Here is a 143024-nt window from a genome sequence, read left to right as displayed (position 1 = left end):
TATTCTAGCCACATCTCTGCCTGAATCCACCCTGGATAGGAGTTCTTCTTTCAGTGGGAAAGCTGTTGCCCTGTCTGTCTGACATGTGCACTGAAGGCAGGAGCAACCCGTCAGCCCAGGTGAGTTAATGTGAGCTGCAGAAACTCCAGAAATCCTGAGGTGATGGTTGAAAGTGCTTTCTCTGCAAAGCACAGCCCGTGGCACTTGTTTTGTGGCACATTTGGATCCTATTGCCTTGCTCTTCTGCTGGATTTAGGAAGACTGTGTGCAGAAGAAAGCAGGTGGTCTTTGCCAGTAAAGTTTGCAGGCACTGGCCCATGACATCTTGTATGGTTAAAAGCTGATGATTGTAGACACTAGCAGGAGTTTAAAAAAAGCAGCTAGAGATGTGTGGCTTCTCCTTTATCCCCCTCCCCACAGGCCAGGTGCTCTGTGCTTTCTGAGCACAGTGGTTTCTGAACGTTAAGAAGCATGTGAACTGTCTCCAGCTGAGGACACAGCGCTGCACCTCCCTCTGCACCAACACAAGAAACAAGAACAGAAAAAGAAAAAGAAAGAAAAAACACCATCAGTAACTCTTGAAAATCCTGATCATCATGTGGCATTGCTAGAATGTCCTTACTAACTGAACAGAATGGGAGTAGCCTGTGATTTTCTGACTCTTAGACGTGACTGCTTTGGGAGAAAGACAAGGAAGGGATCGATATTTACAACAAGAAAAAGGTTTTAATTACTTAGAGCAAGAACATGTTCTGAAGAGTAAAGATTTTAGACTTAATGTGCATGGAACAAAAGGCCGTTGTGTGCTATGTACAAGAGTTGCTGAGAGTTTGTATTCTGCCCTTTTTTTTTTCTGTGGGAGTTATTTCCTGTTGTTGACTAGAGTTCTTTATTTAGAACCACCTAGCTACTGAATGATGGCTAGCTTGCAAAGAGAAAAAGTATGATTAAAACTTTCTAAGGCATATTTCAACATCTTCTCACTTGCATTAATTTGTGGTGGACCTTTGCTAGATAAAAGTTCAAAACAACAAATGCGTTTTCCTTATCAGCCATGTCAGCTAAGAAAAACATGCTGGGGGGCTGACGGCTTTCCCCTGAACATCTCATGGAAGATGGTGTTTCAGTAACAAATGTGGCTTGTTGTGGTTTGAAAACCAAAACAAAGCAGCCAAACTCCTGGTCTCCCTCCTCCCTTCTAACAGTAATGATGCGGCATTTTAAAGGGGCCACTCCTGATGGACCCCACTGTTATGGCAGGAGTGCAGCAAGCACTTGCATGTTCCCAACTATTCTGATGAGAAAGGGTTTCCTTTGCTGAGTGCTGCCAGAAAGAAGAGGTTTTTGGTTGCTGACCTGCATGGGGACACCATTTGTGTACATGTGTCAAGTCAAATTATCAGCATTTTGACATTTCACTTCTTCTTTTGCTTCCATGGCATGGGCTGAACATTCAGCTAAGGAAAGTGAGCAGAAGAACAGGTTGAAAAAGAAGTTTCAAACTAAAGGTTAAAATACTGAGTTACAAATGTGAAAATGCAGGCAAAGTTACTGATTTTTCGTTTAGCAGGAATCATGCTAGGAATGTCCCCTGGGTGTGGATGGTTAGCAAATGCCCCAGGCCATGAGCAGATGGACAGTCACCCCTGCTGGACCAGGCCTGGGAGCTCTCTCAGGAGTTCTGACTTCTGCTTGGCTCTTGCAAGGAGGCTGGTGCCTTCCTGGGAAACAACGGGCAGCTCCTGCTTTTGCACACAGGTTGTGGAACAGGAGCGACGGCTGCTTGCACCTTAACAGCAGTTCATATCTTTCCTCCTGCAAATAAAACTGATGGAAGCTGGTAAGAAAAACTGGGGCTCTGCAGGCAAGGGGATCTCTGTGAAGGAGAGGACTTTGGGAGCCTTCTGCCCATCCCTTCCTGCTGGCTGGGAAGTGGCTGTCTCAGCTGCTGTGGACTTGAGGGAACAGCAAGCCCCTGGCTTTCCCAGCACTCTGCCGTCCTGCCTGTAGCATAGCTTCTTTCTTCCTTCAAATGCTGTCAGATGCTGCTGGAGGAGAGAGATGGGGGTAACCAGACAGGAGAGCTGCTTCACCCCTCTCCCAGAGCCACTCTTAAGGATGTTGGCTCTCTGAGGTCACTTTGGGAAGAGGGAGAGAGCAAGTGAGGGCTGTGAGAAGATGAGCAAGGTAGTGATAAATGCTGGATCTTTGGCTTCCTTCTTTGTCCTGGTGACATTCCAGGAGAACTGGGTGGGGTTTGCAAGGCTTTCATCTGTCTTTGCTTGGGAATACGGGGTAGGTGTAAACCTCTCAGCCTTTGGCTAATGGTCACTATATGAAGAGCTTCCTTCAAAGTGAGAGTGTAAAAAAGGTTCGGAGAGAACATAAATGAGTCTGTACCGTTCCCTTTTTCTTTAGTAAGCTAACATCCCTTTCTGCCCATCACAGGACAGTTTTAGGCAAGGCTGAGAAGTTCAGGCTTCACCCACAGTCTATTTACGTGCACATACAATACAGGCTTTTGCTGACTTGGGCTGGTAAGGGAACTGGGGGAATGCAGAGAGCAAATGAATCGTTTCCACTTACATCGTCAGTACAAGCACCAGATATATGCCCATTCCCCCTCTTTACAGATCTGTTTTTTGCACATGATTAATGAATTCACGCATTCTGTGAAGGGTTAAAACAGAAAGATTTGTGCATTCATTGCACTGACTCAGTGAGTTCAGTTCTAGATTGTCTTCATTTATTCATCGTGGACCAGAATGGCAGTAGGAGTTTATGCTGCATTTGATGTTCTTGTGACACTTGTTGGTTGTTTGGGGTTTTTTTGCTGGCTTCTTTTTCTTCTCATCTAAATTTGGCTCTGCAGATTCAACTGTTTTATTGGGGTTTGGGGTTTTTCTAGAAGAAGTTGTGTAGGTCACTTACTGCCTAAAATTAGACCCCTAGAAGGCTGTCTGTCTGAAAGGAGTTCAGATTACCATCATCTGTGAAGAATGTTGCACGTGGGACAGTTGGAAGAAGGATTTCTTGGATCATCCTGAAAATCCCTGTATCTCACTCGGTAAACACTGCTGAATCTAGTGGTTCTGAATTCTGAAAAAAGCCAATTGGAAATGCCCAAGCCCTCCACGTGGTGTGGGAGCTTAATGTGCTGTACCAGTCTGCCAGCAGCAGCTGCTAGAGAAAAGGTGCATTTGATTGGATGTCAGTGTACTAACTTGTGTTTTCATTTAAGTAAGGGCTGAAACATATTTTTTTTTCTTTTTTTCCCCTTGGTAATGCATCTGAGCACGAGCACATTATTCTCCAGGGACGTGGTTTTAGGTGCTATGTAAGATTTGCAGCGCTGCATCGTCTTACATCAGCACTGTAGCTACGACGCCATTTTGCTTGTGCCATCACAGCCTCAGACACCCCAATACTGCTGCACTGTGCTTTAATGCCACACATCTGAGCAGGAACCTCCACGTCTGTAGCCTCTCATCACCTGCTGGTGGCCCTGTTTGGTCTATCGAGCCGTCGGCATTTCAACAAGCTTGAGCAGTGCTAAACGTATTCCAGCGTGCCTATGCAGACAGGCTTCATCCAGGTCTCAGATGTGTTTAAGAAGACAGCGCGGTACGTCTGCACTCCAGAAAGCACAGCTCCACGCAGAGCTCGGCTTCTGAATAGGAGCTGCCATGTGCTAAGCCAGGTTGGAGGAGTTGCTGTCCTGTGGGGAACGGGGAGCAGAGCGTCCATCAGCGTTACAACCGTGATGGCACCCTTTGTGCTAATGAGGCACACGTGTGGCTCTCATGTTGGACAGCCCTGTGTTGTGCAGGTTTTCAGGATCAGGTTGGGATTGTGCAGGAGTCTAGTGGGTGGCCTAAGGCTTCTGGCTTGATTTCAGTGACATCTGTTTACACCAGTGGTTAATTAGGCCCAAAGACCGGCCATCTCTCTGAATTTCCCCCCCCTGCTTCTGTGTTGTTGTTGTTTTCCTTTATTTGAAGTATTCCCTCTTGGTTGTAAAACAGAGCCTTCAGTTCTATCCATGGATTTTTTTCTCTTAATGTACTGGCCCCCAGTATTAGATGAGTATCAGAGTATCGACCTAGCCTCCCTTCAAAGAAGTAACTAAGTGTTCCAGAAGAGAATGGCTTGTGCCTTGGAGAGGCTGCAGAGCGAGCACTGAAAGGAGAAATACGAAAGCAGCATTTCACAGCCCCGGATTGTTTAAAACTTAACACAGTGTGAAGCACAATCCACTGCATCTCCAGAAGCGTGAGTACAAAGCAGGGACGGACTGAGGATCCTGTGTGCTGCACAGCTTTGGTGTGAACAGAGCGGCCTGGCTCCACAGCAAAGCACATCTCTCCAGAGATGCAGCCTGAACGGAATATGGGAAAAACAAGGATGTCTGTGAGGAGGCAGAAGGATGTGTGAGTAGCCGGTGACGGCAGGCAGGCAGTGCACACTTTGTCAGGGAACGGAGCTTTTCAGTGGAGCGACGATGATGCACACCAGCAGTCTCCAGAGCACTGGGAGTGCTCAGGGAATTACAGAGGGAGGGAGTCATCTCAGTGCACGAGGAATGCAGCAAAACCTCCTCTGACTAAGCCAGCTAATGCACGTTGCTTTTTTTTTTTTTTCTTTCCTGATAATCCAGTTCCATAATATTTCCTTAATAATTTAATACCTGAAGAGTAGCAGGCCTTTTGCAAAGCGTTCAAATCGTGAAGTCTCTCTTTCAGACAAAACCTTGCCCCTCTTGTCCTTGAAATGCTCTGGGGATTTTTACCAGGTATAACTACTTTAGTTCAGGTGTTGTTTGTTGCTTTTTTAAAATTCCTTAATGAATTCACCATGCAGCACAGCCCTTGGTCCTGCCAAGCCCCAGCTTTCCGTTACTGGACCCTATGGGCCTGATCCTGCACCACTTGAAGCCACAGACTTTAGGAACAGAAATTGGCATCGAAATCTGCAGCAAGTCTTAGAATAAGCACACGGAGGAGGTTAGTTGTGCTCAGAGCACTGATTCATGAGCTCCACGGTTTTTGCATATCTGTTCATTTTACCTAAGTAAGACCAACTGCCCAATTGGACATGTAATATATGATACTGCATTAGAAGTAAGGCTGCATTTGGTCATGCTCATTAATTAAACTGATTTCTCCTGTAGTTGTTTGTTATTTTTTTTCCTAGAGAACTAACAGAGAATGATAATTAAGCATATTATGCATTCTAGGGAACGATGTTTCTCCTCCTGCCACAGGAACATTAGAGGAGAAAAACAGGAACTAAAGCAGAAAATGTTAAGAAGAAATAAAAAAGAAAAAGCTAAAATTGGAGTGAGAAGGGGGAGCATTCCTTCCTTCTGTTTCAACTGATTCCTCTGTGCCTCAGGACGTGCGTGGCAGCCTTCTTACAGTGGATGAGTTGCACCAGCAGGAAAAAAAAACAGAAGCCAACTGAAATCTAAAGCAAAGCAACACAGCTTTCCACAGGTGCAGCTCAGCTCCCTGGTGATGCGTGACTGCAGAAATGCAGCCCTCTAATTTATTTATTTTCGGAGTGGATTGCTTTTATTTGCAGCTGACCCTTGCTTAAGAAAGCCGTTAGTGCTTCAGTCTCAGTCCTGCTGCTGAGCATCTCTCCCTGCTGCTCCACTGCAGTTGCTGTTGTCATCGCCTGGCCACGGCTCCTTCCAGAAGGCCATGATTGATCCTGAGCTGGCCTCAGTGGGGATGTCTTGAGGCTTTGTGATGGTTTATGATGTTTAATTCACACCTTCACTCTTGGGCTTAGAATATAGAATCATAGACTGTCTTGGGTTGAAAAGGACCACAGTGATCATCTGGTTTCAACCCCCTGCTATGTGCAGGGTTGCCAACCAGCAGACCAGGCTGCCCAGAGCCACATCCAGCCTGGCCTTGAGTGCCTCCAGGGATGGGGCATCCACAGCCTCCTTGGGCAGCCTGTTCCAGTGCATCACCACCCTCTGAGTGGTTCTTCCCTGTGGGACCTGTATTGCACAGTGGATTGCACCGCACCAGTGGGATGAGCACCCTTGGCTGTAGGCAGGCCCCTAAGATAGCTTTTCCCAAGTTATTGGTGCTGGTAGGGTCTTGCTTTGCAAGAAGTTGTCTGCTGGGGGGCAGTGTTAGGTGCTTCTCTGTCACCCCCTGTGTGCATTAATGCCAAAGCATCCAGGGAGGGAGTCAAGCCGTTTTGTTCTTAAAATTACCAGGTGAAAACCTTGTAGCACTAATACGTACTGCAATTAGAAAGGCCAGGGATGCAATTAGAAAGTGAGGAAACTGTTCAATGTGTCTTTCTTTTTTCTTTTCCTTCTTTTTATTTTTTTGAACAACTTGAGAGATGCCGACATCTCAGTGCACTAAAGATAGCCCGTTTCCTAATTAGCACTCATGTTGATAGCCAGAGATTACCTGGCCATCTGTAATATTTCTAATGAATTGCCCTAGGAAGTCTGGTGTCTGTTATCCCTTCCCTCCCCCCCCAATCTTTAATTTGTCTGTTAATTGATTTATTCTTCATACAGGATGGCTTTTGAATGATCTAAAGGAGACCTGGGCAGACTTTGACAAGACAGCGCTGCGTTTGGGCTGTGTCTGTGGCCCGTGTCAGGTCAGAACCCTACAGAGAAACACAATTTGGTTCCTTCTCATTAGTTTGTACCCTCTTACGTGAGCAGCCCAACGGCCTGCCCCTTGCAGGCTTTTCCCCCAGCTCCTGTGGTTTCTGGGAGCTTCTGCCAACTCACTTCCCTGCCCAACATTTCATGGCTCAGGCACAGGCTGTTTCCAAGCTCACTAACATGTTTGGGCAAATTGCTGGGCCTTGCAGACACCTCCTGGCCAGACTGCTGCGGAGCTGAGCTTCCCAGCCAGAAAGGTCTCCTGAAACCCCACTGCAGGCCATGGGAGTTGCAATCAGCAATAGGATTGTTTGCTGTGTGTTGCCTTACCTCATCCTGGAGGAGGATGCAGCAGAGCGAAGGCAGGAACTCCGCTCGGATCGATTCGTGTTGTGACCTATGCTCATCTGAGAGTGCTTCTGAGCGTGGATGCAGGTTGTACTCGTTGTGTTCGGAGGAATGATCTGAGTTACAGTGTGACTGTAAACTCCTGCCAAGAAAGGCCCAGGGGAGTTACAGTAGGAAACAGAAGGGGCGGTGAGTTTTCTCTTAGACTAGCGTAAAATTGGAGCAACCTAGCAAAGTCACAAGTGCTCACAGCTCACACTTTGGTAAAGGCTTGGGCCTTTTGCTGCCAAGTATTACATGGCAAGACTGAGGCCTTGCATGTCAGAGTGGAGCCCAGCTGCTTATTTAGCAAATGTTTGTGGTTATGCCTATAGTCCCGGCGATAGCATGCACACACCCAGGCAAAGCGCCTGTAAGCCTGCTGTGGACTTTGAGCTCCAGAAGGCAGGCACTGCTGGGCTGGATGCGTCCCCAGCACAGTTACACACAGCCAGATCCCACTGTGCGATCTGTCACTGTCCAGAGCAACCCCCAGAACAAATGGGGAAGGTCTATACAGCCCATCTCAGAACTAGCAAGGGAGCGGGGGAACACGTAGTGTTGTAAAGAGTGAGCAAAGGGGTCAGGATTTACAGGGCTGTAACTACAGAAGGCTTAATTCTGCTCTTAAATATGCCAGGGAGAGCTCAGAGCCATCGCTGCAGTTGTCCCCCCCACTCAGCAGTGTGGAGGGTGCAGAACGTGACCCTGACATTTGGCTTCAAAAAAAACCCAAACTGATGAACATGTTGGGCTGTTCTGGCTGTCTTTTGAAAAGGCTGAAACTCGCTGGGCAGGAGCCACCGGACTCCTAAAGAAAATGAAGCTTTTCCTTTCATTTAGTGACTATTGGTAACCTGACTATAGTTTTGGAAGTCTTGCTTGCTGAATTTCTGCACCTGTCTGCTGGGAGGTATCCAGCAAGGAGAAATCCTGCTTTTAATTTCTGCTGCCTGCTGATTGAGTCGCTTACCAGGGACAGAACTGTGAGGAGAGGTGAGATGGGGCCACACTTATGGCGTCAGTGGTAGGAAATAGCAGCCTCAGTGCTTTAAGTTCCAGCTGTATGGGGTCCCTTCAGTTGTCATTTTAAGTATGTATGTGTGTGTACTCTTAAACCAGTTTTAAGCGATTTTGTGTGTGTGTGTGTGTGTGTGTGCCCGCGCGCAAGCACCGTTCTTTTCAGTCTTCTTTTCAGTCTTCTGCTTGGACGTGGAACTCTGTCTCTAGCTTGGCCTTCAGCTCGATTGATCCCAAATCGCTACGGGACCTTCAGAGCCTACTGCCTAAGCCATAGCGGCGAGAACGCATCGCCTTTACGGCGGCTCTTCCAGCTCCTTCGGCCCAGAGTCCGAGCGCTGGAGGCGCGGTGCCGCCAGGGCTGCGGGTCGGGCACGGGCACGCGTGGGGGAGGACGAGGAGGAGGAGGAGAAGGGAGGGAGGGAGGCGGGGGAGGAAGGCCGGGTGAGGCGGGGCCGTGACGCGGGCCGGAGGGCGAGGAGCTCTCCGGAGCCGCCCCTGGCGTCAGCGCTGGCGGCAAGGGCTGGAGCCGGGGCTGCTCCCGCCTCCTCCTCCTCCTCCCTCCTCCTCCATTGTATAATGCTGCGTGATCGAGCGGAGGCTTAAATCCTCCTCCTCCTCTTCCTCCTCCTCCGCACCCCGGCGCAGCGCGGGAGCGCCATATGGAGCTGCTGTGAGGGGCGAGAGCCGGCGCCCCGCGTGCTCGAGTTGCCGGCTGGAGCCGCATGTGGTGAGAGAGCGGGGCCGGGGGCGGCGGGGGGACGTGGGGCGGCTGCCGGGTCCCCGCTGCAGCCCCGCCGGAGCCGTGCCGTGCCGAGCCCAGAGCTGCTCTCCGGCCGGAGAGGGGCGCGGGGCAGGTGCGCGAGGCTCCGAGCACTTTTAATCGATAAAAAGTACGTCGCATCCCGCTGCGAGCGACCGCGGCGCGTCCTAACAGCCGGAGGGGTGCAGCCTCACCGGGAGCGAGCGGAGAGAGTGGGGGGCTGGGGGGTGCCGTGGGGTGGCGGCGGGCGAGCTGGGCGACGTGGGAGATTGTGCTGTGCCGGAGCGAGGCTGACATATGGCCGGGCATGCCTGCACCTCTCCTGGGCTGCGTTAGGGCAGGGGATTAGCGGGGCTTCCCCCCCACGCTCCCTGATAGCGCAGCCGGGAGGAGCGGGAGGTGGTGGGGGGAGGTTTGCGGACAGGGGTTGTTCGGCTTTGGAAAGCGGTGTGTTCGCTGTGACTTCCTGCGGGGGAGCGCCGTGGGAGGAGAGGGGGGGGGCGGCTTGAAGCAAAATCTTTGCATTGCCCCTCTCGTTCAGGGCGTTCGCTGCCTCGCTCGTGTCGGTGTGTCGGCCGTGGAAGCTCTCTTTAAGCGCAGAAATGGGAGTGCGGTTACCTGCTGTTATTTGCGTTTTCACGAGCGCATCTGGAAAACTCCGGGACACTTGTGTTGGAAATCTGCGGGGAGGTTCCTGCGCTGTCCTTTGAGCCCCTCGCTGGCTAATTGGCAGTGACACGGCTGTAACGTGAAACGAACGTGCCCGTTTCACCTGCTGGCCCCCTCAACCGGCGCGGGGCACAGCGTGTCACGGCTCTGTTTGGCAGCCCGTGCTCAAACGAGTGCGAACTCCCTGCTCAAAGAAGCGCAGGCTTCTCCAACCGGTGAAGCCCGGGGACAGCACGGTGGCTCTCTGTGCCGTCTCAGGGTGCCGGATTTGGCCACTGCAGGACGTGCTGTTGCTCGAACAATGGTGGTAGAGGGCTCGGCTGCCCCCTAACATCAGCTCTCTGCTGTGTGTAGGAGTGAACGCTTCCTATCGGTGTGAGTTGAAAAGGCAGTGCCTGCCTTTCTAGTCCCACTTGTAGGGGCTCACCTGTATGAAATACTCTCTCCAAATGTGTTGGAGACGCACCTAAGTGCAGGGGAAGCCTTTGTGATGCCAAAGCAGCAGTGAATTGTGAAGTTGCTGTTGGTTATTCTGTATATCACCTTAGAAATGAAGCAGCTGGTTAGGCAGGGTGAATTAGAAGTTGCCTTTTCTGCCTAAAGTTAAAATGCACACCTTTCCACATAAGAAGCTGGTATCTTTTGAATCTGATTTAATGTAATGAGCTCGTGGTGGTGTTTGAGATAGGAGGAGGGCGAGCAATTTGTGCTGCCTGATAGGTATATTAGAGCACGTCCTAGGGAATTCTTCCATTGTCCAGGCAAGTATTGCAGCATCTAAAGTAACAGCTGGAGATCTTCCTCCTTTCGTGACTGCTCCTACTTCCATTTAAGTTGGTAGTAAAATCCACCCACTCCTTTTGGGCAGGAACTGGATTGGACTGCTAACAAATGAAGCCAGGCTCTGTGCATATAAAACCCGACTTTGATTTTTTGTGTTGGGCTGATTTCTGTTTCTCTGAAGCTGATTACAAACAAACAAGAAACTTGCTAGCCGTAGGTACTTCAGGTTTTGTCTGAAGTAGGCTTGAAGAGCATTAAGTACGTCTGTAGGTGCTGATTTATGAAGAAGTGTAATTGTATTCCTTTATACACCTGCTATATTTTTATGGGATAGATGAAATAATGCCACGGTTTCTCAGTGTTTTGGTGGAAATGATAGCCTAAAAAATCTAAGCACTCCAGACCTCTGCCTGAGAGGCATGGAGGAGTTTAAGGCCATGCATTACTAGCAGGCAAGCCCTCAAATTCAATACTCTACATTCAGGAACTCTGACTTCTTTCACGCTGCTGTAAAACACTCCTGGCACAGTTCTTCTCCGCGAGCTCTCGCACCAGACAGGTGATCCAAAATACTTGTGACTATTTCTGCTTTTATGTAACATCTTAAAGTGTAACCTGTCAAGGGGGGGGGGGGAAGGCGGCGCTTTGGAAGTGTGAGCAGTTTGCTGGTGATCTGCTTTTTGTAAGGCTGCGGAGATGCACCTTCTCCCAAGCAGGCAGCTCAGGAGGAGCCGGCTCCGGTTGCAGCAGCTCCTCAGCACACACAGCACCAATCAGTGCCAGCAACGGCAGCTTCCAGCTCCCAGGTCCAAAGATCAGGAGCGCTCCGAAGGAGGGAGCAAGGTCCAGTTTAAATGGAGGCAGGCTGGCGGCACAGAGCTTCAGCGTGGGTGAACCCCCTGCTAATGAACGGCGTGGAGCAGGTGGAATTGGCCGAGCTGAGAGCAGCACCGACTTCCTTCAGGGCCTGGCAGTGCAGTTGGCTGCCTCTTGATCTCTGTCGGTCTCAAGGGCTGTGCTGCCTTGAAGAAGTGCCTGCTTTCTGTACGTGGAGAGGGACCCTCTGACACGTGGTAGTTCTTTAATTCTTTTACAAACAACGTCAGTCCTTGTGTTTGCTGGAGTGGAGGCTTCAGGTTTTTTTTTTTTGGTTTGTTCAGCATTACCAGTGCAAACACTTTAAAAAAAAAAAAAGAAAAGAAAAGAAAAGAAAAAAGAATAAATAACAAAGCTGACTGTTGAACACAAGCAGGGAAAGCAAACCTTGTAAATGCAGCACTAACTGTGCCGTTGGGTGCCCTGGAGTGGAGCAGAAAGCTGAAAGCAGACGTGTGGCTGGGAGGTGGCAGGAGCTGTGCCCTCCCTGCTGCCACTGCGTGGAATAGAAACCACACAGAGACTGGCAGAGGCCGCTGCTGTGAGGGTGTTGGATGCTCTGTCACCATGAGGAGGATGGGAGGAGCTGTGAAGGTGTGCTCCACGCATGGCTGGGAGATTCCTCCAGCTCGAGGGGGAACTCCTGCCTGGGGAACAGCTGCTTTGAGGGCATTTCCCAGGCAGAGCTCTGTAGCATGGTACAGAGCGGGTGGTCCTGCAAACTAGCAGGAGTGGCTGGAAGTGGTGCTGAGAAACAAGATGCTGGAGAGGCCTGGAGGAGCTGCAAAACCAACAGAGTGTGAGTTTTTGCCTCCCGCTTGTCCCTTCACTGGGGCCAGGGCTTGGCTAGCACGAGGGAAACAGCAGCCCAGCCTGTCAGCCCAGCGTGTCAGAAGAGCTGTGCATTACAGTGTTAGGTGAGTGCCAGCTGTTATCCCCCACTGAAGGTCTGCATTCACTCCTCTGCCCTCATGGTACGTAGCAGCTGGTCTTGCCGTATGACACTGTGCTTTTCAACCACCTGAACCCCAAAGTTCTCTGCAGTGCTGCTCTCAATGAATTGGCTGTGGATGCTCCATCCCTGGAGGTGTTCAAGGCCAGCTTGGATGGCGCACTGGGCAACCTGGTCTGGTACCAGATCTGGAGCTTGATGGCCTAATCTGTGGCAGAGAGCTTGGGGCTTGATGATCCTTGGGGTCCCTTCCAACACAAGCCATTCTATGATGCTATAACATCTGAAGTTGCCAACCTATACGACCCAGTTGGTGTCTTGACAAGTGGTGGGCCTAACAAGGAATTTCTCATTAAAATTACACTGGAATTGAGTTTGAAGTGGTGTTGAATGGCACGAGCCTCAGTTTGTGTGATTATTAGGAGCCAAAGCTTGTTTACCTTGCTTTCACGTTGGTAAGACGTATTAGATTTCACCTGGCAGCTTCTGCTTCCAGGGAAGTTCGAATAAAAATGTGTTCCAGTATGTTAAGAACACAAAAAAGAAAAGTGCAAATGTGGGTTGTTTTCTTCCATGTTATTTTTAAAACTGGGCGGTATATGGAAGTAGCAGAAGAAAGAAGTTCCTTTTTCAAAGGAGCCCTGACTAGTCGTGAAGACACAAACTGGCCCAAAAGCTGGCTTGGGTGATGTGCGATGAGTAAAGCTGTTCTCTCACTCCCTGATCTCCTCCAGAAACTCTGTGCCTCTGGAGCCACGCTCACCCCGATGGAAATACAACAATTATCAGCTCCTTCCTCAGCAGTCCCTGAGGTTCCCCGCAGAGCTGCCTCTAACTTCAGTCCTTTAAAACCTCCTGTCGTGCCAGGCGGGCGGTGAGGGCGAGCGAGTTGTGCTATAGAAAGAACCGCCCATGATTGGAGGTAAACTATGCGGATATATGTTGGGGTGGAGGTTGAAAGGAGAGTGGAGGGCATATTTGAAGCAAACTGTACAACTGCTACAGCAGGTCTGACTAGTTTCAGATGCCTAAAGGCAGCTTTGTCTCCACTTCAGGTAGCTGCAAAATGAAGTTTTAAAACCTAATTCAGAAATACACCATCATCTTCCGGCGCCTCCACAAACCCTTTACTCTTGGTGTGTTTTTACAGGCAGCCTTTCACCAGGGGAAGAAAGTGCTTTAATAGGTACACGTGCACGCATATCGTTTGCATATTTTTAAAAAGACACATTTCATCAAGATAGGAGGCGGGCGTGCATGCCCAAACCACAGAGTTTTTTCAGCTAGTGGTAACGCTTTGCTTTATCTCCGTGTGCCAGTGTACGTGTGTGCCAGTGAGAGAGAGCTGTCTGCGTGTGAGCTGTGCCCACAGCGCTGTGTGCTGCTCCATGTGCCCATCCCGTGCAGGAGCAGTGACTCACGCTGCCGCCAGCGGAGGGATTTTGACCGGGCCGACTTTCATGCTGGCTGTCCCAGGGGCCCGATAACTCGCTTGGGTTCCCCTCCTGTTCTCGAGCACGTGCTCTCTTTCACCCTCCTGCTCCATCTGGCTCTTTGGAGCAGCCCTTCCCCTCTCCTCCCCTAACCGAGGCATTACACAAACGCCTCACAAAGGAACAGAGGCACTACCAAGTTGTTGGTGTGCATGCCTGTGTCGCACAGCGCTGAGCTTCCTCTTGCTGCCCTGCTTCTCCTTGCTGCTGCAACTCACGTCATACATCTGTGTCGTGTGTGTGTGTTTTGTCTGCTTGTTTAATTGTGGGGAAAACTAGCATCATAACCTCTTGAGAGAGGGGAATGGGCTGCTCTGGTCAAATACAAAATGAGGTTCAGAACTCTCCGTTTCAGTTTCCCCATCTCCTTCTGTATTTTCCACTCCTGATTCCTGGAATGGGAGTCGGGTTTTCATTCTGCACTAAGTGACCGATGAGAAGCATGCTTCAAAGTACAGGCTGAGTACACGCACCGTTAAAATATGCTGTTAGAAGAGCATCCCTGTAATAGTTAAAATGATATATTTGAGAACTAATGCATTACTTAAAACACTGGATTGCTTGGGAGCTATTTGGAATGGCACCGCTTCAGTGCGCTCGTTTTCATCGTGCAATCCAACAGGTGCTGTAAAAAATGAAATCCCTTTCCTCTCTGGCCGTGGCTGCTGCACGTTGAGAGCAGTTCAAGGCTGGCCAAAGTTCCCTTTATCAGCTCTCAGAGGGTTCCTTGGGCGGACATGAAAACGTTTCAACAAACGCGAGCGCTGCAGCGTGCCGGGCTGAAAGGCCACGGGTGAGACAACGTGATAACATCACTGAGCGCTGTCTTAGCAAACTGTCGTGTCAAACTTTAACTTTGTTGTTGTTGTTCTCATTGGTGGAGAAACGTCCTGCAGTTTTACCACCCCCCTGCAAGAGAATGGGGGGCCAGCGAGCGCTTGTCACTGAATTCACTGTTTGCAGGGCTGCGTTCCTTTATTGGAGCAACAGCGGTAAAAGCAACTTGAGAGCAGCATAGCTGCTTTATGGAGTGCCAGGGAAATGCCTTCTGTTCTAATCTTTGGTTTTTGCCTCTTTTAACTTTCAGTAGCAAGAAACGAATTGTCGAAACGAAACCTGCAGGCCGGGAACTAAAATGACTTGTCATTGCTGGGATGTGCTTTGCATTTTGCAGCACACGTTTCTTTGGAGGTTTTTGCTCTTCCCCTCCCTCCCCCCGGTTCGCTGCTTTTCAGTTTGACTGTGATAATTTATTCAGCACTGTTTTCAGAGCAATAACCTACTTTTTGGCAAACCGTTTGGTTCTTTCTGCAGCAGTGTGGATATTTTTTTTCCCCCGTGCGTTGATGAAGGGCCGAGGAGGAGGGGGGAAAAACAAGCTATCTGTGGGGAAAAGGCACGGTGATGCGCTCGAAAGCAAGGGCTCTAACCAAGCAATTATAAGTACACATGGAAAACTCTCTTATTATCCACAAAGGAGTCTGGTCCCTCTTGCATGCACACACAGCTCCCATTAACCTTTATGGGAATGTTACGCTACGCAGCTGGCAGAGATGGGGCTACAGCACACAAAAAAATACTGGCTGGCCCCTGGTGTGCGCCAATAGAGCTGTCTTGTGGCGTACAGCACAGCATCGCCGTGATCTATGGCTTCCAGTGGCGTTGCTGAGGAGGAGGGATGTGTTGGTTGTGCTGTTTCATCCTTCTCCCTTAGAGGCTGACCGGTAGCATCACGTCTTGTAACCTTAGCAGGGAAAAGGGAATGTGTGTTTGTTAATCTGTGTCACTTTCTGGTGGCTGCAGCAGCTCTTTCAGGTTGTTTCAAATATGATTTACAAGGAGCCTCTTCCCAGCCACGCTCTCGCTCTGCCCTGCAGGCTCTGAGGTGGGAAGAGGAGGAAGGTGGCTGGCTTGTGGCTGAGCCAGGGCCCTGAGCGGTGCACAGCCATCTTCATTGCTGCTCCACGAGATGCTGGCCCTGCTTCTCCCCGCACACAGGCCTTGGCGTGCCAGTGGGACTGGCAGCTGCTGGGCGAGGGGCCCCAGTGCCAGGAGCAGCACGGAGCTGGGTGAGCTGCTTGGCCTGTGCGTGGAAGCGCTCGAGTGCTTTTCAGGTGTCTGCAAGCAGAGCCTACTGAATCATCAGCTCATCCCGTAGTGGAGTCTGAGAAGCTGGCCTGATGTAGTGCCGGGTTTTATTTACCGTGGCTCTCATTTCCTACTACTGATGCCCAGGTGTGTTATGCAGATCCTAATCCTTCAGCTTTTGACACTGGCAGCAGACAGAGCCGCTCAGCCTGCGTGCACCCAGTGCTGTATGACTTGATTTGTGCTTGGCAGGCCTGGCGGCTTCCTTAGGGCTGCCACGTGGAGCCTGAATTTGAGAAGAACGTTGGCCGGTTCAATGGGGTGGCTCTGCAAAACGTGGGGCCGCAGCAAATCCTGTCCTGGGGGGGGGCTGAATATGGGCTCTGCACAGAGGGCATCGTGCCCTGTGATCACCCCTAGAGCCACGGCTGCCAGTGGCAACCCGCCACCGAGGCCCACGTCAAGCTGGTGTAAGACATTTGCAATAGATGCGTCTTCTGCTGGGCAACCCCTTTTTCCAGTAAACACCACCGCCTTGCACGTGAATAAGAGCTGTTTTGGGCAAAGGTTTTCCAGCCTCAGAACGCTGCCTAGCAGCTCTACCTGCTCCCTGGGCTGAAACAAGCTGTCCTCGTTGCTCATAGCTGGGCTGCAGTGCTCCCAGCTAACCTGCATCGTCTTGTTCCCCTCCTGCTTCTGCCAGGGCAGATTTTAATGGCTTAACGAGCTAACAAGTGCCCGTCTGATTTAAACTTGTATTAAGTTCTGCTACCCCGATAGAATTCTTAATATTATAAACACCCTTAATAACACGGCTATAATCTAGAAAACCTGCTCTCCTTTTTCCAAACAATTACTTAATGAGGCAGTAATTTATCCTAAGCTATATTTATTGGAGCCTTATATTTATTGCAGCTTTATCGGCCGCGCTCTGCTCAGTGCGTGCAGTTAGTCAAAAACATGGGAACCGCTCGGCTCCTTCCAAGAGAACGTGTTACATTTAGCAAACTGACAGCATTAGAAACTGTTTCCAATTTAATAGAAGCATATGTTTCCTGCGAGGCTTAACGCACTGCAGAGTTGGAGGTTGCCTTAGACTGCGGCTTTGCATTTATTTTTTTTTTAGCACTGGTAGAAACGAGCTGGAAAGTGAAGGCAGAAGTGGTGCTTGCGAGTTGTGTTTCTGGTTGTTTTGCTGGCTTTTTTGTTTCCCGGAGAGCCTTGTAACAGGGCCTGGGCAGGCTGAGAGCTTCACAAACTATCAAGAAAGTCGTGTGGGCGGCGCACGGAGAGCTGTGCTCAAAACGCAGTTTCTGATCATTAACAAACAGCCAGAGCTTGCTCTGCCCTCTGGGCCTCAAATAGTACAGTATGCAACAAGGGAGAGCAGGCAAGGCACGAGGATGGAAACAGTAGGATCAGATTACAGTTTCAAAATATCGCTGGAACACGTTGGCTGGCGTTACGCTATTGACTGCCTTTATAATTGCATGGCTTATTTGCTAAGGAAGGCTTCACCTTACTTTCTGATGAAGGCGGATGTTCCTTCAGGGCCTGGGGGGCTCTGGGCTGCCAGCACCCAAGTCAAACCGCAGAGGGGCCGCGCTCCAGAACCGCCAGCATCCAAGCTTCTGCTGCCCTGTGCCGGCTTTCCTTGTGCTGAACGGTTCTGAGACCAACCCCTGAGCATCGCCCACCGTGGCTGCCTTTATTTCCAGTTCAGCCTGAGCCTGGAAAGGCCTGTCGCTCTGCCGCAGCCTTCCAGGGTGGGTGGGTGGGTGCTGATGCTGAGCCTGCAGGGAGAGGGGAGAAATAGCCGCCACTGACAGCTACTGCTGGCACCAGCGGCCGTGTGCTGAAGGCTTGTGAACATGAAAGCAATTCCCTGTGCTCTCTGGAAGCACAGAGCTACCCAGGAGGCCAATTTTTTAATGCAGCTCTGAAGGAGAGTTTTGTAAGTGCTTATTAAACCTCGCTCTGTTCAAGAAACAAAACAAAAACCCATCCAGAATTAATATAAAATGCGTGTGTTGGGGAAAACAACCCCCGCAGATGAGAGAGCGTGGTTCTGGAGGGGCACAAAGCCCAGTGCGGCTCTCTCGCATAGGGTTGGCCTTTGTGTCTTCTGCTCACCTCTGCTGTTAGAACAGATCCTTACCCAGCAGCACTCGTCAGGAGCCCTCCCTTCAGCCAGGCAGCGCAGGCGCATTCAACTCAAACAAGTAAAATCTGCATCGGGTCCTGAGAAGCAGCCTTGCAAAAAAAACCCCAAACCAAACAAACAAACAAAAAAGAAACCCCACCCACACCAAAGCCCCGTCAGTGCACAAAGTATGAGCCAGCTGCAGCACGCTGAGTGTAGCCGTGTGCTGCTGCATGGTACGTGCTGTACAGCTCCCTGGGATGCTGCCGTGCCAGGATTTAAAGATCAGCATTGAGACTGAGGGGTGGGTGGAAGTACTGCTCTGCCTCCTCAGCTCTCCAGGATGGATGCTTGGAAGCCGTGGGAGCTGGCTGTGGGTTCAGGTGCTCCCTGAGGCTGGGCTGGGCAGCTCAGTGATATCTGCGGGGCGCGCACACCTCTGCTAGCACTGAGGAGCCGGCCCTCATCATGCCAGTCCAACCCAGTTGGCACAAAAGACCTTTTTATTTCGGTCCTGCAGCTCCCGGTGCCAAATCCTGATCCTGCTGAAGGCTGTAACAAAACTCTCATTGACTACCATCAGGCCAGGATTCAGCCAGCGCAGCCCTCAAGGATGAGGAGCAAGGGATGGAGGAGAAGGAAATGATGCTCCGTGCTCCACACATGGGGAGATTGGCTGCCTGTGGGCTCCGCAGTTGGGTGCGTTCACCTCTGTGAGCAGTGTGCTGCTGGTTCTAACAGCAAGCCTTGCCAAATTCACCTGCTTGTCCTCTGGGCTGGCTGACAGGGTGACACCAATGTGAGTGGAAGAGCAACTTCTTGAAGACTCTGTCTCTCCCGGTGCCCATTTCCTCTTTCTTTGTCTTCCTTCTCGTGTGCCCCAGTGAGCCAGGGCTCTTGTGGGCTGTGGAAGTGACTTCCAAGAAGAGCCCTCAGCCTTGAGAGGCATTTCAAACAAAGCTGTTAAAAACCTTTGTGAGTTAACGTTAACGATCACCTTTCCCTCTTTTGTTTTTCTTTTCTTCTCTTCGTTTTTCCCCAATATATCCAGTGCATCCCTGTGCCAAATTCTCAATTAATAACGACTTCTTTAGAAACAGCCCAGCAGTAACAAGGACTAATGGAGTAAACTGCTGCATGCAGCATCTCTGCCTCGATGTGTGCAACCCTCTTCTTGCAGAGCCCAGGGCTGTCAGCAGGCAGGCATCACGCAAGCTTTTTTCTGTGCAGTTGATCCAAGCTGATGATCTCTTCTGCTGAGCCCCAACCGTATTTCCTCCCAGCTCAGTCTGAAGAGCACCAATGGAAGGACACTGAATGACACGCAAATGAAAAATATGTCTATATGACTTTTGTTTTTCAATTAAGAGAAGCCAGCTCCCAAACAATGCTAGCATTTCTCTGGCTCTGAGGCACGTGCGATCACCCTAAATGGGCAAAAAAGCAAACTGCATCTTTCTCAGCAACAATGGTTCAGCTTCTGGGTCTGGATCTTCCAACTCTGGGGCCAACTGGTGGATAATGTTGGGGAAAATCTCCAAGTCCTTTCCCACCCCCCTTCTCTGGATAAATTCATTTTTTTCCATGGCCTTTCTTCAGCTTTCGAGTTCCACACACCCCAATAACATTCAAAACTACCTTGTGTACCAAACCCCTGTCCCTGTTCCGTAGGACTCTGACGTCCCATGCTTGGAAGGGTGCAATCCGGTCTCTTCTCACCCCAGTCTTTACCCAGCCAGCTCTGTAAGTTCAGTGCCTTCGTTCTCCTGGCAGGAGCTCTGGCTGGAGAGGTTTAGCAGTGAGAGTTTTGTTGGAGATGTTTGAGCTTGCAGCTTGTTTTTATGGCGTGTGATGCCTTAAGATGTACAAAAGGGATCTCTCTAGCGTAGGCATGAAACTGCTGGTAGGAGGAGGTGGTTTGAACTGTAAAGAATAAACAGGCAGTCCGAAACTGCACAATTACAGAGATCCAGAGAAAAGCTTGCAGGGCTCAAAGCATGTCTGTTCTTACTTGCATCACTTGGTCTGAAAAGATACGGCCTCCTTGCTTCGCTTGGAGTGAGTAAAGTGATTTATGGAAGCTGGAGGAAAATGTTTTTACAATTCCCATTTGCATGCTGGAGAAGAAGGGAATAAAGTAGAACTCTACAAAGCTGGGAGCGCAGTGGAATTCGTCTGAGCCCCCATTTGGGAGAATAAAACCCTCCTGCTCGGGCTGCAGACCTGCTTTGTGCCTTTAATAGTTAAATGTTTTTTTAGAGAGCTTTTCTGGGGAGAAGAGCACTGAAAACTGCGCTGGAGGTTAAGTTTTGAGTTCTCCTGGTCCGTTTTGTCTTTTGAAAGGACAAGCTCTGAGCTAAGCTACGTGAAGATCGAGTGAGATGTGAAAGCGTGACAGTCATACGTACAGGAAACCTTGAATCATTTCTGAGCTTCCTGGAACACGTCGTAGGGAGCTTATCGTTGTGTTTACTAATGATGATCCCATCGCTGTTGGCCGGCTTAGAAAATGTCCAGCTGTACCAGCACCTCCATCTTGGGCGCGCGCGGCAGCAGCCGACTCATTGGGGCTCTTCAGAGATGTGTCCCCGATGATACCATCCCGTAACCGACGTAGGGAGCAGAGCACGGCCACCGCAATGGCGTTTTCTTTATCCTGGGGAAAAAGGTTGGCTTTGTGCAATGAATATTTTCATACATTCCTCGCGCAGCCTGACAAGCTGCAAAACTCTCGCAGTCCCCGAGCCATTAACAAATCTCTCTTTAAATAGATAGGACGTTGCGGATGGAACGTCGGTATGTCTGTAGGACAGAGTCTGTCTTTTTTCAGGGGTGGAGAGAGGAGGAAGGGGTGGGAAGCTGCCGGCCCTCTTCGTGACCCACGGCTCCTTTAGCGTGTGCTGGAGCCCCGTAGGACCTGGGATTCGCGCGGGCCTCCAGCTGCCGTTCTTGCCGTGTTTGTCGGAAGTCACAGGCGGCGTGTTGGCCGTGAACGTTCGAACAGGAGATCCTCCCCAGCAGCCCCGGCACACGTGCGTGGCTCTGGAGTAGGCCGTGGAAGTGACAGCAGGGAGCGGAGAAAAACCAGAGCCCGGCAGTAGTGCTACATTTCAGAGGTTTTGCTCACCCGAGATTCCAGGCGCGGGGACTGCTGGGAGCTGGCCAAGGCGCTTGGATCGCAGCCTGCCTGTTCCTCAGCTCCGCCGCGCTGCTCCCTCCCCCCGCCTTGCTTTTTTTAATTGCATAATATGCTAGAAAATGATCTGGGTTCGGGACTTATTTTTAACCAGAAAAAGGCTCACTTCACCCAATCTGATTTGGGATTTTGCATCCCAGCAAATGCTTTCTGAACCTCGTCCCTTTTTCCATCGAAACCCCGACTTTTTTTGCCCCTTCCCCTCTCTCCCATTTTGTGAGGGCTCTTCACTTTTCGGTGCTCCGCAGACGTTCCTGTGGCTGTCTGCATGTCCTTAGCAGTGCTGTCTGCTTGTCTGACTGGGTTGCAGTGACCAAACGCCTCACACCCGCCAGGCTCAGTCATTCTGTAGGCATGGGTCCTGCTGGGGGAACTGAGAGTGGTGCTCCAATAAGGAAGGCATGTTGTGCCTTTGTATGAGAGCTGGGAGGCAGCTGTGTAATGAAGCTCCTGGTTCTCCAGTCCCCTCCTGGTCAGATGCACAACATGGGGCTATGCCTGTCACCATCCTGAGCACGGAACGTGCTTTGATTTGGGAGAAGAGAAGCCACCCGGGGCCTCTGGGAAGCCCGTCTGGAGGTGGTGAAGGAGGGGCTGAGGAGAGGATCTCAGCTGCCGTGTGACAGCATTTCCTGCCCCCACCAGCACAGCCCTCCCACGCTGCAGCAGGCAGCGGTGCCCACTGAGCCCTGTGCCGTGCAGCCTTCCTTCCACGGGCCTGCCCCCAGCGTGGGGCTGGGGCTGTGCCTCAGCTGGGTGCCCCATGGCTGCCCTGCACCTGGAGGGCTCTGTGATGGAGGTGCCCGTGTCCCCACACCCCATGCACTGCACTGCCTGGCTCTGGGGCCCCCACTGCGGCAGCAAAGCTTGCACAGAATTAACTTGGCCATCAGGCTAAATGACCCGGCGGCTCTTCTTCTTTGTCTGTAATTTGTCTAATTCTGCGATGAAGGAAATACCTGCATTTCCTCCTCCAGACATGTAGGCCGTATGCAGTCATTTAAATAAACCCATGAGGTCAGAGATGCACCTATCCGAGAAGCTCAATTCCCAGACTTCACTGAGGTCTCTCTGTTCCCTGAGGACTCCCTCAGTGCATGGCTGCTTGAGCCTCGTTCCCCTTCCCCCCATGAACACAGCTTCGAACGAAAAGGGAAATGACTTGCAAGAAGAGCGTGCCGTGTTTCTGTGCCCAGCAGTGCTCCCGCAGCAGTCAGCAAATGCTAAGGTGCATTTAACAGAGTCTGTAGGTTGCAGATACGTGGGACCACACGCTCTGTCACATGTGCCAGGGGAAAACCTGCCACCAGGTACACAGGGGCTGGAGTTTTCCAGGTGCTGCGCTAGTTCCTGCTTAGGATTTGCCGGCATAGCCACTCTTAAAAATGACGGAGCACGGAGTTCAGGTTGCTTCTGCTTCCCCACTGTGAGCAAAGGGTGAGTTTTAAGCAGGCAGCTCTGTGTGCTCAGGCTGACGAGGAGGGCACGGTTTGTCCGGGCTGCCCACACCTGGACGGGGCCCAGGGATTGATTGGGTAACAGCTTGGGTGGAAAAGGAGAGCGGATTTCAGCTTCGCTGTCTTCATCAGTGCCTTCTCCTTCCTTTCAGATATATGTTGGGGAAAGGAGGAAAGCGGAAGTTTGACGAGCATGAAGATGGGTTGGAAGGCAAAGTGGTGTCTCCTACTGACGGTCCCTCTAAGGTGTCGTACACCTTACAGCGTCAGACTATCTTCAACATTTCCCTTATGAAACTTTATAACCACAGGCCATTAACCGAGCCAAGCTTGCAAAAGACAGTTTTAATTAACAACATGCTGAGGCGAATCCAGGAAGAACTCAAACAAGAAGGCAGCTTGAGGCCCGTGTTTGTGACCGCGTCGCAGCCCGCCGACCCTCTCAGCGACAACTTCCGCGAGGCCCAGCCGGCCTTCAGCCACCTCGCCTCCCCGTCCCTGCTCCCCACTGACTTGGTAAGCACTACGCCCCTGGAGTCCTGCCTCACCCCGGCCTCTTTGCTCGAGGACGACACTTTTTGCACTTCCCCGACCGTCCAGCACGACGGTCCGACGAAACTACCACCTCCTGCTCTCCAGCCAGTCAAGGACAGCTTCTCCTCAGCCTTGGATGAAATCGAGGAGCTCTGTCCCGCACCTACCTCCGCAGAGGCAGTAGCAGTAGCAGCCGAATCAGCCGCCGGTGACTCCAAAGCCCACCCCTGCGAGTCCAGCGTTCCCAAGCCCGAGGGCGTCGCGGAGAGCAGAACGGCCGAGTCCAAACTCATGGAGCCGCTCCCTGGCAACTTCGAGATCACGACTTCCACAGGTTTCCTCACAGACTTGACCCTGGATGACATTCTGTTCGCTGACATTGACACGTCCATGTATGATTTTGACCCCTGCACGTCGGCCGCGGGGGCTGCCTCCAAAATGGCGCCCGTCTCGGCGGACGAGCTCCTAAAGACGCTGGCGCCGTACAGCAGCCAGCCAGTAACTCCAAATCAGCCTTTCAAAATGGACCTCACAGAACTGGATCACATCATGGAGGTGCTTGTTGGGTCTTAAAGCGTAGAAATAGAGCAGCTCTCTCTCTCTCTCTCTTTTTATTTTATGTTTTTCGTTTAAGTACCAGTATATACACTCGGTAGTATTTCCATCGTCCCTCCCACCCGATTCACAGCACTGTGCATGCGTCCTTGCTTGCCTTTTTGGAAAAGAAAAGGATCACACTAGTTTTTGCTTCAAGCAGAGTTGGAGTGCCTTCATCCATGTACGACCACTTCTAATGTATTTTTTTCCAAGTGGTTCCTCAAGGAAGACCGAATATCCGGTAGAGGAAAGAATACGTATTGTAGACAATGTTGTGTTATTACAGAAAAAAAAAAAAGAAATTGTACAAGCTAAGCACAAGGATTATGTTGGGGAAAGCTGTAAATTGCATGTGCATATTTGTCTATTTTTTCTATAAGTTTTATTGCGAGAGGTTAAAAAAAAAAACAAAAGAATTATTATTTAGATAATCTCAATACCATTTTAGCCCTGTAGAGGTTGACTCAGCAATTCAGCCTTTTGGAGGCATTAACCCGCTCCTCTTTAAGTGTTGCATTTACATGGCTGTTCAGAAACTGCTGCCCAAATTTATTTTATATTTTTGTACAGATTCTGCAGTTTATGATATTGTTTTTTCTAAAAACAAATGCTGTTTATACACACGGAAAAAAAAAAAAATAGCTATTTTGATAGGATTTGCTCACATAGTTCCTGCATAATTCAGATGTACAAGAACCACTTGTACTTTTATACAGAGTTGTAACGTTTTATATGTGTATGGTGCAAAGAGAAAATTAGATCAAATAAGCCTGCGGTCGGTTTCCCTGAATGCAAACAAAACAAACCAAGTGCTTTAAGAAAGGGCTGGCAGCTGCTTCTGCAGGAGCCCCGCCAGCGTCCGCTCCCTGCTGCACCCACTGCGCACTACTGTGATCCCCCAACTCAGAGCCATGTCCTCGTCCAACACGGAGCGGTCGGCAGGAACCAGCTGTGGAACTGCACCCGGCGGTGCTGCTCTCCTTCCCCCCTTGGCTCCGGAGGGGTCGGTGCCGCCGCTCCGTGCCAGCAGCACCCGCGGGCCCTTTCTTGGAGCACCTCTCCTTTCCTCGCCCCACCTCACTGTGCTAAGTGCTGAAAAAGGCAACTTCAGTATTACTGCAGTGAAGCTCATCTCTTACCTGCACTGGACGGACTCGCTTTCGTATCCATTGCTGTTGAAACTGGAGCCAGTCGCGTTACATCGCTCGGCATCTCGTATAGGGTTGGTTTCTCGTATCGACTGCGTTACCTGCTTTACACTTTATAGACCTGTTTTACAACAAATAGACACAGCTTTCTATGCATGGTCCCGACCCCCCGGCACACCTGACAAGTCTTCTCATTACCGCACCGATTGCATTCTCTGGGTTCGTCGTGGTGTACATTTAATTTAAAGACAAAACGTTTGCAATGTATCATGCCTGTTGCTGAAGTCGCTGTGGCATTTTAGTTTTCTGATGGTACTTTAGCTGTTGAGCGCCGGTTACAACCTATATTGTTGACATGCCTATGGCTTCTTTAGGAATAACTTTTATATTTATTTAAGAAATTTTAAATTATGTTTGACGTCATTTGGCAATATTCAGTCAGCTCTGCTCCCTTCCTGTCATGGATGAAATTGGGTCTCGCTCGCCTCGGAAGGAGGCGGCTTTCTATAAATTGGCACTTTAAACCAGGCCACGTGTATTTATTAGCGTAGAGATAGGTAGCTAGAGCATAGATCTGCACGCAGACAGCGTAGAGGCAAACGCGTTTTGCAATGAAGGAACTCCTGACGGAAGCAAAAGGCACCGCGTCCGATCACCGGCCGCCCCTGCGTTCCTCCGCCTGCGGAGCGGGGCCGCGGGCAGCTGGCCTGAGGAGGGTTTGCTTTCCTTTATTTCCGAACCAAACTCAGCGATGCTGACGGATCCGGCGGACTCGACACGTAGGTGATCGCTTCCACCGCAGGTGCTGAGCAAGCACAGCGCAGGGACCACGGCAGCAGGAGGGCCCTCGCCCAGCTGCAGCCCCCCGTAGCAGCTCAGCCCCTCTCAGAGCAGCGCTGGGGACGCAGCGGTGCCCGCTGCACAGACCTGGAGGCACGCAGCACCAGCAGCCATCTCACCCCACGACGCGCCTCGCGCTCGCATCACCGTGGTGAAAAACCACTTGGGAGCACGCCGGAGCTGCCCTTGTTTTTTGGGGGTTATTTACACGGCCAAACAAACACCATATGTTAGGCAGAAGTTCGCATAGATGCTGTTTGGGGAGCGCTGTGCCGTTGCTCAGGCGCAGCTCGCTGCAGTTTTGTGCTCAGAAGAGGGGATGAGCACCAACTACACCTCACCCCGCACAAGGCAGCACTGCAGCCCAGGTCCCAACAAGCAGGAGCCCTGTGCCAGGCACGGAGAGTGACATTAATGTGCAATGAAGTGACAAGAGGGGAGCAGAATAAAAGAGCTTTGGATTTGAAGTTTCTTTTTTTTTTTTTTTTCTTTTTTTTTTTTTCATAAATTATTTATTCTTTTTTTTTTTTTTCCTTCCTTCTGTAAATATATTTATTTTATTGTGAAGCTAACAACATCTGGATTGTAACATGTACAGAATGTATGGTAGGAATGTATTCTCTTGTAGGAATGTAAATCTGTATGAACAAGGGTATGGGAGCCAGATTCAGAGCAAACCAATGGAGTTGCAGGCAGGACAGGGATGGGTCACAGGACATTTTTTTCCCCCCCTCACTCTTTCTAATATGGGTCCGGTTGCTGGAAATCTGCAAGACAAAACAAAACAAAACACTGTAAGAAGAAATTTGGACTTCAGGAGAGGTTTTTTTTTCTTTCCTCCCCTCTCAGTGCTGCATGATAACAGCCTGGGTTGGTGAACACCAATGTGACGAAGGCACAGCTGGCTGTTGGGGCAGTTACAGTGAGCAGCCCCGGCCCATCGCACAGGCATTCGCTGCCCTGGCACACGGTGAGCTGGCACCAGGGGCAGCTGCTTGGGTTCCCCCCACCCCATCAGGTTTTGGTATCCTGCTTCTGTGCAAGTTGCTTTCAGTGCTTCTGTTCATTAACAAGACTGAACGTTTTTCAATAAATTCGTTTTTTTGGGGGTTTCTTTTTAAGCACTTTTTCTTTTCCTGAAAAAAAAAAAAAAAAAAAAATTAAAAAAAAAAAACCCAACCAAACCTAATGCAATTCTGGATCCTCTTACAATACAATCGCTGATACAACCCCCTTCAACTCCCACCTGATGCATACAGGCGTCCGTAAAGGCCAAGATTCTGGAAAAGGTGTAAATAGTGTGACATGTTCAATGCATGGGTGTTTGAACAGGGCTTGTTAGTGTCGAATAAAAAAAGAAAAAGACAAAAAAAAAAGAAAAAAAGGCTGTACTTCCCCTTCCCCCTCCCACAGACCTTAGAGCTGTGCCTTTTCTATGCAATATTACAGACATATACATCTGAAACCAGATTACTGTATTCACATGTAGGTATGGGCTGTAATCAAAAACAATTGGACAAACGTACATGGAAATGAGCAGTCTTACTTTTGTAGTTTTATATTATACAATAAACGATTAAAATAAACGCCGGCTATTTTCCTTTCCCTTCGCAAAAAGGCACGGCCGGCTGGGCAGAGGAGCAGCGGGCAGGGATCGGGATCGGGCCGCCTTTAACGCGCGGCACGCGCTTCCGTCGAGGGCATGAAATCCCAGCGGGAAGCGAGCGATACCTTCCGCACCGCCTCGTGCGGCCCCGCAGGCGGCCGCAGCCGGGAGCCCTCAGCCCTTCGGCCCGACGTGCAGCAGGCACCGCGGTCAGTCCTCGGGATCCGCCCCCCCTCTCCTCCCTCCCCCCCGGCAGACGCGGACCCGGCTCGGGAATGCGCGGACGGGGCTGAAACGCAGCCGGCAAGACACCGCGCAGGGGGAAAACCTAAAGCCACACGTAATGCGTCGTGGAGCTCCTCTGGCTCCAGGGCTGGGGGCTGCGGGCTGCCCTCCTCGTGCCTGTGCACATCCCGCGTCTCCTCTCCGGGCAGCTCTGCTTCCAGAGCTCCTCTCCTTTTGTCTCCCCTGGACGCCCCTACAAAGCAGGCGAGAAGGAACAAGGACACAGCTGTGGCCGCAGGGCTTTCTGCCCATCTTCGCTGTCCCAAAGTACTCATCCCAAAAACCCACCGACTCCTCTCAGAACCTGGAGAGGCTGCCAGGGGAAGGCGCGTCACCAAGCCAACAGGAGCAGGCGTTAAATCGCCCGTTTCTGCAAGGATTTCCTTCCATTCTTCCCCGCCATCACTGCCCACCTCATGCAGCTTTCTCCTGACCGTTTCCCCTCGTGCTTCCTCTCCTTTTCCCCCCATTCACTGGGCTTCCTCCCCCGCTCCTCCCCTCTCCTCCTGCAGCTTGGCACACAGCCCTCTCTACGTGCTGCCTTTACGCCTCCCTTCCCCGTGCGAGCGGGGATGACACGGATTTTGTGCCTGCGCCAAGGCCTGCATTTGTTAGAGGAAAAAAGGCCTTGAAGCCCTGCAAGCTTGCTAGGAGATTGTACCAACATCGCAATGGTCGTTTCTCAGCACAGCCCTCAGCAGGGAGCGAGCTCTGATCTCAGGGCTGAGGGCACCTTTCCTCTGTTGGAGGACACCTGCCCTGCAGCTCTCCACGAGAACCAGAACATCTTCCTTTCCTCAGGTAAAGCCATAGCTGTGTCCTCCAGCACCGCAGTGCTTTCAAACCGGCCCTATTTGTTCAGGGTAACTCCAATGCAATCTCCTCTGCCCTCAAAATGGGTTCCAGAAAGCCCGGACACCACAGATCAGGTCACCGGGACCCCCAGGACTGCCTGCAGAAAGGAGGGCGGCTGCAACAAGTCCCTGCTGCCCAGCGGGGTCTCCTGGCACAGCACCATGCAGGATGACAACAAGCACGGCTGTAAAAATTGCCAGCTGCCAACAGACGCCATGGGAACAAAGCGAGGGCCGAACTGCAGCCGGTGAATCATCTGCTGCGGGTCGGTCTGACCAGTTTTCGGTCCCACACCCGAGAGCAGACACCCCAGCACCGTGTAATCCTAGGCAAAGGGGTGGGGGAGAACGGGAGCAAAACGCGCTAGGCAGGAGGGACGGCTCCCAGCGCGGCGCTGGGGATGAGCTCGGAGAGGCAGCAAGTCGCAGCCTGCTGCCACAGCCCTGCTCCTGCCTCCCCTCCCACGCCCCGTGCTCCTGCCGTGACCTTCTGCCTCGCTCCCCGCAGCAGGGCTGCCACCGTGGGTGCAATGGGAACCTCAGCAGGTCCCCATGGGGAGCAGGGAAGGAGAGCGGGGCCGGCTGAGTTGCTGTGTGCTCAGGGAGGGATGGGGGGAAAAAACAGACCTGGCTGCAGTGCAGGGGGACAGAGGCTGCTTGGCTGTGAGTGCTGAAGGCCTTCACCTCAGGTGTGTGGAGACAGGAGCTGCTGAGCATCGCTGTGTGCTGGGACTCCGTTCTTGCAGCAGGATGCAGGCTGCATTGGGAGAGCTGGAGAGCGTTCTGGGCACCGCGAGTCCCTGTTGTGCAGGAGTGAACAGGCAACCTGGCACTCCAGGACAGCCCTGTGCCACCCACAGATAACTTTCTGTTACCGGGGAATCATGCTCTGCTGAAAAGGGTTAAGGCAATCTGTTTTCAATAGCTTCATTTTATACTGAGTTTATCACCCAGAATAACCGAGGAAAAGCACATTTTAAGTGTGGTTTTTGACTGTGGTTAACCCAGAAACGGGGGACTTGATCTCTAGATTGCTACGCCAACCCGTAGCAATGCAGAGATCCCCACCGAGCAGGCTGACCCAGCAGTGCAATGTTAGCTCCTACCCAGCACCTCTTCCTAAGGCACAGAGGTCTCTGAAGGGCACCTGAAGGGCATCGGGTGTCTCAGAGAATCCTGGAATTGGAGGCAGACATTGTTACATACCAACCATTTTGTACCTGTGACCACATGTAACTGCACGACCATTATTTAAAAAAGATAATCAGTTGCTCACAGCCAGCTCTAGGCGGGGAAAATGGTTTGGGGAGTATAAACTGTACAAAAGCGAACACAAAGACCCTATTTAGACACTTCAGCTGAAGTGTTCTGCTAGAGAAGCTAGTGGTGAATTTATCAGCCTATTCTTCGAGCAACCCTGAAGAAGCAGGGAACAATCACACCATGGCTGCAGCTGTAATCTGCGAGCTGCACTTCTGCAGCTACAATAGCAACAGCCAAAGCATCTTCTCCTCCCCCCTCTCTCCAGCTAATTAGGATTTCCCATGCGTTTGTTTTACAGGAGGAAAGGCCTTCCTTTGCCTTGCTTTCCTCTTTTCCAGTGGCAGCTCTCTTTGGGGGAGCCCGCAGCAGCAGCAGGGTCTGCCAGGCTCCATCAGGCAGGAGAGCAAAGCAAGCCATGCTGAAAGTAGAGCACGAACTCCCCTGTGATCCCAGCAGAGCTCCCTTGTTCGCATCTACCTGTTTGGGTTGCTGAGAAGAAACCAGAGCCTATTATCAGGTCTGCTTCTTTGTCAGGTGCTTCTTTGATGTAAATTCAACCACGATCAAATGTGCTGATGGCAGCAAACAGCCACGGAGTAAGAAACATGCAGACTGCACAGTGACCTGCCGAGATTACAGCAACCAGGGCTGTAGACAAATCAGGAAGATTAAAACACAAATGAGCTAAGAGAGCTGTGAGAAGTACTCAGGGAAACAGAAATAAGCAATGCAGACAGCAAATAAGAGAACAAGGCAGACTAAAGACTGAGGAGACCCTACTGGTCCATAAATGGAAGGCTGCTGCTTCTCCCTGCCCCCCAGTGCTTTAGTTTTACCCTAATGCTTCAGCAGCAGGCTTGCTGGTAGGAAAGTCGATGGAAAGAATGTCCTGGTGCATTTTAGTGCACTCAGTTCTGCAGTGAAAATTGCAGAACCAATTCAGCCCTTGCAGAGAATAGGAGGCCTTTTTGCTTTTTTATTCTCCCTTCCATAAAAACTTCTGGTGAGCTGCTAATAGGAATCAGAACTGCCCTGCTACTCCATGCATCTGCAGCAGCCACCTTCACCCACAGCCCGTCCAAGTCAGGGAAGGCCAACCAGGAGCAAAGTGGCATTATTGTTTATCATCTTCCAGCAGCGTTAGCTCTTCCAAGCACAAGAGTTGTGCCAGGAGGCTTGTGAGGCAATAAATGGGTATTAGATACCCAAACTCACCAAGAAAACAACAAAACACCTTAGAAAAGCACTGTTCCCACTCACCGAGCTCCCTGCAGCTAAACGAGGCCTGCTGCCTCCCTGTCCCATAGCTGTGGACAGCACTCGTCTCCTCAAACAAACCAAAAGGATTCTCTAGTACCAACACTGGGAGATCTGTAAAATTCTCCCTGGAGACATCAGAAAATCCCCCTTGCTGCTGCAAACCTCTTTCACTACCCCTTGTAAAGCAGGGTAGTGACATTCTGTTCACGCTCACAAACGAATTGCGACTCTCCTGATCAGAAGCAGCCAAATGAGGCACCAGAGAGGAAGATTTTGGGACACGAGTGCTATCATTCACAAATGAGATTTCAGGTATTCGCCAACCCTACCCCTAGGGGCAGCACTGCCCCTGCAGGTCAAGGACAGCTATGGTGCTAAGAGCACCTAAGGGAATGTCTAGCACCCTTCCAGCTTGCTTTCAGAAAAAACCCATTCAGATCAGAGCTTTGTTAACAGGAAAGTCCTGATCTGCATCCTACATCCACTCCAATCTCAGATGAAGGAGGCTTTTATGATGAGGAGAAAACTCAAGCACACCCAGTGCAAAATGCTGCTCGTTTCCTGAGACAGACTCATCTCTCGTGCCAGCAGGGTCCTCCAGCAGACTGCAGAAATGAAACACTGGGAAGAGGAGCCTGTGCCAGCTGCAACGGGCCTACAAGCTGGAAAGGCCTGAACTCCCTACCTCCTCGGTCCTGGACTGGGGAGAGTTGGCTCAGGCTGCCTCCTGAATGAAAGAGCAGCTTTCCTAATGACTGAGCTCACACTGCCAGCCTGCTAAGGAGCTGCATTGATTTGAAGCCTAAAGGACAGCTGTTAATTCCTCCCTTTCCACCCTGCTTCCTCCTGCCTGGCCAAAAGAGGAGGAAAGTTGCCAGAATGAGCTTCATGTAGGTGGACAAGGAAAGAGAGGGTTAAAAAAAAAACCCACAACAGAAAAGGAGGGAAAATTGTGTCCTTAAAAGCAGCCATATGTGCTGCTTTTTTCCACTGTCAGAGCAGGGCAGCTTTGTCCAAGAGACAGCAGAGTGACCTGTAATAGCCTTAAACAGCTGCAAAACACCCGTTACCAGCTGCAGGTGATTCCTAACTCAATCCAGCATTAACAAAGTGACAAAAGGCTTTAGAGCTCCTAATGAAAACTCAGTCCCTGCACTCAGTGGAGTAACACTCTCAAAAAAAAAAAGAAAATCTCCCAAGAAGGTTGGCTTTCTTGTGCAAACAGGTTTTAAGGCCAAGTTGCTGAGACTGGCACAAAACATTTTCTGAGATTCAGGCTGGGGAAGGTGATGAAAGGGAGAGTTTGAAGGCACGTGCTGGGGATACTTCATGTCTATTTTCAACTTCCTTCCTGAACAGCCAAGTTTTTGTATCTGTACCATGACTCCTGGAGTGTCAGAACCAAACAGGATCAGAAAATCCCACGGATCACGAGCCAACCTCTGTCCTTTTTGAAGGAGCTGTTAGATACTTTCCACTCCTCAGCTCCCCTGTAATCTGCTCCCAGCTCTCTCCTCTGAAGCTGAATGAGGAGCTGAAGGGCCATTGGGAGATCCAGCTGAACTGGTCTTCTTTTCTGTGAAGTCCTTACACTGGTGCACCTACAGGACTAAGAAAGTCAGCAGTGCAGCTACGCTTTCAGCAGCAAACTCCCCTCTGACAGCTCACTTAAATGGCTGCTCCTTTAGATTAAAACCGTTCCCCCCGCCCTATCGCCATCCACCCCATTTGCATCACAGCGAGGTTTGCTAGGCTCTCTGCGTTACAGCCTGAGGCCACAGTTACCTGGGCTGTGCTGGACAGTTTGCTAAAAGGCAGCCAGCCTCCCAGGCAGTAGAAGGCCAGTCAAAAATTAAGGTCTGATCCAAAGCACTGCTTTTCTCCCTTTCTTTAATGCCTCCCAAGCGCCGAAGACAAGCTCAGATGAGACAATACTTCCTGCCATTTATAAGATTAAGGCCATCTTTCAAACCACACCTGGTTTCAGTAGCTGTGCTCACTGCAGTTCTTCACTGTCTGAAGGAAACAGAACGTTTGATCACTTGTGGGTTTAAAAAAAAGCTATGGAGACACATCTGACTGGAAAAGCTGAGACAAAGGCACAGACAGGGCTACTGAGCAGGGCTGAAACTGCCCCTCTGCTTCCCTCCTTCCCCATCTAATAACCTTCATTGCTTTAAATTGCTTTATGCACATGAAGGCTCACACAATGACAACCATACCAGTAGGTAACCCACGTGTATTAGGAGCAGATCTGCTTGCTGGAGTAAACTAAGCAAACACTTGCAGCACGGGACTGTGTGTGCATATTTACCAACAAACCCCTGCTGCTGTAGCCCTAAAGGGTAGAGAGCAGCCACAACAGCTGAACTGCATCAACAGTGGAGCAGGTTAGCAGCAAATGCTCCCTCTGTCATACATCAGCAGGGACACAGGTGGCAGCCCAGCAGAGCACCTTGAGGCATGCAGGCCAGAAGGGTCAGCTTCATTTTGATGCCTCAGGCTTGGTTTTCTGCATGTGTGCACACAAATTCTAAGCATATAAAATTACAGCAAAAGTATCATTAAGCACAGGGGAAACGACACAAAAAGGACCAAGTCTATTTAACCAAACATTTAAAGTATCTACAGTACTCAACTCTCCTTTGAATTAGTCCTTAGTTACTCGTTATTTTACCTTCTGCAGGACCATGGCCTATTCCAGATGAAAGAGAAGTATTTTTCTGCCCCTTCATTCTACAAGTAGTCCCAAGCCTTATTTAAGGCACACAGCTCAATTCCTATGTGTGGTGTTAGGGACCTCTGGGGGATATCTGCCCTAAAATTAGGTGAGTAGAGTCCAGATTAACAGTGGATCTGCAGATGAAGATTCAGAATCTCTAATATAGGAATAAATCCCTTGGGTGACAATACAGCAAATCCAGATGGAAGACAGCATCCACCATGCCTGTGAGGTATTTTTGACACTTTTATCAGTTGAGTGCTTCCTGGGTATCACTGGCAAACTTCAAAAGATGATCACAGCACATCAAACAGAGCTGGTCTCCACAACCCTGCCACAATGCAGGGATAACAACACATCTTAAGAGTTTAAGAGTGAGATGACAAGATTAAAAACAAGAGCTCCAGCAGTTTCAGTATTCAGCACATGCTCCTAACCCCTGATGCTACAGAGACCTTAATGTATAACAAATGAGCAAACTAGGTGCTTCTTTTTCCCTGCTTTCATGTCCCAGGTTCACCTAGGGGAGCACAAGGGCTGCCTGCTGCCTTTATCACCTGTTCAGCACAGGGGCCAGATTACAAATCAACTTCTCTGCTTTTGTAAGCAGACACTCCTAGAAGCTGCTGTACATCATTTCATGCCGTATGTTATTATTAATTATATTCAAGTGTATCTCACAGCTAGATATCCTTCTTTCTGCTCAGAGACTGCTCTGAAATCTAAAAGATAATTATACATAGGTACAGAAGTGTAGCAGAAGAGTTGTACCTGGAGATAAGCAGTTGCACCTGGGCTGATCCCCCTTATACACACTGAGTTAAACCTCCCTTCCATCCTATACAGATCTCTGGATATCCAGCTGAAGAGCAGCACAGTCCAACAACTCAACAACAGTCACAGTGATTTCACTATCATGTAAAACTGTTCAGCAATCCAGCGTGACAAAAGGTTGGCTTCTGTACACACTAATTGCACAGGAGGGCATTTATGTACATTACTCATAAGCTTCATTCTTGGGATCTCAAAGTGAACCTGTCAAACTAACAGTATTCTGAGGAAGACTTACAGCCTCAAGTCCTGGAGGCAGTGCAGCAGGTGGCAAAGCTCATGGTAAGTCAGCACTGAACCACGGAGTGTCAGAGTGCAGTCTTGTGGATAACAGCAGCAGAGTTCAACTCTTCTTTGCAGTTATTCAGGGTCCTGCAGCTCTCTTCACACTGGGAACTTTGGACTTTTGCTTTATGGCCACGTTCCAACTCTGCTGGTCGCATCCCAACCAAGTGTCCTTTGCTGCTTCTGTTGGATGAGCACAGAAGTGCCTTGCTGCTCAATGACAGTGCTTCTCAAGTGAATGTCAGAAGGCAATGCACAGCAACACACGTGTGCAGAAAGTACCAATCACTTTACTGCCCGCAAACTTAACCAGCCAGACTGAATTAGACAAGGGCCATCTTGTCAGTGGGAAGAGCATGGAAGGGCACCTGCATGTCAACTAGATATGCTAGACAAAACTGCCTTTAAAGGACAGGAGAGAGGCAGACAAATCTTTTTGTCCATCCCATAAGTGACAAGAAAGATGGGGTTACATTAAACAAGCAGCTGAAAAGCAACACTGCTTTTTAAGGCAAACAGCATCCGTCTCAAAAAGCTGAATTCAGATGGAAGATTTATTTTTTCAGCAGAGAGCAGGTCTGTGAGAGGTAATCTTTTATTTTTCATTTTTGGCAGAAACAACATAAAACCCCCATAAACACGCTGTGGGTAGCACCAGGTTTCACAGAGAGTCAGATTGGTTCATCACTCAAAGCAGAAATCCCTTCCCCTGCCATTCCTTTCCCTTCCCCCACTTATAGCAGGCCACTAGGACCGCACTCGAGGCCTGGTAAGACAAATGGGCAGCTGCCTCTAGAGGCAATTGTGAGGAGACTAAAGATCAACTTGCAGCTGGCACTTCCACCCCCACCTCTCCTTAATACTTCAGTCCATTCGCTGCCAGACAAGGATCATGAGTCAGCTCCTAAACATATTCTCCTTGGAACAATAGCTATAGCTCTCTGCTGCAGCTATACCACTGCTCCAGCTCCAAGGGACCCGCTACAGTTACAAGAACAAAGGGGTTGTTTTTAACCTACAGCAGCCAAACAGAAATGAACAATAAAATAAGCAGGCGTTAAAGAATACTATGCTAAACCTGTGAGAACAGCAAAGCAAATTTTGTGGTGAAACAGGCATGAAGTGAGCGCTGCAATGAAAATTTGCTAAAGCAAATGCAAGCTTTTTGGATGTATACAGTAAAGCAGCTGGCTGTTGCATAAATCTTTCCAACTACAAAAGAGTGCTGGTTGTATGTGTGGTTTTTTGTTTTATTTTGTTCTTTTTTACTATAGCACTGGACATTGCATCGCTGACTGGAGGCAAGAGTCGGTTTCGCCTTTACAAATTAACTTTATCACAACTATATAAACTGCTCTTCAATTCTGAGCAGCCACCACTCACTGGAACTCCTGTGCTCACGAAAGTAGAACTCCATCCAGTACTAATCTTTCAAGAGGGCTCCTACAAGAGAAAAGTCTGTGAGGACAACATTTCAGCTCATCAGCCTGTAACATCAAACTCCAACTTTACCTTTTCTGATCCAAGCGCCGTCAGAGGATGAAGAATTCAAAGAAGAGGTAAGAAAAAAAAATGCATTGGAGGTTTCTCAGAACTAGTTGTCAGCTGATGAAGTGCTGGTGACTAGCACTTAAAGAGCTGTGTGCATGGAAAAGGTTAGATGCACAGCCTCCCTGCCCACACAAAGCCCCATCAAAGAAATCTGCACCCAGAGCAGGCCTTACCTGCAGACTCCGTTCTGAATAGTTCATGATGTCCTCTGAACAGGACTTGCTGAAAGAGCTACAGTGCAAGTTAACACATTAGGAAACTTAGGTGAAAGCTACAGTTACATTTTAATTCTATCTAGGAAATAGGCAAAACCAGGCGTCCCTTCCCACATCACCTGCATTTGTGTTTCTTGCAGTTCAGCACTGCCTGTTACTCTGAAAGTCTTTAATCTCAAATACCAACATGTCTTAAGCCACAGCACCCTCTAAGTCAGAGGCAGGAATAAAAGACTACAGCATTACATACTCAAAGAGAGGACAGCTGAAGAGAAGTCTGCTTCTCCTTCTGCATGACCCTGATAAATGTGTGTTGTGGGACTGTGCAACGAAAATTAAAAGGTTCTGCTGTTAATGGAGCACATCAATTTTAGCATCAGGAATAATGTACATATTCTGGATAAAAAGAAAACAGGCTATATACATATATATCTTTTAAATTATTTTATTTTGTGTAAGCTAAAAGGAAATTTACACACTTAAATCTCAAAAGACCTTGGGCATGCACATTGACCTTTTTAGAGGTTCTTCTACATAGCTCTCTTTTTTCCATAGGAATTTCCCCAAACATTTACAACCCATAGTTTTTACTGTATATACAGCCTAAAACCATAGCAATCTATGATTATGTCATTTTACACTGTGCAAAATCAAACAGAAATAGTGGTACAACAAAACATAAGAATTTTTAACAGATAAATTTCATTGTAAGACATTCATATAGTTTTGGTCCTTCTTTTCCAAATCAAACTGATTAAAAGCAGACAACCTCCTAATGACCCCAAAATCAAGTGTTTAGACAAGGATCCGTAACTGGAACGAAAAGTTACTGACAGCATACCTTTCAAAAGGCTACATAGTGACAGAACCATACCACTCAAGTTTAAGAACAAAAATTACCAGCCAACCAATCAACCAGGGAGGGAAAGGGGGAGAAGAAAAGGAAGAACACATCCTAAGCTTGTTAAAACAGAAGAGAAAAGATCAAGTTTCAAAAAACAACTGAAACCCCTCAATGTAACCTTCTGTTTGCCCATCAAAAAGTATTTTAATGTATGCAGGAAAGAAAAAAGACACTCAATGCAACCTGAAAACTTTTAAAGGGGACTTCACGCATTGTGAAGATTGAAGTTTTTTCATTATGTGTTTCTAGGATATATATTTTAAACTTTTTGAAGTTTTGTAAGAAGGACACCACCAGTGTATTTCACAAAGACATAAATGTATACACCCCAGCACAACAAAAAGAATAGATCTTCAAAAAGATTTACCCCCAATTATTTACATTTTTCTCTAATATAAATTTAGGACTTCAGTATGTAAATAAATATACATAACTATGTATACCTTTCTAGTGCTGCTTACCAACAAATCATCTGAACTTGATTTTTTTTGTTGTTGTTGTTTTAATTAAAGCAAGATTGCTTTTCATGACCCATAGAGGGAAGAAAAAAAATCAATAGAAAACGTCCAATTCACATCACTTTAGTCTACCTTTTCTTGGCAGCTTGTTGAAGGTGTTAATGTGGCTGGGAACATCAACACCTTGGCATGCATGAAAGTTAAGTCAGGAAGGCTAGAAATCACCTTGGCAGCCTCTTCACTAAGATGTTCTTCCTTTTTAGGCTTCCTGTTGAGAAGAAAAGAAAAAAGTGCATTAATCTGCAATCCGACAGATCACTGAAAGAATCGCCGATAGAAGCAATGCTCTGTCAGCTTGTCTCCCACAGACAGGCACTTCTGCAAGCTATTTGAAGCCAGGCTAATGTTATAATACATACCTGCCTACCAACAGAACATTCAATGGGAAGTCAGCAAAACGTTCCTGAATACTGTTGCAATAAGGAGAAATTATTTCCTATTCAGATGCTAATTTATCCGGGGGGAGGCAAGTTCCAGTGTGCCATTTTGGGACTATTCGTTTGAACAAACTGCCATGCTCATATTCTAGAGCTAAGACAAAAGGAACCTAAGCTTTAAACTGCCTAAGTTCAGCACAATCTTTCAGTATCAAATGGAAAACTCTAGAAAGTTCATTAAGAAGTTCCAGGCATACTGCTTTAAAAATAAAAAGTAATAGAAGTGTACTTCAGATGTGTTTCCAACACAACTACACTCTGATTATATACCATACTTCTCTACAGTGTGATCCACAAGCCCTTTCCTCCCCCCTCACCAGGGTCTCAACCATCAGCAGAAGGTAGCTCACAACTTGCAGCTAACTTGCTTTGAAGTGCAGCGGCATGCGTAGCCATCAGGATGCACACAGCAGCTGGGGGAACTGCTGGTATTTACTTTGCCTTTTGCATTATTCACCAGAATTACTGAGCACAAATGAATGAAGAATCTGAAACCCACGGTTTGGTTCTCACTGTTCTTCACAAGGAACTCGTACTTCTTAAGTAAAATGGTTCAAACAGTCAGAGAAGATCCCATCCAATGCCCACAGGGCCATATGTAGTGCTTTATCATGAAGAACCCTGGCCATCACTAAAAAAACAAATAATCCCAAGAAAGGCACTAGCTATACCCTACAGTGACATTAGAAATCCTTACTGAAGAAGCTCCTTTGCCACACAGTGAAAAGCTGAGACAAAAGGCTAGAAACAAACTGCCTTTCCATAGAGCATTTCAGAAATTTCCTTTTCATATCTTTTCCAATGCTACAAACTTTCAGCTGTGTCTGTGAGAGGGAAATCACTTCTCCAATCAGAAAGCAACATATAGTCATGCATCTTTTTTTGTCAGCACCCATCAGGATGGTTCCCTAAGATGATTAGAGATCAGGAGAAAGCAAGAAGCTACGTGTTTCCTTCAGCAGCAGTCTCAGAATTTCTTGGCTAAAGGAACAAGAGAAAAAACTGGAGTTAAACTCATCCCTGACATCACTGATCATTGTGTTGACACAGAGCTATCAGTTTTGTTTGCTACTTGAAATCTCTACTTGATGAAAGATCTCAAGATGAGGCATTATAGATACTAAATCTGACTTTTCTTTGCTAGAATAGCAATATTTTCTTTTCTCTGCTGCAGTGGAATTTCATGAGCCACTGACTAGGCAGATTACCAAATTCTGGAGGATAAACAAAGCTGTGTGCTGGATTTACTGATGGAAGAAGCAGAGAGCCAATATGTGCAGCCTTCTCTAACAGCTTCACTGTCAGTACTGCACACACTCTAAGGACTATCTCTGAGCTGCTGAAATGTGTTTGTCACCCACCACTGTGTTATCAGTATCTGGTGCCACTATTAGTAATCACTTACCACAAGCCTCTTAAAGGTACAAACTCCTGGTGATCAAGGACTTACAGCTAACAAAGGAGCATTTGACAGAGGAAGCCAAAGGAAGAGGGCTGACTCAGAGATCTGCATTAAAAGGAGTTCCTGCAATTGTAATCAGGCACCAAGATGGAGCTCACACACTCCTTGCTATTTATATGCCTCTTCCTCCTCTGCACAACTGTGTCATGCGAAGAAATTGCACTGCTGGGTCTTGGAGGCAGTGCTGCGTTTGATTTGGTGTTGGCTCCTCCAGAAGAGACTGGGCACTGCAATTAGCCTTTCTGGCTAACAGACTCGTCAACACCTTCGGTAGCAAATATCACAGGGCAACCCTAAACAATTACTCATTATCTAAGTTTATAGAGAGTTAAAGCACCATCATCACTGCAGTCTAGTTTTACATTAACATCATCAACACTTTAAAACTACCTTTAAGAAAACACTTTGCCCTCTCCACCTCTTCTCTAACATCAGGTTACATTTCTTCCCAAGACAGGGATCTGAGGGAATACCTTGCCCCAAGCAATTATACCTGTTCTTCTACCTGTTGGCATGAAGTTTTTTTGTTTGTTTTTTTGGTTTTTTTTTTTTTCTTTTTTTAATGGCACATTAAGACCAAGCTGCAAGAAATCAGCCAGACTGACAGGCACAAAAGTTGCTGGAAGAAGGTTCTGCAAGAAACGTGTAATGCTTTGCTGATGTGTCACTGACAGCCAACTGTTCCAGTTTACATTCTAACCCCTTTGTGCAACATTCAGTCTTTCAGGATTTCAGTGATCACTCGCATTTGCAAAAGGTTTGAAGGATGTCACCAAAAAGGCCAGGCTCTGATAGCAACAATGAGCCAATTAGAGACTTTAAAAATCGCTCTCTAATTAAGAGTTAGCCTGCTACATCCAACACTACCCACATGGAGTATCTCCAGTCTAAATGAGGGTTTCAGCTATTTCTTGGAATGGCATCAGGGCTCATTCTTCCTTCCAGAAGCCAGCAGGTAAACTTTTGATTGGGCAAGGCCGCAGTCTCAGTGGAATGCTGCCCCGTAGTGATGGCATTCAAAACTTACTGCTGCCTTCAAGGTGTCATACTCAAGCTGCAATGTTCCCCCTCTTCTCCCAACTCTTTCCTTTTGAGAAACTGATTTTCCAACTTCAGGCGATCATTTCACAAGCAAAAGATGGAGCTGTTTCAAAGAAAGGTGGCTTCCTATAGCTGAACTGGTACCTCCCTCCAAATTTTAACCTCAAAGATCCTGAATTCAGACAATTTACAGATAAATATGGGGTAGTCTCAGAGCGAGTGAAATCACCATCACAGCAGTGCTGTGTCACAGGCCACATCTTCCCCTGATTCACCAGGAATGGCGAAGTTTGTTTGCATTTTAGTGCATGTGGGCCATCTTTGTTGAGCCGCCCTTGCCCAGCTACCAGAGCTATAGGTTCATTATGAATAAAATATTCAAAAGAAAAGCAATTCCACTGGACAAAGCAAACACACTGCAACATATCTAGCATACTGCTGAGATAAGACCTTATCTCTCTGAAGGTTTTAGTTTTTCAAGATACCTTTTCTTTTTTCAGAGCATATGAAAAAAAATCTAAGATTCAGAGCTGACAGAAACACACAAATCGTGTTTATCACTGAAAACAGCTGCTTTAAAGCAGCTCATCTGCATGTATCTGAACATAACTGGCACATTTGAGGCCTCCAACTTTCCCTACAGCCAGCTGTATTTCAATAGCACCAGTCTAGAACCTTTTCCCGTTACCAAGCAGTGATCTCCAGAACTAAGAGCTCTGATATCTAATCATCGAGCTTCAACAGAGCAACTGAAAGTTTCAAGTGTTCTGTGAAAGCATTTACAAACAAACAAAAAACTCACTCCCAAAGAAAATAACATAGAAAAATGAAGGTCAGCATTCCTGAGCAAAGCAGACTGTGCTGCTCATTTGTAAATACAAAGCAGACGTATCTTAAAAGTCTGCCAAGCAAGCAGACAAATCTAAGAATGGAGATAAAGAGAATAGATATCAGTATTCGGAGTGTGTGTATCCTGCTGCAGATTTGTGGTTACTTTTAAGTTAGACTTTTGAATATACTACAAAAATACTTCCAACTAACTATTTCTACATTTGCTAATTAGTTAAAGTCAGACTTTCCCACTACCTTATCTTCACAAGAAGCATATGCCCTCCGTAGGTAGAAACAGGCAATCCAAAAGTGGAGGAAAAATCAGCACTGAGGTATGGAGTTCCCTCTACTGGTTCTCTCTTGAAATTTCAGTGTGTTGGTCTTTTATTCAGCATTCACTTCAAACGTTTTCACTGCAGGAAAACTATCAAGACTTTCCCCAGTGAAAGAATATGTTCTAAAAGAGCTGTGAAAATTTCAGTGTTACTTATTTTACACAAGGCTGCTGTATCCAACCATTAGAATTCCTTACGTACGCTGCAGTTCTATTCAACTACACCCGTGTGCCTTAAGTGCTATGCTGCATAGAAGCTTGTTTGTTTAGTTTTAGAGAGCTGAAGCTCGGAGAGAAGACATCTTGCTATTAGTTGCAAAGCAACTATAAAATATACATCTATAAAATAGACATGTACCTCCTCAACAATAAAAGCATTTCACTGCTAAGAATCAGTGTCTCTCTAATGGGCATGATTGCTGACTATATATTAATAGCGTTCACAATTCTACTGTTAAGATGTATTTTAAAAACATAAACCAAAGTATTCAGGCTTAAGAAGTGGAAGACTACCTATTCACCAGGCCAGATGTCAAGGAAGACATTTGACATATAAAGCCTTTTTGTACTCTACATACAGAGCTAAGTACAGAAGAATTTTGCATGAGCTCCATGAAGCAGAAAGGATATAATGAACCAGCCACATGAGCACTATGTTAGCTCCTAAAAAGTAGCTTGCAACAGCAACAAATCTGATGGTTGGTCATCAAAATTTTTACAGGTGCTGGAACCATATCTGTATCTAGCAACTATGTAGGAGACCATCAAAGTCCTAGCAGCCCAAACTGGAAGCTTCAGTTTACTCTTCCACTCTTAGGAATCAGTTCTGTTATTCAGAAAGTCTTATCCTCCAATTAAGTCTTTGGTTCTACCTTTTGAAGTTAATTGTGGTGACTTCTGCCAGCTCACAAGCTGTTTCCCATCTTATTTTAGAGTCTTGTGATAAAACAAAATTCAAAGTACAGTAGTACAGATGTAATGTTTGTAACATGCAACCTTGGCTTACATTTTCAACATTTTCTTCCTTCACAAACAGCACACACGTTCACTGCTCAGGGACAAAAAGAAAAGAAAAAAGAAAAAGCATGACCCATGGTATTTACCTTGTAGACGTGCTTGCTTTCTCTACTGTGGACATGAGTCTTGCAAATGCATCTGTCACTCTGCTGCTTGCATTGGAAGTTTCCAGTTTTGACGTTGTCAATTCATACAACTCAGGATCCACACCTTATAGTATAAAATGATAATCAGTGATGGTTGGAGACAAGGATAGCCATAACTAGCCACAGACCAGCTTGCTAGAGACTATTTTCTGTAAACATCTGAATCGTTTAAAATTTCAAGATACATGAAAAGAACTTGACAGAACATGTCTGTTTCTAAAACAGCATCTTTTCTCCCCACCCTTTTCAGTAGCTTTCAAAGCTGTATTACGAAGTACACACACCTTGGATCAAGTCTGGCATACAAAGTCTCAGTCTAAGAGTAAACAAACTGATTTAATTTACCTTTTATAGAGAAATACCTGTAAAATGCCAGCTGCGTTAAAAGGGATTATTTCAATTACTTCAGCTCAACTGCTGCTATTAAAAGAATGCTGATGGTTAACAGTGACCAGCTGTTTAGTGACAGATTACACAACACTGGCACATGTTACAGCGGGTTCAATGTATTGCTTTTTTACAGGAGGATGTGATAAATCTATTTTATTTTTAAGTGAGGAAAAACAGCTTTTATGATGCATGCAAGTGGAATGGCGTTTAAAAAAAGGTACACAACCATATTTATACAGCTACCAAAACTGTTTGCCTGTGCTCCCTTTTCATCTTTCATTTATAAAGCATCATGTATCCAGATACTTCAGCCTGGATTTTCTAGTTTCAGCTGTCTCAGATCAGATGCCACATTTTGACTTTATGTACGTTGCACATTCATTTCAATTAAAAACTGTATTATTAAAGTCACCAGATGTGAACAATTGAAATTACTAAAATATTTCAAGACCACTGTACCACATCTTGGTGCTCAGGAGCATTTAAATTTGTTGGTATTGCTCTAGTTCCATTTGCAGCTATTTTGTGCTTTCTGGTCTTAAATGAAGTGCACGTATGCATCATCCTCAACTACAAATAACTTTAAAAACAGTGTCAAATTTGGACAGAAACATCTCATTTTGCAGACACCTGCATTCTAAAAGAGTATAATGTTGGTATCAGTTGGTTTGGACAATACAGAAGCATTTTATAGTGCTGCAGAATAAATGTTGCAAACCCTTGGATATGACAGTCACAGGTAGATATCTAACATAAAACTTGGTACGGTGGTGATTTTCTCAGTCTGCTTGCTCAGATTAAGACATATTTAGAAGTATTCCTGAAATATCAAAAGCTGACTGAATAACAAAAAAAGTACTGTGCCTGCTGCCCTTCCTTTTCCACCCAGTAAATACAGCACCATGAGGATAATAACCCTCATGCCTGCTTTACATGAATGCTTCACAAGCAGTGTTTGGAGCATTCCTTATTTCTATACATGTGGTAATACTTAATTGTGAGAAAACCAAGCCAATCAAAAAAGAAAATTAAGAAAATAATCTGGTTAAGCTGAGAAGGTGGAGGCAGGGGGAAGGATTTGGTCAATTTAATATGAGTTTATGAGAAAATAATCAGCTCTCCCTTCGACCCACATGTTTCAGTCTGGATTTGCAAAAATGAATTTCAACCAGCTTCATGTGAAACACTAAAGTTTGTGCTGTACTGAGACCAGAATACCATGACTTTAAGTACTGTCAGATGTTTACAGAACATGGAAAAAGGAACAAGCCCAACAGTTGCATAAAATATCCACTTTCAGACAGGGAGAGGAAGACTTGAAGATATACACTTGACTTGCAGAAGCCTGCGAAATCCCATTAAGGTACAAATTGTAAAACCAAATGAAATGAGGAGTTCTTTGACATGCAACTCTGAAACAGGCATTAAATGCAACCTTATAAATTACATCATTCAGACATTTACGGTCCTGAATTCACCCTCACTGCAATGTGATGCCTCTGCTCAATTTACTATTCCGTTACACACCTTTTACTCTGCCACGTTTATGTTAAACTTTCAACGTGAAAAATAAAACAACACAGTAAATCTGTGGGAACACATGAGAAATGAGTAACTTCTAGATCATGACACAGAATGCAAATTTTTATGAAGTGTTATTTTGGCTACTGGTTAGATCAGACTGAAAAGAATACAGTATAGTTCTAGTATAAGTAAAACTAAGATCTTCAGAGATGTAACAAACTTCTACATCTGATAAAAAACTTTCAAGCTAAAAGACCATAACAATTTGTCTTTTGATTTTTATATAGCTTCTTAATTTATTTTGTTTTAAATAAGAGTTGCATATTCTCCATTTTATTCAAGCAATCAGAGAATAGCTAAGGAGAGCACTGCGAAACCTTAATGAGATATTGAAGGAAAGTTAGCCAACCAAACCCCACACAAAGCTCCTAAACACACACACAAACACATGAGCTGCAAGCCAAGAAACAAATGACTTTCCCAGAAACAAGTCAGGAGGAAAGAAAAGGAAAAACTAAAAACAGGCACTATAGGGCATACCAGGGAAGGTGATAATACCTGCAACTGATGAAACAACAGACTAAAGAAATAAAAGGCTGATATGGTAGTCCTCCAGCAATGACTTCATGTGTGCACAGCAGCAGCAGGATAGTGGGACGTATGTGACTGCACAAGCAGCACGTGTGCCAGGTACTGATGAATTACACATCAATAGACTTGCACACACTTGTGACAGAACCTTTCAAACTCTAGAATCTCCAATCTGCTACCTGTCACCTTCACGACAGACCTGCTGCTCTCTTTCACCTGACAAGGACATTTCTCATGTGGAACAAGACCACATTTGGGGTGGGGTACCATAAAACTGCCTTCCATGATCAAATGGCAAAAGTGGGAAGGCAGTTCTTTAAAAACAGAAAATACAAATATAATCAAAGTACTTCTAAAAAATACTGGACAGCCTCAAAATTGGTTTGAAAAATTAGTTTCTTAAAATTAAAACCACCGAGACAGAAAAACACCAAAACCCTGAAAAATGAAATACTAACTAACAATCCATTCCTGTAAGAAATTTGATTATTATGGCTTCCCAATTCTGACAGGCACTGGACTGAAAAGAGTATTTGCCTTAACTGCTTGGACTATGCACCCAGAGAAATCTCCAGAGGGTTCCCTTAAATTCCTGAAGGAATTTATTCCAACTGTAGGTTTTCACAAGCTCATATAAAATACTGAAAGCATGTCAAAACCATACGAAAAACAAATTCAATTACTTTCACATTTTATTCAAAAGTGATAAAGTGATATTTTCATCTCCTTAAATTGCAGATGAAGAGCTTTAGTTTTATAAACAGCATTTATGAACTTCTAACACCCCACGAACATGCAGCTATCCTTATTTTTCTATTATGAATGCTGTTAAAACACTTTTTTCTCCTCCTATCATTAACACTAGTACTTCAGACACGACAAAATTTAGTCTCCAGGTAGAAGACAATACCATATAGGTTGTGATTTGTTAAGCCCTATACCTTTGTACTCAGTGACTTCCAATTGACACTACAATTCTGTAATTTGGAGACATTCACTTAGAAGAGGAAACAAGCCTAATTTTATTTTTATTTTTTTTAATAGTCACATCCACATCCATTTTTCAGTTACTCTTAAGTACTTGGAAAATTTAACTTTCAAAATTTCTTATTTGAAACAAGTGTTTTAACATCTTAATTGCAAAAGCAAAAGAGCCATTCATTCCTCCAGTGTGACAATGCAGAGCTGACAGTACCTTTAAAATACTTCGACTTGATATCAAACATCAGAAAATAGAACACAGATTAAAGGAAAAATGCAGTAGAGAGACATTTCAGAGGAACAGAAAGTGAGATTTCTCCTTGTTTATAGGAAAGTCAAGTGATGTGCTCATGCTTTTAGTAAGCTGTTACACTACAGTTGTGGTTTTAACACTCTGCTGACCTGGGATTGTGGTGGTGCTGTTAGAGCTACTGTCATCCACGGGCCCAAAGAAATCAAGGTTCAGAAGAGTGGAACCTCCACTAGCTTGAAATTCAGTGACCGTGTTGGTAGGCAGCCATATAGAAGGTAAGCCAAGGGAGGGGTTTATGTGTAAAAAGGGGTAAGACACACACTTGAACATGCAAGTTATAATTAGTACTCAGTACATAATTTAAAAATTGACATGAAAACAATGCTTACAGTATTAGTTTGTACCTTTAAAACGTTAACAACTTAATTCAGTGCACATTTCCTCATGTACAATGCAGCAAGGAAATCAACACTAGTAACTTTAAAATAGAAACATTTATTTCAATCTAGAAATGGAAGAAAACCAGCAAGACCCAGAGAGAAAGATGTGATCAATTAAAGGGAAACAATATATGCATCAATTGATAGCTAGGAAATACTGAGCTTCTCCTCCCTTCAATGACATTGATAGCCATTCTTTCATCAAGGAGACTTAGCAGGTCCCCAGACAGCAAAGAACCAAGCAATTGATTATGATTATCTTAAAACAATGCGAACACATCTTAATTAATGCCACTCTCACACCCAATTCCTCACTGGTGAATTATACTGTTCCCCTTTAGTACTGAAACAGAAATTAAGCCAAGATACATTTTAAAGAAGTTGCTTGTTAAAAAGAAAGCATGATGATTTGACTGAAGTAGTAAGACACTAGACAACAGCAAGAGGGTCCATCCAGGCTTTCCTTCAGCACCATGATATTGCTATCCAAACTGGTTCAACCTGCATGTTCTGAAACTTGAGGCATCACCAAAGCAGCAAGAGATGCAATTTCTTTCAGCCTGCTTTTGAACAACTTACACACTGTAAATTAACCGTTGTTAGCAGGTTCCTCTGATAGGTATTGTTTTCTTTCAAGATCTTTAGTCTATCATTCAAATAAGTTTCCAAAATTTGCATAAACTGACATTTCTAAGACTGGAGGTGGCAGCACAACCCTTTTTGCTATTAAAACAGAGATAGGTGAAGGGTTCTAAGTGATAATTATATACATTTACAGATAGAAATAACTTTGTAGCTACCTATTCAATATATTAGCTCTAATTAACTACTGAGTTCAAGCAAAACAGATGATGTCACATTTTTGAAATATAAAAAATTATCTGTAAATCTGAAAACTTTCAGGTCAAGAAGTGCATCTTTCGCAAATAGTTTGCAGCTAAAATATTGTGCTTTGAAGTAGCCACTATCCACAAGTTCGTCTTAGACATCCACAAGGATGTCTAAGGAGAGTTCATTGGTGAAAAATACTTTTACAAAGGAAAACTCGTCACTCCAAAGTGTTCATTTATTCAGGGTTTCGTTATAATCAGCAGTTATTTATAATGAAATGTTAATATTGCCACTGTGTCGTAGGCATATGGCACAAATCTAAAATACTTCACCCGGTATTTTTCAGACTACGTAATTTTTCACATAGCAGCACAGTTAATCAGAAAGAAAGCCTGAATTTCCAAAGTTAAGAGTAAGAAATAAATAATATATATTTATATATGTATATGTGTGTGTATATATTTAAAAAAATAATCAGCAGATAGATGTTTGTCTGAACTTTGCAGTTTTCTTATCTCTAGCTCTGGCGCTAGAGGCTCTACGGAGAGACGTACCATCTAAAGGGTTAGTAAGGCCACTGCTACTCCAGTCAAACTGGACAGGTGGTAGAGATTCCTAGAGTTGAAAAGTCAGAAATCAGATTTTATAGTCAGTTCATGTTATAACAATGCAAAGCAGTTCAAACAACAGATTCTTTGGCATCTAAATACTAAAGAGACAACTGTATGAGGAAGCCCCAGCTTTTGCAAGGGGTGAATTTTCATTACACATGCTAGAGATCCAAAGATTTATTCTTCTATAGCAAGTCTCAGTAAGCTCTCAACAGTACAGATTAGGTCACTCAAACAGGATTCTCAAATTAACTAAAGCATATGAATTAGATAACCAGTAAGGCATAGTTGAACATTAAATTAATATTACTTTCACAAGAGACAAAGCACTGTGCGTAGAATGGTGTATATGCAATTTAGAGGACAATTTTAGGAAAGGATTATTAGTGAAAGCTGTCTATATCCATGCTTTGACCCAATTATAGACAAACCCAGTTATTTGCTATAGAACAGCATGATTGTTTTTGGTGTTTTGTTTTGGCTTTTTTTGGAGTTTTAATGGACAGAAACCTTACATATGAAGGAAAAACTACCCAAGAAAACCCTCACAAGAAAAAAAACACACCACCTTGTGATTTATTACCCTTTTGTGATAAAACCATTTCAATATTTAAACAAACCAGCGGTAAGATGAACAAGAGGAACATGGAATCTGACTCCTCTGTGAGTCTATCCTTGCCTTTCCATTTCCTCTTGTTCAGTCTTTTTGCATATGCAATTAAACAAGCAGCAGGGATCATATTTTACAAGGGATTGTAAGGGATTTTGCAACTTGCAAGTGCTGTCCTCCTGCATTCTCAGAACACAGACCAATAGGATAGTATCAGAAATTCCTCAAAAAGTAGATCTTCCTTTTAATGCACCTCTTTGTGCATTTCATTTCCATTCTCTCCCCACTGAATTCAACTTCACAAGTTTGATACAACAAACACAAAAATAACACTTTGTGGAAGAAAAGCAATTGAAGTTCTCCACAACATTCCTGTGAATGCATCACTAGTTGCCTGTGAACACATATGTGCCTCCTGTTTGCTTTTGTAGAAATTTGAATTATTTTCTTTTCAAAACTTAACATTACTCAATTTTGAAATAATATTCAGATTCAAGAATCAAGACTGCAGCAACCTGAGCTAACTTTGTACAATTAAGCCAATTATAAAAGTTTTTGCTAGGAGATAGGTGATTACAGGAAGAGAAGGGAACTGAAGACTTCTGCATTTACTTGGAGTAAAATCTTGCCTAGAAAAACCTTTCCTACTTAATTACTTGGAATTATTTCCAATACTGTGGAACACAACTAAAACAACATTCACTCCAAGGAGCCTAAGGAGCTGATACCAATTTTTTAAAATTATTTTTTATTATTATTATTTAAAAAAAAAAAACTTTGTTCTGATAATGAAATTACTGGCACTGAAATGATTGGGATGGAAAAATCATTTTACCATTGTAGAAGCTATACCTGAGATTAAGTTACAATCTCTATGATCAGCAGCTTGTATAAAGTTTGTTGCACTATAATATATTGCCACTAAAAAGAGGCTGCTTTTTTTTTTTTTTAAATCAAATTAAGAAAGAAATGGATGCCAATATAATTTAGCAGTCTTCTGGAGTGAACAGAAGAAACTCCAAGTGAAACAAAGTAGCTTCCTACCAATTCTCAGTTACTGAGGAACACCCACTACATTTCCTGTCAAAAGAATGAGTCAGGAGTGATGAGTCCTGATGAGCCCACAGCAGCACTGCATGGAAAAGGTGATACCAATGGCTGGCTCAGCTTTTCATTTTTATGATTACATGTTTGTCAGACTTGCTAAGGAGAGGGCAAAGGATATGATGAATTCTTCCTAAAATGGATAAGAAATTTATCTGACTCCAAATCAGTAAGTGTACTGCATATATTAACCCTCCTGTTCTGTGGGATGAAGCCATTACACTGATTTCAATTGCTTGCTAAAAAGAAAGTGACAAGTAAATCAGACCTCATCTATATAGGATATTGGCAGGCCCTGGTCCACACATCAGCAAACCAACAGAAGTAGAGGACAGAAACAAAAGCCCATAAACCAGGAAGTTTTCTGCTTCTAATGTCCTTGGCCCTAATAAAATTAACTACTCTGAGGCACCTAAACTCAGATAAGGGAAACATGCCCTGCAAACAGGAATATAAATGTTCTGTCTTTCAGAGTCTTCAAGGTTGCTAGACTACTGTACTCACAGCTACTATTTTAATAACACTTTCAAGAAAAGCACCCAACCTAGAAGAATATTGAGATTCAAAGAAAACTGCTCTCACTCCTCCCTCCTTTTTAGATTACAGGACATAGTACAGAAGAAGTACACTCAACATTCCAAATACTGCTCTGGCAGATAAAGTAAGGAGCAGGTATTTTAGTTTTCATTTTACTGCATCGTATTTCATTTGGATAAAAGGAAGAGATGTTTTCACACAGTCATTTTAAAATAGCATTAAGTAAGATTTTTTTCAACATTCAAAAATCTAAAATGTGTTTGTTTCCATGTCAATGATTAGCCAAGAAAACTCCTCCCTTGCCCCTTCCCCCCGTCTAAAGGGAAGTACTTTGCTGTCGTAAAGCTGAAGGAAGACTTGTAACACAGGTGTATGACCAATCTCTAAATAGATGAGTACCATAAACATGGCTTTCAGAATAAGATTTACACAGACATAATTCATACATTCTGCTGTACATAGCCATTGGCACAGTTACAAGAGCTCTGAAATGTATCTTTCCTCAAACATCACCTTTAAGCAACTTAGTTGCCTCTAATAGAATATTTATGTCCTGTATTATCTCTTACCTGCAGACTTTTTCTCTCTTACTCAGTCAGAGCTACATATATTCTTGGATCTTTCTCACATGTGTAACTGGAGAGCAGCTCCATGATGGAGTCTTTGGCTGCTGGCCAATTATATGGTAGTTTGCATCTGTCATTATTAGAAGTCCTGATGGTCCCTTATGTAATTAAGAGTGTTTTTAAAGACCATCACCCCATGAGGTTTAATTAAGTTTCAATCCCTAATACCCAGCAAGTGTAAGACACATATTCTGTTATAAGCTTCTGAATTAGAGATCATGTTACATGCAGGCAGATGTGCTGTAATAGGCACCTACAGAAAAGAATTACTGGCAATTTTCTTCTAGAAAAGACTGAGTCACCGTAGATTTCTATTCCAACATTCAGCTTAATAAGCAAAACTAAGCAGGTAATAAACCACAATTATCCTGTATGCTGGGACAAAGTTACCACTCAGCTCTACCAAAGATAAGTATTTCCAAACAGAAAAGAGGATGCTTCGAAACAATAGCAAAAGAGCAAAAATATTTATACATCTTTTTGCAAGAAAACCAAGAGAAGGTGGTAAATAAAATTTTCAATTACACTGACTAGGGAACAAGATTGAATCAAGAGAAATCAGAGAACATTAAGCCCAGATAATAACTTCTTTGATGAGCACTGGAGTATAATTTAGTTGCACTGACTGAAGACAGTTATGGACTAGAAGGCCACTTCAGCAGATGCTGTGAAACAGAAGAGAAGGGCACCTGTCTGTAGGCTTTCACAATCAATGTTGGCCTATTTGAGCAGTCTTTCTTTCTTACACTTGTGCATTACTGGGGCCTTGTATTTCAGACCAGCAAAGTCTGCAGGATACTGTGCTCTTAAACACAGGTAAAAGCAGTTGGACTTATTTCACATTCTGTTCATCACCTTACAGAACAGACGAACAGAGAAATAAAATCCCCAAAGTCTTGAGAAACAACAGATAAAAACACGTCTAGACATTACCTTCAAATACAGAACAGAACAAGTTTACATATTATCTTTATTAAATAAAATAATGTGATATCTCAATCAGTACCTTAACTTCCCTCAGATATTCATTTGACAGGTCAAAGCCTTGTCACTGCAGCTTGAATTGCCCAGATGATGATTTGCTCACTGTATTTCCACAGCCTAAACAACCCAAATGAGATCTGATGTAGGGAATGAGGCCAGAATATACAGAATTTATATAATAACAAGGAAAAATTATTGCAGCTGAATCTGCTTCGTTTCTCCTCAGTCACTTGATTTCAAATGCTATTTTAATTTTGGTTTGCTTTCTTCCATTCATCCATTACCTAAAAAACTAAGGAGGTATCCCTATGCTTCTACAAATGCTCCTCCCACCTCCACTTACTCATCAACACTATTTTTATCCAAAATCTTATTTCACCAGTATCATACACTCATGCAGATACTGGATCTATATGCAAGCCTCATAAATGTTAGGCTGCCAACAACAGACCTTTTCTACTTTGTGAAGCAAAACACAATCTATTAACTAAGATCTCTTTCAAATGAGAAGCCAATATTTTGAAGATTCTGCATACAAGTGTGACCCATCACCTTCATTTGAGAATGGAACAATTTAGATTTATTTTATCAATTTATCAGTTGAGCTTAAATATGCATACAATTGTACCTAAATTACCACTGTTAAGAATAAGTAATTTTGGGGTCCATTAAAATCACCTATTATATTTCCATTGCATATTAATTAATATTTATAGCACAGTTCACAATGAAATGTTTAGGAAAGTTTGGGTACGTTTTCTCAATATCATTAAAATGCAGAATATTCCTAAAAAGCAGCCTGTATGATGTGAAGCAAACTTAGTTTTCCAAAAGCAAGCTAAAACCACCAGGAATTAAGAGAATATAATGCCAAGACAGAATCACAATGTCTGAGATCACTGCTGACTGTCCACAGCAAGAAGCTTAATGCCACTTAACTGCAGCCTCTTGGTGTTCTTAAAGGTTAGAGCTTTAAATCTTCTCTTTTCCAGAAGCTCTTTTTTAGTATTTGTCTCTGATGAAGGAAAATAATTTAAGGCCAGCAATGCAGACAGATGCCATGAAAGCTTTTTATATGTATTGGTGGGTCACAACTATTGAACTGAAATGCACTTGTCAGAACAGTAAGCTAAGGGACAAGAAAATCAAGCAGCCTTGACAAGTATCTGGATAATCTGCTACAGAAGTATCCAAAAGTACAAAACACTCACGACTAAGGAAAATATGGACTTTGATAAGCAGAGGTTCACATTTTCAGCACTCAGCACAAGGACTGCCAGGCAATGAAGAAGATGGGATACTCAGAGATACTGCTATCTCCCAGGCTCTTGCAGCTCTCAGCGTTATAGGGTTTAATCTATGCTTTTCCCAGTAAAAACTTGAACTTTGTAAAGAGCCAGTGAAATTTTCTAAATCCATTCCAATATAGAAGCTAGACGCGATCCCTTCAGCTCAGAGTGGTTGCAATAATCTTATCTTTTTTAAATATATACTTCAGCTGCTCAGTTCAATTACAGAATTCATGTGGGTCAATAGATATAGGAAGCGTCACCAAACATGCACTTGATTATAAACAACCTCAGTACTGAGCCCACAGACACACTGCTATTCCACAACGAAAGATTTCTCCACCGTTACAAGCATCTAAGTTAGAGCTCGGCACTCCAGCAAAGCAGCAAGTGCAAGGAAATCACTCTACCCAGAATTAAGGTTAGGTAGATAACTCGTTCTAGAATGCCCTCAATCAGAAGTCACAAGCACAGCAAGTAACCAAATGGTGGGCAGATTAAACAAAACCTGTGCTAAGGACAGACACAGCTGACTTTCTCTGAATATATGCCAAGCATGACTGTAGCAACATGGAAAAAAAAAAGTCAAATGTCTCTGTGCATCTTGCTAGCTCGCTGCCAACCAGGCACACTACAACACCCCACAGAAAAGGTCTTCTAATATTAGAATACCAGAAAAACAACAACAACGAAAAAAATAGCCACAAAATTTTGAATTCAGAGGATTCAAAACTTACTCCTAAGCTTCCCTGAACTCATTCTGTATCAGGTTCAGACAACAGAAACAAGAGAAGTACTTTGAGCTGTTCAACGGATAATTGTTCACAAAAATCTGACACAGAACTCAGAGAATGAGAAATATATATATAATCAGGTACTCAAGGTACAATCAAGGTGCTTGTAATGATTGTACCCAGAATCCCTTTTCCAGGCAACTGGGCTTTTTATGTCTCTCTGAAAGCGAACAGAAAAAGAAACACGTAAACAGTGTACCTGCAAATACTGCCAAACTATGATAAGCTTAAGATAAAGGAAAGACAGAACATCAGCCTGAGGAAAGACTTTTAAACTAACTTGCTATATAACAGTAGATATCATCAGGACTCTTAAATTTTGGCCACCAAATGCTGTAGTCTTATCATGGGGACTCCCTTCCAGTCACACATGAGGAGCAGATCCAACAGTATGTCTTCAATCTGATGCAAGGAACACCTGCCTTTGATACAGGTGCCTTAGAAAACTTTATTAAAACATGAAGGAAGAGGCAAAGCATTCCATTATTCCCCTCATTCATTCTTTTTCTCTCTCCCTCCCTCTCTGGTTTTTACCTGGAACTGATCAGATGCACATGTGTTCATCTCTGGTGATACAGGAGGTGTCTGTCCTATGGAAGCTATCTTTTCTGCTGCAGATATTGGTTTCAAAGGTTCCTTGGTAGGCTCAAGCATACCCTAAAAATAAAATAAAATAGAAGCTCAGATGCCTGCAGGCATGAATACGCACACACATGTAGATTCCAGGAACTGCAGACACTGGAAAGGAATGCATTCATTCTGGTTCAACAATTAAGTAATTCAGAAGAAACCAGTCAAATTATCAGTTTGGAGAATGATCCTAAGAACTGTAATTATTGACATAGACAAAATGCCTTAAAAAGCATTAAGAAAATAAACAAATACAACTTCTTTTGTTTGCTTTAAGTGATTCAAACTTCAGGTTTTTGTCCAGAAGCTGAAGAAGAGCTATACAGATGATAACTGATCTTTGATCTTCCTGAATAAAGAAGATCTATATTGAAAAAAGAAAGAAGATCTATAGATGGACAAAGGTCCACCCCAGGATAGGCAAAGCACCTCTGAACAAGGAAGTATGAGAAAATAAAACCACTGCATTTGTTACTAGCATATTTTAAAGGAGATAATTCAACAGCAACAACAATCCATTGCAAAAAAAAATTGCATGTCACATTCAAGCAGTTACATGAAAAGAACAGCAGTTGCTCAGAGATGTGTTACCTCCTGGTTTAACAGGATACCGTGCTTACATCCAAAGAAGTGAATGAGGTGACCTTGATACATCAGAAAACAACTGCTCTAGGAATTAAGTACAGAAGTCACTCTACAAAATTAACCCATGGATTAAATTATACTAAGCCAAAGAAAACTAATCCTTTTATATTCAATTTGTGAAAGATCATATTAAAAAGAACACACTCTTTTTTTCTGAAAAGCTACACAAACATACATATATAAAATATATAAGTAGTACTAAACAAACAAGCAAAAAATGCAAATCTTCTCTTCTGAATAATTTTGCTGTTACTGAAATGCCAAGCAAGAACTGCAGAGCAACAACTTCAGTGCAAACAGCTGATCCTACTACAGCAGGTTACTTGGCTTTCCTTCAGTCTACACAAATGTAAATTACACTTGCTATTTAACACTAGGGGCAATACAACAACACTTTCCATATAATATGTCTTCCTGCCTAAACAGTCTATTGGCTTGGAGCAGAGTTTAGGGGCAGGAAGGGAAAAGGGAAGAAGTGGAAAAGGTAGGAAAAGCAGAAGAAAAACATAATTTAGAAGAACTGGAATTCTTAGGAACTGCAGACTCCATCCCTGCAGAATTTTTTTTATATACACATCCATATGTGGGTCCCTTATTAACATGTATGTAGGACTTTATTAATACGCCAGTAACACTGTAAAGCATTACCATGCCTCTCTTTTGATCGGGGGGCATTAAGATGCAATCAGGTAATTAATAAACAGTCTCACAGAGAAACAGCTGCATGAAGAGGAATGCTACAGAGAGTTGAGAACATTTCCTTCCATTACACAAGCAATGGAATACTGTAGCTACCTACCCGTTCTTAACCTTTCTTTAAAGCATCTGGTCTCAGTGCCAGGGCTCCCCACAACTGCTGCTCTGAATTGACATCTTGATTTATTGTCATGCTCATTCATTATTTCTAGCTACTCTTTAACCCTCTAGTTTCCTGCATCAAGTTTCAACTGACATTTTTACATTTCCCCTTTGTATTCAATAGTTAAGAAATAAGAACTTATTGCCACTTACACATTAGTATACTACTTTGAGCAATTTTTCTTTTTATAAAACCCTTAGACTAGCTAGCCTACCATGTTAGATAGTTTGCTTTATGAAATAAATCAATATTTTTTCATTTCAAAATTTAAAATATGTGCTTGCATGCATCACAAAAATTGTGCATTTAATGATCCTTTTGTACAATTTCAACTGATGCCTAAACCATAACTGGACTTACAGACAGTGTCCATAATTACTTTATGCTTAGTGCTATTTAATATATTTGACTATATAGTGCTGTGGCAATTATAAAAAAAAAAAAGCATAACACCAAGAAAGCTTACCAGTCCTGCTGCATACATGGGTACTATGACAGGTTGTTTCTTGTTGCCTGTAAAGAGCTGAGAAAACAACAAGAAAATTTTCTTAAGAGGTTTTGCCATGCTGTTTCAGTGATCATAATATTGTTTCAATGTTGTTTCAAACTTACATGAGACTAGTATAAGAGAACAGACATTGTTAAACACAATGGTTAAAACAAATAAAACTTTTAATATTAACAGGAAGCATAAGAACTTTAAGTTGTAAGACAGTATGCCATGAAAAGCCACGCTTAGTGCAGCTATCCAATTAAGAAACAAGTATTCATACAGAACCACTTCAATTTAACACTGCCTTCCAAGCAGGCCGGTTACTTCAAAAGCCTTATTGACAGACTCACAATATTTCTTGTGTCGATTCCCAAGGAGCACAGAAGCTTTTTGTTGCTGTGGGAGCCGCCCCACTGGTATCGCAGTCCATACGCATCGTGGATATCCTGCAGCTCTGTCCACACATCCCTCAGTTCCCTACACGACCCATCAGAAATCAAACGTCACCAACAGGAACAGCACCTTACCAGCTTTCAGCTTGGATTCTCATTTTTAATACAAGCATCTTAATGTACATTCCAATTAAACTTATACCCAAGCACGGCACTCTGGGGAACCAGAGCTGTACAGGGTTCTTGTAACAATTATATTTCAGACTTCTAATTGGAAAATGATGTCCACAGCTGGCAGAACAAGGCCTACTTAGATTTCACCATCATACAAATAAATACAGCACTTTACAGCAAGTGTAACTAATAAGATATCTTCTAATTAACAGAGACATCACTTAGAAGAGATGCTGCTGACTAAGTAAAACACCCTGCTATAGTGTAATCACAGCAAACAACCATTCTGCTGGATGGCTAATCTTACTCAATGCTTTTTCAAAATAATCAATGGAAACCACTTGTTTTGAATTACTACTGCATGTTTTGAGCTCCCACAGAAGACATATTTCTAATTCACTTCAAATAAGCTGTGTTAGCAGTTTCTTACCCAGTATTTGCTAAGGTCTCCTCAGTCGCTGTCTGCTTTTCACCTGCTTCCAGCAAACGATTCAAGGAAGTTATTTCTTTTTCAATTTCAAGAACAGGCATGGAAGGAAAACAGACTTCAAATATTCGTTCCAGACGACATAACAACGTTGTCTATATCAAAGAGAAAGATATTTACATGGACTTCTGTTAACTGTTATTAAGAAAGCTAGTCTGAAATTACAAAATTACAACAGGAAACAATTGGTAGCTGATGCAAAGCTTCACTTACCTCAAGCTATAGAGACACCAGTGAACCACAGGACTTTCTTACCACTAAATACAAGCTGTTAACTACTGAGAAAGGGTCTTATCCTCTCTACGATGAGCTCTTACAGAAGAGTTCAGAACAGATCTTGCTAGAGTTACTCTTTGTTATAAGTTAGCAAAAGATATAGATGCAAAAAGTATTAAGCTATATTTACTTAAAATACATGAAAGTCTCAATTTCTATGCACTCTAAGAGTTTTATTGAACACATTTTTGGTACTCAGTGTTACCTGAAATGCAAATTGGAAAACAGATCATTTCATTTAAAGTCGGTGCCTTTCCATCCAAACTTGATACGTAATGGGTATTCAGAAGACAGTTTCACTTGTTATAAGAAGTATGTAGTTGAAAGCCTCACAAAATGTAGCTTGAAAATAATGACCAAGAACATTGATAATGCAAAGACTGCATGCTTCCTAAAAATGTGTTAATATCAATCACTTGCATGTAGAATCACTTTTCTCCCAGCAGTTTCCCTTTCCTCGTGTTCACAATTCAGACAGTCGATGCTGAATGCTGCAATCCTGCAGGGCTTAAAAACCAACTTTGGGAATGTTTCTGTCCCAGCCAAATAACTTTAAACAAACAAAAAACAAACCACCCCCAACAGAAAAGCCCATTTAGTTGTATTTCAGCCAAGTAAGAAACCAGCTAGAAAGCAGCACATGGTTTGCACAATGTACTTGTAAAAGTAGTTGTAACTGTGTCCTGATATCACCATCATTTCAGTGCCTGTTTGGGGGAAAGGAAGCTCCAGGATACAAGACAGAAACTGTTCTCAGTACAAGAAGCATCTCTCCTGCACTTCTCACCACTACAAAAATCTCCCAATAAAAAACACTTTTAAAAGCCCTCTTTTTTTGGCAAGCACAGTAATCTGCTTTTCTTTTTAAGTTCAGAATTTCAACTTCATTACAGCTGTGTGAACTGACGGCAGATGGAGCACTAAAACAGCACATGTTTTTTTCAGCCCTGTTCTACAAGTTAGAAACAGGTAACCAGTAATGTCTTTAAGACATCATTTAAGAAAAAGTACCAACTGCAACTTATGCTTCTAAAATGAACCCTAAGCCTCTTGTTTAACGTACTTACTTTTAACAGAATAGCATGAATCGCTCTTCTAGCTAGGATGCAAGCTTGGCATCTCCCTCTCTTGTTCACGCTCACCTGGAGCTCCTCAACAGGCACTCTGATAATCTGCTGCCCTGTATAATGGGCAGCACCCAGCAGCTCCAACGCCCCGCTGCTCTGCTGGGGATGTGGACCAGGAGCAGAGGAGGCAGCAATCCCACGGGCATCCATCCTTCAGCACGTGCCAGCAGAGCTGTGCCTGCAGAGCCCTCCCGTGGACACACAGCATATTCCAGCAGTAGTGCCACATTCGCTAACACAGACATCAGAGTGAGGTTTCCTCTAACAACTGAACTTCTTTAAGGTTCAGAGATGAGAAGGCTGCAGGAGGAAATTACGTATTTTGACTAGACCAACCAATACAGCTGGGACACACGTTCAGGCACACAGAACATCAGCTTCACAGTGAGCATCTACAGTATTTCCCATCAGAATTTTTGTTTTTTTGCCTCATCTCATCTCAATGCAGCAAACCACTGAGCACATACAGCAGCAAACAATACAGATGCAAAGATTAAACAATCAGAACATGGTGATTCTTTGTGCTGCAGTAAGATGAGGTCTCAGAAGTCTGTTCTCACTATCCAGCTCCTAACCACAGAAAGCAGGACAGTTAACTTGCTTACCACCTCATCAGTTTTCATATCATATACATGTGCATATGCCTGACATACAGAGACAGCCAGCAGATCAGTTATAAGACATCTGCAAAGCATTACACCAAAATGCCACTATTAACATATTATCAAATGATCTGAATTACACAGCATTCCTGACTCATTTTTTTCCCCTCCTCTTCATTATCCCACTGGTATTTTCTGACTGTAGTGAGTCACATTCCACGGCGTAGCACGTTCCTTTTAAGTGTAGTCATGCCTTAATGCCCAGCCACTTTGGCCATACAGTGCAAGTCACATTATCTGTTACAATACCCTTAGACTGTTTTGCATTTATTGATCAAAACAAAGACAGTAATTTAGTATAACTAAACATCATTCTGGATTCTATCTCAATGCTTCAGCATACAAAAGCACGCTCTCCTTAAGTTATTCTTTATAACTGCCTGCAATGAGTCAGTTGCTATTAAAGCACATGAATGGGTGAAGTTCCTTTCATTTAATAATACAGCAGAGACATATATTCCTAGAGACAGGGAAGAGTCAGAAGAAAGGCACTGTATCATGACAAAAGCAAGGCATCAGGTTTCTTGAAAAGGAGAGACATTTGAGAACACACTAGTGACTAAGAACAGACTTAGATAATGAAAGAACTAAGAGAAAGTCTCCATGAGCCAACTCAGAACTCAATCTCAAATTTGAGCTCAAAAATTGTGCCAAAACTTCAAGCAGTTTAATTATAGCATTCTCTGCCCTTCCCTTCATCTTTTCTAAGTCTCCAGAAGTACTTGGCCCTTACTTATATATAGTAAAGAAGAACTGTTTCCATAGCAAACCAGAATAATTACTTCTATGTGTGCAAATAGACAGAGGGATGGATGTACGTACGCACGTATCTCCAGCAGTGGCAGTGTCCTTCAAGGAAGTTTTTCTTTTAATTGTTAAGAGGATACTGTGCTGACAGTGCCCAGCTACAGACAGCATTGGCAAGATTTTGAAATTAATTTAAACATTTCTCTTCTACAAACCTCATTCTCTTGTTTGCGTAAAGCAAACTAAGAAAATGTAATTGGTGTCATGGACAGTAGGAACAGGACATTCAGCGAGAAAAATCTTGTAAGAATTCAGTGTACTTTGAGGAAACTTCTAACTTCCAGTACCCACACACCATATCACCAACTAACTCTCCAGATATGCCTTCTTCACTAGGGAAAGAGCACTCTCCATAGGCTGAGATAGTCACAGTCTTGTAAGAAAAAGCTTTCTTGCACTTTCTGAGGTACTGAAATATTTGATACTTGAGAATTCTTCACTGCGGTTTGACAGGAATAATTCTTACAGGCTCCTACTAAAGGTGTAAATGAAGGCCAGAGCAGCCATTCTAAAAATTAACTGTGATTCTCCAGTGGCAAATATAAAAATCCATAGTTTCTGTGACTGCACAAAAGTTCTTAAGAAATATGTAAGCTATTTGGTAGCCGACCTGAAACAATCAAAATATCACAGACATAACAAACTTTCAGGTGAAAGCTATAGCCGCAGGGTTAGAACTTATCTTCTATGCTGTGTAAACAGAAGAAATAAGATCCAGACCTCTGAGCTGGAAGACCAAAGTACACGGTTTACAGAATTTGTTTTTCCTCTCCAAGACTACAAAACCAATGCATTCCTTAACATACTAAGGCTAACATGGCCACTGAGCAACATAAATCCCCCCCAGCTCTGCACATGAACTCAGCAGTGATAACAGCTGTGCAAAGAGATGCTGCAGCTTGCTGTAAAGACAATATATTTGGGTTATGCTACATAAACAGTCAACATGAATCAAAGCTTTCACCACACAACTACTTGAATACTTCTCCAGGTGAAGTGTCACATTCATTTCTCTAACGTGAAGGATCTGCTTAGCAAATAGAGCACCTTCACAGAGCAGCAGGAGAAGAGCTGCAGGCATAAAAAGCTCTGAGCCACGAGAAGCAGAGCTTACAGAGAACACCAGCTTAACTTCTCACGATTCCAAGGAGGTGGCTGCTCTCTCTCTCCTCCCCTTGAAAAGCACTTACGTTTATGATAATGCCAGAAATTTCTTAAAAGGTAAAAACCAAAGGGAATTATTTTCATTTGTATTTCTATTCATTTATATTATTCATTTATTACTAGATAATTTATAATGGAAATAGAGGTCCTAAGCTAAGATTTACAAGTCAGCATGAGAATGCTACTTAGTTATTCAATCAAGTATATTGCCACAAGAGCTAAACAAACAAACTCACCAACAAAGGAGTAAATTGTTAACTATATTGTAACTATAAGAGTTATAAGAGTGGCAGTTCTCAGTAACTCCCCAAAAAACACGTTTAATCAGTAACCATAAAGCTCCTCGCCTGGCTACAAAGCTAATCTAAAATTTTAGTGGCCTTGGAAAGAATAAGACTTCTCAGTTCTTTTACTGTTTCATGCAAGAGTTATACACCACAGGGAAGTTAAGTGTAGAAATGTGAATCTGTCTCCTTCCCCTGGCTGAAAGGCCTCTCCCTCAGCTGAGGAATGGAGCAAGCCTTGCATTTTCCATGAATGCAGAAAATGCCTAATGGTTCTCTCACTAGACTGCATAAAACTCACTCCTTATTTCAGTCAGTCCTGCTATTCTGATCCAGTGGCAGCGTCCTTTTTCAACCAGGCTTGGAGTTGCCCTGAAGTTATTTTTCTCCAAGAGGACGACCCTCCACTCACTGGCCAACACAAAGTAATCTCAACACGACAGCAATCCAAAGTTTGCTTCATCTTGAAGTACATTTGTGGCTTAGTAACTGTACATCACCCACACTGATTAACCTGAAGAGGAAAAGCTCCAGCACACAGGCTCTCAAACCTCACTTAAGGGCCGTTTCTCTCTTCTCTTCTAGATTTGTTAACTCTCAGCTGAATCGGGGAAGACTTTCAGTATTCCAACGAAACCATTGCTCATCTCCTCCTCCACTAGAAATGTTTGTACTCCTTGAACATAGCTGTGCAGTCGTTTCTCCCACCCCGTGACTGCTGTAGGTAAAAACTGTTCTTGTGCTTTGCTTAATCCTATATATACTGTTAACACAGTACTGCAGAATAACCCCCTCAGCTGACTAATGCTCAGCACTGTCTCATGCAAGAAGCTGCACTGTGAGCTTTATGTTCCTTGTAAACACATGCTACGTGGTCACATAAAGGAGATTAATGCATAAAGTACAGTATAGGTTTGCTCAAAACTCATTAGCATCAACCAATTCACCCACAACTACATCCTAAACCAGTTTTAACAAACTCAATAGCAGGCCTAGACTAAACTCAAGCCTGCAGCTATACTGGAACATACTAATGTTTATCTTCAGCTGAAGAAAAACACTGTGTGAGTAGGTACACAGTAGTATTAAGATGGCTTCAAACAACAGACTGTAATATCTGTGTTCTCCAGCCACAGAAGCTGAAATCTAATGGATTACATATGTCTGTAATTCTAACTAAATGTGATAACCCCATTTGTTCAGAGAGGTGGTGGATGTCCATCCCTGGAGTGTTGAAGGCCATGTTGGATAGGGCGCTGAGCAAACCAATTTAGTACTTGGTCTAGCAGCCAGCAACCCTGCCTGTGGCAGGAGAACTGGAACTTGTCTGGAACTCCAACCCAAGCCATTCTATGACCCTATCCTATTACTTACCCTACCATTACCTAACACTATGGAAAAGAGCAGCTCAGCACACTACATACAACACATTTCCAATCATATGAAGGTTTCTGAGAGCCTCTAAGTCCAAAGGCAAAGGAGAAAAGACTAATGATCTCTTTGCCACTAGAAGTTACTACATTAGGTTGTTACTTGTGACCTTTTCCCCCTACTTTCTTCTTTCATATTCTATATTTTATGAGGAAAAACCAGGTTAATTAGTGGAATTCAAGCAAAGTCTACTTTATTAATTAAACATTATTCAAAATCTACAGTTTTTAAAACAGCTGGACTAACATGAACCTTATTACCAGAAAACACAACATTCTGCTCTATCCTTCATATCCAGCAAAAAAGCCATGCATAAACAGAAAAGAAAATAAGTAGAGACAAACGATGAGGAAACTTCAGCTACTGGTAAACTCTTTTTATTTGCTCTCTGGAAGGATGAACACTGCTGTGTACATCACTTCCACATTTATACAGCAATGTTGCTGATTAAGCATACTTTTCAGTTTTCTGCTTTTGCAAAGGTCTGTCATTCTGTTTATACACTGTTTAGCACTATTACTCTACCACACCACAACGAGCCTTTTAGCCTCAGCATTACAGATTAAGTGTATACAGTATCTTGTAAATGATCCCAGTTCACCTGCAGCATATGCCAAAGTTTCAATTTTCACATCTATCTCCAGTATCCAGCACATGCACTGTTTCTCTCTCTTTGCAAGCAGTTCAGAATGGCTCTATTTTGTGGTTTGACCTCAACGACATCTTTTAATCATTAGAAAGAAAAATTAAACTCAGATTTTGATCACTTTTCTATTATTCCTCACTCCAAATACTGGGGCTGCATGTTGGCTCATGTTGACTCAATTCATTCCAATAGCCAGAACACGCAAGGCAATGTTTCTAGTTCCAAAGTACCAAACTGCAGCTCTTTGGATTAAAACAGAGCATTTAACATAGGCTGATTCGGAAAGGCCTTTTGAAAACCTGAAGAGATCGCAGAACACAAAATAAGCTGTCAAAACATTTAACTATTGCTTTTAAGAGTTAATGGATAAATAATGTAGCAACTAAGATTTGTTGCAAGGCTGAGGTAACTGTTGCATCACTGAAAACTCATCCAGCACAACTTCCTCTGCAGCTTGCTAGAGCAAGTCAGTAAGCTCTAGGTTGTATACTGCCTCACTTGCAGGACAGACAGAATATCACTTCATAACCAAACAGTCTCTGCTGACTAAAGTATAAATCATACAATGGTCTGGGTTGAACTAGACTTCAAAGATTATTCTACTTTCAACCCCCCTTCTGTGGGCTGTGTTCTGCCAACCACTAGACCAGGCTGCCCAGAGGAAGAATGAGAAAAATCTTTAGTTGGTTTACAGTCCAACCAAATTCCTGTATGACTTCATGACAGCCCACCCAAGAGCTCCCACTGCTGCTGAGCTTGTTTGTTGCTAACATAGATGTGGGGAAGGGAAAAAAACACTACAGAATCTCTGAAGATTCCTTTTTCATAAGCATCAGCATCCAGAAGTGTTTTCAACTGAAACTCTATCATAGAAGTATGGAAAACTGTAAGAAAATATAAATGTTGGAAACTTTCTGATTAGTTCTTGAAAGCATGATATTAGAATAACCTCCCCACCCCTTGTCAGATTCAGAACGACTTATTTCAAGTGGAAACAGGAACAAGTTAGATCAATTGTGCACTAATGACACATGCACTCTACAGTTTCATAGGTGAATGAACAACAGAGCAGGTAACAATAAGTTTGTGCTTTTGTCTTGAGAACGGGACCTCCTCACTCAGGTAGCCCCCTGCAAGGAGGAAGGCTTTGCACAGACACAACAATCCATCTGCAGGTTCATTTGAGACCCTTTTTTAGTGTCTCAAACTCAATCTGAAATTTGGAGTCTTAGTCGCCGAACAAAACAGGAAGCAGGAAGTGCCAGGAGCAGAGACTCATACCTTTTAAAGTGACAAGAACTCAGGGATTAGCCCTAGAAGCTGTTTTACTTGCTTATGTTTGCAAAGCTCTGGCTGTCACAGCCTTCCTTTGAAAACCCCTTTTTGTCTGTCATTGGTAAGAAACCTAAAGAGAGAGGGCTGTCATCAAGTCTACAGGAGCCTTACAGGGACTTACCTCATTTTCTCCTGTTGTCAGAGAAGTTTCAAAACTTAGATACTTACTATCACCAGCCCCTTACTGCTGGTGCTGCTACATGTTTCAGAAAGAGAATATATTCTAAACTACTCACCTGGAATGACTTGATTAAAAAGAACCAGAATTTTAAAGCCAAGTTGCCTTAAATTTTGTATAAGGTAGTATTAAATCCTTATAAAATTGTATCTATCAGTGAACAGGCACAGATCTCAAAGATGACTTGTGAAAAGACCTAAGAAGGAATTAATTCACATTTAGCAGCTAAGGCAGAAAACCTAGGAGGTAAGAAATGATGCTACTTCACTCCTGGATACAGCAGCATCCTCAAGAAGTTATCAATATGCAGTGTTGTGGAGCTCACCATAACTGACATAACAGAGTCTCCCAGGAGTTGGACTATTAGGGACAGAACAGGAGGCCATATTTGATGATCACCTCACTGACTATTTTGAAACAAATAGCAACAGTGCTGGCCTGCAAAGTCAGATGCCTTCTGATCATGCTCTCTAAGCAAATAAGCACAACTATTAACAAATTGAATCATCGTTTTTAATCAGATACTTGCAAACACAGTACAGAATGGTGCTTAAAAAAAAGTTGGGAACTAGTTGCCCCAGCTTTCAGACGCTTATTTTATGTCTGTTTAATGAGAAGGAAACATCAGAGAACTCCCAAAAAAGCCATAAACTACGAAGCAAAGGAAGAGCTATCGCAGACTCTGAAATGCTTATGATGGCTTTATTACTTTGATCAGTTTATATAAGGACTGCGTATAATTTTCAGAACAAATGCATACAAATTTCGACAGACCCAGCTCTTTTTTCCTGCAGGAAGTAATACTGCAGAAGATAAAAGAAGTAAATGCAGCATACTATTACATGCCAGCCTTTCTCACCAACCAAATTAAAACTCTCCCACAAGACAAATAAGGACTATCCAAACATCTGTTCTCTGCAGAAGCAGGAACCAGGAAGAGCTTTATGCAGAAAAGCAGAATAATTCTGAGCAAGCAAAATCAGAAACACCCTTACCTGAACTGAAGGTGCTGGTTCTTGAGATTGCTTACTGGTAGTTCCCTGGAAAGACACTGAAGCAAAACTGTCAGTCTTGTGCAATACCGGGCCATCACTCCTTGCAGATGTATCTGTCCTATGCGACTGCCATGTCTCTTTTCTGTGATGAGACTCGCCAGCTTGCTCATCTCCAAAGGCAGCCCAAGAACAGCTGTCCTTTTCTTCATCTTCAAAAGCATTCCAGTCGGTAGCCTGGTTACAACCTGCTGAACTGAAGTCCGCAAAGTCGTCAGAGTCCTGAAAAGCAACGCTCTCATCTTGAGATTTTGGCACGGAATCAAAGTCTCCAAACTCACTATCATCGCCATTTTCTACCTCAGTAGTATGCTGGAAGTCTAAGCCAGAAGTTTTACTGGTAGCATCACATTCTAAAGTGTCAGCAGTCTGATTTAGGTTAGCTTGATCCAACTCTGCTGGCAGCTGAGAAACAGTACTTATGTCCCTGAATTCACCAAATGCATCATTATGTTGGCTAACAAGTGCAGGCTGTTCTGAAGTTCCCTCTAAAGCTGAAGCATTTGTTGATTCTTGAGCATTAATGAAAGCAGAAGACGCACTGCTGACTGAACCAAAATCACCAAAGTCATCATCGTGTGTGATGCAGCAAGCTACAACTTCAGCACTGCTTCCACCATTCTTAACTTCTTCAGAATCACCCACGTTTTCTCCTTGGAGATCAGTGCTTAAGGTTTCAACCTCATCAATTTTGATGTCCTCTGTTCCTGAAAAACCATCAAGCTGAGAAAAACCTTTGCCATTTTCCTCATCACGTTGTTTTCTCCTTCCATTGTTTTCTCCATTTTCAGTAGTGCATATTGAACTTCCAGTTGTTTGAAACGTACTAGAAATAGTAAATTGATTACCTTCCAGTGCTGAGGAATCCTGTTCACAGCTAACTTCTGCAGTACAAGTCTCTTCTTCAGTATGAATTGCTCTGTTTATTCTGTTGTTTTCCTGAATGTTCAGAGAGTCTCTTTCACTAAGAACGGTGCATATTGTAGGCCCTGTTCCCCCTACATTGATTGTTTTTCTGTTTGAGAATGTAGCAAAATCTGCAAAACCTTCACCTGAGCTAGGAATTGAGTTCAAACTTAGCTCAGTACTATAGCTGCTAACAGTATTTAGTCCCTTTGAATCACTGATGTTGTCTAGATCTTCTGTTCCCTGAGGATTTACAGGGTCCAATGCTGCAAATCCATTTGTTAGAATCTCTAGACATGGAAGTTTTTCACCATTACAAGCATCTATTTGCTCATCTTGGCTTTCAACTGTTATATCAGTTCTAACATCAGAAGAAAACCCCTCTGACTTCCCAGTGTTCTCTCTTTGTTCCCCTTTCTTGTTTACGTCTTCTAAACTTACATCAAAAGCAGTACCTGAAGTTCTAAACTTAGATTTTTCTTTGCTGGTACTAGTAGCTAACGCATCAGAAAGTTCCTTAGGAGAAGTAGGAAGCTCTGCAATGCAGTCTTTAACATTTTTAACAGATGTGAAAGTTGCAATGCTAGCTACATTGTCAGAATAATCATGAAGGGGTATAAAATGATTTGTGGGTATAAATTCCTCCTTTGGATGGCTGTAGTCTGCTGCATCAAAATCAGCAAAAGCTACACCAGCAGTGCTCACACCAGAAAATCCTCCAAATTCTCCAAATTCGTCTTCATCATCATCATCAGCTCCATTGTCCAGCGGTGGAGGGGATGAGGAGTACATTCGAATAATATCTGGTTCCATTGTTTAGTTCCAGTCCAAAGTTAATATATTTCTGTAAAAGAAAAAAAAAACTGTTGGAATTCTGATTATGGTTTTTTTTTTTGTTGTTCAACATTCCACATTTTAGAAGTTCATGTGTAGGTAAATGTCATTCATATTTGACAAGAAAGGAAGATAAGATACCACTATGTAAAATATCTGCAGAATGTTTATGCATAACTTGCAATATTTGAAGATACTGTTTTCCTTCTCTACAAAGAAGCCAAGCAAGGCTTACAACATAAGACAGGCAAAAAAAAAAAAAAGGATGGCAGCCTCAGCTCAAGCCTAGGACAACTATCTTTCAGCAGCAGTTCTACAGGATACATAAAGCACATTATAAAGGTGGTGCCAGGAATTCCTTCACAAGGAAACTACCGAGGATGTTTCAAGACTCTTGTAAACAACTACATGACTACACTTCTCGGCAGACAGCACTGAAACACCATAACATGAAATATATTTATCTTAAACTGTTGTGCAGTATAACAATGCAACCAAGTTGAGCTTTAATCCACCAGTTGCCAACTTGTTGTCAGCAGCAATTCATGAAATAGCCACTTGCCCTGGTCCACTTTCTCCCACACACAGTTGTGCCCTCAGTTGACTGTGTGACAGTAATTAAACTACCTGATGGACAGCCAACAATCACGTACTTAAGACACCTTCAGACAGCAGCTGCAAAGATTCCTAAAGCTATTTCCACAAGCAATGAAACAACGTAGGAACACTGGGAGAAGCTACCATTATAATTGCTAGCTGTGATTTTGACTGCTTAAGTCTCTACCTGTTCATGGATTTCTATCAGGTTCTTTGGATTTCGTAACTCCAAGCCAAAGCGTGCTGCCCCCCAACTGCTGCTGCCCGCCTGCTTTTGTCCTACAAACCCCTCAGTTGGAAAAAGCCACAATAAGCACCTTCCAAGCCCAGAGCAAAGCTAACTTCTCCAGCAAAGTTTATTCTCAAAAGCAGAATGGAGCAAGATTTCCCATAAAATATTTAAATGCAAAAGGAAAAACGAAGTATGAAACCATTCTCGTGGCCTAGATAGACAGATGGAGACTCAACATTGCAAACTACTCCAGGCACAGTCAAGATATGAACTGTTTTCCCCCAACCTCCAAAAAATAGGCTGAACTTATTCCACTATTGCATATGATTAATGACTAAGTAACACCATCTACATATTTACAGCCGTACACACCACTTAAGTGGTTTATAACAGAGAGCCCATAGAGGGAGATCTGCAACTGGGTTCTTTCCATTCCAAATGACATCCATATAAATAAATTGCAACAACATACTAAGGAATACCTATAGAAAAATAAGAAAGTGAAACTGTTATAAATAGCAAGTAATTGAATTTCTAATTACTAAAGTGCAGACTTCACAGCACTCCTGAAGTGAAAATAAAACAAGAATCCTCAATACCAAAGTATTTGGCCAAGGACTTAGCACAGAACCTAAACAACAGCAAGCCAAGGACATAACAACAAATGAAGCTCTGCAGTTCTTTTCAAGTACAACAAGCCACAGCACTTCAGCCCAACAATTCTGTGCATTTGTCAAGGAGGCCCGATAACTTTAAGGTTATCTATCCTATCTTTGTGTTTTGTCTTCCTTTTTTTTTTTTTTTCTCTTAAGTTATAAAACAGCCTGCTTATCAAAACGAAACCAAGAAGTAATTTGTAACATAACATGGAAACTGAAGACTGCAGAGAAGTGTTGTTTGGAATAAAGCTTAAGTTGTCAACAAGCTCCCACGTAGGCTTACTCAGCACCAGCTGCTCAACAAGGTATTTGTGAGGAGCTTCACTCTCACATCTCAGAGGCTCCAGCAGCCAAAAGCACTGTGTTTTACATCAAGCTTTAGCAATTGCTGTTCAGTGTCACACGTGAACATAAAGATCCATTCCAAGACGCCTGTGGAACATGAGTTTGAGTTCATATTGAGATTGCTCCAACCTGCTTACTTCTAAAACTTCTGGGTTTTCCATCCACTAAATACCATAACAGCATTTATTCTTTGCAATTATCCAAACAGTCATTCCCTCTTTACTTCCACATTTCCTAAACTCAGTGCAGTCAATCATTAGCCCCAAGATTAAACACCCAGTGCACCCAGACTACAACTGTATCCTGAATATTTTACTGCAGAGGAAGAGCTGTCAGTTACACACAAAGAAATGTCCAGGGCAGTGGAAGTGCTGACTGTTCTTTTGTAGGCAAAAGATGTGGGGGTTACCAGCTGTGCTCATCTCAAGGCACCAGATTTTGGGGTAAATGCCCTTCAGTGCTGCAGGGGACACAGTGCACCAGCACTGCATCGGGAGCTTGCAACTCCTGGGGTCACAAATCAGTAGCTCTTCAGTAACACAGTGACAATAACAGGAAGGGACAGAAAACGGCATCCATCTGCAATGGAATTCCCTCATCCCAATTCCTGCCACTGGTCCTGGAAAAAGGAGGGTTTGTTTTTTTTTTTAAACTAAAAAAAGTAGATTGATTTGGTTATATACACACAGAGGTGTATAGGAATATGTGAAATCATCTTTCAGAACTCTCAGCTAACAAGCGTCCAGCTTAATCTCAGTAGAAATTCATTATCAAACCTCCTGGAATTTAACAAGAGTATTTACAGTTATTTGGAAAACTCAGTTGACATAGCATTTATTATTCTACACAAAGCTGAAGACACTACAAAAGCAGGAAAACACTTATTGAAATGAAAAAATCCTCAATGTTATTCAATTTGGGGAATGGTGCTGATGAGATATAAACCAAAAGAAAGAGGAGCTGGAAGAGAAGCAGAGAAGCCATGAAATGGTTGAAATAAAGGAAGGTGAAAATAACAGTTCTGTCAAACAGAGAGAAGAAAAAAAGAAAAAGCACAACCAAAAAAGAAATCTGCTTCTGAGCTCCATGTCCAAGACCAATTAGTGTCACTAAAGCTAATGCAGCCTCACCACTAAATTTTATCACATCGTCATGTGTCTTATTTTTTATTAGGCAGATTCACAAGCCCTGCAAAAGACATCTCTAAAGCTTTTTGTTAAGATAGAACAGGTTTTAAAACGGAAGATGAGTGTTCTACAGACCACTGATTTATACTGGAAATAAAGATTTATGTGTGCAACTAAATCCACAGGAATTTAAGCAGAAACCCAAACAAAATCTCTAGATGTTTCAATTACTCTCAAACAGCTAGTCTATAAAAGATAACGTGTTTTAAAAGGTCAGATGCTTGTGTTAACACAAGCTGAAGTTAGAAAGACAACTCACTTGATTTAGAAACCAGATTCCTGAAGTCTGCAAGACCCAACGTTGAAGCTTTCAGTGTGGTAGGAGCAATAAAGACGAAGTATCATACACATTAAAGAACTCCAAATGGATACAATCCCAGACTTTCCTTCATTTGAAGTAGCTTTAGAATAACCAAATCACACGAGCAGTTACATCTAAGTAAAAAGGACATAAATCCAGGCAGGCCAGCTTTCCCAGTCCCAGAGCTCTTACTTTTACTGATGAGAAGTCACAAGTAGGGCAGGAGAAAGTACACCATACAAATAGGAATTTGCTTCCAGCTACCAAACACATGCATTTAGAGCTCATAGACAGTGATGCCAACGTACAGTTTTGTTGGTTCAGTAATAAAACCAATTCACATTGTATTGTCATGGCTTAAAGATCTCAGAAATCTCCGAAGAGACCTGGTTCAGCTGCAGTTCATCTGCTTAGATGAGAGATGTCAGTAGCTCAGCGACCAACCCAAATTACTGTAGCTTGATGTATAGGAATTAGATGGGCAAGATGCTGAGAAACCTCCTAAATTATGCATAAAAAGGTTGGCCCATATCTTCCCCCCTTCCCTCCTATTTAAATAGCACCAATCATAACCCAAGGCTAAAGGATGTACAGGATGAAGCCTGGACAACTGAAGCTTAAAGTCGTATCATAACACAGTGAGTCAGAGACCTTGAAAAACTACTTTGGAGTTTACCCATTAAAAAGAGAAGGTATCACAATTCGTATCAATGTAACTTTACTTTTTTTTTTTCTTCTTCTTCTTTTAAAGCCTTTTTACATTTATAGGCATATACAAGTTGCTTGTCACTTGTGTTATTTGAAATATCACGGTCAATTCTGTGTTAGTTACTGCTCCACCATCTGACATCACAAGTTCTCATGCCTGTACTGGAACTAATTCCATGCATTATCTGTTGTAACAACTCTACCCATGTTCTTTTGATGATGGTTTACTTTATTACTCCATTCACCTCACCTAGACATAAATCATAAAAGACTTCAGAAAATTCTTAAGGAAGAGGATAAACTTTAAGAAAAAACAAAAACAAAAAAACATGTCAACATTCAGGAAACAAAATGAGTAACATGGGGGCAACAAGCACCATCACTGAAAGGAATTTACCTACAAGACATAGAAAGTTAAGAAGTTAAATGACAAAAAAAAAAAAGTAGGAAAAGAAGAGCAATACCAGGGGAAAGCACAGCTGAGGTGACCTGGGGCTGAAGCAGACTGCCAGAGCCCAATTAAACTTGCAGGAAGACTTCCGAGCACCCAAACATTTTCCCTTCTGCACCTTCTGCCACATAGAAGACAATTCCTTCAATTTTTCATTTCAAAGCACTTTGAAAACATCATGGGCATCATTTACACAACAGCAGTCTCACTGCACAGCACTCTGCTCCACACATTTAAGCAGCAGTTGCCAAAACAGGATCTGCAAGGAGTGTTAATGTTAAAGTTAAACCATCAAAGCTCTGAGCAGATTTTCAAATCCACATCCTCTGTTAGTTCAATCAGTTTACCCCTGTGAACCAAATGGCCAACCACTTGCATGGCCTTGCTTATCAAATTCTTTTTGAAAGCCATTACTTGCCATGATGCTACAGATGCATTCTAAAAGTTCATGTTCAAGAGTCTGTATGAATCTGTATTATGCACGAGCATAAGGTTATGTTGATACAATTGATGTTTACTGCACCTGAACAACTATCAAACTACATGCTTATCAGAAGGAAGAAGAGTCAGACCAGTCTTCCTCCGCCCTCGGGCTGACTAATTACTGATGAATTTTTTATATGGGACTATACTCCCAATTCTCCACACAACATAAAAAAAAAAAAACAGCACAGGAATTCTTAGCCTTCATGTAGTTTCCTTCAGAAAGGATTTAATTATGATCCCCTTTCTTGACTTTCTAAAGTGTTCCACCCACCAACCACAGACTGATGAATCCAATTCATCACCATTCACCAAAACATTAACTTGGTGATAAACCATAGGTCTCATAGAACAACAACTTTGTTCCTTAATTCCTTGTGTTAATCCCTGCTTTGTCTGGCATCTCAACTGAGGGCTAAAAGGTGGAACTGTGGCTTCATCTTTTGTAGTGCAGAACTCTGCAAGCAACTCAGATTTATAAGAAGAAAATTCACACGCTACTTTTACCTCAAGTCATTAATTCGGTTTTCAAAATGCTATCAAACCAGGGTATCCCATTATTTTCTTGTAGGAAATAGGGAACAATATCTGCTTCCCTCACACTGAGCCACATCACTGTTCATTACCTTTCTGTAGATTAATAGAGAGTCTAACAAAGAAACAGCAGCAAAAAGCACAACGTAATTACACTACACCAAAGCAGGTTTAAATAGCTCATTGTCTGTGTACTTTCTAAGGCAAAATTTGAAATAGTGTGTTTGGTTCTTTTATAGAACCAAAAAAAAAAAAAAAAAAGGGAGACCACAAAGAATATTGCTAAGTAAAGAAATAACTGAGATTTGTAAAATTTAAATAAGGTCATCATACATTAGAATGTTTCCTTGAACTTAAGGGGTACATTAGCAACACAATGAATAACCACTCAATTGTGGTTTGTTCTGAAAGCAAAGCTGAGTTAAGCAACCCATCAAAACCCATAAAGAAACATAAAATAACAAGAGATGGCATGAGCAAGATCCTCATGACAGAAACAACATCACTTGAAATGCCTGGCAGTAAAAAGCTTGCAATGCCAAGGAGGTGGGTTCAAGTCATCAGCTGTTAGAATCTGTTCTTTCCAAGAACATTCAGCTCCTTTCTGCAAGGGAATTCCTCAAACAAATATCAAAACTATCTTGGTAAAGACTAGATTTAGACTTTGCAAGATGTTGCCTTGCAGTAGGAAAAGCTGTCTTCTTTTATAACTTTGCCTTTTCACTGCCTTGTTAACAACAGAAAATGGATTTCCGGTCTTTCTGTAATGCACCTGAGAACTCATTTCTAGAAGGGCAGCTGTAAATGAGGGAAATCTGTTAAAGTAGCATTCTTACAAACAGAATCCAATCTAGAGTCATTTTCCAAGCTGCGGTCAATATGTTCCTAAATTGGTTTATTAAGTTTACATTTCTTTTTGGAATAACTTACCAGTGAATAACATACAGAAAGAAAATGTTTACTTCATAAAGCCTCCAGAAATCAATGCTTTCGATTTTGAATCCGATGTTGTTACAGCCAAAAGGTCCATTATCCAGCACAAGAGTTTCGGGACTCTGTTTTTGCTTGGACATATATAAGTTGAGAAAACAACGTTCTCCACCTCCAAAACATCCTGGATATCTAAATATAAGCCTTATTTCTCATCACCCAACATTTGGAATTAATCAATACCGCTATGCATTACTGCAGTTTCAACAAACACTGAATATGCCAGACACCTTCTATTAGAAAGCACTGTACGTAAGAACAGCATTGAAGTAGCAAAACTCAGGAGGCTTCCATCAGGATTCAGGCACTCATCTCAATCTTCCTGACCTTTTGCCTTCCCCGAGTAGGCAGTGAAAACAAGGCATCCTCAGACAGTTCAGCCTCTATCAGAATCAAACCTCTTGGCACTGCACAGATGATAAGAACAGGGAAGGTGATACAGATATGAAATGTAAATAAGGCAGATGCTGCAGACTTATTAAGAAATGATTAAAAAACAGCTTTCGCTAGCTGTGCTGTTTCACTTCTCCTTATTCCATCTAGACTTAACTATGGAATCCAAGAAACATTTGAAAAATATGAACGTGGACATCGAGCTCGTTCATGACATTCCTCTTAACCAAGAACAGCATCGCTTCCCCAAAACAAAAAGACCAGGTTATCATTTATAAATTACAATACACAAGAAAACCACGTAATGTTTCCACTCAAAATCAACTGATTTTGCTTCAACAGCTGCAGATAAAGACACTGTCTGAATCTAAATCTGCAAACATGCATTGGGGAAGATGTTCTAAGAACAGGCATGCTTTCAACTCATGTAAGCAAACATGCCTGGCTGGGAAAGTCAATCAAATTTAAAATCTGGTGCTGTGGGAACACTGCATTTGTGCACAATGTACTGTACACATGCATAGAATGTGTAAAGTGAGACAGATTGCCTAAGTCACACATAACTGGGATGTTTTCATTCTTATCATTTCTCAAATTCGTTTAACAGCGTTCAACTCTGTGTTTCTGGATGTTACCCTGTAATATGTTCTTTGGGAACCTGTTCCAAATCAAGATCAAAAGACACTGGATTAAGAAGTATTAAAAGTAAATTACCCAAGCTCAACTCTTCCTAGAGGTTTATTTACAGAGCAATACGTTCTCCATTACATCTAAAACCTTCACACTTCATCGATACTACAATAAAGAGCAGATTACTACAGCCCAGAGGTGCACTCTTACAGAAAAGGGTCTCACAAAGCTCAGCAGAGGGAACACACCAGCACAAGCAGATCAACCACTGTTCTCCCCTCCATTACTATAAACTTCGGCTTGTTTTCTTCAACACAAATAGCATAAGTAGCAAGAAAAACGGGCAAAAAAGTTAAGTACACTTATGAAGAGCTGACATTATCAGCCATTTATCCCACCCACTGATATTATGGTATATTAAGAATACAATGCAAGAAGGGCATCTAATACTCCAAAAGAATAAGATCTATTTTCCATCATGTTTCAACAGATAAATGAATTTAAGGTTTCACATTTCCTTTCCTCATAACTTTGTAACATAGCAAAGAGAAAAGAGGATTTGCCTTCCTTGTGGCTCTTCCAGAACAGGACTCTTGGACTTAGAAAATCCAAAATTATTTGCTGTACAGAAGCAGACTCGTTAAGTCATTTTGCAACCAGTCCCACTAGAGACGTTTGCATGTGAATTTCAAGCTTTAACTGATGAAGACATAAGCATAGAAGAGAGTCTACTGGAAAAAGTCTACTGCAAACAAGACTGTCAATTTTCAAACAAGGCACATTTCAAGGTTTTTTTGGTTGTTTTTTTTTCTTTTTTTTGTGCATAAGGAGCTGCTTGCATTGTGTTTTCTATAAAAAGGAAAAATAAAATTAACAGACAAAACAGCAAGAAACTTGATGCTAAGTGGGATCTGAGAAAGGCAATTCTCTGAAGAGGACTATCCAGAAAAGTCATAAATGAGTGTTTTGAATCCCTGTGAAAAGGTTAGCATGCCATCACAGTGAAACATTCACAAAGACATAGTTTAAGTTGTCAGATAATACAATGGCACAGAAAGAAAAGAACGTTTTGTAGGAAAAGATAATAAGTATCTGAAAGATGATTATGCTGCAGAGTATAGTGAAAACCAGATCTAGCATCAGTTTCTTTACCACAGGTTTTCCAACTGATACTGCTACCTTTCTGCAAGGACAGCTCCATGAATATTTCAGAAGGAAAGGGCAAAGAGTTGACTGAAGTCTGTCTAAGCTGGTTTATTATTTCTGCTCTAAAAGACAAGTCTTTTGAAAGTACTTGAGAGCTTCAGAACGAGTTATTTTGATGTAACTAAGGCGTTAAAATGCTGTCATTAACTTAAAAATTGCTTCACTAGTTTGACTCCTACTTACAAATATAAAATCAGGTCCTGCCTTAATCAACAGAAATACATATCACAAATAGCAATTCACTGTGAATTATTTTAAGTCATATAGATTCATGAAATCTTTTGCTAAGCGAAACCATGATCACAGCAACAATAAAATCAAAATAAAAGAATTAGACAGCATTTATGTTCAGGCTGAGATCCTTTAGCTGCTTACTAATAAATTAAGGAAGTCAAGAGAAGAGGTCATACTTTCACATGACCTTAGAAGGTCACGTAGCACATACTTTATACAAATATCATGTGAAGTGGAGCCAACGTAGCACATTACTTTTTCTGAAGACTATTTTTTATACAGTAAATTTATATTTAAGTCCTCCTACCCTCAAATTTGTGTTAGTTGTTTTCACTTACGTGAAAGGAATGCTTTCTTAAAAAAAAAAAAAAAAGAAAAACAAAAACAAAGCACACCAACCCCCTCAGCTGTCATAGGTACTTCATTTCTTCGCCCAGCTCTCCCAGCTAGCATTACATTCCTCCACATATGCCCCCAACAGTGTTAGGCATAGGAGTGTGCATACAGACTTCTGGGTGCACCACCAACAAAATGATTTTAGGCTTAAAACAGGCTAATTGGCTTTCCAACTCTGGCTGATGCATTCAGAGAACAAACCAAGATGGAGGTACTTCTAATTATGCTCAACCTCTGAGGACGAGCCCAGTTAAAAAAGCAACATCCATCACACTCACTTTGCCACAAACTTCACAGCTGAAGAAATCTGCTGTGATGAGGCACAGCATGCTGTAAGCCACGCACAAAATCAGAACTTACACGACCATCACAGCACAGCTCTTGTTGATGAAGCGTCTCCTACTACCTAATGAGCGGAGGTTCACTTCACAAGGAGCATTAAACTGAAAGTTAAAGTGCTGAAGGTGGATGGAGGGCTGCCACCTCGGTGACACCCTGAAGGAACGCCTGAAGGCATAATCCTTGTTTTAAGGAATCGTCCCCTCTGAGAACACCGAGGTCTGTTAGGGAGCCACTTACAGCAGCAAACCGAAGCATCAGCACTGGAGCTTCACCAATTTTGCCCCATTTTAGAACAGCACTACAATAAAAATAAAAATCTTAAGAGATAACTTCCCTCCAGCACATCCTCTTCAGCGACTGACACTCCAAAAAGTGACCTTAGTGGCTGAAGGCAGGTCCCCGGCGCCCAGCTACACACCCTACACGGCCGGGAGCCGCCTCACGACGGGCCCGGCCCGGCGGCTCCGCACCCGCGGGGCTCGGCGAAGGGCAAAGCACCGAGGCGGCCGCCTGCTCCGAGGCGGTCTCGTCCCCGGAGGGGGGCGAAGGACGGGGCAGCACCGTGGAGATTTTCTCCTCGCCCTCCTCCCCGGCGCGGGAAAGAAGGACGAAGAGGCGATGCCCTCACGGGGCCAGGCTCCAGAAAAAGCCCCGTCCGCTTCCGCGAGGCACGGGGTACCTTCCCGGCCAGGCCCGCAGGCGGCGAGCCGCTCCGGCGCGGCGACCCGCAGAACGCGGCGGTGGCCTCGCGTCCTACCTGAGGGCTGCGCGATGGGCGGCGGGGCCCCGGCGGGCATGGCGGCGGCGGGGAAGAGGCGCGGGGACGCGGCCGGTTACCTGAGGCCTCCCGCGGCAGCCGCCATCGAGGGGGAACCCATGTCACAGCGACAGGAACCGCGTCGCGGCGGCCCGGCCCCCTCCCGGCGGCCACCGCCTCCCGCCCCGCCGCCACCGCCCACTTGGCCCCGCTCCTCCCGTCAGCCCCCGCGCTGCCACCGCCCTTGGAACCGGCGTCACTCCCAGCAACGGCCGCGAGATCGCGAAGAAATAAATAAGCGAGGAACGCTGCCGCCGGGACTGGCTGCCCCGCTACAGGAAGCGGCCGCCATCTTGAGTGATGGCAAACTGCCTCGCTCGCTGTAGGTCGGCCATCTTGGACGAGGGGTGAGACGGCTGGCAGGAAGGTGAGGCTGCGGCTGCCATGTTGAGTGAGGGCAGCCCGACAGGATCTCGGTGGTGCCGCCTTATGAGGTGGTTTGACTTCTAATTCTTGAGGGCTAGGGTAACGCTTTTTTGCATAGGAAATTGTTTATCGTAAGATTTTGCTCCTTTGAAGTTTACGGGGAAGCAGTCTGATCCTGTATTTATGATCCCACAATCCTGTTTTCAAATCCGTCTCTGGAACAGACGGGGCGATCACCGTTCCACCTTTCACGTCTCTGTGTGACCAGAGGGTAAACATCTTGAACTTCAGAGTCTGCAAGCCACCTGATCCCGGGGGAGTCCCCAGGGCCTGTCTGCGTACAGCTGAAACCTCAGTTCTTAAGCGTCGGGATCTGCCAGAGTTCCCTCCTTCAAAGAGTAGGTTGGTACAAATTTGTTTCTGGAAAATGAGATTCTTAAGTGCATACATCTAGTGGCAAGGATACGTGCAACATCAGCCAAATCGTGCTGTAGCTGAACTGGCTTTCTCAAGCTTGTGTTTTCATGGTTTTGTTAGCTTGTGAGTTGTGCAAGCTCTGTAGAAAGTAGTAGAAACACGATAAATAAAGCATGCAGGGAAATACTGTGTTCTTTATACTTTTTTTATATGCTTTTTTTTTTTCTCCCAAGTAGACAGTGGTTTGACCACACAGATGAAAGAACACTGACAGCAAAAACACTCAGTAAAATCACAAGAAATAATACATTCATGCTTCTATTCCTCAAGTGTGTTGTTGTTTTCTATGACCTGTTTACATGGTATTGGTAAAAAGCATTAGAACTGCAAACACATCAAGTATTTAAAAGTGAATAATATTGCTTTAAATAAAGTGCAATGCCTGCTACATTTACTGAACACTGCAGTGGTTAAATCATACTAACAGATTATTATATTTAAATAGTGTATAAATATAACTTGTTCCTATGGAGGTTTGAGCATGTATTTAGGCAGTTTTCCTGAGGGAGGCATAAAAGGGGGTTATACATAGGGTGTTTCATGTTTGAGATAGGTTTGTGAATAAAAATGTCTTGAATACTCCAAAGAGTAATTATAATTAATATGCTAATTTAATAAGTCACATGAGTCCTCTAAGAAGCATGGGAGAACTATATTGTTAATACGCTACTTCAGTTGCATTAGGAATCCTGCTACAATAGCTGAAAACAATCATAGGTGACTGTTAAAAGAGGCTGTGTGACTTCTATTTTGCCACCTGGTGGCTGTTTTTTCAGCTTTTTTTCAGCTTAGCATCCAAAACGGTGTGAAGTCTGTGCTGACCTGGCAGGACAGGAAAAAGCAACAAGGGAGCTGGGAAGTAAGCAGTGTAGCAGTCAAAGAACTTTGACCTTCAGCCAATATGTAGCACCATGGTATACAATTGTAAGGGTGGAGAGAAGAATCTGTAAAAGAAGAATGTTTGTTAAGCACCTGATAAACTAGGTCAGTTCTTCCCACATCTGGCAGCAGGCTTTAAGTTGCAAGGGCCCAAAGTATATTTCAGTTTTCCATATCAGTTGTGTTTGGTTAGTGGCCACTGGCTGTTGAGTGTTCACCACCTTTACAGCAACATTGTAAATAACATAATTAGAGGAGTTAATTTTGTAATTATCTTCTACAACTGGTGTGAATGAGTATACTAGATAAACACTGTGCCCTGTGAAAACCTGAACAGCAACCTGAGCCCCAGCACCCTAAAACAAATGTAAAACCCTTTTGTGGAAAAATCCAAACCCACAAGCCTAATTGCATGACAGGAAGAGAGCTAGAAAGATTGGCAGTGTCAGTAAATGAGGTCCTAGAATAGAAGGAAAATGGTTAAGTAAAATTCCCAGATGATTTGAGGAAGTGAATCATATCCTAAGCTACAAGGAAAGGCAGAAAATCTGTCCAAATGGTCTTTGCCAGTTTGACCAGAGGGAAGCTTCCTTCTGTTTCTTGGTGATATTCAGTAGTTCCTAGGATCAGAAGCTTTAATGGGTGTGCAGTTTTGCTTCTGTACAATTCATTTAACTTGAACCCAGGATCAGATGAGAGGTAAGTGTTCCACATGAAAAAGTGAAGGTGATCTTTACTTAGGCATGGAGTGAATGATTGGCAAGGTGTGTGGGATTTTTTTAGTCACTCTTGCATAAGCTTTGCTGATTGAGGGAGATTACATTTACTGACGAAGGCAGACTGACTCTTTATAATAGCATTAGCCATGTTAAGTGTTTGCTATGAAGTGAAATCCATTAATTACAACACTAATTTCAAGGTCATGTTTTCCATGTAAGAAAGTTTCCTCTACAGAACTGTATGGATTATGGACACTATGCTATTTGAATGTTAGTCTTGAGTGATGTTCTACAAATCTTCAAATATTTTAAGAGTTGTTGGTGGTTTTTTTTTTTAGTCTTATCTTTAGTCTTTCATATAATTTTTTTCCAGCATAGAAAGGAAACGTAATCTTGAGATGTTCGTCTCAATGTGAAGCTTCTTTTACATAGTGCAATGGAAGGTTTAAGCAGGTGGGACTAACCTTGTTAACTCCAAGGTCTGGTCTTAGCAGCAGGAGCAAAGCAGCTTGATCATGTGCTGCTGCTGAATCCTGAACTGTCAGCAGAGGGCGCAGCACTACTACAAGTCTTAGCTGGAAAAGGGAGTCTGGGAACGCCAAGGTGATTCAGGAAGACTCTCCCAGAAACCATTGTGTTCAGCAGACTGGTTCGGGAATTGAGGATAACAGGGAGGACTTATGATCTGCAGCCACATTCTTCATAAAACTCGGTTGTTAGCAATTCTGAAGAAAATTGAGTGTTTGTTGGGAAATCATGTAGCTTTCTATTTTACATTTTGGAGTTTAGTATGTAATTCCTAACTGTCTTTTGGTTTTAGTATACACTATACCACTTTTACCACTATGTGCAGAGTATCTTCTGAAAGATGTTGTTTTGCTAGCAGTGTTGTTTTGTTTTGTTTTATTTTTATTTTTATTTTTATTTTTTTTTATAACTTAGTATTATTTTCTTATTTGCAAAATATGTACAGTACAACATGGCTCCTGGCAGTGAAAGCTTTTTCTGATTTCACTGCCTAGTGTATGGGGAAGTGGCTTGCTCTAATCAAAGACTTATTCAAGTCTTTAAACTTCAGACAGCATGCTTCCTTCTTTGCTGAGGCTGGCAGTGCTGTAGATCAGAAAGCAGACGTTCTGTTTCCTGAGAAAATTTGGTGCTTGATTTTTTTTTCTTTATTTTTTTTATTCACAATTAAATCAGACACTTGAAGATTTGAGGTTACCTACAGAATTAATTTAAAATGTTATTCACCTGCAGGAATGATTTCATTTCACTAATGTCTTTCATCTGTGCTATTGTTAGTATAATGCTAAATAATTTAACATCTTTTTCCTGTGGAAATGATTTTAAAAAGTAGAAAATCAAGCAGATTGAAAACAGGAAATGAAGGCATTGCATTTTGTCCTCACAGAATGTTTTGATTTTTTTTTCCATCCCCATTTGAAACTGAATAGGCTGTGAAATGCTTTTAATTCAGCAAAGCTGCATTTATAGCTGAAATAACCACTGCTACTACATTATCAAGAAGAAAGACCTTGTCTGATTGAATTCACCAATCAGCCTTGAAAGCTTTACGTGAAAATTGTTTGTGGCTGTGGCTTCATAAGGTGGATATTATCAAAGCTGTCTGAGTGAATAATGAGTCTTTTCCTCTGGCTTCTGTGTAGGCAAGAGTTAGTGACAGAAAAACTGTCACTGTTAGCTAACTTAAACAAAGCTGTGTATGAGGATGCACTAAGCAGCTGTTACTGAACTGCACTGCTGATCTGTCCTTCAGCATCAAAAGGTGGTGAAACAGACCTGTGTGCAGTTGTTGCTTTTTACCTTACACAGTGGTTGGTGCCCTGAGATCCATCCAGAATCAGTGCGAATTTCCTGGCTCTTCCACATGACAGTGCAAGCCTCTTCTCTGTATTCAGGAAGCCAGTAGTACTTCTTGGTCCCAGGGCATCTCTCAACTACAATGGGGATCCCCTTGTGAAGAGCCCAGCAGCTGTACCCTATTTGTCTGTGAGCTGGCTATGCAGCAAGGAATTTGAGGATCCATGTTCCCTGCACTTCAGACAGTGCCTCAATTCTTGCTCTGTGTTGTCTTGCCTCTCTTGTAACGGTGAAAGGAATTTGCTGAGCCTGGCCTCCCCGTGCTGGGAGTTAGCTATTAGGACTCCTCCTGTGTGGCAATCCCTGTTTCTCCTGGGGCTGTAATACTTCTCAAATCTCTTTAGAGATTTCTGAGGGACTCTTCAGAATGTTTTGAATGCCTGCATCTTCTGTATCACTGCTAATTCTGTTAGCATTGACCTGTGGGCAAGTAAAATAATTAGGCACTCATTTAGTTTGTTTTAGGTATTCTACAGGTGCCTTGGGTTTTCCCAGATCTGCAAGGGACTGCCTCCATTTGTTCTAGATTTAATGGCATAAAATACAGAGCATATCACTGTTGCTTTACATGCAACACACAAAGACTCTGGAGTGCATGTTTGTTACTGTATCATACAAATCACACAGATCTCCCTATCTATCTTTATTGGAGTCATAGTTACAAAAAGCTAGACGGCATTGCTACATTAGCAGCCCGATCTCTTGTGGCTCACAAGCCATTAAAAATCCCCAAATTGTCTTTAAAGAATTCCAACTGTGTTAGATACAAGGAACCCTATGTAGTTACAGAAAGGGGGGGGGAGGGGGATGGAAGAAGAAATGGCAGTTATATCAGGTGGGCCTTAGAAATCTCCCATATCCAAAGGGCCTGTAGGTTCTTTCATTTTTATCTCAGGCTTCTTTGAGCAACGATAGCATTGAGGACACTCAGTACTGGTTTTGGGAAGTATGGGGTTTTGTGTTGTTTTTGTGTATGATTGTGTGTGTGTGATTGTGTGTGTGTGTGTGTGTGTTTTGTTTGTTTTTGTCTCTCAAGGAGCTCAATTCTAGATCTCAATCATGTTTTCAGCTGTTTTGGAGCCTTCAGTGAACTCTGAGAATCACGTTCTTTCCACATGAATGCTATCCAGTGGATTAACCAGGTCATGAATGTCAAACCAGCCTCATTCTTCCTGCCGTGGTTTACACTACATCCTCAAAGTAGCAGAAATTAATGATACTAGTGAGGTCATACTATGCACCTGGTCTCTACCTAGTTATATATGTAATTCATTAGCAGTATAAGCAAAACATATTTTTATGCATTTCAGTTTCAGTTCATTAAGGTTTCTGAAGAGAGTCAGTAGGAAAAAAAACCAAAGTTCTCAGAAGAGAATTCAAAATTATTCACTTAACAGCAGTACTTTGTCTTTAAGAGGCCTGGCTTGTGAATTTTGTTCAATTTAAGTTGAAAAAAATGCTAAAATGATTGGAGATCATTACTCTGTTATAGTGATTCAATTTATTTATTGGATAAAAGCGAGTTGATTTCCATAGCCATCCTCTTTCCTTGTGTGCTAGCATCTCTCTGATGACAGGAGTGAAGGCTCATCAAATTCCCTCACAGATAAGCTGATAGAAAATTCTAAGCTACAAATTACCAAGCCTGTGTTTGTGATGAGCACTGTTACAGTGCTCTCTTGCACACTGAGCTGTTTGGAGTAGTGCAACTCATGCCTATAATCTCTTAACATCTATTTTCAGACCTCTTCATTTCCAAAGGCATTTTACCTTTCCTTAAATATTTAGGAATATTGAAATATACCTCTGCACTGCTTTTAAAAAATATATTGCTGTTCCTGTACTTAATAAGACCACCTGTAATATCTTTTCGTAATTGCACAAGGTCTTTTCAGATGCATATCAATTCAGTTAGTGAAATTCAGATGCTTTGGACAAGTTTTCTCCATGAACCAATGTTGTGTCCCTGGAAGTCCACTGTGTCTATTAGTGTAAGTGGAAAGAGAATTACATTCCAGCTATTAAAATGGAAGTGACCAAGTTTTTTCTGGGTTAATCAGAACTGCTATCTCAAAAATTCAGTTTCCATGGAAGAAGAACAGGTCCTCCAAATATTTGTCAAAATCTTTCTTGCTGTCAAGCTCAAGTCTGATGTTTGTTTCCAGTATCACATATGTTAACTCTATCCTTGTACCTTTATGCAGTGGGTTTGCTTTTTTGATCGCTGTTCATTGAGTTGCAACACATCTGGAAGGTTGGCACGTAGCAGGGGCAGATCTCATAATAACAGGATTGTTTGCTGGGAATTTCATACATAGAAATACATGAGATTTGTGAAAGGTGATCCTAACTGACAGAATTTTTGTCATAGGGAAATAATGAATAGCAAGACAAAACCTAAAAGAATATGCCATGTTCCAATCAGCCAGTCTGCTTTTGAATGCTAACAAGAAGTTTGTCTGCCCCGGTTTTGTTGGAGTACTGCAAATAAGGGCCTTAGGCTGCACCAGCAGTTATAGTGAGACTTGCTCTGCAAGACTGAGACCCTAGCATGTGTCTTTGGGGTGTGTCATGGTAGTTTGGGATGTTCTTAGTTGATTTTATTGCTCCTCTATGGAGGCAGAAGTGGTTCCTGTGTCTCAATGACTCCAATGCAGAATGTGTTTGCAAAAAGCCCTCTTTGCTGGTGACTTAAAATAATGTGCCATGGCAGGGAAGAGCCAAGTGTTGCAGTCAGTCTTCCAGCTTGTTCTAGATCAAGTGGCCTTAAGTAGTGAGATTAATTGCTTACAAGATTCACCCAGAGGGGAATGTTGATCTCTATGATGTCCCATCATTTTTTCACAAACAGAAAAAAGTGAAATTGAATTCTTCATATCTATGGCAAGAAAAGGGCACAAACAAGGTCAATAGTGGGAGCAGACTGTGGGAAGTTACAGGCAGAAGGGTGCACTGAGAGCTGGTGTGTGAAGGGAACAGCGCGGTGACAAAGTTAAGCACAAAAACAGCCTGGAGATGAGAAGCCCACCCCTGCAGCCTTCAATATGCAGGGTGACAGGGAGACCTCTTGAGAGTGGCTGGACCAGCTCTTGCTGCAAGAAGAGCTGTGAAAGATGAGAATAAGTGCCTGAGTCATCTTAACATTCACCAGGCGCTTCTGTAGGAACTTTCTCTTAAATTATGATAAGTGCATTTCAGCCCTGGGAAAAGGGTGCTTTCTCAGAGCTAGCTCCTTGGTTCTAGTAAACAAATACAATCCCAGCGGGCTTCAATGGTGTCACTGATGTGCTCTGGAGGCATCCTTGCCAGAATGTGCTTCCCTTTGTCTCTGCACCACACTCAATCTAAGTGCAGCCTACGTTATTTCAAGGGAGATGTATGTGCATCTTAGAGCAATGAGCTACAGCCACTCTTTCTCTAATGCTATTGTAGCCAACAGATTTGAGTTACTGGTGAATTTGGCTCATGGTTTTCATTTTGTAAGCAATGAACTAAAATATTTTAACAAGCGTAATAATTCTATAAGTTTATATAGTCTATCCTTTGTTGGAAAGAGGCTAGATTCCCACTGTAGCCGAAAGAGAGCTATTTTCAGAGTAGTAGACTGGGCTCTGTGCCTTCATCTGGCCTAACTGGGATCTGACGTATCCAATGTAGATGTTGAGGAATTCTCATGCCTCTGTTCTTCTGCATATCCACTGCTACTGAGTTGGAAATGTGGCTCCAAACAGCATGAAGAGCCAAAATTTGTCTTCCTAATGCATGCTGATTGTGAAATACTCCAAAGGAGCAATTTTGTCTCAATTTTCTTGCATTTATGGAACTGTTTATAACATAGGCCACAGGGTATTTGTTGTCTACTTGGTCAGATGTAAGTCAGCAGTTCAGTGGATTTACATGAAAGACTGATGGCGACACACAATCAGTTTGCATGCAAATGGCATTGATCCAGTTGCCCAGTTGAGGAATGTTATATGATCAGTGCAGATATAATTATATCCAAATTTGGCTACAATCCATATTTTATCCATATTTATCCATATTCTGCTGCCGAGGGGCTTGTCTCCTTTGCCAAGAAATCCCCTGGGCAAGAGCATATCTCAGCGTCTCACTGTTTATTCCATATTGGGTGGAATTTCCAATAAAAACTCCTCTGTGGAGAAGCCAAGATGCATGACCCTTGTTAGTAATGTAGCTATCTCCAAAAATCAAACTTCTGTCTTCTCAGCAGTCTAGCTTGCTTATGAAATGTTGTATCTTGTGAGATCATTTGCACTTCTTTGAGCAACTAGTTCCTCAAGTGGTGGAGCAGAAAGGAGTTTCAGGGGTACAGCAGAGCTCTCCTGCCAGTCAGATGCTGCCTTTGCTTGTTTGAAGAGGTGGTAGGATGCAAACCAGCTTTCGTTCAAAAATAACATAGACATTTCAGCACGTGACTGCTCCCCCTCTAGCACGTCCTCTTGTACCTTCTGGGATCATTTAATCTGAGCTGTGCTGATGTGGCTCAATTGCTATCAGATGTCCTTATGCGGGGTCGCTGTAGGGATGAGGAACATGTAAACTGAACCTGCTGGGGTAGCTGTTACAAACTGACTTGTTAACCTCTTGTCTGTAGCCAGCTGCTCTAAGGTGGATGGGGCGTCTGCTTCCTGGCTGCAAAGTTTTGAGGCTTCTGATCTTTTTTCCTCTATATAAACATCGTCAGATGCGGTCTGACAGCACGTTACACCGAGATTTTTCCACTCTGCAGTTCTACGCCACGACGACTCTTAAATTACCCTACAGGCTATGCATTAGAGAGATCCATGTTGCTCGCACATCTCTGGCCTTGGCTGACTATTTATATAGCTGGGCCACTTCTCTGGAGAGCCTCTCAATCTGATAGAGATGAGGGCAGACAGAACTACACCTTTGTGCTACCTAGAAAGCCCAGGACACTAACCCTCTGCTAAGTCTGACAAGGAGTCACTGTATTCTTAGGTTTGCTTTAAGGCTGGTTTGCTTTTACAGAGCTGGACCAGTTTCTCCTGAGTCAGATTCTGTTATGTGCAAGCTATTGTGGTGCCTTCAATTGAGTTAAGAGTGGATCATAGTTTTTTTCTCCCTTCACAATTACCACCTTATTGTTGCCCTGTTATTGTGCATTATGCCAGCATTACACAGCTACAAGCGTGCCTCAGGGCCCCATGCAGTATATGTGGTAAGGTTTTCACTTCTGATTGTGTAGACAGAGCAGCATTACAAATTTACATCTGCAGTTTCTTGACACTCATTCTGCCTATGGAAAAGCTTCATGTGTGGAAAGTGTCAGGCCCTTGGGACAGGCTGGACCTTTTCCTACACAGGGACCGATGCAAGGAGGCAGATGGCAGTAGGTCAGAGCTGTGTTGGGCCTCAGTCTAGCGTAGGCCCAAAGTAAGGCTCCACTGCAGCCTCCAAGTTTCCCTTGAGAGTCATAGGCAGTGATTCTGGTAGTGAATGTGAACCCCGTGAAGAACAGAATATGATCTCTGCAGCTGTAGCAGATACTGCTGATGTATGGGAAATGGACAACATTTATGTGAGCTTTTGAGTACTTGTTTTGTTCCCATCATTCTTTCTAGAGATTGAGTACCTTGATTTTGAATCCAACCATTTCATGTCCCAGAAATCAAAGATCGCCACCACCATGTGGCCTCCTCCAGTGCACAACGGTGCTGTTCCTGTTTCCCATTGCACTGGTATCACTCAAGTATGAAGAAACAGAACTGCTGTTTTGCCAAGATTGTTAGAAGGGAGGGATCTCCTGAAGGACTGTGTGGACTAAATTGCTCTTTTGGCAAAATAGAGAAACAGTAGTGAAAGCTGAAATGTTTGCATCCTGCATGCATTTACACTTTTCTCATAAAGGGCAAAAAAAAAAAAAGTAATAATAACGTGATGCCTGTTCTGTGGTGATTAATATTTTTGTCTGCATGAAGATTGCTTTCTCTGAGGCTTTTGGTATATGGTCTCATAAAGTTAATGGGCTGCCCTTGTATAAAGCTCCTTCACAGGATATTCCTGAAGCCTTGCTCAGTCTTTAGCTAGGCAGAGCAGACGAGGAATTTGAAGAGCGTAAGGACACGTCAAAACTCCTGAGTTTGCCTGAGACTGCATATAAAAAATAATATTGTCTTAGAAAACAAAAAGCATGTGTCCTGCATCTGCTGAGCAAGGGCTTTCATGCCCATGGTTTTTCCCTGGCTGCTGGCAGATTCACAGAATTGAATGTATTCTGACTGAGGCTGAATAAGCAGCTGGAGGGCTGTTATCTCTGTGTAGCGGCACGGGCCTGTTCCCTTTTCTGTTTTCAGGCAGTCTGCCCGTTCTCTCTCCTTTGTAGAGTTTGCAACTTTATGGGAGGGTGAGCATGTTCACATACATCATAGCGTTGGTGCTAGCTGAGGCTGAGCCAAGCAAATTATTTCTGTCTCATTCCCACAGATGGAGGAGGGCACTCAATACCTTGAGTTCATACCTTTTGATAAAGCACTCCAAAACACGTGTCCGTCAGACTTACAGATTGGTGCAGCCAGCGATCACTCAACCATCTCTGGCATTCAGACATTTTGCAGTGATAGAAGTCAAACTACGTATAAAACTGCTGATCCCAAACTGTTCAGGTCAGATTTGTCCACTACTGTAACTTCCTCGACATCAGTAAAGCACCAGGAAGGTTGAATCCAGATCCCTACATTTTTTTCTTCTTGTTAGGAGTAGGAGACCACCCAGAAATGAGGGCTGAATACTACGACGTCAACATTCCCTGTGCTGCTTGCAACCCATCAGCCAAAGGCTTCTCAATAGCTCCCTTTCTGAGAAGGTGCTGCTGCTGAAAACTCAAAAATGACTGGGATAAAAAATTTCCCTGTTCAATCAGAGCAAAAATCTGCCCTCTTGAAATACAATTCTGCTTTATCTGATTTTCCTTTCGATGGAAGGAGAGGCACACAGTTTTTTCTTATTGTGACCTATTTTTGGCAATCCAGGAAGGATCTTGTTGAAAGCCTCTGAAAGCTCTGGTAACCATTAATTACTTTGAATCTAGCTAGTAGGAAACTCTGCTTTAAGCAATATGGAAAGTTACGAAAGCAAAAAAAGGTTACATGTTTATAGAGCACTTTTCACATTATTTAGCATTCCCAGTTGTTGGATTGTATTGTGCTTCCTATTCCTACATGTAGAAGATGATTGCATTACTCATGGGATGTTGAAGAGGGATGTAGTGCAGATGCTGCCCCAAGCACCTCCACCACTATAGCTTTTTATTTAGAGCTCTTACTAAGCCTGGCAGGACAGGTGAACCCCTCTGGAAGCAGAATTGCAAATGTCTTCTTTATGGTGTGGGTGATGCAAACCCCTCTGCCTTCAGCACTGAAAGCCTTTGTTGTTGTTCTCTCTCTCAGGGTGGTAGTTTCCTTCCTATTAACAGATGCTGAAGAAGTCTTGTATCTGTCTTATGTTGCTGTCTTATGTTGCTTTCTTTTTTTTTTTTTTTTTTTTTGACCTCAAACACAGGATATGTGTGCTTGTGAACGGAGATCAGGCAGGTATCCACACTTGGGTGTTTGGTAGAAGGCAAACGTCTTTGGGGGCCCTTTGTACACACTAGAGCTAACTCCTCTGGAAGACCATTCAGGGCATTGGAATAATCACTGATAAATCATCCTCTGGAGGAGTGCCTCTCTTTCCACTGCCTGTATAGGAAATCCACAGAGACCAGACTCACTTACTGCAGCTGAAGTTAGACGCTGCAGAAGGTGGCGTGAATGCCCCCGCAGTTTCAGCTACTACTCACCCTTTAAAAGGCTTCCAGTTTTCCCACTAATGTAGCCAGTCAGCTGGCCTAAGCAAAAAAGCAGCCTGTGGAAAACTGTGTATTAAGCATCAGTCTTTATTGCACCAAATAGCTCTTTTAAATCCTCACCCTGGGAAGCTGTTGACACATGTTTGAATCATTCTACTACCTTCTCCCAATAAATGTATGTGTAATTGTGTTTGTGTATACTAGTTACATGTTGCTGTGGAAGTTTTGGCATGCTGATATGTATCTGCATGCCAACCATCACAACCCATGGCTTCATGGCCGTATAAGGAAGTTCACCTGTGAAGATGTTCAGAATTTTCCTTTGGAGCTGCTTGAGTTCTTAACCAAGTGGAGCTCCTACGTGCTGGAAATGGGTGACAGTCTCTGGAAGTAAGAACTGTGGCCTCATATTTGAAACCTAGCTGACAACACCCTGAAAGCCATGAAGGACATTTCTTCCTGTTGTGCCCTCCCTAGAACAGCATGTTCCTTGTGAATCAGTATGCTCTTAGAGGCCAAATCTTCTTCCTCCCTTCCAGCACTGCAGGTAAAATAAGACAGCTAGGTAGCTTGAACATAGAGGAAGCCAAAAGCATGGAAACAGCCTGAGGTGGAAGTCCATTTGGTTAGGTGCCATGGCTGTATAGATTCAGCGTCTAAAATCCCTTGCAAAGAGAGAATGACATAGAATCGTTGACTGCAGTTACCTGTGGGGTTTCCTGAAGGCCAGATGTTGGAATGCCTGAAATAACATATTTGAGCATAATTAGAGGCTTTTTGAAATTAAGATAAAACTTGATCTACAAAGTCTGTACACTTGGGTTTCGTGTTGCACTACACCCCCTGGAATAGGCCTTTATCTCACATTCACATCAGGATGTTAGGCAATATGCCACCACCTACAATGTACTTGAGATATGGTGACTGTTAATTCTCAAAGTGTGGATTGAAGCAACATGCTAAAACAATTTAGAAAATTTCCCGTCTGATATTTGGTTATTAGGCTGAAAAGAGCTATGTACCTTTAGGAAGGTGGTAATAAACATGGTGAAAGTGTAGGGAAAGCTAAATGGTACTGTAAAAGTAGCTTAGCGTCTTCTGTTTACTCACCCACCTATTGAAAGATGGAAGAATGGCAGTACACTAGTTGGGCAGAGTTTTCTTTGCATGAAGTATATTGCCATTCATGAGCAGTACCAGAATATGTCAACTTAGGGTTTTGGAAAAGACCAAGCATCTCATAGCCCCCAACACCTGTTGTCCTATTACAACAATAAATATATAAAATTCAAGAGTACCAAATAGGTTTTAAACCAACTCTACTTAAAAGGAATTGAAAACAAAATCTGTTTGCCAGAAGTTGTGCTATAACTCTGTGATAGCATCCTCATTGCAGTTAATGTAGCCAAATGATTGTGAACTGTTTGAGCTACCAGCTGTATCAAGAGGAATAGTCACTGTCTTCCTGTGATGGTCTGTGATCCCTGGTCTATTTGTGTTGAATTTGTGTGACAGTCTATGACCTGACCATGGACACGGGTTGTGATGTGGCTGAAAACTAACAGAGGATGGATATTTGAATGTAGAAGGAAATTTCTGGCATTCTGTCACCTACTTGAATTGACTGCTGAATGCTTCAAGTGTGCATTAGTTATTTCTTCTGCAAGTGAACCTGGGCTGTGCTCTACTTAGAGACACTTGGGTTGATTTTTACTAGAAACGTTCAGACTTTGGTCGGTCCTATGCAAGTTCTGCCTAAAACAGCCTGATGAGAGGACTATTAACCCAGCTGATATTGTTTCAAGACAGTCTTAAACAATCTCTTCTGTTTTACAAGACATATAAATGCTTTACAGGACACATAAATTCCTAACAGATGCTGCTGCACACCTACTTTGCACAGGCAGCTCCTGATCACCTCCCAGTCTCGATTTGGTGATTGGGATTAAGTGAGCAGTTGTGCAGCACTGGCACTGCAAACACTGTTCACCAGCAGCAGAGACTTAGGACTGAACCCCTGAAGAATGTCTGTAGATGACTATCTGTTCTCTTTACTGACAGAGATGTAATTCCATGCATTACAGGACCAGGCAAGGCAGGAGAGAGATGGACACTTTGGTCTGTAAATGCATCAGCTCTTCATCCTGGAAAGTGAAGTTTTTCTTCTTACTTGCTTCCTGTCCACACAAGCCAGTATGAGCCATGCAGCTTTCAGAGGATACTCTTAGAGGTAAAAACATTGCTCTTGTCAGTTGCTGAACTTTGGAGCTGTTCATTTCTGCCCCTTCCTCCCACCCCAGACAGTGAAATGACTGCTGGCACTATCCAGTAATTAATGTGCTGACATTTTAATATGCACAGGTATGATCTTCCAACTGGTACCATCACACTGTAGGAATCGATTTATAAAAAATGCAACATACAATATACAGAATACAATCTCTTCTGCTCTCCAATATGCAGCGTGAGATAATGTGTCATGTTCCCTAGCTACCAGTGACAGGAGGAAGGTAATCAATACATAAAAGCAAAATTACAACTGATTCCCTTCACTGAAAAGCATCATCTTTTAGCCTGCATTATCACAGCTTCAGCTGTACAATGCGTTAAAATGATTATGCACTTCTCTTTGCACCTGCTAATTAGAATCCTGTTATCTTTTCTGAGAGCACCATTTGAAGAAGACACGTTAACTGTGGAATCCTATGCAAGTTTATTCTTTAGTAGGTGCTCAGTTGCCATAAATCAGTGTACTTCCACCAGAATCAGTAAGAGAAATACCTGCTTGCATCACAGGATGTGATGCTGTGTTTTGTGTAGGGAAAAATGTCTGCACATCATTTTTTGAGCTGAAGGTTCAGCGAACAACTGCCTGCTAAGAAACCTGATCTTCATCATGTTGCAGTCTCTCTTCTGCATTATTTAAATGGCAGGCAAAAGCACTGTGAGGCAGTGCAGACTGCAAAAAATAGTATAATGCCACTCAATCTTTACCATTAAAAAAAACCCCAAGTTTTGGAAAGATTTTGCATTACGGATAACCCATCTCATCTCAGAAGTTGTGTATGGCATTATTCACCTTACTGTTGTGTATTTGGCACAAAAGAGTGTGTCTGCCTGATGGGTGAAGAGAGGACCTAGGAGCAACACTTCCCTGTTGTAGCCAGAAATCAAAGCAATGTAACATTAGGTATGTACAGATCCACGTATTTCAAGTTACAGCACTGATCTCTGAGAAAGTCTGTTAAGTCTCCGTGCCAAGAGAATGACAGCAGTAATACTAGAGATGGCAAGGAGCATTCAGGAGTTAATGTGAATTGTCAAGTCTGTCAGCTCTTTGAAGTTCTTCAGTCAGTGTTGCTAAATAAACACATTGGTGTCTGTAAAGGATGCATAAAGCTGTGCAGTAAGGATCTGCAGTCCTATGCTATGGCTGTGAGGTTTCCAGCAATGGTTCTCACAGAGTGGAACTGCCACCTCTGAGAAAAGGCAGTGAAAATGATGGGGAATGGATGTGGAAGCTGTGTTCTACATCCATTCAGTAATCCAGAGTTTCTCCCAGCTTTGCCCCTCAGGGTCTGTATTTTAGTTGTTGAAGCTCTTTGTGTCTTTCTTATAAAGCTGGAGCATGAAAGGAATTATGTTGTTGTTGATGTGGCCCTTCTACTTTTAAATATTTTGTTTTCCTCAGGAGATTGTAACTAATCTACTACTTACCAAAGAATGTTTCTTCTACCAATAACCATATTCTATCCTTAGTTCTGGTCTGACTCTTTTCTAGAAAGTGATTTTTTTTCCCATTAAACAAAATTTCTGAGAGAGCAGCCAAGAAAGAATCCTCTTTGCCTCTCCAGTCTCCAGTCTAGAACAGCTATTGTAGCTTGTCATACATAACAGTACTGTCAGCATTGGCTTTTTTTTTCCCTACACAAGGGCTTTGGGGGCCAGACAAAGCACATCTCAAAAACTTCTGGTATCTCCATCAGCACTTGGTGGCAGCCTGCTGCACTGCACAGAGCTTTGGCTCTGCTCAGTTGGAGCTACACCAGCCCACAGCCTCTGGAGCACCAAGGGAGAATCTCTCTGCTGTTAATATCAGATTGTTTAGTACTAAAATCCTCCTCTTTGCTCTTCAGCTTCTGTGATGTTTTTCCTAAATTTATCTGGCTTTTGTTCATATCTTTCTGAGTCATAAGGAAGCCCTGTTCTGCAAGCCACGTATCAACACAGCTCTGTTTCATCATCTCTTCAGAGGGCCAAGGCTGACTTGTGCATCTCCTGCAGCTGGCTGCATAGAGAGCTGCTGAAAGACACATCCTTCTCAGTGTTTTTCACAAAATGGCCCATCTTGCATCACAGCCCTGGTCTAGGAAGGCAGCAGTGTGGAAACTGAAGCTTTAAAACCTGAACAGGATGAGAAATATGTAACCCTTGGAGAATGCTGAAGCTGACGAGATGATTTGGAGCCAGTCTCTATTCTTAGAAGAATGGCGAATGTCATCATTTAAAAATAAGATACACCTCAGTGCTAGCAGAGTTGTATTTGTGGTATTCCTGTGAGTAAATCCCTCAGCACAAATTGACTTGGCTTCAAGATCAGAAACACTCCACCAAAATAAGGCCCAATTGTGATTTATACACAGTGCAGATCTGAATGGGAGAGAAGTGCCCATGGCATTTGTTGCAACAGGTACTCAGAGCTGATGCCTGGAGTTTACTCAGTATTACAGATCAAGGAGAGAGCTTTTCAAGGGTCTCTGTAAGGTTTAGCCAATGCAAGCAGTGACATTGGTATATGTACACCCCTTTTGGAAATTCGCCCAGACACTTTGCTGCTGTTCTGCTGTCTGGCAGGGACTCAATGCTGCCTTTACACGAGGTGGGTGCTCTGCCAAGTCTCCGAATCTTGTGCAGAAGCCTTTCTAACATACCCATGCCTTAAGATATCAAATGGGTGTGAACTTATGTAGCAGTGGAGGCTTGGGGCTCACACTCAACCTATACCAGAACTCTTTGGGACATAGAATCATCATAGAAAGTCATGGGTTGGAAGGGACATTAAAACCTACCCAGTTCCAACCCCCCTGCCATGGGCTGGCTGGAGTCACAGAGCACAGATCCTGCCAAGACTCCTGACTCAGAGGGGGTCTGAGGGAAAAGAAGGTGAATGTATGTATTTGCAGCATTGCCACCCCCACTCCTGTGAAGGAAAGATGAAGTCTGAGACTATAGTGGGGCTACTGGAGACACTTGCTAATGTAAAATCTTGTCTTAAATTCATCATGGTTACTGGGAAATTCCTGCTGGCTCAGAACCAAGTCAGTGTTCCTTTTTGATGCCATACAGATTTCTGCCTGTTGTATTTCTGTCTGTTCCCCTTATTTCTGGTTTGTATTTAATACTATTTGAATCTTGTATTCTCTAGAGTTCTTAACATACCTCTTTTTAGGATTGTGTGTAGCAACAAAGGACCAATATCAGGCTGCCTGTGAGCAAGAATGGCCACAGATCCAAGTTTTGGCGAACATCTGATTCCTTATCATTTTATTGGGAAAAAAAAATGCAGCTGGTGGTAGTCAAATGTTGCTCATCTGCTACTTCAGTGCTCTTTGGATATTGAGGTCTCTCTCAGAAATCTAGCTTAATTCTTACAGTCACAGCTTGATGGAGGGCATAATCTTTTCCTTAGATGATTCTAGTTTTCCCAAAAGCTTTAACTTGAAGAAGCTGAGATCTTGAAGCTTCCTCTTGCACTTAATGATTTTAACGTGAGCTTCATCTAGGATCACATCAACAAGTGAAACACTGGATCCCATAATACCACCTTTCTGGAGCTGATGTTGTGGTTTTGCTCACCACATATCCACGAATCTTGTCTGCAGTTATGCTGCAGAGAGAGGCTTTTATGCCATCAAAAGTCATCAGCTGTCTGAGTCTCATGTCCTGTCCTGTTCTGAGACATGCCTGTTAACTCCTGCACTTTACACTGCCCAGTGATGTCAGTGAGTATTTGGCATGAGTAAGCAAGTTATTCTTTCCTCTAAAATAGTTATTTGATTATTCTATATAGACTGTTTAAATTTTGAAGGAGTTTTACACAACCTGCTACCAAAGAAACACTTCTAATTCCAAACTGCCACACTACAGCTTTATTAGAGGAAGAATTAGCTATGTCTGAAAAACACTCAGAAGGCAAAGGGAGTAAATTGGGCGTGTAACAAGTATTAACAATTGTTATAAAAGACCAAATGAAACCGCAGTGAAGATTTTACATTTTATTGTTATTAAAAGTTCATTATGAAATTGGCACAACACATAAAAATAGATCTGTGGTGAACGGTACACATTACATTATTGCCACGTCATTTCGTGCACATCCTCACTTTTTAAAATCAGAAGATAATGAACATAAAACATTTCATCAGCCAACTGCGAAGCCAGTGTTTCTGCAGCTGGGAGAGACCGTGCTTTCTATTGATTCTACTCGAGCAAATAACGCAGACAGAAATAGTCCTCTATTGATGCTTAAATTCAGGAAAAGGAAAGAACAGATTGTTAGAGTATTCCCCAGCTGAGAGGGCTGGAATTACCCCTTTTCTTACAGACATATTCTCATGGAAGTCAAAAGGCGTTTTGCCATGAACATTAAAGGCAGCAGGATTTAGCTATTTGTTGACAGACAGATGGAAAGGCCTAGCAACAGAAGCTAAGGAAGTCCCACGGCAAAGCATGAGTTTATTATTTTGATCTTGCACATGCTGCTGAATCTCCTTGTTATAGTAATTGTGCATATTTGTAACAGCAGTGATTGCTGGGAGGAGCTGGGAGGGTGTATCAAAGCCAGATAAAGCGTCAGTAGCTCATTTTTTCTCCCCATTTGGGTTGGCCTTCATTTTAACCCCACGCACCGTACAGCAACTTTTACCTGTACATTTTCTGATCCATGAGAGAAAATTAGAACAAAGCCTAGAATGACCACAGATTTCAGCACTACACTGCATAGTCCTAGACTTCGGTGGACATATAAAAAGCTTTTCTTTGAAACTTCTGTACTTGTCATGGTGAGCATTTAGGTCAGCCCTCAGCTTGACTCTGCCTGCTCACACTGTCATCTCCATTCTAGGGTGCTGGAAGGCTGCTCAGAGCCTCCACTACTGGCTCTGCAGAACTGGGCCCTTGGTGGCCTCTGAAATGCCCAGTACCTCTCTCTAAACTCATGTTCCATTAGGACTACAGTACATCACGCTACAACACCACCAGTAGCAAGCTTGGAAGTGCTGTGGCTACTCTGTTCTCATTTCCTCCATAGTGAATGTTTTTAAATCCAGAAGATAAAATCTCAGTGCTGCTCTCTCACATGAAAATCTCAGGGTTTCAGTCTCAGCCTCACTTCAGGAGAGTGACAAGGGTGGAAAGCTGGCACAGCATTATGGTGAATCAGGCTCTCTCTTTGGTTTTCAGGCTGTTTACTCAAAACAGCCCTTGAGAAAGATGCTGTGCCTCAAGCAGATGTTACATTCAACCGGTTTAGCAATATTACGCCTATTTTTTCTCAAGCTAGTCAAGGAGGGGAGGGAGAATATAATATATGTTAGTGCAAGTTCACAGAGACAACACATGAATATTTAGGACAAAATGTTCTTTCAAGGTGGGGCAACCATTTCTAGTTGTGCCACAAAAAGAAGGTGTTTTGTAACATTTTTACAACTTGACTGTGAAAAAGCATTTATGTGAAATATGTTTAGACAGACTGCCTCACATCACCCAGCATATTTCAAGGCTCTTTCTGAGTAGTCAATAAACTCATATTTCGAGAGGAGAGGAGAGGAGAGGAGAGGAGAGGAGAGGAGAGGAGAGGAGAGGAGAGGAGAGGAGAGGAGAGGAGAGGAGAGGAGAGGAGAGGAGAGGAGAGGAGAGGAGAGGAGAGGAGAGGAGAGGAGAGGAGAGGAGAGGAGAGGAGAGGAGAGGAAGAAAAAACCATCAGCTTTATCACAGCCAATTCCAAATTTAACTGTGTAATTCAGGGATGGATATTTTTGGTATTTTTTTTTGTTTTTTTCCTTTTTGGAAAAAATAATAAAGCTATGCTAAGTTGAGGGATTACACTGCAAACCTTTTACCCATTCAAGACTTCTTTCATTTCAGAAATAATTTCCTCATTTAGAGGAAACTGCAGAAATATTTAGCTCATAGATCCTAGCAGAAGATCTCAAAAGTGGGCTAACACACACACTTGCTCCTGAGGAACTGCAGCTTCCAAGTAGTTCACAGACTACTACTGCCTACTGAAAAGCATTTTGAAAACCCAATGACTGTCCCAGTTTGGAAACAGTCTGATTTCATGTCTAGTAGGGCTTATACCCCAAACGAACGTGTGTAATCCCTAAATTCTGGAGACAGAATTCAGATATAAATTTTACAGCAGTCTCCCATCTTAAACATTTGGGTTTAGCTCAAAGTCTAACTGAACAGAAACATTTAAGGCCCAAGTTTTCTCTGACCTGCACTGCACCAGCTTCTGAATGCAGTTAGCCAAGTAAACCAACAACACGTGGGACAGCCCTTGGTTACAGAGCCATCATCCTTCCTGGTACTGCCCAAGAGCAAAAGAAAAAGGCTTCCAACATTCTGTTAAACACACAAATAGATGTGGAAACTCTAAATGTGACTTTCTGCCCTTTCTTGAGCTCTCAGCCAAACCACGGCCCAGCAAAAGTGGATTTACAGCTCTTTTTGCCTCTAAGCCCTGCTCAGATACCACGATGGGGCAGAAGCAGGCGGTGGGTGCCACAGTCAGTTGAGTTAGGCAAAACAAGAACGAGGTTCCAAATAGCATTTTGCTGAACCAGATGACTACTGGAGCAGGAACCAACTAGTTCTGGTACAGCAGGTGGGAAAATAGGCAGGATGGTTATCACCAGGTCTTTGCTGCTGACAGAGACCTCTGTAGAGTTCATCTCAGCATCCTCGGCCTACACTCTGAGCTGCGCCAAGACCGTACAGGTCATGAAAAATCTGAGGGCTGCACTAAGCTACTGCAGCTACCTGGAGTCTCAAGTGGCTGAAAATTCAAGTCAGCCAAACCCCCTTATTCTGGGCTACAGCAAAGGCATGGAGCAGGAATCTCTATTGGCCTTGTGCTGTCAGATCTTTTTGGGTTTTGTGCTACTGCAGGGTCACAGTGCTGCTCTTTCCAGCCTCCTACTGTGTGGCCCTCTGGAGTAGCAAGACAGCCTCAGGCAATGGCTCTGCATCACAAAACATGGCTTCACATGTATAGTTAGAGAAAGGACTAGACAGGGTGGGCATCAAACATCTCTCCAAACAGAATTCATTTTCTGCTTGCATCTGCTTTGGAGCTACAGACTGTTCCAAAGCTGGAGAAAAATCCGAACAGCTCATGTGGAAGCACCTTTCCCTTGGATTTTTATTATCACCATTTTTAAGAATATATTTTGTACCAAAACACTGTCAGCATTCTTTATACGATGAAAAATGACACAGTCATCATGAATCATGGAGAAGAGTAAAAACAGAGCAAGACAGGAACATTTCATATTGAGATTCAATCCGAAGTACAAACAGAATCTGATGTACAACTTAGAAGCCATACACCAGATAAAAAGACCATCTGGAAAACAACAGGTTTTCACTTAATTTTGAAAAAGGAAAAAAAGTTAGGGGGCTTCAATCTTAAGGCTAAAATTTCCATTATTCACTCATTTTGTAGGTGGGAACCCAATTCTTACCTCATTCACAGCAGCACCCCCTGGCTTCACAGAGAGATCTGCACTTGAGTGAAGTAAGAATCAGGCTTCTATGCCTTTGTGCTCAGAGGACTCTGGTTGACCTCAGCAGCCTTTGGACTAGAGCCATAGCTGGAATTTCAGCTTGCAGTCTAAGGCTTCTTAACTGCAGGCCAAATTAGCACAAAATGAGGCTTTGCAACTGGCATTCTACCCTTCACTTTGGATATTCCAGTTCTGGTTGCTTTGAAACACTTCTTTATTGCAAGCTCTGTTTGTGAGATTATTTTTTCTCTCTTTTTTTTTTTTAATACTGTGCTACAAATGATGCTTTTATATTCTGTGTCCCTACATTACATGTCTTCAAAATTGCCTAAATATATGTTTATATCATGATTATAACTACTCAGAAAGACTTGCCGTGGTCTACTGTGAGCAGCCAAGGAAAAAGAGCTTTTACTCCTAAAGAAGTCAAGAAAAGTGGTTGTGTTCATTTATAGTGTAGCACAATGACTCTGTTTATACAGCTATACCTACTAGTTAAAAAGCTACTTGAAAAGTTATTATTCATGTGCAGTAGATGATTTTCAAGCATTAATAACTTGGCTGTCTAGACAAGTTTTAATTGTCATATCAAAGGCCGAATATGTTCTCAAACGAGTGCAAAAAACATCTCCCATCTCCCCTGGAAAGAGGCTAGTTCTCTTGCTGAGCTAAGAGACTGCCAAATTTTACTTCTTCTCAAGTTATAAAAGCACAGCTACAAATTTGCTGTTTAATTTTTAAAAACAGATTGACTTTAACTCAAACCTATCCTGCACAGCAAAGTTAGTAAGCCCTGAAAAACAGTTTAGTGAATATATGCAAAAAGCTCCCACCATGTACCATGCCCACATTTTCCCAGGGCCCAGAGGGCTCCGTTAAAATGTAACTCAATGTTCAATACGAAACATGAATTTTCCAGAACGATATGTAGAGTTTACCCAAAGAACCCAAGACATTTTGTACATTCAAAATGTTTACACTTTGCTGTTCGTAGCGATCAGTAAGATTGTTCGTTTTTACTAATACATACAATGAGTATAAATAAATAAACTACAGATAAGCTTTAAAAATTGTATTAACAGTACGTTGTGCAAAAACTTGTAACAATCTACATTCTATGCAAATACCCTGACTAAAATATACAGGCTAGTGTCCTCATACCCTCATTCAGTTTTTTGCACAGTCCTTGGACAAAATCAGCAGCTGGGAGCAATCAGCAGGATGCCACTGCAAGCCATGGAGGTTAGCTGATCAACACCAGCAGCAGATCTCGCCCCTGGGCATGTGCAAAAATCCCATAGAAATCAATGGGAATTGTGCTTGACTAAGGACTAAACAGTTTGATTGTACCCCGATAAAGTGAATAGCAGATTTGCCATTGATTTCCGTGGAACCAGGCTCAGGCCCCGGGTAAGGACGTCAACATGTGGCCCTACGTTGTGCTACGCTACTCCACTTCAGTGCAGAAACAATATTTGCAAAAGAAAAACCTTTTTTTGTTGTTGTTACTGCTGTGCAGTAACTGATTTTAGTGCTGTGTTTCAGAAATCGCCTTTCTGTGAGATTTGAAACAAGACTGCAAGTCTTTCCGAATCCATTCCATTGATTATCCAGCACAAGTGGGCTATTTTGATCAAAGAAAAATGGCTCGATGTCTATTAACCATCAATGTTCTTCATTAAATTAGACAACAGCCCAGTTCATCGGCACAGGCGTGAAGAACTGCACACAGAGAAGGAACAGCCTTCCTACTATGGTTGTGTCCAGAGCCGGCTGTCACTTCTCCACACAGACGATGGCACCTGAGCCGGTTTGGAATCTACAGTTCTAACAAGTTCAGCCAAGTTTTGTAAGCTGAAGATCTCCATTTATCTTTATCGTGTCAATTGCTGACAGTGTTTCAATACGGTGGTAAAAATCAAAGAGCTGATGTCCATCCACAAATATTCTAAAACGGGGATGCTCACAAAGTATCTCAACCTGTAAAAAATAAAATGATGAACCATGTTCACAACATAACTGGGAAGATCTTTCACAGGATGCAAAGAGCACCTTTAAGCAGCACTGGTATGGCTACACATCTTGCTACTTGCACGCCATGTCACAGAGAAAGCTGAGCCCACTTTGCCCCCACGACCCCAGTTTCACTACAAGGGATCTGCTCTCACTTCTCAGAGATGTTAATCCAATCTCACACTGTCACAATGGGGAGAAGCCCCAAACCCTGATGCACAACTCTGCAGATTATGGTCCTGCTGGCACCAAGGAGGTTTTCTCTCTGTGAATACTGCCAGAAGCAAACTGCTAATTAAAGGTATATCCAACCCAAATCTTGCATTCCTTGCTACAGATGTTTTTTTTCCCCCTGCAGAATGAGGGGGCAGTTTCCTCTGCAACATTTTCCACACTGCCATTAATTCAGTGGAAGAAAGCAAACATGAGAGGGATAGGTTTGCCCTCCCCTCCCACACACCAGAACTGCACATACACAGCTGCTGTGCAACTAAAAAGCTTTTGCTGTGGTGACTGCACACAGTCCAACTGCCTGTTGGACGAGGGGCTGCAGTGAGGGAGACGTAGCACAGGATAGCTTGATTACAGTCAGACAGCCACCAGAAGCACAGACTGCACCAGGGAAGGATAAAGCTCATCTCTCATCCTGCAGCCCTGGAGAAATAATCTGGAAAAGCCACAAGGAGAAGAACTGGACCACTCATTCTGGATAAAGCCAGAGATTCTTGATATTAAGGGTGGCTTGATGCCTTGCAGATAAGCTTTGATAGAGCTGCCCCATCAAGAAGACAAGACGTGAAGGCACCAAATATGCTTTTTCTATGGGCTTTTTCTCCAGGTCCAGAGAGGCTGAGAAGGAAATCTGCAGGGAAGCCATGTGTAAAACCCAGGTTATTTCTGAGGCTGGTAGTGTGGAGAGAAGTGAGTGATAAACTGAACAAGTCTAAGCACATCTGACTCAGGGCATGTCATACTGGGGCAGTAGAAGCACACTGCCCATGGGAACCTGGTAGTGCACCACGTTAGCAGGGAAGCACTCGTGCTGTTGCGCAGCTCTGGTGTCACTGCAGGTGCATCCAGCCCCAGGCCTTGTTATGTAAAAGATACGGTTAGCCTCAACGCTGCTTACAATCCACCCTGGGCCATACCAAAATGATAATTGAACAGGATCACAGGTAATTGGCAAGAGCACTTAAATACTCCTGTTTAACTTAGTCACTGAGACCATCAAAGATGCAAAGTAACTGGGAGCCCAAATTCCATTTGGAAAAATAAGAAGGAAGAAAAAAAATATATGAAGAACTCCTACAGTATCTCACACTAAATGAAAAATACTGCTGTCTGCTGGTGCCAGCTGTCATCAGTGGGACACCTGCAGAACATACTCAGGGCTATTTGTCTGCCCTGTCAGTGCCCAGTCACTCCCATGGCAGCAGGCAGCCCATCCCTCATAGCCAAAGCAGGACCAAGGCTCCACGCCCTGCTAAGCGCATTTCCCACGTGCACCAAAGGGTGTTGCCAGCTGTGACGGGGGAGATCGTAGAAGCAAGTAGAGCGCAACCAATAGGCAGCAAAACCTGTCATAAACACTCTCTGAAAGCCCAAGCCTCTGGAGAGACGGTGAGCTTTTGGGGTTGGGGGAGATTATCTTGGGGAGAAGAAGGATTACGAGAGTTTGGCAGCTGGTCAGAATGGTGGCACTAAGCAAAGGGACCAGCAAGGTTTCATAAGAGGGGTGGGGGGGAGCGGGAGGGTTTTTCTGGGTCAGCCGCACAGAGAAGGCGTGCAGTCCTTTTTCTCACGTAGTCAAACTGCTAAGAGAGAAGCAGCCCTCTACAGCTGCATACTTTGTTAGTCCTGATTAGCAAAGACATCTTCACATAGCCATAAACACCACAGATGGGAATCTGCTTCTAGGTCAACCCAGTCCATCCCGTGCACACGAGATTTCCACGCATGCTATTTCCAAGTGACTGTAGGCTTAAATTTGGCAGGAGACTTAATCCCAGGGTTCAGAGAAGAATACCACTATCGCTCAGCTATTTAATCTGCTGACACAAAGGGCTACGGCCAGCCTCTGCATAACATCCCTGGAGGAAAAGGATGAACAAGATCCTCATTAACTGCGCTAAACTGCAAACACTACGTCCATTATAGAAATCATCCAAACCCACAGCAGTCCCACAGAGTATTTACATTCTCCAGTAATAACTTGAAATGCAGTAATAACATAGAGGTACTTTTTAATTTATAGCTATAAAACTAAGCTCAGGAAGCACGCTTCATCACACAGCATTACAACCTCCGACTTGTCATAACACCCTGTGATGTGTTTACGGCCCCATCGGAACTGCCTGCAGGTGCAAGGCAGCACAGAAGCAGGCTCTGCACAACACAGCGTGTGATCCATGGCAGCAACTCGGCCATCAGCACCGCAGCCAAAAGCAAGTGTGGGGATGCTAACAGAGATGGCACGCACTCACCCGAAAAGGCTGGTCCGGTATAAATGGGAAGTAAGGAATAGACGACTGCTCTTCTCCCCATTCTCCAGCTACACACGAGTTTCTGATGAACTGCCTGTCTGTGAATACAGCTTTCAGCTCGATGGCCACATCCGCAGGAGGATCCTCCGACTCCCCACAGGTCAGGCTGATGCCAAAGCTGCAATGCAAACACAACCGCTTTCATTCTGCCAGAACACCAGCACACAAACCCCAAGCGCAGCTGGTTTCTCAGTGCACTGAAACCGTCAGCAGCACAGAGCTCATGCAGGGAATGCCCAAGGAGCTGCGCAGGGCAAAGGACACGGCTACAGCACACAGCTAGGTGCGTGTGCCGCATGTATATGTGCGTATGTGATCCAGCGCGAGTCCTTTCCTTCAAGCGAAATGCTGGGAAACGGGATCCGGTAAAGAAATACCCCCTCTATGGGTCAAAGGAGAAACCAGCACGCTATATTTAAAGCGATAAAAATAATCCTTCTGTAGAAAGGAGAGACCGTGTGTGTGCGTGTGCGTGCGGGTGGGCTCCCACCCCCCCGGCCGGGCCCGGCGGGTTTCACCTCTCGGGGTTGAGGTCCACGATGCCCATCACCAGGATCTTCTTCCCCGGCCGCATCCCTCCTTTGATGTGTCCACAGAAGGGGACGATCTGCCAAGGAGAGGGGCGGCGGGTCACTCGGTTGTGCAGCCGAACGAGGGAGGGTTTGGGGGTGGGGGGAAGGTGGGAATGGAGGAGGTTGTTAATAGCAGTCCAAAAATGAAAGCAGCAAGAAAAAAAAAATTACCAGCCGAGGGAAGTACACATCAGCCTGAACCGGGGATCCCAGGGAGTTGTTTAAATGCCCGTCCTCTATTTTCTGCAGGTAGAAAGCAGAGCGCTGAGGCAGGCAGAGGCAGCAGGGCCCCTCCCGGCCTCCCGCCTCTCCCCTCCGCAGGTGAGCGCCCCGGGCAGCAGCACGGCAGCAGCACCGCAGCGGCAGCACCCGCCTCCGCGCCGCAGGTGCCCGCCGCTCCCCCAGCCCCGCACCGCGGCGGCACTCACCAGCGCGTCCCGCTCGGCCACGGTCCCCGCCATCTTGTGCGAGCGGCGGCGGCGCCGGGGACGGGGAGGGGGCGGCGGGGTAGGGCTGGGCTCCGGGGGAAGCCCGGCGGCTCGGGGGGCAGCGGCGGAGCCGGAGAGGTGCCGGCGCAGAAGTAGGATGGCAGAGAGGAGGAGGAGGAGGAAGAGCAGAAGGGGAGGTGGCCGGCGCTGCCTCGCCCGGCGGGGAGCGGGGAGAGCCCAGCCCCTGGCCTGCGGGGAGCCGGGCAGGGCGGGGATGCCGCGGCTTCCTCCGCTCCGCAGCTCTGCCCCGCGGCGCGGCGCGGCGCGGCCCGGTGGGCGGGAGGGGCGGCCGCAGCCCCGGCCCCGCGGGGTCTCGGCCCCGCCGAGGAGGAGCCGCGGGGAGAGGGGGCGGCCGGGGGGCGGCGCCGGGCCGGGGGAGGCCGTGGCGGGGAGGGGGCGGCGGGATGGGGAGCGCTCCGAGGGGGAGCGGTCCTGAGTCCTGAGCCGCGTGGGACGGCGCGGCGGAGAGACGCGGCGGGATGAGGAATCCCTCGCCTTCACCGCAGCGCGAGTGACGCGTCCCGAAGGAGCGCCGTGGTGGTGCAGCCGATGGGCTTAGGGCCCTGGGGGTGAGGGTCTGGTCTGGCTTCCTCGCATTTAGGATTTGGAGGCGTGAACGACCTTCTGGCGAAGTGACGCGGCACCGTGCACGTGCCTCCTGCCTCCCGCCCTACGCGTCGGGCCGGGTGGATGAATGTCACCGTCCATCCCTCCGCCGCCGTGAGGATTAATTACTCATTACTCCTAATGTGCTGTGGAAGAAGCTCAGTCATTGCAATACTTGGGGTTTCAATATGACCGAGCGTATCTGTTGGGAAACGCTCCCAATCGCTAGGTGATGCCATTCAAGAAATAAAAAGCTACTGAGAGTAAGTGAAGATTGTGCAATTGTGCGGATGCTTGGTTACTTTTTCAGTAGCGTCCACTAATTTGGGGATGTTTTCATCTCCGGATGCCCAGCTGGAGGTGCCTCATCAGAGCTTATGTTTGCGTGTAAGTCTCTTTGGATGTCACATATGGAAGCCCTGGCTTCTTCAACTGTACCAGCACAGCTGGGCACGCAAGAGCAGGATCCTTGTGGCTGAGGTCTTGGCCTTGGAAAACCACCAGATCGTTTTCTTCATGCCAAAACATTGGGTGTCAGCCGTACCGCATGGAAATTGGACATGGATTCTCAAATACAGCCAGGAGACTGAGTCCATAAACAGCCAAAACACGTGAGAAATGGTTGGCTTTCCATAGTGAGCCAGCTGCATTTGTGAGTTCACTACAGCGAGGAACCAGAGGTATAAACCTGATGGCTTTGTCAGCTCCCTTGAGCTGCTCACCTCTGCCCTCAGCTGCACTGTGCTGTTTTGTGACTGGCCTAAGAGCGAAGAGAAAGCTCCATATGCTTTTTCATCTTTAGTTGGCGTACAGTGGTGCACGATGCCCAAAGAGCTCTTATCATAACTCATCATCTTTTCCTCGGCTGTACAGGGAGCCACTTCACTGGATAAGATTAAGTTTATAGGACATAAAATCAGGCCAGCCTGTCCTTTGTGCCATGAGTTCTTGCGAGGAGAGAGGTCGTTATTATTATGTCTTTGTTGTGTAACTGTTTTTATTTTGGAATAATTAAGTGACAGGACTTGGCCATTTGGCTAGCTGCTTCGCCTCGTGTTTGTCTTTTCTGGCGCATTTTCCACAAGCGAGCACAAATGCAGTGTTTGTTCTGTTGGCCTTGGAAGGAGTGCCTGGAACAACCTGTGGTGTGAAGCTATGAGGGGGGAGGACCTTGCTGTGTTTTTCAGGCACTGACTGGTCTGTGTGCTTCTGTTTCTATGCCAGGTTCTCTTCTCATCCTGTAGCAGCCCAGGACGTTGAAACCAGGGATGAGTGAGGCATCCAGAGCTGCGTTTCCCCCAAGTGCTGCTGTGATGGCTGTGGCTTCTTCTAGGGAAGCCCTCTCCAGCTGAAGAGATCTGCCCGCCTCATCTCAGCCGTGGGCTGAGCTTGTAGGGCTGGTGGTGGTAGCTGAGACAACGTGATAAATATTTGTGCTCCACTGAAATAATTACGACTTAGGTGTCACTGAGACTGACTTGTTGTCCAAATATAAAAACCTTCATGGGCGGACATTGCCATCCAGTTCAGGGCTTGTGCAACCTTTTGCTCAGTAGGAACCTGAGACTCCTGAAATACTTAGAAATGTATAAAGATTAAAAAGAAGTGGCACGGTACGAATACCATTTGGGAACAGCTAATGATGTGCCCAGCCCAGCCACCAAAGCCATTGCTGAGAACTGGCAAACCCAGAACATCATCTTAATCCCAGCACCTTGTATCTTGCAGCCACTCCCTGTGATGATTTAAAGAGGTGTATCTAATTCTCAGCTGGCCTTCACCAAGAAGGAATGCAGCACGATTGCAATTTTGGTGTGGTGTAATTACCCTGCCTTTCTTGCCCCATTACCACTGACACCGCTCTCCTCACGCCTGGGTTTATAGGCTGACTTGTACAACCTCTTACAACCTCTTTGATTTGCTTTGTTTTTTTTTTAACAATGTTGGTAAGAGGTGTTTGCTGGTTTCGTGGAAGCTTCCTTTGGTTTCTGGGTGGCACAGCACCAAAGTCCTCATTTTTCTAAGAGTCTTTCAGAGCTGAGCAACGTGATACAGGAGAGTCTGGCAGTGAGTTTGATTCAGTGGCTTGAGCCAAGTGCAAAACAGTCCAGAGGGGTTTCTCCTTTCAGAAATACCTCAGTGCTGATAAATAAGGGGTTACTTTTTTGGGAGCTTGGTGACTTTGCCACTGCAGTTATCAGAGTTCTCGGAATCCAAACTCAACCTTGTTTAAATTTGCCTATGTAGGAGCCCAGGGCAGAGCTTTGAAGAGGATGGGTCTTGGTGGAAGCCAGCAATGGGCTGAAGAGCAGAGTGGGAGACATGGGGCTTCTCTTGCCATGCAGCATCAAAGAGACTCAAGGCGATTCCCCTGGCACTGCTTATTGAGCCTGAAGTGCGAGGTGCCACATCCCTGCAGAAATGTTCATAAACCTGCCCTCTCATGCTCACCTACAGGAAGCACAGATGACAGTTATCAGTTCAGACAGTGCGGGGAGGGCGTGTAAAACACCCATGCATTTTCACAGGTTAGTGCCGTCACATCTTTGTGGATGGAGGAGGAAATCCAGGACCAGGAGCAGCACCGCTTTTCAGCTGGCTGTCCATAGTGTCTGCTGTTTATACAGATCATTTCACAGCTTTAAGTTAAAACGTGGCATTTATTTTGTGTGGCTTCCTTGCTTCTTGTCAATTCCTGAATTAATTCTGCTCTGAGCCTTGCCCTTCAAGTCTCTTGCTGTGCACAAGTCCAGTGGAAAACTCAGTTTTCTGGGCCTCTCAGTAACAGAGATCAAGTAAACCGGTGTGTAAGGAGATTGGCCCGAGTGAGTCATTTGATTGCACACAACTGCTGTGCCCTGGTGCAGAGCTTGTGTCTATCAGCAATATTTATCTTGCAGACTGTTTACTGGATTCTGCACCAGGAACCAAGGTACATACATAAAGGTATGTCAGATAAGAGCTTGGCTGTGGGTTGAAGGCCATTCACATTCAGGGTTTTTCTGCTTTTCTACAGAGAATCAATGTCCAAACAGAGGCAGGCAGAGCTAATGCTGCGAGGCTCAGCAGGAGCTGGAAGCGTCCCCACAGGACATTGTGTTTGTGTGACTCGGAGGCTGGTCTTTCCTGCTGTGTCCTGTGCTTCCTTGGTGTTATCTGCATTCAGCTGTTTTATCACCAATCTCATGGTGTCAGCTCTTTTTTTCTTTCAGTTTCAGTTTTGAGTTCTTTGCCATTTCCCAAATGCTTGGCTTTTAATTTTCATTCGTGCTTTTTTTTTTCCTTATCTTCTGAACATGGGAAGCGGTTTGAGAATTGGCTGTTTTTCCTAAAACTGAAATCTAACATCAGAAAGGAGCACTGCATATGTATTTTAAAATGTCATCATTTCCAAGACAACCCCATGAATTTAAAGTGCCCTCACTTTAGGGTTCATGAACATGATCCATATGAACATCATCATCCATATGATCCTCATCACATCTTCCAGAGGACGTGGAAGAAGTCTGCTAAGGGGCTTTTAATCAAAAGTATCAGCATGTCAGAAGGTCTTTCTTTGTGTGTTTTAAATTATTTGTGACTGCTCGATCTCATAGAGACTTCCTGTTACTTTGCATGGTCTGCAGGACTGGGTGGGGGCTGTTGACTATTTTAGAGGCACCAACAGAAAGTGTTGTTCATTTATAAGTCAATAGACATACCTTATTAATCCTGTTTTTACAGAGCTTTCTGCAAATGAAACCTGGAACGTGAGAATCACATCTTTACACTTAACTGCCAGCCCCAGCAGTTAAAGTTTTATGCAAAGCAAATTGTGGGCAGGGCAGTGCCCCCGTGGATTTGCTGGATATAACTGGGTGGTCCAAACCAGTGTGCTGCTTTGGGTGCATGAGGAGCAGAGTCAGCATCTGACCGAGTCCCAGAAGTCTGAATGAACAGACGAGACTGATGGCTGCCCTGCAATCCTCTAACAGAGCCTTTGAGTGATCCCAGTTCACTTGGCACAGCTGTTGGCACAAGAAGGCTGTTCCTGAGAAGGCACGGACAGACAGGCAGACACTCTGCTCTGTGCTGTGTGGTTTTGCAGTGTCTCTGGGCGGCTGATCGAGTGAGGGTTTCACTGCCTCTGCTGTATTCTCAGCAAGGCGTTGTGGCAGTCTGAACTCATCTTCCCTTTTGGATCATGTGTGGTATCCTCCATTAGTAACACTTTGCTCTGACAGGCGTCCTGCTGTGCATTGCAGCAGTCAGGGGCTAAATAATTTATTTGGGAAGCAAGTTTTTGTACATGGCTCGGAAAAGGGAAGAGAACAGGAATATTGCAACAGTGAACCGTGGGGTGGATTTCAGTGGTAGCCTTGGAGAAATACATTGTGCCCTATAGTTTCTGAGCATTGCACTTTGCCATCCATTGTTTCAAAATTGCTTTCTCTCCCATAATTATCTTTACAAGAGGAGGCGGATCCAAAGCATTTGTTTGTGCCTTTTTTTTTTCTTTCAAGGTAGTCCATTGATTTCCATTTTTAATAACAAGTGTGAATAAACAAAAGGAAAAAGACCAACACGGTAATACATTAGCTGGTATTTAAAATAGAGAGAACAGGTCTGTTTGCCACAGCACGCTCCATATGTGGACATGAAAGTGTCTTACAGAGGTCATAATTCTCATTTCAAAGATGAGGAAGCAGAGGTGCAGGGGGAAGTGGCTGGCTTAGCCAGTCAGTGCTGGAGCTGGGCGAGAGCCTCCAAACCCTCCAGATCAGGATGGCTCAGGTTCCAGGTGCAACAGAGGCACTGTGACACTGCAGGGAGGGCAGCAAACCATGCCACCGGCCATGCAGCCAGCAAAGCCTGGTTTCCTTCTGTTCTGTCCAAGGGATCTCTGATGTTGGCCTTTGATGGTGCAGCCATGAGGTGCCAGTGGCCTTTCCCTCACCAAGGGCACTGATGCAGTGTGGCTCTCCAGCACTGTTGTCCGTTTCCCCAGAAGTTTAAGGTGCTTGAGAATTTTTGAGCCTTTCTGTCAGGCATGGGTGCTGTGAACCAGTGAGTCACAAGTAACGTGTGCTTGCACGCATACACCCATGCATGCATACACAGACCTGTATCTTGGCATTGCAACATGAGGGATATTTTACCCTATGGAACTATGCGATCACTTAGCATTTTTACCTTGCAGATCTGTGGTTTTAAACATATTTCTCTGTAGAGTTCTGAATTATAAAGGGTGGTACAGCAAGGATCTTCATTATGTTGATTCAGTACAGTTGTTCCATCTTACTGAAAATTACTTTCCAAGGGAAGACGCTAAATGACTCTGAATTGCTCTTCCATCTCTGTGGCTGCATCTTCTCTGAGCCCTCAGAGGCTCGCTATCAAGTCAGACTCTTGAAGTTACTCAGTGGATGAATCCTACCTCTTGGTGAGAAGGCTTCTATGCCTGCAGCCGTACTGCCCTGGGGCACGGTCCTGTCACATCTCATCACCCAGAGAAGGAGAGGCTGAATGAGCTTTTTGGTGGGAAATTTCTGAAGTAGTGATTTTCAATCTTTCTTGATTTGTGAGCTCTGAAAACGCTTTAGGTGGCTGTTCAGCCTCCTTGGCAGGAAACTGAAGCTTGCTGATAAGAGACTGGTTTGATTAGCTTTGACAGACCCATTTCAGGTAGGCTGTGGATGCCACAGGTCTTCTGTGCTTGGAGTTCATACATGGATCTGCCAATGGGAAGCAGACATAATGTGTATTATGCATCTGTACTCATATGGTGGGAAGGAGCAAAGTCATTGGAAGCCAGGACACAAAATCTTGCATCTGCCTTTAGGAAGGCAGCCATGCTGTGGTTGTTCATGAGTGGAGGTGGCTGGCAGGGCTCCCCAGGGTGCTGCTCAATGGGCTGTCCTGAGAGGTCAGCTCTTGGCACAGGAAACAGCCTGCCTATCTTTGCTACAAGCTGTGCAGCACAGCTGATAGTTACTGGCCAAGGTAACTGCTCTGAAATGGCTTGCAGTGTGATCTTCTGATTAACAGTGCTTCCCTGCCTGCTTTCTGCTTCTTCAGACTAGTGCTGGGAAAGATGGTTAGCAGGGTAGGCTGTCTAGCTTTGTCATTCACCCTCTTTGACCTTCAGCTCTTTTTTTCTTGATTAAGTCCATGTTACCCATCAATTACAAAGAGATCGTGTTGTGTTTTTAGCCCACAGGAGCATTGTGAGAGCTTTGATAATAAATTTTTCAAGATCATCAAGAGAAATGTGCTATATAAATGCAGATTAATGTTACTAGAAAGCCTGCAGGTTCTTTGCCTTATATGTCTCTTCCGTGGTGCCTGCCAGCAGACCCGAATACATTTGCTTCTCAGATTACTAATCTCAGATGCAATATATCAATGGAGCAGACTTTCTTTCTTTATATTTTAAACATCATGGCACACCGTATCATGCAACCTGTGATAATACTGTTTAGCATCTCTGTTATTAGAGCATCTCTTCATACTTTTGTTGTTACAGGCCTCAGGGCCGTTGTTTACGGGCAGACCTCAAAGCCTTAGTAGTACTTCAGTTTTCCAGGTAGGAAAACTGGAGCCCATCTTCCAAGCACCAAACTCTGAGCCGGTGATGCGACAAGTGACTCTCTTAGCTCTCCCATACTGTCATCAAGCACTGGGAAACTGTTTTCAAAAGAACCAAAGACCATCAATTATAGGACCTCAACGCAGAGTTTGCAAGTGAAAGTAAGCTTGCTAAACAGAATTTTCTTTTTGCCCTCTGTGTGCTGTGAGTGACACTTCAACTAGACACTGCACTGGGTGCGTTTCCTGCATGTCTGGTTGCTCATGGAGAGATGAGGGGAAAGCCCTCACTCATTACCAGTGCCTCTTAGGCTTCTGGTTGCCTACTGAGTGTTTTACATCCCTGAGTGCTTCATTTATATTCTTCTCCTCACACTGGGCTTTTTTGTGGGTTACTAATATGTCCCTCAGACTTGCAAACTGTTGTTCCAAAAGGGTTAGAGGAAATACACAAATGATGGGGATAGCTGCTTGAAGGGCCCTCTTCTTCACACCTTACCAGGAGAATATCTTTTTTACTGGGCTGTGTAGTCTTTTCTGACTCGTGGGCCTTACACTGCTTATGGCCCAATGGTCTGGTGTCAAGACAACCAGGGGAATACTTCCTTCCATTCAGCTGATGTGGGTGCTTTGAAAGGAGAGGCTGTCTTGATCTCTGCTAGGCTGGAGATGGCACTTCCATGTCTCCTTTGTCTTTGGTGAACATTCCGGTCCCCACGATTGATGCACCAAGCAACATGAAAAGTCAAGCAAGGAAATGGCCTCTTGTTTTGAAGGCGGCAGGGGAGCTCTTTTCTTTGCTTTCCTTGTTGGTCACTTCTGCCAAATCTGGCAAATCCCATTTTTGTGTGACTGCTCCTGCCAGTAGATCATATTGGGTGTGTAGATGTGTAGATGGAGATTGGGAATTTCACTTCTGGAACTGGCACTTTGAAGGGAGGTGTTGGTGCTGCTGTCACCACAACTAAGCCCTTTGCCAATGTGGGGTCCGGGCGTCAAAGGTGAGTAATTGTTATTGATGGAGGAACTGCCTTGTTTGTCCACTGACTAAACAAAGCAGATTTTCCAGCTTTTCCCTCCTCCAAGTCTCCTCCAGATCCTTCCAGCTTCCCCATGTCACTCCCTTTTCCTAATCTCCCCATCTTTTCTCTGTGGCTTCCTCCTTCAGTTTCAGTTCTGAAAGGCAGCTCCCAGCCTCACGTTCTTCTCATCTGAAGAGGGCTTCCCAAGCACAACTTGAAAGTCTTGCATAGTACAACCTTCTTCCCAAGGCCATCTCTGCCAAAAAGCTATATACTTTCCCTATTTTGCAATGATCATATTTAACTTGTAGTAACATACCAAAGTTATTAGCCACTCCCTACTGGCATGCCCTATTCCTAAAGAAGCTGTGTGCCTTTTAACCTAGAGGTGCTGGAGGGTATTTACTGACCAAACCATCTGCTGTTCAGCTTTCCATTTGCCCTTCAAAGCCAAGGTTGCCATATTTGCCATATTGCCCAGGGTCTGTGACCTGAATAGCAAGTTGGTGTCCTGTGAGTGTCTGGTCCTGGAACGGCCACATTTCCTGTCACTTTTTTCAGTAGCTGAGCTGAATTCAGCGTTCCTGTGAAGGATTATTCAGACAATTTCAGCATCCTTATGGGGGATTGTTCAGATAATTCATCAGAGCTTTCCAAAAGCAGAAATGACACACACCAACACCCATTTTGAAAGTGGTAGGCTGGTTAAATGGACAACCCCTGCGGTCACTCTGCATCAATATATAGTGACAGTGGTGCTGCACTGAGCTTTTTTTTTCCATCAAAGCAGCTCTATCTCATTGATCCCCTCAGTGTTGTGCCAGAGAACAGCTGGATAGCTTCTTTTTTGTATTTAATTTTGCTTCCTAACCTGGTGGGGTTTCTACAAAAGTGCCAGCAAGGTACTGGTGCATGTTCCTTCTGTGAGGTCCAACAGGGATTTCTATCTCGTCCTCTTTCCTAGGGTGTAGCTCCTTTAGAAATGATTTTTGTGGAGCAGTGTTACATAGGGAAAGTTATGTTTAATGACAGTTCTGGGGCGTTTAAATGTTAAAGTACTTGCATAGCAGAGGTGTATGTGGTTGTTCTGGCATAAAAATGCTTGGGTTATGGGAACCAGTATAAATTATGCTAGTGAGAGCAAGTTTTATCTTTATATGTTGGGAAAGCTGGTCCTGTAATTGAATGTAACTGTAAATAAAACAAGTTTGGCACTGTTTTTCATTCACAGGCTTCCAATTCAAATATACCCCCACCATCACCATAGGAGATGGCAGCTGAGAAGGGCCAAGTGAGTTAGAATCAGACTCATCTCACGACCTTCAGCTCAGGCACCTCCAGCTTGATATTGAGACTCCCTTTATAAAGATAAAAACTGCTGCAAAGTCAAGAATCTGGTATTTCCAACACCCGTTTTAGGTAGGGATGAACCGTGGCCTGGAAGAATCTATGGAGTATAAAAGGAGCACAGGGAGGAGGTCTGTTGCTTACGGTGTAAATACCCAATGTGAGGGAGAGAAATCCCCTGCTTGACCTCTGAGATCCTCAGCTTGTCTCCAGACTGCCAGTCTCACCTCCCACTCACCTGGGCACAGTGCCCACTGCAGCTATAGGGCACCATCCCTGCTCAGCCTGTCTTAATTAAAAACAACTTTTTTTGTGTGATAGATACCAACAGAATGCACGGTAGAACCGGCAACACAGAAGCCTTCTGCCCTGAAGACATTTCCATGCAAACAGATGACAAGAAGAATATCTGTCAGGAAAGCCAGAAAAAAAAACTCTGTTCTGGAATGTACATGGCTCCTTTCCTCTTTGGAAATAGCATCACTGCAGGCTGATATGGGCTCCCATAACAGAAGAGGTCTTCAGGGCATAGAAAGTCTTGTGGAGGGGGAAAAAAGCCAAGCAATTAGCATGCTCCGTCAGGAGTTTTGTTTCAGGGTTACACAGAGTCCCCATAGGCAGAAGTGGAAGGGGACAGGAAGCACTCAGTTTAGTTTTACAGCCTTGAAACAGACCAGCTGACATCACCAGGGTTTCCTGGGATGCCAGCAGCAGAGCCAGTATTTAAAGCCCTGGCTTTGCAGCCAGAGGCACCGTCAGGTCCTGCTCCATCAGTTCTGACGTGGCAGAAGCCTTATGTAACTCAGCCAGATCTTCAGTATGGTTGCAACAGTTTCAGAACTTGCGAGCAAGATTTTCACTATGCATAAGCTCAAGAATGAGCGTACTTCTGTCCCCTCCTGTCTCACACTTCAGTGGATTGCATCCAGGCTCAGGGGGCGAGGGTTCATTTCCAGCTGGCTACGCAAGGCTTTCATTTGCATCCCGCCTTCGTTTTGTGTTGGGATAACAGAGGTTTGCGCTGCCATGTGAGACATTTTCTTACTGGTTGCCTACAACCTCAGCTGAATTTCAGAGGAGTTTTGGCAGACGGCCCCTCTGGCAGCCAGTGATCTGTGCAGGAGCTTCTCAGGCTGAAATGTTTGTCTTGAAATGCATCAGCCCGTATCTGTAATTGCACAGGCTTTTCCTTTTCCCCTCCTCTGTTTCGACTGTATCTAAGCGTGTGAACTCCTCTCAAAGACCCTTTAATATTTTCAACATTCAGAGTGGGTCTGAATAAACGTTTGTTAGGGGAAAACTTCATAGGGAAGACAATGCATTTTTTTGTTTATTATTCTGGCTGGCGTTAATGTACGTGCAGCGTTACAATAGTAATAGTGCAGTAGCAAATAAGGATTGCTTTCAGCAGGGAGAATCCCTCTGGCATGCTTACCAGTGCCCCGACATGGCATCACCTGTAGAAGTATCTGTGTGCTTTGTTGAGCAAAAGGCAGCACAATGAGGTGGGGCATGGCAGGATTATCTGCTCCACAGGCTTAAACTGAGTCCACCAGCTTGGAGCTGAAGTACTGTATAGAAACTCAGCTATGAATGTGGAAGTTCTGTAGAAGCGCAGATTCTACATCTTTACAAACGTTTTTCATCTTATTATCTCAAGCCTTTTATCTTCAAATGTCCTTGGCTGTTTGTTTGTTTTCTTTACATTTGTTTACATAACTGAAAGTTTTTCTGGAAATGCTGGTATGGCTTTAAGCTGCGACAGTGATTCACTGAAAGTAATTCATTCAAAGATCTCGGCATCTCTTTTCCTTGTAATCCAGTGGTGGATATTCTGTGATTCTCTTGGGAGGTTTTTCCCCCTGAATGTGCATGTATGCACTCACAGCCGGAGAGACCTGCACACATTTGCAAATGCAGACACTTCCCTCTTCTTTTGGGGCTTTTAAGTCACTCCCTGTTTCTGGAACAAGACACAACTGACCTGTGCCATTAACCCTTTCTGCCGTGTGCCTCCTTTCTTTGAGTCTAAAAATGTGATGGAGATGTAGGTCCCATCCTGCAGCCCCACTGGGATTTTGCACACGTGGTAAATCTCTCTCTGCTTCCCATACAGAGAATACATGCAAAATCTGCTTTGAGGGCAGCCTGTGCCCTGTGCTGACTCCTGCTGTTAACCTAGGCTTGGCCTGGGAGCTGCTGGCTGCCCTGGGTCAAAACAGGCCAGGCACTTTCCTACAGAATATAACAGTATAGATCTGCTCCCAGGGCTCAAGGTTGTTCCCTGGCATTGTTTAACTTATTACCATAGGTTCAGGTGTTGTTGATATAGAGGTTATAGCTTGCTCACACGTTAATATCAATCAGCAGCAAAAGCAGTGAGTTCTGCCTCTGTCTTGGTAAGCTTTCAGGAGCTGGCATAGAAAATGAAGCATGGTCCTTGCTGCCTGTGAAATGAGCTCATACATAGTGTAAGGGGTAGGATTTCCCTACTGGTCCTGTAAGTGAAACTTAGAGAGGCTCATCACTGTAAATATCAGTATCACTCGAGCTATTTCCTTTGTAGAGCTCCCAAAATTTATGCTGCTAAAGAGAAATCCAGGGACCAAACGTCTTTGAAGAGCAATAGGTTATTTTTTTTTTTTACCTTGCTCTGAAAAAGGGTCATTTATGCAATGCCAGAATTCCCTGTAACTTAGTGCTTTGCACTGTTATTTCAGAAGTTAAAAGCTGTTACAGTGCTCTTTAATCAGCAGCAGACTGACAAAAACACGGTTGCTTTGCAGCGACAGTCATGTCATTGCAAAACCAACATCTCCCTGTGCAAGGCAACCAGCAGGCATTAGGTGAGCTGGGGTTAGCCCAATGAATGCAATGCAAGGAGCCTGCAGCAGGATATGGAGTCACTCCGTAATTACACTCCTGTTTTTAATGCCTCATCTATGAAGCAGTCGCTGGAACAGGACAACTTTTACAAATTCAAGGAGGGCCGTGGTTATTACAGCTAACTTCAACAGCACTTGGCTCTTTGAGGGCTTTTATCCAAATGTCGCCAAGCCCTTGTTCTTCACAAAGGGAGATAAACATAATTATCACAGCTCTAAAGTGGGGAAAGCTGAGGCATATTGAACTTAATTACCTGCTCAAGGATGTGCAGCAAATCAGTAGCAGAGATGGGAACGCAAACCAGTTCTCCCAACTTCCCTTTATGCCCTATAGTCACTGGATCTTGTTGCCATCTCTGTTAGGTAGCAACTGTGGTAGGGTTAATGAGACAAACAGTCCCGATTTGGCAAAGCTGTGTTGACCTGAATAGAGGGGAGACAAGCCAGGTGGCTGTGAGATACACCTATAGCCTTTGGTCTGGCGTTCAGTGAACCTGGGCCAGCACTGGGAGCTTACATGTTGTATATATGAGACACCAGCTTGTTCCTCGCCGTTTGTCCTCATTTGCAGGACAGGACAGTTGCCACACATCTCCCACCCAGCTGCTCTCTGCTGACAGCCCCTGCTGCCATCCCAGTCGCTGAGCTCAGTGCTCTGGGATGAAGCCGCAGCATCACACACCAAGCACCATCCGCTTGGGCTTCTTTCTTTGCAGCCTGTCTCATCTGTGTTCCGACCTGACCCTCGGCTTCCCCCCAGCCACGGCAGCACCTGTGGCCACCAAGGCCTGCAGCAGACGATTCCTTGTTCCTGGAAGCAGTGCCACGTGCCTGAAATAGAGGCTGTGCAGAGAGGTGAGAGATGAGATAAGCGAGGCACTGCTTCTTCAAAGGCTGCATTCAGCAGCTGCTCTCTCCAAAGACTGACAACAGAGAAGGATGGCATTATGGTGATGTGTTCTAAGTAAGTGGTGTCAAAGCAGAGAAAAGGATCACCCCTCTCACTGACTCCAGGCCAGCTACATTCAAACTCTGCTTTCTCAGTGCCTACACAGCCTTGGTGCAGAGCTGCACAGTTCTGCTTCCTCCCTGTGCACTACGAGCTATCATAAAAGCTCTGAAATGAAGGTGCCTGTGGCATCTCTGCAGGCTCTCTGGAGGTCTCTCCACCCATCTGGCTTACCATTTTTTTGTACATCTGTGATAGAAGTCGTCTCAGCTAGTCAGAGGGATTCACTGCTACCTCAGTGACATCCTTTTCCTGTTGGGGTCGAAATCTGACCTTGAGCTTTTGCAGCAGATCAGACTGCTCTCCCTGTGGTTCCCTGAGCACAGTAGCATGTGTCTGCACTCATTTATCTATCTCTAGGAAGCAAACCAAGTTAAAATGCTCAGGATGAGGTTTTTCTAGCTTTTACTGACGGCTCATCACATTGCAGCAAAGTGAGGCTTTCAAAAACAGGAACATATTTCTACCCCTGGCTGAAATAACATGTTTCAGCAGGGTCAGCAGGCAGCTTGCTGCTCACACCATGGTCAGTACCTGCTTTTAATGAGAATGGAAGGAAGTACAACTGTGGCAAGGTGTGACTGGTGTCACAGTGATACCTGCAAATATGAATGACGGGTTGTGGTTCCAGCCACAAGCAGATGAGCTGTTTAGTGTTTGCTCAGCTTATTTAGCTGTCATTTTCACCCCACTAAAACTTAAGGGCAAGCAAGAATGGGCCAGACAGTGTTCTGTGGAGAGCAGGCTGTCCCTGGAAGACATGGGAGAAACACAAGATAAGAGAAAGGGAACTGGCTGGAGCACTAGAATGTAGGGGCAGGAAATACAGTAGTGCACTGTGCACCAGTACACCAATGCACTGAAGGGGGTTTTCCTCCACAGTTCTTATAAAGGAGGACTTCTGACTTTTAGAAGGGTTGGATTTGGTTAGGCCAAGCACCAAGCATGGGCTGCTTCTCACAGCAGACTGAAGGAGAGCAAATGGAAGAGCCCTGAAAACCATTGTGGCTGGTGACAAGAAGGTAAAGAAGCCTTCCCTGGGATGCTGGTTACTCCCCTCTACCCATTTTCCCAGCAGTAGAGGAAAAACAAAAGAGAAAAGAAGTTCACACATTCCCAGCCCTGCCTTCCCAACCCAAAGTGCTGCCTCTATGGCCAAGAAATCACAAGCCACATGTAGTTACACCACTGCTCTGTGGACAGGGATGCTCGTGGTGGATGCCTCTGCTCCTGCTGGATGGAAATTCCAGCAGGTTTAAATGTACTTTATGTCTTCACTGGTTGAAGCTGAAGAGGTCATTTATATGTTCAGATGCTCCATACACACCTGTCCATGTTCATGTCTTCTATTTAGCATTCCTGGGCTGGTTTTTGCCTCAAGTGCTTAAAGAGAGAAATGGAGACTGGCTCCTCTTACAGCAATGGCCTGATGTGGCCCCCAGCCACCTCCTGCCAAGGAGAGATGTCTGAAGAGAAGTGCTTATTTGTAGAAAGCAGCCTGAAGACTGGAAGAAGAAGGCAGCAGCCACCACAGAGAAGGTGCAGCAAACGCAGTGCTGCCGCAGCTGCCCACACCCACCTGCCGTGCAGGGCAACCCTTGGTGCAGCACAGGTTCCACTGGCACTGCAGAGCAGCAGCTATTCTTGGACACCACCTACCGGCATCGTCCTTGTTAACTCTTCTGATGATGAGCAGTTGGGCAATGTGCGGAGGGCAGCCCGAATCCGGGGGAGGAGAGATGGACGTGACCTTCCCGAGCTCGTCAGTGAATTCCTGCTTGTTTTCTTTCTGAGGGAGGTGGGATCTGAAAAGTACCGCTACGTAAAGGAGGGATTTTTTCCATGCTTCGGGGATGCCGAAAGAAGTGCTGTGAAAGGGCGTGGGTGAAAGAAAGAAGAAAAAAAAAGGAGAAACAAAAAAAGGAGAAAATGCTTGCAGGAATAAACCAGAGATCTTCCCTACAGCAGCCCTGGCGGAGCTCTGTATGGCTGAGAGAAAAAGCTTTTCAGTTTTGGATGCAGCGTTTTAAATCAGAAAGGAGAGGAGGTACAGCTTCAGACTGCCCTGCCTTCCAGCACCAGTTCCCCAAACCTGGTGTCAGCCAGCAGGAATGAGCAAAGGGCTGGTGGTCACTGGCCCTAGTTGGCACAGAGCATGAGGAGGGGTCTGCGAGGGCCGTGCTTGTCCGCTGTGTGGCTTTGCTGTATGCGATGGGAAGAAACCTCCCAGCTGCAACTGCTCCATTTGGAGAACACAGCACAGCCCTTCCTCCAGCTTCTTGTCTTTATGCTCCTGGTATACGTGTGTGCATGTTTTGTCCTGCTCGTATCTGTCTCAGAATTCACCTCATTTAGCATTTTTCCCTGGGGAAAAGGTCTAGATTTAAGCTCACAAATTGATTTATGCTCTCGAAAGAAGAAATAGAGAAACCTGTCACGGTATCATCTGCCCAAGGCTTGTTGAGATTATTGCCTACCATAGGGTTCCTGCATTTGTTCCTCTCCTCGCTATCCACTGGTGTTGTTTCTTTCAGTTAGGTGAGGATTCACGCCTACTGGTTTTTATGTCTTTATTTCTATTCTCTCTTTTATTCTTGGAAATTATTATTTATTCTTGGAAATTATCATTTATTCTTGGAATTTATCCCGGTTTTCTTGTTATTTTTGTAGTTATTCTTGAAGGGCTATGGATGAGAGCCCCCCTGAAACATTTGTGCTGACTCATAGAATCGCAGAATATCTTGAACTGGAAGGGGTCCCATGAGCACCACTGACCCCCACCCCTGGCTCCACACAGCAGCACACAAACCCTCTTTGCCAAGCATATTCCTTTTACAAAACTAGTGCCCTTGTGAGCATAGGTCTGACTTCCACTGGTGCTTCAGAGGGCAGAAATGTAACAGGGCTGCCTTGGTGCTGCGTATCCCAGGATCCGCATAACGCAGGATCTGAGCAAGACATCAGTACCTGCAGAATCCTGCTGGCACCTCTGGCTGTTCTCCTGTTGATGGTAAGGGCAGTGCAGGTAGGAGTGTCTGCTGGGGCTCTGAGGTATTGCTTTTGTTTTAAAATATTAACTTCCTTTTCTGTTTGCTGACTGTAGAGTTTGAGGGATAAAAGATGTATCTGGCAGGTAGAACTGCCTTTGGAAACAGAGTTTGTTCAGTATGGTGTGTGTAAGCTGTGCTCCCATAGTTTAATGGCTCGCAGTATGAAGAGTTCTGTGAAACAGTCATAATGAGAAGTCTCCTCTTCCAGCAAGACTGAAATTCTCTTCCTTCAATTGCTTCCATTTTCTGTTGTGTATTCCAAAAGAAGGCTTTCATTACCATGCCATGCCCCCCAGGGCTCTCCTTTTGTTTGAATCCTACCAATTGGAGAGATGTGTACTTGGAGGATGGTTACATGGCTCAAGAACTTTACTTAGGCTTAGCTTTCTCTAGTTGGGCAATCTCTCTTTTTATTGTGAGTAAAATCAGAGGCTATTTACAACCTGCACTGATATCATAATGAATGGTAGATGTAGTTATTACCTTGTTTTATTACTGTAGCAGCTAATTCTGAGCTACATTTACTGCTCAGGATGAATACCATAGACTGGAAAGAAGACTGTCCTTGTTGTAGTGGATCAAATGGACTTCAGAAGGAAGAAAAGCTGTCTTGCACATCAGGTGCAGGCTATTTCACATTGAAGGGGAAAAAGTACTGTTTGGTTTGTACTTTCCAGTGTGCAATTCCTATTTTTAAAGGTGGAAAGTAGTATGTTCTCATTCTGACACTGCTGGTGAAGTCTCTCAGAGAAAGCATTTGCAGTTGGAGCAGGTCCTTCAGTAATTAATACAAGCCCCAGTTCTATTCTTTATGACTTTCAGTAGCTTACTGGTAGTTTTCAAAGTGAGATTACTGTTGTTTTTACATCAGAGCTTTGCAGGCCACGTGGTACGCTGACAGATTATGTTGCCTGTAAATGATCTGGTCTGCACTGCAGAGACAACCTTTCTGTCTCTGTTCAATATTTATATATTTATTTATAAAACAACAAATGAAGGAAAGGATCTTGTCATATTATCCAGTGAACTGGGAGCTCTGAGAGCTTCTTAGGCGTGAGAGCAAGCTTGCAGTGATGGCACTACAGAGCTTCATTGTAGACAAGCCCCAACAAAATAATCAGGCCTGATCAAAACTGCTAACAGCGTAAATTTCACTAAAAATTAATTAGTAGAGAGGAAGAGAAGAGGAAGGGCAGGCATGGCTTTGAAGATCGAGTTGCAGAAGGTAACACTGTGGTAACCCTGAAGGGTATTTGGACAAAGACAATACAGAGTTTGGTCTTCAGAAGGAAATGTGAAAAGAGGCTGATGTTGCAGGGTTGATGCTGCCTTGCCAAGGAGCACAGTTTTGAGGAAGAAGTGACTTGTGTATTCTGACACTTGTGTTTTTTGGGTTAGGGGTCAGGGTTAGGATGAGCTTAGGGTTATGGTTAGAGTTAAGTTTTAGGTTTAGAATTGTGGTTAGGATTTAGGGTTAGAATTAGGGATCATTGTTAGGGTTAGTGTTAGGTTTAGGGCAATGCTATGTGAGGAAGAAACTCCAGTCCCTCATAGAATCATCAAATCAACGAATTATTAAGGTTGAAAACACCAAACTAAAATCACCTAGTCCAACCACCAACCCATACCTGTGACTGCTCTAAACCACGTCCCTCGGTGCCACATCCCCACGGTTCTTGAACACCTCCAGGGGCAGTGACTCCACCACCTCTCTGGGCAGCTGTGCCACTGCATCGCTGCTCTTTTGGACAAATGTTTATTAATACCCAGCCTGAACCTCCCCCGGTGCAACCTGAAGCCATTCCTTCTTGTCCTGTCACTGTTACTTGGAGAAGAGGCTTACAACCGTGTCACCACAGCCTACTCTCAGGCTGTTGTAAAGATCCATACAGTCTCCTCTGAGCTTCCTCTTCCCAAACTGAACAATCCCAGTTCCCTCAGCCACTCCCCGTAACACTTGTGCTCCAGACTCCTCAGATTCATTGCCCTTCTCTGGACACTCTCCAGAGCCTCTATGTCTTTTCTTGGAGCGAGGAAGAGCCTATTCCAAGGATGAGCCTACTGAAGAGCAGCAGCAGTTCAAAATGGAGGTTCCCTGAATCACCAGCTGCCTTGAGAACTGCACCTCACCTACGCCTCAGGAGTGGGCAGGTCTCAAGGACTGCGTGGTGTGGCAAGAGACCTCGGCTGGCTGAAAACCCTTCTGTGAGAAGCTGTTTCACCTCCCCCTGAGATGCAGAGCCCCATCTGTAGCTGGCTTTCCACAGGCATACTCAGCCTCCAGTCTGAATGAGAAAACAGTCCATTGCGTGACTCTGGAAAGCGCTCTCTGGGGATAAAGATACGTGGGTGGGCATGTGTGTGTCTTCATTTACCGTAGGCAAAAATGACAGCCTCATTTGTAGTTATGTCTGCCCTCTGCTTCCTGCTCCATCTCCCCTTCTGCACTTATGGCTCACCAAACTTTCTTCTTTGTTTTCCCTTTTGCTGCAGTTTTCCATTGTTCCTTGTTTGCCTCAGGCTTAGTTCGTTTTCTGAGAAGCTGGAGTACAAAAGGTCTGGTTTTAATGAAGTTTAGGAGGAAACTGATGTTTTGTCTTATTTTTCGGACTGAAAGAGTTGCATGATAGATTAACATTTTCGTGTTCTGAAATGCAGTGTTTTTTGGAAGCTGAAGAGTGGATGGAAGTTTAAAAAAACTGGAAGCTGCAGAGCAGAGGCCCAAAAAATTGAATGCCATTTTTTGTAGCCTGCAGAATGAAGGATGTTCTTAGAGTTCATTTGAGGCCCAAGAATGGAAGCTGAAGAATGGCAGCTGAAAAACTGGATGCTGGATAGTTGAGGCACTCTTGGAGAATGTCTTTTGGAGGTTAAAAAATCAGAGGCTGATGGATGGAAACAATTGGAGGCCACAGAATGGAGGCTGAAAAATTAGAAGCCAGATAATGGAATTCATTTTTGGAGGCTGTTTTATGGAGGTTGAAGAATGGTGCCTGCAGAATAGAGACACTTTCTAGATGCTGTCCATTGGAGGTCCGGGAAAGGAAGCCAAAGGATGACGGTTGAAAAATTGGATGCCATTTTTTGCATGTGGAGGAATGGAAGCTGAACAATGACAGTTGAAAAACTGGAGAATGAAGAATGGAAACCACAGGAGGGATGACATTTTTTTGGAAATCTTTTGTTGGAGGCCTGACCAAGGAAACCATAGAATAGCTGAAGGAATAAATTATTTTTTGAAGTCTGTTTTTGGATGCTGTGTTTACAAGCTAGATTTGGAGGCTGAAAAATGGGGCAGAAACGCTAAGTCACATCTTGAACCAGTGATTGAGCATCTGCTAGGAAGGCAGGGCAACCAGGGGAGCTCAGGTGTATGCAATGCATCTGAGTGACTGGCAGCTGGAGCCAGGATCCACCCCTGAGCACCACCACACAGTTGAGTTCCAGTGGAGGTGAGGGCATACTGCTGGAGGTCTCTGCATGCCTGAGGCCTTTTGAAGGTATGTCATTTCTTTCCTTTATTTCTATGGCTGTTGTATTTGGGTAGATCCTTGTTTGCTGCAGCTTGGGACCTTGCTGCTCTGTTGACGTTGCTATGTTTTCCTCTGTGTTACAGGGGCTTGAAATTAGAGGCTGGGTTTTTTTGTTATTGTTTTATTTATTGTTGTTATTGTGTTTTTTACTGAAAGGAAGGGCATGTGGCTGTTGTATGGAATGGTAAGAAGTGGCGTAAGGGAAAAAATGGATGTTGAAGGGTGAGAGTTGTGTGAAAGACATGAATGGATTCACACAGTAGTACTGATGTAAGAACTCTGGTCAGAAGGACTACTATCTGCAACTTGCCTCAATAATTCTTCAAACTCTACAATGGGGCAGCCAGAAGCTGTGTAATATGTGGGCAAAATGTTTTTTTTTTCCTCACCCTGGAATACAGAAAATTGGAAGTTTTCATGGTGCGTTATCTTTATCAGACAATAACAGTGTAATAACAGTAATACACATACTGGTGTGAGTTGAGATGTGTGAGCGAGGGTAAGAAAAACATGAGAGCAGTGTGTATTGATCGCTGCAGAGCGCTCCGTGTTTCCTACAAGTGACAGAATGAAGAACAATCTGAAATTCTAGAGGTAAGATAACAAAATAAGGAGGTGGTGGAGCTGTGAAGCATCCAGATAAGGACAAGTAGTCCTAAGAATTTGAGGGGGTGGGGCAAGGCAATGAAGCACCACAGCACAGCATCTGCTGTGAAAGTGTAAAAGAGACCTCAAGAAATCAATTGGAGTTCCCAGCCAGGAGCAGGACATGCAGTGAGGGTGCAATGCTGTCGTCCTCAAGTGATCCTGGCCAGACCACTTCTAAGAGATGCCTGTGAGTATTTGGATAGAAGGGTGGGAGGAGGTAGTATCAACTTATTGGCTTTACTTTTTTTGCTTGTCTCCTCTCTCAGGTCTTGCTCTGAGTTCTTGTTGCACTGATATACTATGGTGGTAGAACTAAATGTTCCAGTTCTGCTAAAGGTTCGTGTAGGAGGTGGAATCTCTCTGTGTGATAGCATTTTATATATGTATTTCAGTTGCCTTTCAAAAAAAAAAAAAAATTCAGATAACTGTACTGCAAAACTGCTATTTGGAAGGAGTATTAATGGCAAAGTCAAGTTGCCACATTATTGGATCAAGAGCAGCACTGTAACCGTTTCAGAGTTGGAGCAAAAGTCTTGATGGAGGTCAGCTGATGAATTTTGACGTCTAGTTGAAAATCAATGCACAGTGGATTTCTATAGCTGTTCTTACCCCCCCAGCCTGTGTCCTGCTGCCAGAGGCTGGGTCTCTTTCATTCTGCAATAATAAAAAGCAGATTTTCCTTCTTAAAATACCCGAAGGGAGTTGCTAACTCAGATCCTCTCCACTGTGTGCCATCCTGGTTCATGTGGTCAAATCCCATCACTTCCAGCTTTACAGCAGGGCTAATCCATGCCGTTGGAGACACCCAGATTAACCCACCATGGGATTAGAATGCTTGAGCTGTTGCTGGAAGATTAGTACATTTGATTCTCAATGTTTGCAGAACTTAGCCTGAAAATGATTTCCAATTAGAACTCATGGGTTGGTGAGGGCGTTTGGAAAAGTCTGGATTGAAAGCAAGTGGCTGCGAAGATTAAACTGGAGTGAGAGCGCACAGAATGCATTGGAGATTCAGACCTATCGCTGTTGATGGGAACAAAAGGCACTTCTTTTGTGTTGTGAGCTTCTCGTAGGTGGTTTTATTCGGAGTCTCTTGGCTACAAGGGGATGGAACTGCCCTCCTGGCTCCAGTTTTATTCAATCGCTGGGCTGATCACCTGATAAGAGAGAAGCACCTCTGTCCTAGATAACATTAGCCTTTGTGGTGAGGGAGAGTGCCTGCTGAGTGGCTTGTCAGGTGCTTTGCTTTCTGGAGCTCCCTGCTAACGACACTGTGTGCCATTAAGTGGGTGAGCTGCCTAAAAATGAACTTGTTTCAGTTCCTGCACAATGCCAAATGAGGTTATTTTGAGGACAGGGTCTCTGCTGTGGTATTTGTAGTTAGGAAGTGATTGGCTCCCTCCTTCCGTGTTCTGCACTGGGACTCAGGCTGTCTGTGCTCATCACGTTTTATTTCAATTGCTAGCAGGAGCATTCATGTTTGAAAGAGAACTTCCTCTTGTCAGCAGGGCATTAATTCCAGTGCCAAATCTGCTTCGTGCCTGCTCTGCACTCTGTAAATGCTTACATGGCTTTCTATTGCACAGGGCAGCAACAGCTGAGTGTGGTCCCATAGCAGCCATTCTACGTGAACTGGAATTTCACCTATCACCAATATTTCCTCATTAAATCACAGTGCCATATATCCGTGTTCCTTGATCACCTCTAGGGATGGGGACTCCACCACCTCCCTGGGCATCACTGTTCATTCTGAGAAGAAACATTTCCTAACACCCAACCCGAACCTCCCATGACATAACTGGAAGCCATCACCTCAAGTCCTTCTGTCTGTAAATATGTGTACAAACATACACATACACTTTCTTAGCTGATGTGTGTGTAATGGCATTTATCACACTTGCCTGAAAATAACACTCTTCCTCCAGAGGCTGGCAAAGATTATCAGTTGAAACCCTTGAAAGTGGAGCTCTAAGACATCTCCCTGTGAAACTACACCAGAAAGGTAGGGCACTTCTATATGGGAAGTCTGGTCTTATGGTACCTTAGAGCTGCAGCTGTACTGAGAATTCCCTCTTCTGGGAATGCTGTGCAGCCTGGTGAAGCAAGAGTTGTTCAGTTTTAACTCATGCATTTATAAACATTGAGCGCATTCCTCTGCACTTTAAAAACATACTTTGGGGGATATCTGTAGAGCTGCGTGACAGAATCACTCTGAATATTTTATCCAAGACCTGTGTTGCAATTTCTTCTAAAGAAATAACTCTTTACAACCCAGAATATGAGTCTGTAGTTTGTGCTTAGCTTACTGTGGCAAGAGGACAAGGCTACTGGTATGATGACACCACGATCTGTCACCAAAACTCGTTGTGTAATAACCAGTAAGAACATGGGGCAGCAAATTCTGCGCATGGAAGTTGCCCTGGATTCATATTAATATGCATCTAACTGATCAGCTGTGCCTTGGCAACACACGTAAGATAAAGCTGACTGTGCTGTAAAGAACTTCAATCGTTCACTGGATGGAAATGGAATGCCTGACATCACGCTGGGGTGATTTGGACTGTCTGATAAGTGAAAGTGTGTGTGTGTATGGAATATATGCTTTCCTGAGCAGTGTGTATTCTCTGATTTGAATCATACTGAAGCTGCTGGTTTCATCATCAAAATACCTTCAGAGGGTGGACCTCAGGCTTGCACTGATAACATAGGGCAGGAGTGCTGGCTGGATCCTTGGTTCTTTCCCACAGCCAACTCCATGCACATCCATGTTCTTGTGTTTATTTTTTCCCCACTACCCCCCCAAAAAAACCCAAAACCCAAGGAATCCCAAGCAGGATTCACTCTCAACCCCATGATGTTGCCTCTAAACAGATGACAACACCTCAGTGCTTGGTGCTACTTTACCCACTGCCCTTATGGTTGGGGATCTACTGCTGTGCTGCCAGCTTGATAGGTGCTGTAGTTGCACATGAGAAATGGTGTTTCAGTGGTGAAGCACGTTTTCAATTGACAACAGGGAGATAGAGGATTTGAGGTGACTGCAGCCCTGTAGGAGGTGGAGATGCGGGTGGAGGTGATTCCTGCTCCCTCCCTCCCAGGAGTGTGATTTGGTTTTTTTTGAGCCCTGGTGTGCTTATTCCTTCCTTGTGGCAGCACAAAGCAGGACACAGCAGGCATTCTTTAGCTTCTGTCTATCATCCAGTTTGCAACATGCGTCGCTTGGGCTGTTATAAAAGTCCCTTGTTAAGTAATTGTATTTCTCTTGCATAAGTGTTTGCTTTCAGGAAGCTGTAGCCAATCGGAGGCTGCAACTCAGAAAGCATTCCTAACCACCGTGGTTTCCGAAAATAATGCTCCGGTGCTGATCTGCTGGAAGTTCTGTAAAAGCTCTGTAGGTTGGCTCAAGCAGAGGAGACCTCAGTGCCCGTGGTGGCTGAACTACGGCAGTAAGGTGCTGCCACAGCGCTGCGCTGAGCGGGTCGTCGTGAGTAACATTTCTGATCCTTCTAAAGGGCGTCTGTGGCTGTCACTGCAGGCAGGGAAATACTGCAGGCTTTCATCGCCAGCCGTGCGTTAGAGGGAGGCAGGAGGTGAGAGATGGGTGGTGAAGCTATTGACAGGGGGTAAAACAATGCTTTCCTCTTGGGCTTCCCTAAGCAAGCACACGTTTCTCTGAAGCTGTGTAGTCAGGTCTCTTCCAAATATGCTAATAAAAAAAAAAAATGTGGTGCCGAATTCAATTACAGAACCATCAGGAGAACGTAGACTTGGCTGGGCAGTGAGATGGAAGGAATGGTCAGCCCTGAATACTGACTCAGTGTCTGACAACCAGTATTCAAGCAAAAAAATAGAAGAGCAGGGCAAGCGCGCAGTGATATTTCCTCTGCTGTATTTCCCAAGCTTTCTGAAATCTGTAGGTTAGGTTTTCCTGAGTCAGGCAATACATATTTGATACTACAAATGGATTTTCCTTCTCAGAATTTGCTAGCTCAGCATACCTCTGTTAAAGACAATCAGTTGTTTGGAGGTTTGTCTACCATAAATCTCATTGGGATTTGATATCCTGAGTTGAGTTCACACATGCAAGTTTTTCATGAAAACGAATGGGCCTTTTCTGTTTAGATGGAACTGGGTAGGAAAGATGTTCGTGCATTTAGCAGAAAACTCAGTCTCCTACAAAATTTCCTCTCCCGCTTGTTTTTGCTGTATCTGGATGCAGCTGACTTGCAAAAAAAAACCCCAGAACTGTAAAACTATGCACTGAAGTGGGAAATGGAATTTATGAGTTAGATGCTGAGTAGCTCCGTTGTTATTTCTACCAACCCTAGGAGGCACTGAAGTGTCTCTGTATAGGAAAGGCAGCTCATGTGCTGGGCTGTGAGGGGAAATAAAGCTATTGCTCATGCTATGGATGGGTGTACACATAGTTTTACGTAACTTTTCCTTGATAGAACAATGTCTTTACTAATGGAGATCACTTGGGAGAGCTCAAGTCACTACTTATGAAGCTGAAAAGATGTTGTATGTAGAACTAACAATCTACAGAGTTCTGAAGACCTGCTAAAGCATTGGAATTATTTTGATAACCAGTGGATGAGCAGGTAATTCATAAAGAATCATAGAATCACAAAGGTTGGGAAGGACCACTAAGATCACTCTGTCCAGCCATTGACCCATCCCTACCATGCCCACTGACCGTGTCCCTCAGTGCCACATCTTCATGGTTCCTGAATTCTGCTGTGAGAAGAAGCGAAAATACCAACACAAGTCAGCAGCTGAAACTGGGAAACTTACAACCTCATTTCTTCTACTAAAACAAATTCTGAATTGGAGAACAAAATGAAGCATATGTTAGTATACCCAAACAAAATCTCTTATCCTTTTTCAGGGTAAAATGGACTCCATGCCCAAGCTCAAGATTTTTGTGATGTTGCTGTCTCTGGCTACTTTCACAGCCATGGTGATACTGAATGCTGGAAATGCCACTGGTCTTTTCAAAGGTAATGCAAGCGAATGCTTTTTGTTCAGAGAGATGAGTCTTGTGCATTGCATCGCTTTGTGATGCCTTAGATCAGTTTCACTTCTTCAAACCATCAGAGCCTCTTCCAGTCCCTTGAAATCAAAGCAAATGGTCTGGATGTATCTGCTGGTGAAAGTCTGTTTTTACATATGTTGCCCTTGTATTCCTGGTGGAAGCTTTCCAGGTCCTGTTGCTGTGGGTTTTTTAGAGGATGGTGCTTGGCTTGCATGCTGCCCGGCTCAGAATGCTCCCCATGCTGTCAGAAATGAGAGTCGTGCTTCTCTTTGGCTTTTGCACACAACTGGCTTTTCTGGTTCTGTGCAAGAGAAAGGTGCTCAGGGTTCCCCATAAGGGACAGTAATCCTGTAATGGGTTTTTAAAAGGAAGCCAATTGCAGCGTGCGGTTTGTTTTCAACAAGGGCATCCTCTCAGGACCTATTGAGGTGTGGACTAAACCTTGAGGAAGATTGCAGGTTGAGAAAATCAGCAGTCTTTCCCCATCCTTAGTATGTAATAATACATTAGGCTGCAATAACATTCACTACCAGGTCTGTTCCGGACAACCCCTGGCAACATCTCAGAGAAGTACAGCACCGACTTCACACCAGCTGGCTGGACTTTCCTCATCTGGAATGTCATCTATGCCTGGCAACTGGCGTGGCTCCTGTATGCGCTGTCAGGGATCTGCCGCAGGTACTCCCTGCCCACAGCACAAACGCTGGGGGTGGCCCTTCCCTTCTGTAGAGCGGTCTGTTGCTCACTTCCTGGGCTTTATGGTCAGTGCAAAACCGCTGCCATTCCTCTTGGCTTGACAGGCTGAGTCTCTGGAGCTTCTTTTCGGTCAGGCATCCCAAGCGTGGCAGCAGGTCGGAGGTCTATATGAACTACTTTGTAATCTGTCCACGCAGAGCAAGTCAACAGTTCTGTGAGAGCTGGTTGTTTCCACTGGTTTTCGTGATCTGACACTTACCCAGCAGCTGCTTTTCAGAGGCTGTTTGTAGAGGCTGTCATTTCATTTGTAGTTCTTTTCATTTTTTTTCAAGATAAAAGCATGTCTTCTCAAATATTGGCTGGGAATATTAAGGAAAGTTTTCACATCCTTGTTGTGGAAAAGGAGGTGATAGAAGCTGGCAGAAACAGTATTTAGATTTTTTAAAATATTATTATTTATTGAGAGGAAGGGAATGCAACAGTTATGAAGAATGGTGAGAAATGAGGCTCAGAAGTGGATGCATGAGCAAGGATGAGAGATGAGGGAAAGAGGGTAAACTGATTCATATGGCAGTGAATAGATATAGATGGATATAGATATAGATGCAAGAAAACTAATCAGAGGGACCACTGTCTAAAATTTTCCAGCATGAGAATTTCCTCACAGCGTGAGGAATCTTTCAACCTGAAGCCCTGGAGTTAAGGTGACAAGATGAGGAGGAGCTGTAAAATCGTAGAATGGCTTGGGTTGGAAAGGACCCCAAGGATCATCAACTTCCAAAATATCTAGATAAAGATAGTGAGCATCGGGATGGAACGGTGGGAGTAGGTAGAATCAACTTACTGGCTTTGCTTTTCCTTTGTTTGAAGGAAAACTGCCTTTCCCCTCTCTAAAGTCTTGCAATGAACACTTGTTGCAGTGATTACCTGTGATGGTAGAACTAAATGTTCCAGTTCTGCTAATGGTTCATGTAGGAGGTGAAATCTATCCATGTGATGGCATTTTATATATGTATTTCAGTTTCTTTAAAAAAAAAAAAATCAGATAACTAGATAGCAAAATTTCTATTAATACTCCTTCCAAATAGCAAAGTCAAGCACTGGATTGCCACAAATGGAAGCTGTCTGTTTAAGCTGCCCACTGCCTTGGAAGGAACGTTGCTTCCACAAGTGTCTGTTTCTTGCTCTCCAGATACACAGCACTGAATGCTGTCAGGTTCCAGGTGACACTGTTGAGTTTAGGTATATAAAGTCCTACAAAATACACTGTAAGGAAAGTTGGGCCAGAAGAATTACAAAGCAGGCTTCTGAAGGAGAAGTTCTTGATGGCCTCAATTCTACCACTGTAAAACATGCTCTGTTTGCAATCCAGGTGTGTTTACTTTCTCCTTATCCCACCTGTCCCTGCTCCTGACTGTGCTGGGAAGCCTTGTGGGCTGAGCAGTGTGTGCAGGCAGCAGTGGGCACAGATCTGTCTCTGGTGTGCTGCCAGCACTGCAAGGGGCTTCCTGAGTGCCTGTGGTCCTTCGTTGTGGAGATGTGGGAAAGATAAGTGCTTGTGGAGGATTCTGATGGGGTGCCTTCTTTTTCCTTACAGAAATGAACTCGGATGTGTCTTCATGAAACCAGATTTGCTGCCAGTACCTTTTTACATGGCATGGATTCTGAATAACGGCCTCAATGTTGGATGGCTGTTTCTGTGGGACAGAGAGTAAGCCGCTCTTGTTACAGCAGCTTTCTAACCGTAATGTTGGGACTACTGAAACAACTGGGCAAGCCTTGGCAAAATCTACCCTTAATAACTATTTTGTTATTTGCAATTTTAATCTTGCCCGTGAGATAGATGGGCTGTTGAAGTTTTATCTCTTAACAACTGCTGCTCTTCAGTGTTTCATCCAGCAGATAGGACAAGAGCCATGACAGCCTTTGTAAATACAGTTAAGCTCATTGCCTTGGATTGTTTTCATCACCGTGCTGGCATGAAGGGCTTATAATAGTACCATTGTCAACAGATGAAGAAATCAGCCTCAGTGAGGAAATAATAACTTAATGATTAGGAGTAAAACAGTATGTCAAAATGAGGCCTACACATAGTGATTACCTTTATTAAAGGCTTGATTAGCTTAAAGTCAGTAAAGGCCAAACTCTAAAGCTATGAATTAAGGTATTGTGACACCACTGAAAAAATGCATTGTATGTTGTGTGTTGTTTGTTTTTTTTTTTTGTCCTAGATACCTCCTGCCAGCCCTGCTGTTGTTGGCAGCCCTCACTTTTACCACGGGGGCTGCTCTCTTCATTTCACACAGAGCCTTGAGTATCCATTCCACATGGTTCATGAAAGGCCACCAAGCTGATCTCTGGCTCATCCGAATCCTAGTAGGTGGCATTTAAGCAGCTGAAAAAGCATGTTCAAGGAGCTGAGAGGGTTGTCAGTGGAGCTGCAAAGCTGGGCGTGCATGTGTAAATGTTTCTGCTGGGAATGGCTCTAAGTCCCTTGGCACAAAGTGGGGGTGGGCACCGTTCTGTCCACCCTTGCATTTCTATTCATGAGATGCAAGCAGAACAAAGGGAATTGGAAGCATCTGGGTTCCTTATCCTCACCCTTGTCCTCTTGCTGTACTCGTGGCAGGTGCAGAACGGGCTGGCACTGTATGCCACATGGACCACCATCGCCACTCTGCTGAACTTTGCCATTGTGTTGATCTACAAGTGGGATGTGTCCAATGAGACAGCAACCACTGCATCTCTGAGCATCCTTACCCTCATGCTTGTCATGTGGTGAGCAACCTCCTGAGTTCCCTCTGGGCCTGGAAGAGCTCTTCTACCTCTAGTGTATCACAATCGGTCCCTCTCAAAGAATGAAAACTGTCACTCAAAGCCAGTTTTGATTTTGTAATCTTGCTGTAGTATAACCATGGGGTATTACACTGGGCAAAAAAACATCCATTTCCCATGGCCAAGCCCCTTCCTGGGAGGAGCAAGGGGGATTTTTACATGTTGATTCTCCTTCATACCTTTCCACTTGCAGAAAACTTGCATTTAATACAGGGGTTTTTTGCCTACGTTTACCCTTGATAATTTTTTAATTAATCTTATGAATTATAGTATATGAATATTTTGAGCTCTGGTCTGTGCCTCCAACAAAGGACTCTTCATCTGACTCTTATCTTAAGCTTTTTATGGGCGGGGAGGGGGGGGAATCTAAAGAAGCAAACGTACTACTTGGTCATTGTTTTTCTCCACAGGTTTTGTCAGGAAAACTTCTTTCTTGATAAGTACGTCCGTTATAACCTCACTGTCTACCCAGTGGTCATAATAGCTCTGACTGGCAGCATGTGCAAGGACTTCTCCGTTTCCTCCCCAACCACCAACGGTGTTTTTATAGGTGAATCTCTCATAATCTTTGGAGCAGTGTGGTTCTCTTTGCAATTGAAGTTATTGCCTGTGAGCCTTGGGGTTGAAATCAAACCTAGTGTTGCCTCCTGTTCGCTTCCCAGTGCAATAAATTTGCCCTGCAATCACACATTTGTGCTGTCCCAGAGAAACTTGCCAGCCCTGTGAGCTTTTGGTGCTGTGCTGATAGCTCCCTGCCCTTTGACATGGAGCAGGCACACAGAACACAGGGCTGGGATGAAGCCTGTGGGCTTTGCTTTGTATTGCTTGTGATTATGGAGCAGTGCTTTAATGTCTGACCCAAGCAGGAGCTGTATCTGAGTTCCACAATGCAAAGACCTGCACACGCTCCTCTCCTGTGCAGTCTAGGCTAGCACTGACAAGTTTGGCCGGGATTATTTGCTTGCTGCAGGCCACTGTAGCTGTGCTGGATGTAGTCATACACTGTAAAAGGGCTTAAGCTGTATACATGCTGTACAGACCACAGCATGGCAAAAGCTGTGTCATTATGAGTAGTTATGCTGGCATGAAAGAGGTGGAGATGTGCAAATCCTGTCTTGCTGAAGCAGTTTGAGATTCCCATTCCCATTACAAGATCAACAGAAGAGAGCACACTGTCACCCTTCAGCCCTCCCAATGCTGTGTGCCAGTGGCTGAAGGCAGTTCCTAAGCTCGCACTGCCAGCATCACAGCCACCTTGATGTGTGTTCCCTTCTGCTGTATGGGCAGGGTGTGCAGCTGGGAGTCAAGATTTGCCTAGAAGCACCCAGCAGGAACTGAGCAGAGCTTGTCTGCCAAAGCCACGAGTCCATTGACTCTGGCCTTGGTGGTTATGGCCATCTGCAACGTGGAGGTGCATAAGCTCTGGCAGACAGCTCTATTCCTGCAGTAGGTGCTTCTCCTGCCTTTACACCAGCAAACTTTCATTTATAGTGGTTTGGCTTGTTTGACTGGTAGGGCAAGGATGTGCTTTTCCCAAACTGGTGCCTGTTTCTTTATATAGTTCAACTATTCTTGGACTTATTTGTTAATGCCGTGTGTCTTTATGCCCGTGTCTATAACATCTCCCCTTTTTAGACATGCCTTGACCTGGAAGCATTGGGTATGTTACTGCTTATCAGTCAGAGCAGATTTGCCTTACCCCATGGCAGCCACCTAATGTCAATAGGGGTAATGGCTCCCGGACAGAGGCCTGTGGGTTTGCCTTGGTCTTTTCCCTGCTGTCTGAGGAGCTAGAGAATGACAAAAAGCACTGTTGTTCTTTCGCATGCTAACCTAATTCTTTGTTTCTCTTCTAGTTGTACTGCTGGCACTGACTTGTTTTATCTTTGCTGTTCGGCTGGCGTTAGTCATAAGGAAGCACAGTAATGAACTGCTGGAACCACCACCTCAGCCATCAAGTACAGTGGCCTGAGACCTGTGGCACGGTGATGTTATGACAAGTGCTTTAGAGGGAGGAGTAAGAGCTGAGCATCCTGCAACCACTGGTCCTTCCCTCCAGTAACAATTGCCTTTTTTTGCCTTTTTCTCTTTTTTAATATATTCTGGATTAGCACAGCTTGTGCCTGCAAACTTGTCCTCCTCCCCTGTTCTCTGAGCTCAGCTGTTTGCAGCTCCACCTCAAACATGCACCCTCCTCTGCTCATTTTGCTGTGGATCAGTGGAGGAAGAGGCCCTGTAGATGAGTAGCTCTGTATACTTTTGTGATGACAGAGCTGCTCCTCGCAGTGTGAGGAGGGCTGTCAGCAGATGTTTGGCACAGAGAGTTGCCCTCACCCTTTCCTGGGAGCTATGGTGGGCAGGGGAGGAGGGATGGCTGAATACTTCTGACACAGCTGCAAGTCTCCAGCTTATTTCAGGTTGCTCTAACTCTAGAAACTGACAATGTGCTCACATCTCAGCACACGCTATTATCTCTGTCCCTCTGCCTTGTTTTTCCTTCTGACTTTCTTACTAGAGTTTGTCACTGTGTCGATGCCTCCATCAGTGGCCCCGCAGTAACAGCAGATCTGTGCCCCTGCCACCCACTCGCTCCTCTTTTCAGACAGGGGAGATCCAGGTGATGTGGGAGCAGTGGATTGCTTTTCCTGAGCTGTGCCCGTTTGGTGGCTGCCTCCTGCAGGAGTGTGCTTTGCAACCCTTCTGCTGGGATATCAGCCATCCAGATGCCACAGAACCTGATGGGAAATGAAGCCTGCTTCACAGACCACTTCTTGTTTTCTGAGCTGGATAGAGTGAGATAGATGTAATGTGGCTTCAACACCGTGGGCTTGCTTTGGGAAGCCTGAATGAGAACTGACTGGATTGCAAGACCTCTGCCTCTATTTGCTGTGCCTGCTAGATTTGATGATGCCTTGCTGGTGTCTAGAAAATCTTTCTGGATGCCTGATGCCTGGAAACGCTGAATATCTTGCAGTAATCTCACAGAGGTGAATTTTACTACAATACAATGCTATTGTTTACATTTAATGAAGAACTAAGTCTGTACTATGTGGTTCTTGTCGTTCTATCATATCTTATTTTTAAATAAAGCAGCTACTGCCCCCACTTCTCATGCAACCACAAAATCATTAAGGGTAGAAAAGACCTCTAAGATCATTTAAGATCACCAACTCTTCCCACTGTGCCTGTTGTCCATGTCCCTCAGTGCCACATCTACACTCTGCATTAAGCTTGTAAGGAAATGACTTTTGGAACCCATGCTTACAGCAGAGGGCCTGACTTCTGCCTTGCCTGCTTCTAATATGTCTGCTCTTCACCTGTGGCTCAAGGGCTTGGTCCAGATCTGCTTCCTACACTTCCAGGTGCCTGTAACAGCCTCGGGAAGCCCTTCAGACTGTCACAGAGCAACAGCTTGGAGGCACGCGTGCCCCATTCCTGCATCTGCTTTGCTGTCTGTGGTGCAAACAAGCTGAAAGGAGCTCTTCACTCTAAGTGCTGTAGCTCCATGTTCATCTTATGCAGACCTCCCTGCAAGGAATCCTCTGAGAACTGCCCCGAAATGCTGGTGCTGAGCGAATCCTTGGGCTGGCCCCACACAAACAAGCTGCTGGCTCCAAGCTGCCTTCCACCACCATTCCCTGGAGCTGTGGCAGGCAGACATTCCCACAGCACAGTGCTCCCTGCCAGCATTGGGAAAAGCAGCTTTCCTTGCATCCGTGGCAAGAACAGAAGCCTAAAAATATAATCACCCTGCCTGCCCCTTTCCTTTTAGCTGCAGGCAGGGCAGGGCTGAAAGCTAGTGGTGTAAGCCTTCCTACTTGCTATGTGCTATTTTTAAAGGTTGTTTCTTTCTGAAACGCCTTGTTTCCGCTTGTTTTCTAGAATCAGAAATACCAATGATGTGCTTTTTCCCCCACAACAGATCACTCTTCCAACAAAGCTGCATTTCACAAAGCCGCAAGCCTGCCAACTTTTTGGCGCAAATAATCTGCCCGGCCTTTGTTTCCATGAGCAATTATGGGATTGGGGTGAATTTTACTGGATTTAAAATTTCTTGGAAAGCTGATGGCATTAAGAACCCAAAGCCTGAAAAATTGCGTTTGTTTCTAAAACTGTTAATTCCAAGCCTTGGCAAGAGCCTGTGTGTCTCTCTTAGCAGGATGCAAGCTGGAATAAAATAAAATCAAATTGAGACTGCCAAGGAGAAGGAATAGAGTCATAGAATTGACTCATAGAGTCACTGGGAAAGACACTAAGCTCACCAATTCGGACCCCAACCCATCCCCACTGTGCCCACTGACCGTGTCCCTCAGTGCCACATCTTCACAGTTCAGGGACACCTCCAGGGATGGTGACCTCCCCGCTCCCCAGGCAGCTGTGCCACTGCCTCACCACTCCTTCCGAAGGGAACAGGAGCAGCCTCTCTGGGGAGCATGGTGAAGATCTCTGGATAAAAGCACCAAAGACATAAGGCAATGATGAAAGGGATATGCACCCTTTGCTATGCATGCAGTCTAAACACGCTTGGGCCATCCCGAGCCCTTTGAAAACTGTTAGATGTTTTACAGCTAAATATTTATTTTATCTGTGCAGAGCCGGGACAGCCCTGTGTCGGGAGATTAGCACAGCTCCTTCTGCCAAAGGCATCTCGGCACGGAGTCACGGGCTTGGGTGCAACTCACACATGGGATGAACGTGTGGGAAAATGATGCTGAAGGAGCCCAGGGTGCTGATCCTGCCCCAGCAGAGCCTTGGCAGCAGCAGGCAGCAGCGCCATGAGTGTGCCATAGGCTACCTTTCACTCTCCAAGCCCTGAATATCCACACAGGAAAGCTGTGTTTTTTCTTGCCTCTTCAGGAAGAAATGAGTTTGAGGATGCTTGCCTGGTACACATTGAGAAAAGACTTCTTTTGTTCGGGATGGGTCCAATTTGGAGTGCAGGAAGTGATGGTGGCGTGATCTAGTGACTTGATTTCTCTTGATGTTGTTCTAACAGCTTAAAAAAACCAGACAGGGTTGGAAATAATTCAACTTAGGAGACCCAAGACATGAATTAGAGAGAATAAATAGCTCATGTTTGTGCCTGTGCCCAAGAAGTGCCTTGCAGAAGGGACCCACCATGTAGCTGGTTGGGCTGTGGGCCTTAGGGTGATACTCAGAGGTCCCAAATCTGGTGTGGGCTTTGCAAGGTCTCCAAAGAAGGGTGGCCCTGTGCAGCCCATGCCCAAGCTGATCAGGCACTGTGCATGGACTAACCAGCACCCGTGTGTGGTGAATTCATTGAGTGCTCGTGCAAAAGCAAAGAGGGAGCATGGATGCATGTGAGTTTGGTGTTAAGGTGTGGATTCCTCTTGTGCCCATGCAGGAATTCATTGGTTGCTTGTACTTGAGCTCTGTGGGTGCTCATTCATGAAGTAATTGGACTCATACATCAATTAATTGGGTGCTCACGCATCAGCTAATTGGGTTCCCATGAATGAATGAATTGATTGTTCTTGCATGAATTAATTTGGTGCTTATGCACGAGCTGTTTGAGCTCTTGTGCATACATTAATTGAGCACTCATGCATGAATTACATGGGTGCTCATGCACAAATTAATCAGGTGTTCATGCATGGATTATTTTGGCACTCGTGCAGGAATTAACGAGGTTACAACTTCTGCTGTTGGTGCTCACTGCCCCACTGGCCTGCAATGACGGAGCTCCACTGCCGTGCATCGCATCGTTACCAAGGGTGCAGAGCACCATCTAGTGAACGTTGGTGAGGAAACCATTGCTGCAAACCCCGAGAGGCTCCAGGTGAACCAGGCAGCTAAATCAACATTACCACTGTTTTTTTTTCTCTTTTTTTTTTTTTTAAGATGCATGACCTCTCTCTACTTGCAACTTGAGCCCGAGCAGCTGGAGAGCTGCAATCCCCTTGCAGAGCCTGGGAGAGACCGCAGCCCAGCGACCTGCCACCTGCAGTCACTCTAATTAAAACCTCTAGGATGATTTCACATCTCTTTGCTTTTTTATGGACGTGTTTGAAGTCTCCCATTGCTTTGGGTAGTCTGCAATGTAATGAAGTTTTCAGCAGCAACACTTGAGCTTCACAGCTACTCTTTATGGCCAAACATCTCAGAGGGGTGTTGAGCAGGTTTGTTAGGAAAGGGGAATGCTTGTTGGAAATGGCTGGGGGCAGGCCTGTAACTGTAAGTCACTGCCACCACCCTCAGCTGGCAGCAGACGGGCCCTCAGTGAGCCATGGGGACTCGGTCCAGCTGGGTCATCCTCCAAGGTCGCTTCATCATGGCCCAAAGTCCTGCTTCAGTGAGCCAGCCTGGTTGATAGCATGGCACAGTTCACGCTCAGGGGAAATTTCCTCTTCCTCCATGCCACCACTGTGTTCAGCTGAGAGACCAAAGGCTGCACACACCTTTGCTGGGGACATCTCCAATCCTCCAGTCCAGCAGCACCTTTCCAAACGGTGGATCCACAGCTTCCCAGCCCTTCGGTTGGCCGGACGAGCCTCCAAAGAGCTGCAGATGCTCATTTTGGCAAATGGAGAAGGCCCTTTATGCCAACCCATGCCAGCAGGACCTCTGGGGAAGGGAGGACTGTGCCCTTGCCCTACAGGAT

At 44.5% G+C, this 143024-nt stretch overlaps 4 protein-coding genes and 2 long non-coding RNA genes across 7 annotated transcripts; 4 read left to right on the top strand and 2 right to left on the bottom strand.

Annotated features, from left to right (window-relative positions):
• Positions 1-22628: 22628 nt before the first annotated feature.
• Positions 22629-27181, top strand: SERTAD2 (SERTA domain containing 2). The gene has a single exon (XM_052699281.1). The coding sequence runs from the start codon at positions 22633-22635 to the stop codon at positions 23581-23583; it is 951 nt and encodes a 316-aa protein (XP_052555241.1). The 5' UTR covers positions 22629-22632; the 3' UTR covers positions 23584-27181.
• Positions 27182-36896: 9715 nt separating this feature from the next.
• On the bottom strand, positions 36897-79717 carry AFTPH (aftiphilin). The gene is given in 11 exon segments (XM_052699100.1): positions 36897-38097; positions 43098-43221; positions 47046-47185; positions 47187-47217; positions 48722-48782; positions 55257-55379; positions 57323-57379; positions 57700-57826; positions 58346-58497; positions 67308-69114; positions 79550-79717. Coding segments are annotated over 10 exon segments (2736 nt in total). The 5' UTR covers positions 69084-69114; positions 79550-79717; the 3' UTR covers positions 36897-37952.
• A 265-nt stretch (positions 79718-79982) lies between these two features.
• LOC128088622 (uncharacterized) lies at positions 79983-103327 on the top strand. The gene is made up of 3 exons (XR_008210305.1): positions 79983-80377; positions 90670-90977; positions 103241-103327. It is a non-coding gene; the product is annotated as an uncharacterized LOC128088622 (long non-coding RNA).
• On the bottom strand, positions 98023-107379 carry LGALSL (galectin like). Its single transcript, XM_052699345.1, has 5 exons — positions 107110-107379; positions 106853-106924; positions 106628-106716; positions 106050-106227; positions 98023-103533 (listed from the first exon to the last, which is right to left on the bottom strand). The coding sequence occupies exons 1-5, from the start codon at positions 107140-107142 to the stop codon at positions 103390-103392; spliced, it is 516 nt and encodes a 171-aa protein (XP_052555305.1). The 5' UTR covers positions 107143-107379; the 3' UTR covers positions 98023-103389.
• LOC128088650 (uncharacterized) lies at positions 106919-116588 on the top strand. Of its 2 annotated transcripts, none has more exons than XR_008210314.1 (2): positions 106919-107002; positions 109000-116588. It is a non-coding gene; the product is annotated as an uncharacterized LOC128088650 (long non-coding RNA). The 2 variants fall into 2 exon arrangements; XR_008210315.1 differs by lacking the exon at positions 106919-107002 and adding an exon at positions 107576-108737.
• A 14738-nt stretch (positions 116589-131326) lies between these two features.
• LOC128088598 (uncharacterized) lies at positions 131327-139510 on the top strand. The gene is made up of 8 exons (XM_052699321.1): positions 131327-131426; positions 132725-132836; positions 133405-133549; positions 135165-135278; positions 135799-135943; positions 136197-136345; positions 136813-136952; positions 138259-139510. The coding sequence occupies exons 2-8, from the start codon at positions 132731-132733 to the stop codon at positions 138372-138374; spliced, it is 915 nt and encodes a 304-aa protein (XP_052555281.1). The 5' UTR covers positions 131327-131426; positions 132725-132730; the 3' UTR covers positions 138375-139510.
• Positions 139511-143024: the final 3514 nt, after the last annotated feature.

Source organism: Tympanuchus pallidicinctus, unplaced genomic scaffold, assembly GCF_026119805.1.
Source record: "Tympanuchus pallidicinctus isolate F22 unplaced genomic scaffold, pur_lepc_1.0 scaffold1, whole genome shotgun sequence".
Lineage (NCBI taxonomy): Eukaryota > Metazoa > Chordata > Aves > Galliformes > Phasianidae > Tympanuchus > Tympanuchus pallidicinctus.
The sequence above is the reverse complement of the archived record's forward strand: the minus strand, read 5'-3'. Positions and strand labels throughout refer to the sequence as shown.

What these genes read in the sequence shown, in the direction of transcription:
- LOC128088598 (XM_052699321.1), top strand. Translation starts at nt 132,731, where the DNA reads ATGGACTCCATGCCCAAGCTCAAGATTTTTGTGATGTTGCTGTCTCTG. An exon ending in TGCCACTGGTCTTTTCAAAG is followed by an intron (nt 132,837 to 133,404) that starts GTAATGCAAGCG and finishes ATTCACTACCAG; the next exon opens with GTCTGTTCCGGACAACCCCT. An exon ending in ACCCTCATGCTTGTCATGTG is followed by an intron (nt 136,346 to 136,812) that starts GTGAGCAACCTC and finishes TTTTCTCCACAG; the next exon opens with GTTTTGTCAGGAAAACTTCT.
- SERTAD2 (XM_052699281.1), top strand. Translation starts at nt 22,633, where the DNA reads ATGTTGGGGAAAGGAGGAAAGCGGAAGTTTGACGAGCATGAAGATGGG.
- LGALSL (XM_052699345.1), bottom strand. Translation starts at nt 107,142, where the DNA reads ATGGCGGGGACCGTGGCCGAGCGGGACGCGCTG. An exon ending in TGGCCGAGCGGGACGCGCTG is followed by an intron (nt 106,925 to 107,109) that starts GTGAGTGCCGCC and finishes TTCTACCTGCAG; the next exon opens with AAAATAGAGGACGGGCATTT. An exon ending in ATGTGTACTTCCCTCGGCTG is followed by an intron (nt 106,717 to 106,852) that starts GTAATTTTTTTT and finishes TCTCCTTGGCAG; the next exon opens with ATCGTCCCCTTCTGTGGACA.